The sequence below is a fragment of the Saimiri boliviensis genome, chromosome X (genome assembly GCF_048565385.1).
Source record: "Saimiri boliviensis isolate mSaiBol1 chromosome X, mSaiBol1.pri, whole genome shotgun sequence".
In the NCBI taxonomy this organism is placed as follows: domain Eukaryota; kingdom Metazoa; phylum Chordata; class Mammalia; order Primates; family Cebidae; genus Saimiri; species Saimiri boliviensis.
Genome location: NC_133470.1, coordinates 104,559,518 through 104,703,696, shown reverse-complemented (window position 1 = coordinate 104,703,696; position 144,179 = coordinate 104,559,518). Strand labels below are relative to the sequence as shown.

Below are 144,179 nucleotides of genomic sequence, written 5' to 3'. Positions count from 1 at the left end.
TCAACCATTGTGGAAGACAGTGTGGCGATTCCTCAAGGACCTAGAAATAGAAATCCCATTTGACCCAGCAACCCCATTACTGGGTATATATCCAAAGGATTATAAATCGTTCTACTGTAAGGACACATGCACACAAATACTCAGTGCAGCACTGTTTACAATAGCAAAGACCTGGAACCAACCCAAATGCCCATTGATGATACACTGGACAGGGAAAATGTGGTACGTATACACCATGGAATATTATGCAGTCATCAAAAATGATCAGTTCATGTCCTTTGTAGGAACATGGATGAACCTGGAAACCATCATTCTCAGCAAACTGACACAAGAACAGAAAATCAAACACTGCATGTTCTCACTCATAGGCAGCTGTTGAACAATGAGAACACATGGACACAGGGAGGGGAGCGTCACACACTGGGGTCTGCAGGGGGGAAATAGGGGAGGGACAGCAACGGGTGGGGAGTTGTGGAGAGATAGCATGGGGAGAAATGCCAGATATAGGTGATGGGGAGGAAGGCAGCAAATCACACTGCCACGTGTGTACCTATACAACAATCTTGCATGTTCTTCACATGTACCCCAAAACCTAAAATGCAATAAAAAAATACAAAAAAAGAAAAAACAATAAATGACAGATCTTTGAGATGATGGATATGCTTATTACTCTGATAATATCACCATACATTAAATGTTTCAAGATATCACCATGTATCCCATGAATATGTATCATTATTGTCAACTAAAAAATAAAAATAAAAATAAAATAAAAAAAGAAATAAGCAGCACATAAGAGATGCACAGAGCTAAGAAATGAAAAGAGAACTCACATGACATTTTTGAGCCCCTAGGTCCAACTCTGCCAGATCTGCCCTTGGACTTTCCAGTTGTGTGGGCCAATGCATCCCTTTGCTGCTTAAGCTATTTTGACATGGGCTTTTCTGCATCTGAAAGAGTCTTGGCTAAAGCAAAATTTAAAAACAAAACAAAAAAAAAAACAAAAAACAAAACAAAACAAAAAAAACTGGTGTCTAGAAAGTGGCAGACCTAAGTCAGGCACAGTGCCTTACACCTGTAATCCCAGGATTTTTGGAGGCCGAGGCAGGCAGATCACTTGAGGTCAGGAGTTTGAGACCAACCTGGCCAACAGGGTGAAACACTGTCTCTACTAAAAATATAAAAATTAGGCGTGGTGGTGCATGTCTGTAGTCCCATTTACTTGGGAGGCTGAGGCAGGAGAATTAGCTGAACCCGAGAGGCAGAGGTTAGAGTGAGCTGAGATTGTGCCACTGCACTCCAGCCTGGACGACAGAGCAAGACCCTGTCTCAAAAGGAAAGAAAAAAAAAAGACAGACAGAAGAAAGAGAGAGAGAGAGAGAGAGAGAGAGAGAGAGAGAGAGAGAGAGAGAGAGAACAAAGAGAAAGAAACAAAGAACAAAGATAAAGAAAGAAAAAGAAAGAAGAAAGAAAAAAGAAAGAAGGAAAGAAAGAGAAAGAAAGAAAAAGAAAGAAAGAACGAATGAAAGAAAGGAAAGAAAGAAGTGGCAAGCCTAAATACAAAATTTGCTTCACTGAAATTGGCTACAGGGCAAGAGGATCCCCTCATCTCCAAACAGGAAGGTGACACCCTTTATTATAAACTTGCATACCATCTAGTTAAACTGTTTTTATTGAAACTTGTACCTATTGGTTAGATTAATATTATGTGCCTATTGGTCTGGAGCTAGAAAATGTTCAAGATTATGATGTGATTGCTACTTTTTGTAGCCTCTAGTTAGTATCTGCATAGATACAAATTTTGGTCCAAGCTGGCCCATGTGTAAGCAGAAAGGAAAGGGCACAAACCTTTCTTAAACAAGGCTGTATCTTGCTGCACTCAAGAATTTAAGATGGCTGAGAGTTACTGTAAATGTTCACTGTCTATTTCTCCTGTTAAAGTTAGAGAAAGTAGGAAACACTGGTAAATCAGATTGGGACCAGGGGAGGTACGAATTGGGGCATATGATTCCTTATCTCCATCCCAAACACTTCTGACTGACCTATATTCCCTTCCAGACTAAATTTAATAATTATTAACTTATTAAATTCTTTATTCTCTATTACAAAGGGCCATCCATTAGAATACAAGGAGTAAATCACCCCCGTATCATTACACCAGCTCATTTGTCAGAGATGGAGACTCTTCAAAACAGACAGAAATTTTAAATGAGGGTCTAAATTTAAGGACCATGACTCAGCAGTCTCTATCCATTTGATACAAATTACACATTCTCCAGCAGCTGTCTAAATATACACATACACATGTACATGCATACATAAATGCTATGTTACTAGGTACACACATAGAATTATATCTTCTTGTTGAATTATGAAGTATTTCCTGTATCTTTCCTTAAATAATATTTTGTTTAATATTAATATAGTCACACTAGCTTTCTTTTGATTAGTGTTTGCATGGTGTATCTTTTTCTATATTTTTATTTTCAATCTATTTCTGTTTTAACATTTAAAGTGTGTTTCTTGCTCCATGTAGGTATATTGGGGTCTGTTTTTAAAACTAAGTCTATCAATACAGTTATTTTCATTGTTTCATTATTTTTGGTGTTTATTTATATTAATGTAATTACCAGTATAGTTCATCTTAAGGCTATAACTTTGCTATTTAGTTTCTATTTGTTCCATCTATTCTTCATTTTTTTAATTCTTCTTTTCTACTTTCTTTGTTTTAATAAAGCATTTATTATTCCATTTTATCTCCTCTATTAGTCTTTATGTTATGCCTTTTTGTACTGTTCTTTTAGAAGTCATCCTAAAAATTTCAAAGTACATGTGTAGCTTAATAAAGTTCACCTTAAAATAATACTTTTTCTCCATCCAGAACCATTCAAGAACCTTATAGGAGTTTAACTCTAGTTACCCTTCAGACCCTTTCAGTTATCACAAAGTATATTTTACATTTAACCCCACAAAACTTTATTATTGCTTCTGTTTTAAATAGTCAATAATTTTTGATAATGACCAAATTATTTAGCCTTTCCTGTGCTATTTATTTTTTCTTGAAGTTCCAGAGAACTTTCAGTTTTCAAGAACTTCCTTTAGTATTTTTTTCTAATATGAGTATGCTAGAAAAAATTCTGCTTTTATCTGAAAGTCTTTTTTTTTTAGTGATTTTTGAAATATTGGGTGTAGAATTCTAGGTTTTCCTGTTTTTGTTTTTCTTTCTTTCTTTTTTTAAAGACGGAGTTTCACCGTGTTTGTCAGGCTGGTCCTGAACTCCTGACCTCAGGTGATCTGCCTGCCTTGGCCTCCAAAATGCTTGGATTACAGGCATGAGCCACTATGCCCGGCCATGTTCTTGGTTTTCTTTTGCTCTTTTGGCACTTTAAAGATGTCATTTTGTGGTCGTCTGTTTCCTCAGTTTCTGTGAGTAAGTCAGCTATCTTATTGTTTTTCTCGGGGTAATGTGTTTTATTACTTTGGGCACTTTTGGGATTTTCACTTTAACTTTGATTTGAGCAGCTTGACTATGATGTACATAAATTGTTTTTCTTCATATTTATTCTGCTTGATGTTCAGTGGCCTTTTTGAATCTGTGAGTTGATGTTTTTCATCACATTTAGAAAATTTTCAGTCATTATTTCTTCTGTTTCATTCTCCTTTCTCTCTTATTCTGGGACTCCAATTACATATATGCTAGACTTTTGTCTGTATCCCACATTTCTCTTATGTGCTGTTTTGATTTTTACATTCATTTTTCTGTTGAGGTTCAGTTTAAATTTTCTGTTGACCTGTCAGTAGGCCTATCTTCCAGTTGACTGATACTATCTTCTGCTATTAAATCTATCCAGCAGGCCAGGCATGGTGGCTCATGCCTATAATCCCAGCACTTTGGGAAGCTGAGGCAGTGGATTACCTGAGGTCAGGAGTTTGAGACCAACCTGAAAAAAAACCCCATCTCTACAAAAAATACAAAAATTAGCTGGGATTGCTGGCATGCACCTGTAATCCCAGCTACTAGGGAGGCTGAGGCAGGAGAATTGCTTGAACCCAGGAGACAGAAGTTGCAGTGAGCTGAAATTGTGCCAGTGCACTCCAGCCTGGGCAACAGAGCAAGACTCCATCTCAAAAAAAAAAAAAAAAAGCAACTACCCAATGAATTTTTAATTTCTGGTATTGCATCTTGCTGTTGTAAAAATAACCACTTAATGTTTAAATAATTTGTTGAAATGCTTCATCATTTCACTCATTCATTTATATTATTGGTGCCTCAACCTTCTTTCCTCTCTCTCTACTTTTGGTCTGGAAGTATCATTTTCCTTTACCAGATCCATTGATACCTTTATTCCTTTGTTTGGGAATAAAGGCCTAGCCTTTTTTTGATGATTCTAATCTTAGTTTTCCAGGAACCTGACAATTAGTTTCAAGATCTCCTTCGTAATTTTTCTAAGGAAATCTCCTTCAATTACTGAAGCCCGCCTGTTCTAATAATTCAGAGCTCCCAAACGGATTAGTTCCTCCCCTTTTCCTCTTGATTCTGTGCAAGCGTGTGTGTGTGTGTGTGTGTGTGTGTGTGTGTGTGTGTTCATAAAGCCTAGGCATATTTTGTCAGGGTTCAAATGGGCATAATTTTCATGTAATCAAAGCAGTTACTGAACATATGAGTATCTGGTGATATGTGAAAAATGATGGCTATTAATTTGTAAATTTTGATATGCACAGGTGATAATTATAGGCATTCCTGAGCATTTATTTTCCCAATCATTTTCTGCATTTAAGCTTAGAATTACAATGTGTAACCTTAAGTACTTTAATTTCAAATCAAATACATTATATAACATTATTTCTAAGAAATTTTATCCACTTATGAGTGTTTATCTGCTTAAGTATTTAATGAAAGGTTTAATGTTTGTACTTCAATTTTTATAGCAGCATTATTCATAAAAGCCAAAAGGTAGAAGCAATCCAAATGTCTATCAGTGGACAAGCAGATAAACAAAATGTGGATATACATGCAATAGAATATTTATTTAGCCTTTAAAGGAGGAAATTCTGACACATGCCACAATTGAATGAGCCCTGAAGACCTTAAAGATAAAGAAGCCAATTACAAAAAGACAAATATTATATGATTTTATTTATATGCATTATTACGAATAGTCAAATTCATAGAAAAAGAAAATAGATTGGTGGTTACCAGGGGTTGGGGGGAGTTGGTAAATGGGGAGTTGTTTAACGGGGATGGTTTTAGTTTTGCAAGATGAAAAAGTTCTGGAGATTGGCTGCATAAAACTGTGAATATACTTAGTGAACTGTACATTTAAAATGGTCATGATGGTAAATTTTATGTTTGTGTGTGCTATTACATTTACAACTTAAAAAATGAGTTTAATGTTTTTAGAGCTTCAACATGATTTGTATAATAGAACTGTGACCATATACAAAATACCAATGTGAGGCCGGGCACCGTGGCTGATACCTGTAATCCCAGCACTTCAGGAGGCCAAGGTGTGTGAATCACTTGAGGCAAGGAGTTTAGACCAGGCTGGCCAACATGGCAAAGCTCCATCTCTACTAAAAATACAAAAAATCAGCCAGCATGGTGGCACATGCCTGTAATCCAAGCTATTCGGGAGGCTGACGCAAAAGAATTGTTGGAACCTGGGAGGCAGAAGTTGCAGTGAGCTGAGATCATGCCACCGTACTCCAGCCTGGGTGATAGAGCATGACTCTGTCTAAAAAAAAAAAAAAACAAAACTGATATGAGAGGAAATAAACTACAAAATGAAAAAGAAGCAATGATGAAAATGAAGAAAAGATAAAAGAAAGGGAAGACTTAGCTATGTATGAACAATCAATAAGCAATAATCAACTCATAAGGGCATAATGTGGACAATATGTGTTCAACCGTGAGCCATAAAATACAAGGTACTGGGGACAACATTTAAATATAATGCATACACACACATACACACTAAATGATGTCCCTATGGAAAGATGTCTAATATCTACTCCAAGAATACAGGATACATGAAAAACAAAAAGAAAAAGAAAGAATATACATAGAAGTACAGTTCAGCAACAGCATTTACATCACTGGGTACCAAGATAAAAATTAATTTGTATTTACTCAGTAAAACATGTTTTCCTCTGAAGACATCATTGTACTCAGTAAATGCTGCGTCTACCAAAAAAAAAAAAAAGACTAATAATGTGTTCACAATAAAATGATAAAATAGATCCATAAACATTTCATTATAATTATTAATAATTATTAAGGTCTACCAGATTATTGTATTCTATACAGGATAACGTTAAAATTTCAGATTCCTGTTGCAAATCATGTCCGTACATAGCTTGCAGGCTGATTCAATGAATATGTTGAGTTACTAGCAATGTGAGGATTAAAGAAGTGTCAATCATTATCTCTGGCATCAAAGTATTTACAGACTAAATGGAACCACACTCATCCAATGGAAACGCTATGAATGTGTTGGTTATGCCTCTTCATGTTTTCAGGCAAAACTCTGTTCCTAATCTTGCAATTCTGTCAGAAGATGAGAAGAGGGCACCGAAGGCCAGGACTCATCAGCTACTCTCCAATCCATGTCCCATGCATTATATTTTTTCTAAGTAATTTTGAGAAAAATTTTGGATCCTATTGTTCTCTCCCAGGCATCAGTAACAGCTGATCATCTAGGTGGTTGAAATATGCGCAAGCCCAAAGAAAAGGCAAGAAACCCTACTACTCCTCTATACATTTCCCTCTAACCTAGAGTGGCAGCCTTCCATCACTTTTGAAAGCTTCTCTCTCCCTGACTCAGAGTGGGGAGAGTCAGTGTTAGATGAGCATCCTAAGAATGGTGGCTTTAAAACAAATTGAAGAAAGCCCAGAGAAGTGGAATTACACAACTCCAAAAGAGGTTTGGATATGCGTTTGGTGTCCACACATGCCTCTGGATCTGTAGCATAAACTTCTAACTTCACTTACCTGTCTCCATCTTTAGCAAGTATTTCTTGTCAAGTGTTGGGTACTGAGGATGAGAGAAAAGGGCACAAACATAGTCCTGCTCTCATGAAGCATAGATTGTAGCAGAGGAGTAAAATATGAAAGAAGTAATCATGAATTCAGTGTTATGATAAATGCAATATGGAAGTAGATAACAAGGGTACCTAACCTAGTATAAGAAATCAAAGAAGATCTCTTAACAGAGTGAAACTTACCTTGAGACCTGAAGGCTAAAATCTAGCTAAGTCTGAGGGGGATGAGGTAGAGAAAAGTGTTATAGGAAGAAAGAACAGTGTGGGTAAATACCCAAAGGCATAGTGCTTTCTATGAATTGAAGGAAATCCAGAGTGGTTAGAATGTTGTCAGAATACAGAAAAAGGGAAAGTGTTGGAATGGATTGTATAATAACTACTTGGACTAGAGTAAGGATTAATATAAATTTAAGAGATTGGATTGGATGTGGGAAGTGAAAAAAGGGGAAACACCAAGTATGACTCCCAGTTTTCTGCCTTGAGCAAATAAGTGAATAATGGTGTCATTTATTAAGATAGAGAAGATTAGGATAGAAGCATGGCTGAGGGTGAAGATATAATACTAAGCTATGTTTTAGACATGTGGTGTTTGACATGCTTGTAAGACATTCAAGTGAATCAGAAGGTCTGAAGATCTGAAGTGTCTTGGCTAGAAATGTGTATTGTGGAAATGGATGAGATTGTCTATGAGTATAGTGTATAATTTATAATATATATATTTCTAATATATATAATATATATTTATATTTATATATATTTTATATATATATATATATATATATATATATATATATATATATATAGCCTTGGGCTAAACCTTGAATATCTTTGTATATTCTCTAAGTAGAAAAGGATGAGTGACAAAAGTAAGGAAAATGAGAAATGTTGTCACAAAAGCCATAGGAAGAAGTTTTTATCGATTTATTTGGGTTTATGTATAATACATTTTGTTCTTTGTGGTGTATTGTTCTATGTGTTTTGGCAAATGCATAGTCATATAGCCAAAACACCACAATTAAGAAGTAGAAGAGTTTTATCACCCTCCAAAATTCCCTTGTGTTGCTCCTTTTTAGTCAACCCCTGCACTTATCCATGACAACCACTGATCTGATTTCCACCACATGGTTTTCATTTTTCCAGAATGATGTATAAATGGAATGATACCATATGCAGCCTTTTGAGTCTCGCTGCTTTCATTTCACGTAACACTTTTGAAATTCATGCATGTTGTTATGTGTATCAGTAATTTGTTCCTCTTTGCTAATTAGTGTTGCATTGTATGACTGTGCCACCATTTTTCCATTCACCAGTTGAAAGACATTTGTATTGTTTCCAGTTTGTAGAGATTGTGCATAAAATTACCATAAACATTAATCTACAGATTCTCGTGTAAATGTAACTTTTCATTTCTCTGGGATAAATGCCTAAAAGTAGAAAGGCTGGGTGGTATGATAAGTGTTATGTTTAAGTTTATAAGAAACTGACGGACTGTTTTCCAAAGTAGTGATACCTTTTTATATTCATACCAGTAATGTATGAAAGTTCCGTTTGCTTCATATTCTCACCAGCATTTGGTACTGTCACTTTTTTAGGCCATTCTAGTAGGCACATGTGGTGGTATGTCACTGGGGTTTAATGTGCATTTTCATAATGGCTAATGATTTTGAACATATTTTCTTATGTTTATTTGCCATCTATGTCTTCTTTGGTGAAGTATGTTTATATATTTTGCCCATTTTAAAATCTGGTTATTGGCTGGGTGCAGTGGCTCACGCCTGTAATCCTAGTACTTTGGGAAGCCTAGGTGAGTGGATCACCTGAGGTCAGGAGTTCAAGACCAGCCTGGCCAACATGGTGAAACCCCATTTCTACTAAAAATACCAAAAAGAATTAGCTGGACATGGTGGCAGCTACTTGGGAGGCTGAGGCAGGAAAATCATTTGAACCCAGGAGGTGGAGGTTGTAGTAAGCCAAGATCAAGCTACTTCACTCCAGCCTGGGTGAAAGAAGGAAACGATCTCTCAAAAACAAACAAATAAATAAATATAATCTGGTTGTTTGTTGTCTTATTGTTGAGTTTTAAGGGTTCTTTGTACATTTTGGGTACAAATCCTTTGTCATGTATGTGATTAGCACATATTTTCTCCCAGTCTCTAGCTTGTCTTTTCACTCCCTTAAAAATGTCTTTCATAGAAATTTTTAATTTTAATGAAGTCCAACTTATCAAATTTTTCTTTCATTCATTGTGCTTTTGGTTTATATTTAAGAACTCTTTGTTTAAAGACAAGGACGAATTTTAAGTAAGAAAATGGTCAATAAAGTTATTGATGTACTTGATGAAGGAAGTTTTATGGAGAGATGGAGGCAGAATATGGACAAGTGGGTTGAGAAGTGAACGAAGAGTAACTACATGGGAATAACAAGCGCAGACAGCTGGACAAGTAAATTGGGTAATACATGAGGAGAAAAAAGTGAAAAAATTGAAGGTCATGAGGGAGTTGAGAGAATTTTTTTTAAGCTAGTAGAGACTTAAGACTTTAAATTCTATTTGGAAGAAAACATCAGAGTGGATGAAGTGTCATCCTTTGTGGCTTTGATTTTAAACCTTCTAGGTCATGTGCTCATCTTGCATGAATTTGGCACCTGGCTTTGGCTTATCCCTCACTGAACCTGGAAAGGAGGGCCTGACCTGTGATGTTGGCACTCTTGCTTAGCTCCAGCTAAAGCTGTTAAGTCTTCATTCTTTACTATGGGCTTGGGCTGTAGTCTGTAACACTTAGTGATCACTACTCCCACAGCCCATTTCTGAAGAAATCAGCCCCCAAGTTTCTTTCTGCACAGAGTCGTTAGAGCCTATGGCATATGCACTGAAAACAACTAACCCTTGAAATAAAACTAACCCCAGCCATGACAGGTTGAAACAGAGATGTGCACACAATCATGACCAATTATTTTCTAAGCCTGTTTGCCTTAAAACCCTGCCTTATAATGGTGCTCTGTGTTAGAAGGTGCTGGTGCCACGGGCAAATACCTATAGAATGGACATAAAGGAGGATATCTGTCCTTATGGTAGTGTATTAATCTGTTCTCACATTGCTGTAAAGAACTACCTGAGACTGGGCAATCTATAAAGAAAAAGGCTTTAATTGGCTCACAATTCCACAGGCTGCACAGGAAGCCTGGCTAAGGAGGCCTCAGGAAACTTACAATTATGGCAGAAGGTGAAAGGGAAGCAGGCACATCGTACATGGCTGAGAAGGAGGAATAGAGTAAGGGGAGGTGCTACACAGTTTTAAACAACCAGATCTCATGAGAACTCACAAGAATAGCAAGGGGAAAGTCCACCCCCATGACCCAATCATCTGCCACCAGGCCCCTCCTCCAACACTGGGGATTACAATTTGACACAAGATTTGGGCAGGGACACAAATCCAAACCGTATCAGGTGGCTTATTGAGAAACCCAGCTCCTATAAATGAGGAGGCAGAAAGGAAGGAGAAAGTGTCTCCGATGTTCTGAATGTTTACTCCTAAATGATGTTGGGCTATTATTACCATTTTCCTTGATAATCATTCATGTCTAGGAATTACCAAGATCTAAAACATCTATGTAGATAAGAAGACAATATGTTCTACTGAGAGACAGTAGAGGATTAATGTTGATTGCAGTCTCTGGAACCAAAATGCCTATGTTTGAATACTGCTTTCATTGCTTAATGCCTATATGACCTCATGCCAGTGATACAAACTTTCTGTGCCTTAGTTTCTCCATCTGTGAAATAAGATAATAATGGTGCCTACCAGATCAAATTGTGAGACTGATATTAGTTAATACAGATCAAGCACTTCAAACAATGTCTGGTATGTAATATGTGCTCAACAAATACAAGCTCTTAGTATTAGTTTATCCTGGCACTAAGTGAAGCAGGGAAATTTGCTGAGATATTGTTTATTCTTCCTCTATTTTTTCTTTCTTGTGTTCCAAAGAGGAATCCAGGCCCTTGCACTTTCTTTCCTAGGGAGAGGGTGGGATGCGTTGCAAGGCCCCAAGTCTGTCTTCCTAGCTCTTGCCTACCTGGAATCCTAAGCACGTTGTAGGGACTACACTCAAAGATATGGAAATGGTTGTCTTTAGAGAAGGCAGAAGAAGAGAGATTTCTCCAAGCCTTAGGAGTGACACACAGCTACCAGTTTGGAAGTAGTAAAAATCTGGGGCCACTCCCTCACAGAACCCCTGGGGGTAATGTATCTGTGGTTGACCTTGGAAGGCTAGCTAGACTTTAGATGTTGCAGCTTTCACACAGGCATAAGAAAAGTGTGGTTGTTTGCTTTCTCAGTGCCATGAAGGCTTGGACTAGAAAGCATGCTAGCCTGAGAATTAGAGATATCGTCTCTGTGTGACAATTGCCACAAAAACCTCGTGAATATTTGTGTGATTCTACAGAGGGTAGGGAGCTCTAGAAAGTGATGGGAATTTAATTTATTGCCATTTATGACAGCACAGAAAAGTGGAGTTGGAATAACTTGGATATGAAGAAAATAAAGAAATGTGACAGTTCTTGCATACTCCAGTGTATGGAGTACCATCCATATGATTACACAATAAACGATGATCACCAAAAATGATATTATAGAGTTTCTTGTAACATTAGAAAAACTATATGTAAATTGGTGCTAAAAAGTAAGTTACAAGGAAAAGATCCTTAGAGGGAATGAGAGCCTGGAGGGGTAGAGTGAGGAGCAGTGAGGATCTCCCTCTGCAGTTCCTGTGAAGTCATTAATTAAGGTGTGTTTCAGAGGTTAGGTAAGGCCTTGAGGTGCATGACATCTGTCACTTGGAGCATGCATTAGTTTCCTAGGGCTTCTATAGCAAAATATCACAAACTGAGTGCCTTCAAACAACAAAAATGTATTATCTTACAGTTCTGAAGCTTACAAATCCAAAATCAAGGTGTCTCCAAAATGAAAATCTTTAGGTTTGAGAGTGATATCTAGAAAAATTTGTATGAACGTTTTACCCCTTAGGACAGACTACCTGGATAGATTTATATCTGCATAGTATTTTTTTTAATGCTTTATACTATAGGAAGACTTTTCAGGAATATTCTTTTTTTTTTTTTTTTTTTTGGAGACAGAGTCTCACTTCGTCACTCAGGCTGGAGTGCAGTGGTGAGATCACAGCTCACTGTAGCCTCAACTTCCTGGACTTAGATGATCCTCCCACCTCAACTTCCAGAGGAGCTGGGACTAAAGGTATGCACCACCATGCCCAGCTACTATTTAAATTTTGGGGTGGGGGGTAGAGATGCCGTCTCACTGTGTTGTTCAAGCTAGTGTCGAATTCCTGGGCCCAAGCGATCCTCCCACCTCAGCCTCCCAAAGTGCCGGGATTACAGCTGTGAGCTACTGTGCCCAGCCAGGAACATTCTTTTTTTTTTTTTTTTTTTTTTTTTGAGACGGAGTTTTGCTCTTGTTACCCAGGCTGGAGTGCAATGGCGCGATCTCGGCTCACCGCAACCTCCGCCTCCTGGGTTCAGGCAATTCTCCTGCCTCAGCCTCCTGAGTAGCTGGGATTACAGGCACGAGCCACCATGCCCAGCTAATTTTTTGTATTTTTTTTAGTAGAAACGGGGTTTCACCATGTTGACCAGGATGGTCTCGATCTCTCGACCTCGTGATCCACCCGCCTCGGCCTCCCAAAGTGCTGGGATTACAGGCTTGAGCCACCGCGCCCGACCGGAACATTCTTTAAAAACACAAACAACATGGCAGTTTCTTTTCTTTCCTGTTTTATTGAGGTATGATTAAAAAATAAAATTTATATATATTTAAGATGTACAATGTCATCACAAACAACTTTTAAAGTATTCCCAAGTTATTGCCTGCGATGTAACAGCAAGGATTTGTGGATTGCTACTCCATTGGAAAGAGGGTAGGTATAATACTGGTGTGCAGCATGATAGTTGGAATATTCTAGCGAGGATACATGCAGAGGAAAAGGTATTTTACACATGGTGGACAAAGAAATGCATTGCAGAAGAATACATGAATTTCGTATTCTTCCATTCCTATATGGCCAATCTGAGGCCAGTAGGCTTTTAATGTTCTTTCTGCAGAAAGCTGCTAGGGTAGGGGATGCTATGGCAGACAGGCAGGTAATGCCAATAAGCAGGACTGGCTAATTGGAAGTTGGTGACCTGGACAACATAGACCTCATTTAAAGAGGGCAGCTGCTTGTCAGATATGGCAGATTGCCCCAGCATTGCCAAATCTGATTTCTTTAAGAGAACTCCCATATCTGCATCATTATATAAAATATCTTGAGTTTTCAATGTTGGCAAGCAATTAAAGAAAAACATTTGGACAATCTGAATCTGATCCAAGGGCTGCCATTTGGGGTCCTTTGGTAGGATAATGAATTACATGAGTTGAAAGGAAGCCAACCCTGAAACTCTCTCAAAAGTCTAGGCAACTATTGCTTCCAGGAAGTTTCTTCAGTGTAAGAAATCTGTTCTTTCATACTGCTATGGCATGTAATCCTTATCTTTCTCTTGGTATTTATCTTTACCACGGGAATAACACCACAAAACTGTAGAAGAGAGCTCTGTCTGATGTATTTATAGAACGTGACCTTTGCCCTCTGACCACAGCTACTTCGATGATAAGAAGAAAGCTGACTAAACTGAGTTAGTAAGGTTCTCTCCCTAGGAAGTTTATTTGGGACCCAGGGACTCTTGTGAGTTGTGGTGCTTTTGGTTAAACTGAGGATATGTTAATCTAAGCATTGGTGGGGTCAGCAGAAAGCGCCAAGAAACAAATACCCATTCTGAACACAGGAGAATGAATCAGATGTGCAAAGAAAAATGGCTGTAGTGTTAGGAGAAATTGCAGGGAAAATATCAGAATGTTGACATTTGCTAGTTCTTGTTGTTTTCACCAAAGTTTTACAAGAGAGAAATGAACTCAAAGTAGAATTGAGAATGTCTGAATGTAGATTTTGAAAGAAGCAGCATTGCTAAGATAAGTGATTTCTGCCTCTGATTTACAGTCCACATTGTCAGTTGTCCCATAATTTGGAGACTTATGGGATTAAAAGGACCAACTGTTTCTGTATCTCAAAACTAAAGCTGATACAATCAGTGGCAAAGAATTGGCAGCCATAGTAGAAGATGCAATTGGTGGTCTAGACCTTTCTAAAGCAGGTTCTATTAATAATTCTCTGCCAGAACAAGAGGCAAGCCCATTGACAATTATCTGATTATGAGTGGTGTCTCATTAACCAAAGTTATTTTAGGGTTAGGGACATGGGTAGAGTACAAAGATGAGTAGATACAAAAAGGACACTTCAGTCTTAAGAAGAATATGTCTCATCAAAACATTTGTCTGTGCCTACTTGCACATGGAATTGACTGGAAATATACTTCAGTTTTTGAGAGAATTCAGTTGCCAAAGCCAACAACATACTGTGGGGTTCAACCCCTAAGCAAACCCCAGGTGTCCAATAGGAAATGCTATGAAATTACAGTCTCCAGGATATTCTCCGTAGTGCCTGCCTCACATATGGTCCTGAATGAAAAAGAAGCATCCTCTAAGAGGACGGATTTTTTTAAATGAAGGAAAATGAGTAAGGGAGAGCTTCCCAGAGGGCAGAACAAAGAACTGGTAAGTTGGCTCACTAAGAAACTTACTGCAACGTAAGGGCAAAAAACCCTTGTAAATCCCGTTTAGCAGGATTTGATATAAGTTTTGGATGAATTACTGCTGTATGTCATTCAATTCATGCCCTTGTATGAATTTTCTGAATGGAGTTTTTCTTTTACATATTCTGTTCCAACTGTAACATTTCATACCAGTTATGTGAGGAGAAGACCACTTGTGTCCTGATTTGTAGGTCACAAGACCAGACATTATGGAGAGGACTGTGCAATACCTAGAGATTCTAGCTTCAAGGTGGAAGCTGTAATGAGATCAGACTTTTGGCCTATCCCCCCTTTTCCATTAAAGAGCAAATGTATTTGTATAAACATTGGCTACCCAAAGCTGTAAACAGACACTACGGATTGGCTCCCCACAACCTTATATAACCTTATTCTTTCTTGACTTTCTCTACTATTGAGGATGGAGATGGCCATATAATCCAATATTAGCCAATGAGTTATAGGCAGAACTTGTTGGTTGGAGTTTCTGGAAAAGTTTTTTTTTTTTTTTAAATGGATATATTCAGTTGGCATATCTTTGAATCTTTTTGTTTCTTCCTTCCTCTTTCTGCCTAAAATGTGGTTAAAATGCCTGGAGGTACGGCAGCCGACCTGTCATCATAAAATGCAGGACAAAAGGTCTACATGTTTAGGCACCTTTCAAAAATGTCAGCATGTTGGAGTATATGGGGACTTCTTGTGGCCTTCACTAATAACCTGCAAAAACAGGGAAAAAGCTGTGGCTGACACTGGAGCATCTGAAAGCAGAAGGGAAAGACCGTACAGATTTGCTAAGTGGCCCTTTATGACTGCTATCAGCAATCCAAGATGGATGAGAACCATTTTGAAACTTGCAGTGTCAGAAAGCCTAAATTATTTTATCCAAAATATAAAGATGATGTTTAAAAAGTTAAGAAGGAGGAAACACCACTGAACATAAGAGTAGGGCCTGGGAAAAGCCTGATCTCCCAGGCATCCCCGAAACTGCTGCTACCAAAGGAGACCCAATACCTCAGATTATCTGTGTTTCCTGACCCTAACATGATTTTTAATGACCCCAATGTAAAAGTCAAGAGAGAGTCATTTAACTGAGGGACTAGGAGGCTGGGCAGATTTCTAAGGCCTGTTGTTTCTTAGGCTAAGGTAAAGATTCGAGAACATGTGTTTACAGTATTTCTTCCTCTGACCACCATCCCATAAAATAGAATATAAATCACATTTACTTTTATGGTAGAATTCTATTTGCTTACACCAGGCGTCCCCAAACTACGGCCCGCGGGCCACATGCGGCCCCCTGAGGCCATTTATCCGCCCCCCCGCGCACTTCAGGAAGGGGCACCTCTTTCATTGGTGGTCAGTGAGAGGAGCACAGTATGCAGCGGCCCTCCAACGGTCTGAGGGACAGTGAACTGGCCCCCTGTGTAAAAAGTTTGGGGACACCTGGCTTACAGCAACATCTATTTTCTCCTTCTGTAATAACAGGTCCCCAATTTGTATCTGAGCATATTGCCATTTGACATAAAAAACTAGAATACAAGCCCTTCTTCATTTTTCCCCATCCTGCTGACCGGAATGTAGATGTGGTATCTGAAGTTCTATCAGCTATCTTATGCCATGAAGATGAAGACCATATCCTAGGGATGGTAAAGCATAGAACTAGAAGGAAGTTGTCTACTTCATATCAACTGTAAAAATTTACTTATACACTTCTTTTATGAAATAAAGAAATTTCAATCCTGAGAAGGCCACTGCTATTTTTTTTTTCTCAAAGGAAACTAAATTTAATGCTAAGTGATATACCTATTAAATTGTTAAGAAAGTTGTATTGCCAGATGAACCCCAAGTGTGGCCACAATAAAGGCATATGATTTTTCAACTCCTAAGGTAATCTCCAAGCCACTGTACTCACACATACAGGAAGTGGGTTGCTGAAGTGGTGGCATCCCCAGGGTATATTTTTGCAATGCCACTTTCAGAAGTAGTCAGTAGGAAAACAGACAAGGGAGGTGTTCTCAGAGAGCAGAATCTGGGACATCCAGTTGGCTGACCAAGAACTCACTCTGTTGCCAGGCCAGGGAGTTCTTGTATTCATATATACGGTACATAAATTGATAGACTATTGGTCAATAATCTCTGTTTCTATTTCTTCCACTTCCAAATTAGAGATTTTACTTAATTCATCCTGTTTTTCCTCTAATATTGGACATTGGATATTTTAGATGGAATCAAATATATCATGTACCTATAAATGTGAGATTATAGGGAGCTACATCAAGACCTGTCCAAGATGACTGAATCGCTAAAAGATCTTAGACTTAAAATTGTATACCCTTAGGGTGTATGTACTTTTGTTTGTATGTGATATAGTTATACTACTTTACTTGAATAGCTTTTGTAAATAGGGCAGCCTATCAAATAGTGGAATATAGGGTTCATGTGTTGTTTTTGTCTAACATACATTCTAATTGTTCTGGGAAAGCAATATGGTTTTCTTTTGAGAAACCAGCTCTTGCATTCTCCCTCTTCTTCTCCCTCTTCCTCTCTCTCTTATTTTTGATCCACAAGATTTGAGTGAGGATGTCCCACTGCCTGGTTCAAGGAGTTGACACTTAAACTCAAGCCTGGCCAATAAGAGTGTTCTATTTTCTGGCTTCAGGAATGGGCGTGTGACCCAAACTGATATTAGCATCTGGCCAGAACTGTATGAATCAGCCCTAAGACTTTTAATGGAACAACTGAGAACAATTATCTCTTTTCTGGATTATTAGTCTGGTTAGATGCAAGGGTGGACCTTTCAGTGATAAACACAGAAGTTACAGCTGATAAAAGGAGGCAGATTTCTAACTTCACAGCTTGAGTGCCAGCATACAGCTATGCCTGAAATCAAACCACTCAGGATCTGGTCAACTCTTTTACATAATACATGTTTTCATTTCTTAAACCAGCATTATTTTGAATTCTTTCACTTAACCATAAGGACCCTGACAAGTAGACCCTCATATTCTTACAATGTGCCACCCCCCACCGTTCTTCTTATGCTAGGAATCATTTACTGACAGTAGGTTGTATTTTTTTTCAGTGCTATTGGTATTTTTCCCTTCCATATCATGTGGGTAGCCAAGACTTCATTCTCCCTTGTTTGATGTGCTTTTGAATCAGATATGAGACGCCAACTCCCATCCTGTTTGTTGTTGTTGTTTGTTGGTTGGCTGGCTGGTTTTTAAAAACAGTGCATTTGAAAGCAAATTATTCTGGATTGTCCTGGGGGTGGGGGCAAGGATAGAGATGAAGGCATGGGGATAGAAACAACAGAAAAGGCAAAATGGGAAAGAGGTTTAGAAAACTTCCTGAGCGATGTAAAAGACCAGATAGAAGGAAGGGAGTTCAGTTAGGAACCTGTTTATATTCTGTGGTATATCCTGTACCTTCTCAGTGCTCTGGGAGATAAGGCAGAACCTCAGAAGGAAATGTCTAGATTGCACAACAAGTGAGACTGATCCCTAGGAACTGTATCTCCTGTCTTGGAAGTGGAATTCTTGTGTTCAATCTTAGCATAGAAGCAGCAGAGACATCTGCTTTTGTTTTTGTAATGTGGTAAAATATACATAACATAAAATTTACCATCCTGTCTTTAAGTATACAGTTAAGTGGTATTAAGTGCATTCTCATTGTGCAACTATCACTACCATTCACCTCCAGAACTCTTTTCATTTTGTAAGGCTGAAACTCTGTAATACCCTGTATTAGTCTGTTCTCACACTGCTATAAAGAACTGGCTGAGACTGGGTAATTTATGAAGAAAAGAGGTTTATTTGATGCACAGTTCCACAGGCTGTGCAGGAAGCATGACTGGGAGGTCTCAGGGAGCTTACAATCATGGCAGAAGGGGAAGAGGAGGCAAGCACGTCTTACCAAGGCAGGGCATGAGAGAGAGTGAAGGGGGAAGTGCTATGTACTTTTAAAAAAACCAGATCTCATGAGAATTCCATCACAAGACAGCACTAGAGGGATGGTGATAAACCATTAGAAACCATCCCCATGATCCAATTCCCTCCCACCAGTCCCCTCCCCCAACACGTGGCGATTACAATTCAACATGAGATTTGGGTGGGGACACAGAGCCAAACCGTATCACACCCCATTAAACACTAACTCCCTATTCCCCTTCCCTTCAGTCCCTAACAACCTCTATTCCCCTTTCTGTTTCTATGAATTCTAGGTACCTCATTTAAATGGAATTATACAGTATTTGTTTCTGGAAATGGCTTATTTCACATAATGTCCTCAAAGTTCATCCATATTATAGCAGATGTCAGAATTTCCTTCCTTTATAATGCTGAATAATATTCTATTATATGCATATATCATGTTTTTCTTATTCACATATCTGTTTCTGGACACTTGGGTTGCTTCCACATTTTAGCCCTTGTAGATTATGCTACTGTGAACATGGATATACAAATGTCTGTTTGGGATCTTGCATTAAGTTCTTTTGGGTATATTCCTAGGACTGAAATTGTTGATTCATATGGTAATTCTATGTTTAACTTTTTGAGGAACCACCAAACTGTTTTCCACAGTGGCTGTACCATCTTACACTCTTATCAGCAAAGCACAAAGAGTTCCAATCTTTTTTTTTTTTTTTTTTTTTTTTTTTTTTTTTTTTGAGACCGAGTTTCGCTCTTGTTACCCAGGCTGGAGTGCAATGGCGCGACCTCCGCCTCCTGGGTTCAGGCAATTCTCCTGCCTCAGCCTCCTGAGTAGCTGGGATTACAGGCACGTACCACCATGCCCAGCTAATTTTTTTGTGTTGTTAGTAGAGACAGGGTTTCACCATGTTGACCAGGATGGTCTCGATCTCTTGACCTCGTGATCCACCCGCCTCGGCCTCCCAAAGTGCTGGGATTACAGGCTTGAGCCACCGCGCCCGCCCTCTAAGAGTTCCAATCTTTACATCCTCACCATCTGTTACATTCTGGGTTTTCAAAAATTATAGTGATCCTAGTGGCTACAAAGTGGTATCTCATTGTGATTTGATTTGCCTTTACCTAATGCTGTTGAATGTCTTTTCATCTGCTTATTGGCCATTTGTATACCTTTGAAGAAATATCTGTTCAAGACTTTGCCCATCTTCCAGCTGGGTTTTGTTGTTGCCGTTGAGTTGTATGATACAACTTTTTAATCGCTACACTAGTTGCTGGAAATAGAGCAACAGATGAGACACAGACTTTTACCTCAAAGAAACCTCATAGGATAGTGGGAGAAGCAGGAAAAAAATATGTTAATACAGTGTGGTAAATCCAGTGACTTGTGCTCAAGGTATAATGAGAGTTTCAAAGAGGGATACATTAATGGAAGTGGGGAGCAGATGTGGAAGTTTTCTTGGGGGATGGTACTTAAACAGATCTCAAATGATGCTAGCCAGGCAAAAACGGGGAGCATGGACATTCCACGCAGAGAGAAAATCACAGGCAATGACTTGCAGGCATGAAACAGTAGAATGTGTGCTGGAAACTACAAGCATAAGCATTTACCTGCTGTTGAAGCAAGTCCAAGGCAAGTAATGGCAAGAGATAAGGCTGGAGAGGTAGACAGGGATTAGATCATGCCAGATGTTATAGGCTATTGTAAGGTGTGTTTAGGCTGTACCCCAAGACCCATGGGGTGTCATTGAAAATTTTTAGCAGAGTAGTTACGTAGTCAAAGTTGTGCTTTAGATCCAAGCTTCACAGTCTCTTTTCATATCACATCTTAGTTTATGCAGCATGATAATATTTATGTGACACTCTGGGTCAGGTAGACTTGTAGCTTCATGCTGCTGGAGAGAAGCCCAGGCTCCAGCTGCCCCAGGCCGAACACAACTGTCCTGGGAGCTAAGGTTGGGAAGCTGCTTTAGCTAGACCACTCTGACAGTCATGTGAAGAACAGATTTAGAAAAAAATAAAATCACTGGAGGTAGGGTGTCAAGTTAAACTAACCCAGGCATAGTAGCGGTAAATAAAATAATTAGGAAATAGAACTAACAGAAGTTTATAGATTGGGGTAAAGGTGGAAGAGTCAGAGCAGTTTCTGCCTTACACTACTGTCTAGAGAGGCAGCGTATTTGAGAAGGAAGATTATGATTTTAGGGCTGAACATAAAGCTTTAATTCAGTTTGAGATGACTGGCTGGAGATGCCCAATAGATGGTTATTACTTTCCTATCGGCTCTATTGGCTATGGAGAATTAAGCCACATGAACCAACAAACTAATTTAGTGTAGAAAATCTAATGGCTTTAAAAACAGCCGTGGCAGTGACTACACTAGAGACCTACTCTTTTGGGAAACTTTCCCAACCCACAGTCTGAAAGAGGCAACATGTCATATGCACCATGTGACTCCAACCACTTGGCCACAATTGAGTGCAATAGGGATAACATCTGACTCAAACTGGGCCAATCAGATTCTCTCTCATGAGACTCAGGCATTGGAGTCCAGTGACTGAGTCAGTTCTCAGTGGAGAGTCAAGTTTGAGGTTCGTATCAATCAATGGTTTTCAAAGTGCAGTCCCCAGATCATTAGAACCAACCATCTGAGAACGTTAGAAATGCAAATTCTTATACCTCATATCATAGCTGCTGAATCAGAAAATGTGGGGTGGGTTCCCAGCAATCTTTTTTTTTTTTTTTTTTTTTTTACAAGCCTTGCAGGTGCTTCTCAGGTTGGCTATCATTCGTGAAGACTTGCTACAAGGCTACCATTCTGGGAGTAGTCCTGATCAATAACTGATAAGTTATTATCAGTGCTTATAAGTAAGCAGAGAAAGCTGGTTGCTGGTTTGCACAGAGAAGCAGGAGAATAGAGCAGAGACAAACAGACACAGAGAGACCAAGGCAGGGAGAAAGAGGGGTGAGAAACAAGCTATCTGATAACTTTTCAATTTCATGAGGTCTGGTTGTTCTTCCTGCATCTAGAAACTGAAATTTTTCTGTATCATTACATAAATCCATTTAATTTGAATGCATTTTCTTTCTTCTTTACAATCAAAGTGCCCTGACTTGTTAGTTATTTCTCCCCCAAGTTTTTATTGCATTTGTATAATATGGCTACTGTTTCAAGTATCATAAAAGATACTAAAATCAATGAGACCTGGTTCTTGCTCTTGAGAAGCCAGATTTAGTGAGGGAGGCACAGAGATAATGTTAGAAGTACTGTAGAGGAGTTGGGCATTGAACTTTGAGATCACCTGGTAAGCACTAAAGAAATAGCTGCATCTCAGTGGTAGCAGATGAGGCCAGAGCAGACCTCAAGGGAGTGCTGGTTGATATACATGTATGTACTAGTCCATCCTCATGCTGCTAATAAATACATACGCAAGAATGGGTAATTTATAAAAGAAGGGGGTTTAATGGACTCACAGTTCCACATGGCTGGGGAGGTCTCACAATCATGGCAGAAGGTGAAGGAGGAGCAAAGTACATCTTACATGGCAGCAAGCAAGAGAGCATGTACAGAGGAAGTGCTCTTTATAAAACGTCGGATCTTGTGAGATTCACTGTCACAAGAACAGCACAGGAAAAACCCGCCCCCATGATTCAATTACTTCCCATCAGGTCCCTCCCATGACATGTGGGGATTATGGGAGCTACAATTCAAGCTGAGATTTGGGTGGAGATACAGCCAAACCATGTCAATATAGAATGGGTTTGCAAAGAAGGAAGAGGAAGAGGAGGAGGAGAAGGAGGCGGAGGAGAAGGAGGTGGAGGAGGAGGAGGAGGAGGAGGAGGAGGAGAAGGGAAGAGGGAAGAGGGAAGAGGGAAGAGGGGAGAGGGAAGAGGGAAGAGGGAGAGGAAGAAGGAGAAGGAGAAGAAGAGATGCTCCAAGTTGAGATGAAAATGCAGATATGGGAGACTATGGTGTGTATCTGGGAAACAGAGAGTAGTGTAAAGGCAGATACAAATTAAAAATAAGCAGCTTAATTCTCCCTGTTCAACACAAGGGAAGAGACTTCTTTCTACACTACCAACTTCCCTTTTCTTTTAAAATGTCTTTCTCTGTCCTTTGCAGGTCTTTTTTATGCAAATCTTTTTAATGGCTAAATAAGTAAACCTTTCTCCCAGTCTTAGAACTCCTAGGAGCTATCTTTTTGAAATGCAAGTATCAAGGAAGGTAGCCTCCCTATCTCCCAGTTCCCGTAGGAGGGTGAGAACCTAACTCTCATGGGCCTTTCTCCAGTTTGCAAAACTACCTCCTTCCTAATATAAATGAGAAATTTGTTTCTTCTTCAGATTAAGCCAACACAAGTGACTTCCCCAATTATCACCATAAAGTTAGGACGAAATTTTATGTGACAAAAGGTGCTCTCAAATCCTCTTGCTCAAGGGCTAGTCATTACTTACCTTGTGAACATACACGTAATGGGTTGTATCTGCTTGACTACATTAGGGGTTGAAATTCCTTTCTGTCTTTGCATTCTCTTAGCGAGTTACCTGTGATGTGCATCACATTCTGGTTTAATGTTTATTCAATAATAAGAGTGTTTTCTTTCTTTACTACCTTTCTGGAGATTTCTGGATGGGGAGAAGATCTCTTATTTTATTACATTTCCCCAACGGTGCTTTAACTTATCTGGAGTGTACAGTGATGAGGTTTTTCCTTGATCAGACTTTAGTCTGATTCTTCTGAGTCCTCTTCTCAACTTGGCCTCCGTGTTTACACTTCCATGTTTGTCTGTGCATTGCTCAATTTTAGCAAGAATCTTGTTAAATTGGTTTGGCCAGAAGTCCACCTTTGGTAACTGATCAGGTCCCTCATCTTCCACCAACTCCCAGGTGATGTCTTTTCACCCTGACCTGTCTTCAGCAAGAATTTTTTTAGGTCAGGTTAGCCAGAATCCTGCCTCCCCACCCTTATCTCTGATGCTTCCTCTTATTAATCTTCCATCCAATGTCCCCTACCCTACTCCTTGGCTATAAATTCCCTTTTCTCCTTGTTGTATTTAGAATTGAACCATGTTCAATACTGAGGTCTCTTTTCCCATATGGCAATAGTCTTGAATAAAAGCTATTTTTACTGTTTGAACCTCTGTTCACCTCTGGTTTGCTTTTACAACACATTATAGAAGGCAGAGGGAAAGGTGAAGGGGAAGCCCAAGGCCAGGGTATGAAAGAGTGCTATGTCAGAGTATAGACTATTCCATAGGCATTGAGGAACTGTGAAGATTTTAATCAGGAATTGAAATAATCCACCATTTGACTTTAGGAAAATGACTCTGGCAAGAATGTGGAGGATGGAGCAAAAAGGAGAAGAGATTTTTTTAGTCTGTTATTACTAAATAAGTTATTCTTTGACTGACTTTTCCCTTAGCAACCCTAACAATATCTAGAGCTATATTCCCCCCACCCCCCCACCCCACAGGAACAGCATTTCTCAGGATATGGAGAGTAGAGGAAAACATGCCCGGATGTGTGACACTCCTTGGATATTATTCCTGAATGGTTTGGGTGTTCCTCTGGCTCCAGAATCTTATCCCAATGACACTGAGATTCCAGGCATCTTTAGTATTTCTGACGGTATCCATCAGAAGAAAGGTGTTGCTTATTAGAGTGTTCTGGTAACACTGGCTGGTAGCCTAGTTTATGGTAAACACTTGTTTATCACTGAAGTTTTATATATTAATTGTGAAAATGGGATATGATTGTTAGGACAAATGCCACTTGGATTTCATTGGCAGCCCTTTATGTGAACCCCAAATTATGACCATTATTTGCCTGGATTCTGATGGGTGCAAGTTTTCCTAGCATAACTACCCATAAGAGGATTCCTTTCTTTCTTCTTCTTCTTTTTTTTTTTCTGTACTTTAAGTTCTGGGGTACATATGCAGAACGTGCAGGTTTGTTACATAGGTATACACGTGCCTGGTGGTTGCTGCATCCATTACTCCATCATCTATATTACATATTTCTCCTAATGCTATCCTTCCCCTATCCCCCCACCCCACTGCTATCCCTCCCCTAGTCCCCACCCCCTCAAAAGGCCCCGATGTGTGATGTTCCCCTCCCTGCATCCATGTGTTTTCATTGTTCAATACTCACTTATGAGTGAGAACATGTGGTGTTTGGTTTTCTGTTCTTGTGTCGGTTTGCTGAGAATTATGGTTTCCAGCTTCATCCATGTCCCTGCAAAGGACATGAACTTATCCTTTTTTATGACTGCATAGAATTCCATGGTATATATGTGCCACAATTTCTTTATCCAGTCTATCATTGGTGGGCATTTGGGTTGGTTCCAAGTCTTTGTTATTGTGAACAGTGCTGCAATAAACATACGTGTGCCTGTGTCTATAATAGAGTGATTTATAAGCCTTTGGACATATACTCAGTAATGGGATTGTTGGGTCAAATGATATTTCTAGTTCTAGATCCTCGAGGAATCAACACACTGTCTTCCACAATAGTTTAACTAATTTACACTCCCCCCAACAGTGTAAAAATGTTCCTATTTCTCCACATCCTCTCCAGCATCTGTTGTCTCCTGATTTTTTAATGATGACCACTCTAACTGGCATGATGTGGTATCTCAATGTGGTTTTGATTTGCATTTCTCTAATGACCAGTGATAATGAGCTTTTTTTCGAATGTTTGTTAGCTGCATAAATGTCTTCTTTTGAGAAGTGTCTGTTCATATCCCCATAAGTTGATTTCTTTAACTTGGGACTTTGTTCATAGCAATTGAGAAGGACTGAAACACTTTGAATAAACTACACACACATTTATTAAATAGTTAAATGGTTAGCAAAGGCACATCAATAACTACTTACTATATAGAAATATATATATATATATATAATTAACACAGATACAATTTTCTCTTAACAGCCATTTTTTCCAACAAAGAGTTGTTCAATTCTTTGTCATAAAGGCTAACGGCAAAGTCTTAGTCCCCATCTTATGCTTTCCCACCCTCTTCTTGAGAACTACATTGCCTACTACACCTCTATGAGTTGTTCATCATCTTCTGTAGCCATAAGGTCTCTAGAAGCTTGCTGACTGCAGGATCCTCAGATTATTTCTCCATTCCCTCAAGTCCAGTTTTTAATGAACAGGCTGTCTGCTTTAGCAGGTGCTTTTACATCTCTGCATCCAGTTACTCTGATTTTTTAAAAATCAATCTTTCTTTGTACTTGTACATGCATGTATTGCATTACATCACGCATGAAGAGATACTTCCCTCTTTCTCATCAGGAAAACTGGATTTGTGTGTGCATATCTGTTGCACTCAGCACTATATGCCCTGCCTGCCTCTTCACTGTGTTCTTTCCATGCACAACACAAAAATGCTGGGCTACACTGACCAGAACTGCCTCTGTATACTAATTTCTGTAGCCACTTTAGAATGCTGTGCTTTTGCTTTGGACATGTTTGTACAGATGGGATTCACATAGTCTGTCCCTCTCACAAAGCTCGCCCTATTTCCTGGTGGCTGCCCTTTGCATCCAAAATCCTGTTTGGAGCTTTTGGCTTTTATTCCCGAGACACCCACTGTCCTCCTGCCTAAGGGAGTAGTGTAAGTCAGGCACTGAAAGGAATAGCTGGGAGGGTTTAGTTAAATGTGCATTTCTAGTACAGGGAAGAGCCAAGTAGAAAATCAGAAAGTGTGTGTCCATCTGTTGAAGTTTAACAAATATAGGCATTAAACTAATCCAGAATTATAATTGTATATCTGGATCATGCTCTTTATAGGTGATGACCATGAAAGTGCATTCTGGTCAGTGGAATCTTAGGATGTTCACTATCTAGTCAGTATTTTAGGTTCATTATCACATCAGAACTTTCCTGATAATAACAAAATTATGAGTCTTCATTTTTTAGCCTTCCTGAGGTGGTGAATGACTGCACTGCTTATGGGAACTCCATCTCTGCACCTAAACACTGAGATTCAATGCCTGGAAGTTTGCTTAAGTAAAATATATCTCCCTTATCTATGCATGTAGCTGTCTGATATTTGCCCACGGGAAAGTCATGCCTTTTTAAATGTGAACACTTTCATGAGGGGCAGCACATTTAGTACGGCCATTCTTGAACACTATAGGGTAATCATCTCTTAGATTTCAACTATGAGCAGTTCTCTATAGTGTGAGAAGCCCAACAGCAAAGTACTGAAGGGGAAAATTACAGATCTATCAGAGAAAGCAGGCCTGATAAGTTGCTATTATGAGGATTTTTGAGGGCCAGAGGCCACCATGAGGGATGAGAAAAGGATGCTGTGAAAAGAATTTGAAAAGTACCCAAGACAAACTTGGTTTACATCTGGTTTTGCCTGTGGGTCAACTTTCTTCCAGCCAATAGAAACTCCAAGTCTCCACTTTGATGATGGTCGGGAATGCTTGCCCTGAATTCTTACCTATCATTCAGCAGCTTCAAAGAGAAAGACATTAACTGAATTCTGAAGAGGCCAAAGACCTCTTGTAAATGTCTGTATACTGAACTGGTGTTAGTGCTGGTATTATCAGACCCACAGAAACACATACAACACATTAAGTGGCTCAAAATTGGCTCATCAAGAAACGCCATTGTGGGACCCCCCTTAGAAATAGTAAAACAGGGCACAAGGGGCAAGGGAACTAAGTATAGGGCAGCTGACACTTGACAAGGACCCAACCTCCTCCCTAACCCTCTTCACTGTTAAGAGACACATCAGTAATACTTTGCTCTGCCACAGCCTCTGATCTAAATTTTCTTCACCCCAGTTTTCTATCAGCCCGACTCCAGAACAGTGGTCAATGCAGAGAAGTTCCAGATTCACGTTTTTGAAGCATTTTGAAATAAGGCAGAATAAAGTATTACCGAAGTACATTTACTTTCTTAAAGAACACAAATGATCATCCTTTTATTCCTGTGCATTTGTTGAAGATAACCAATTTTAAGTGAGAGAAAACATTTTAATAGAAAAATTCATGCATCTCATTGTTATGAAACGATTGATGCCCATCTGGAAAGTATGAAATGAACAACACCGGTTTCATATGTTCCACTGGGGATGCAGGATAGAAATGAATAACTGGCAAACAGAAATTTCTAACAATGTATGTTAGAATATGCCTTAGGATTTCTGAGGCACAATAGAAACTAGTAAGCTTTCTCTCAAAATTTTTACTTTTCTTTTACTAAAATAGAAGTGTCTTGTGTTAGTAACTGCAATCTTACAGGTGTAATAGGCCTAACATGATGGATGTATTATCTACATAATTCAAAATACTGATGTTATTATTGGAAATAAGTTTACTCTATGTATGAAATATAACATGAGCCAAATCGCAAATTTAAATTTCATTTCAGAATATTAGGATTAATGTATTAGAACATGAGTAGCCTTAAAGTGAACTCCTAGTGAATATGGATTCATAAAAAAGACATAACAAAGAAGTTTATGCACTTTATTAATAGAACAAAAAATAAACTAAGAAGTAGCATACTAAAATGAGTTGCAAAATGTGCACTTTTAAACATAAACAAGCACTACAGCACTATAACTTGAAAAAAAATCAAAGCATCTGCAGTTGAAGGAATGAGCTATTGCATTTTGGAGGAAAAATAGTATGGGAAGAGTTTGTACTCACGAAATATTCTGGTCATTATTTAAATCTATAATGTTGCACAGGGCTAATAATTTTTTATATATTTTTAATTGTCATTTTCCACCCAAATTATGAGCTTCCATTTTTCACATTATTCCAAATTGTTGTTATATGAATGCATAAAGTTAGCCCTTTAAAAAAGAATATATTTAGGAAAATCCTTTAAAAATTTTAAAATTTAGATCATTGTAATTTGGGAGCATGGGGACAAATGGCTCATTTCATATTAAAGCAGCAACAATAATATTAAAAAGAAATTCATTTTGAAAAGGGCATTCATTCTCATAATCCAGTGGTATGATGGTCATATCATTCTCTCAACTGCTAGATACAAAAGACATAGCAACAAAATAATTTGTTTCCATCACTAACATATAGCATCTCTACACAGAAATAAAGCTCTGGAACCATGCAGTTTTATGACAGATAAATCTTTAGCTTGTATGCTTTGGGAGAAAAAAAATCACTGCTTAATAGTTATGTTACTTTTAGGTCTTGTTACAGAGGTATTTTTTAAAAAACTAATATGATGTAGATGTCTAGCGAGGATTTTGCAATACTTGCAAAGAGCTGCGACTTATTTCATAGTGATTCATTTTTTCTTTACATATATAATAATTGTGGATGGATTCTATTTAAAGATAAAATTTTTCTTCAATAATCCAGATTTTGAGTATTAGTGATTCGCTTACAGGCAAGAACAGGTGGAAGGGCTGGAAATAGCACAAATCAGTCAAACTAAATACTTTCTTGAGCTTAGTAATAGAGGTTTGTTTGTTTTTTTTGGGGGGGGGGGCTCAGTTACATGCATTTATTATAATTAATTCCATAATTTTTCTTATTTATTGAAACACAGCCTCTATGATGAAACCCCAGAGTGTGACCCAGTGGCTGTCAACATGCACACCATGCCATCTACTCTACCTTTTGTGATGCTTCTATGGTTATTCCTACTAATTTATCGGTGATTTTTTCCTGACTTAAAATGCCATATCTCTATTGACCTTAGAAAAATATATTATTGAATCTGGAAGATTCACAAAGAAATGTCCTTATCAGTACACAGGTTAAATTGGGAAATTATGTTGGAGATAAGACTGAAGTTGTAGTTCCTAACTACAGAATGAAGGAATACTTACATTTTATATCAATGGAAATGCTGGTCAGATTGTCAGGCGGTTTGTTGTATGGCTAAGTGATTATGGGCTGAGGGAAAGAAAATTCTAGCCAACTGGCCCTGAGGTATTGGACAACTGTAAGGCTTGGATTGCTTTCTGGCTTTGGTTTATTTTTCTTTCTCTGTAAGTAAGAACTATCAAAACGAGTAGCAATAGCAACTCTACCAACCCCAGGATGGACTCCTTCTCTAGGTACTCAAAGTACCTGTGGTGATTAGATGCTTACCCTTTCTAACTTTGACCTATTGTAGGTCTCATTGCCTGGGGGCAAAAGAAAGTTAAATGGCTATCTATAGGTGTTGTGGGAGCTAAAATGGGCAGAGATGGTCAGATTGAAACACTCTCTTCCAGCTCCTGTGTTATGTAAGATTTTGGCTGGTTCTCTTTTGTTTAGTTAAAACAAAACAGTGGGAGGCTGAAGTGGCACAGTGAAGTACTTTGTAATCTGGTAAAGGTAGGTCAGAAAACAGCTTCCACTGAACAGGTATAATGTAAATAAAGCCAGTTATAAAGTTGTGCTGGGGCATTTTTTCTCCTTTGTTGAAGGGAATGAACTGCCCTATGCTGGCCATCCTTAACTCTTAAATATAATCCTTCAATGGTTGCCAATTTGGTTTTGGTAACTGGATCTTAAAGGAGGAACAGTGGTCAGTATTAACAATTTGATTGTCTCTTAAATATCTATGAATTGATAAACATTTTAACTGACACATATATCAGCTGATCACTGTCTTTGAAAGATGAAATCTGATTCTATCATAATGGGACTATCTATCTTGTAACATATGAGGTATTTCACTGCTTGCAACCACTGAAAAAGGAAAATTTGTTCTAGAAACCTGCCTGGGGTGTGTGTGTGTGTGTGTGTGTGTGTGTGTTTGTCTTTTATAGTGGTGATTAATTTAAAAAGCAAACAATCTTTGCTAATGATCTTGTTAAATGATAAAGCTATTCTACTCCTGTTCAGTGCTGTTAGCTGAGGTTGACCTGTTACTTGTTACTAGTCTTCTCTTTTGGTGACCTGTAGCAAACTAGAAAGCCTCCATAACAGCAAAGCAACTTTATGCTTTAGTTAAGACTTAGAGCAAAAACACCCTCCTTTTCAAAGCCTTAGAAATAACTCTCTCTTATTAACTTTTCCACTATTATCACAGACTTCTTACATTTAAAAAAAGCTCCATGGATTCCTTTCATGGACTATGTACATAAGTGCAAAAAAGGTGTGTCTCACACATCCGCACCCTAACTGAGACAGTCAATTAACTGCAGCATATGTTTCTTAAACACTGTTAAGGGGTCATTCCACAGTATCTTTATGTATAGTTTTAAAAATATGAATTAATTTCAAAAGAGGCTTTAGTCATGCTTTAATCCTCATGTGGATATATTTGTGTATGTAATTCCAGAAAACAGAATTTTTGCAGCTACTGCTATGCCACTTGAATAAAGTAATTTTGAATAAATTTATAAAAAAAAAAGTCAGGTAATGTATTACAAATGCAGTGACTGTGTTTTGAAGTCTCAATACTGTGGAATAACCCAATCCACACAACAAATTCTATAAACTACTAAGCCTGATTCTGGAATCCATGTGTTATAAACTTTTTCACAAAAAGTCACACAAGGACACAAATTCAGCTTTTATATATGGGCCTTCGGGATTAAAAAAAGGACTCAACCATGTCTGTCTTCAGAGTTTTGAGCTGTATGTTCTACATGCTCATAGTGTCACAAACTACCTATAGTTTACAAGTAAAATGTTCAGACACACAAATGTCTAAAGGTAGCCATGTTGTAGTTTTGTTGCCAAAGCAACAACTAGATATAATTAGTTAACAATGATTATTTGTATATAGAGTTACATTTGTTCTTAAATTGTGAACTGTGAAGGAAAATTTTGGACTATAATCTGTATCTTGTCATACTTCAGTGTCAGTTTAGAACCTAGCTAGGTGAGCTGAATCCATGCAGTAAAAGCTTAAACTTTCTTTAACTTTCCTTCAAAATTAAATTCATTAGTTACTTAGAGCTACAGAAAAGCAATAAAATAAAACCTTAAAAATGCATAATAAGAAAAATAAAAACATGGTACCAATTAGTGAGTTATATTTACATTTTGATTAGGCTAGCAACTAAATTTACAAAGAAGTTGTTATACTCTTGGACACGATATTTATTCTAGTGCTTTCTATAGGCACTGGTTAAACAAGGCTACTGTCTATTCATCAGAATTGGGAAATCAGATTTCCCTAATAAATTTTACCTATTTCTATTTCAATCTGTGTGAAATGTATTTGATAGAAAATGAATGAGGATTTCAGTTTCTAATTATTGTGTACCTCATAGCCTACCCTACAGACTAAAGGAACTCAGAAAAGTTGTGGCTGCATCTTACCTAAGAGCATCTTCATGTATACTCTTCAAAGGGGGACAGAGAACCAAATAACATTTCAAGTAGCATGAGGACTTTCTCTCTTATTTAATAAAATGTAATGTAAGTATCATTCATTATTCAGACATCACTATGCTTTTGGTAATACTACTTAAAACAGATTCAATTTGCAAAGATCAATTTCATTCGGTATCTGCTGATGGTAGGGAAGAGGTACTTGCTTTTTCCCACATTGGAGAGCAGGTGATTTGAGGCCCTCCTATTAGTGAACACCGCCTAGTGGTAAAGGACAACACTTAGGGCAAGATCAAAGTGCTTCAGCATGTTCAAAAATGGATGGAGAAAATTGATGGAGTAGAGAGAAGATGACTTTCCACATCATGATAAACTACAAATTAAAGCCCCTGATCTAGAAAAGTGAAATGAAATGCCACAGCTAGTTGTGGAATCATGCTCCAGTTGCAAAAGTAAATACTGTATTTAAATAGCAATTTTATGAATCCATTTATTTTAATTTAATCTTAATCCCTCTTTAAAATATACGTATGTTATGGTCACGTAGTACTTTTTTAAAAAGTTGACGCTACTAAAACCCTCTTAAAGATAACTTTTAGATTATTTTCTCTGTATACATGACCCTTTTTATCCAAGTTTCAGCACTCTTGCATATTTTTGCAAAAGGCTGAGAAAAATGGATGAAAGCAATAATTTTGGATAAATAAAAAGAAGCCCCTGTAAAATATAAAGCTTATAAAATGTTAACTAAGAATCATAAGTGATTAGAATTTTATATATACAATTCATCCAGTAAATTTTTGTTTAGAGTCACTGATTCGCTTTGTGACTTGTCTTTTTAAATGGAAATTTATAGTCTAGTGACTTATCTTTCTTCTTTTCTTTCCTTGAATAAAGATAATTTGAATAAGTCATTGCACATCTAGTTTAAAGAGTGCCATATTAAAACTGTATTTTTTTCCTCAAAATTCTTGAATTTGATCAAAACTTTAGGGCCTTGAGATTTCTTTCTTTCTTTAAACTCAGTTACAAAGTAACTTTTAAAATGCCAACGGTGTAGAAAATTGTGGCACCAAAAATACAATCACCCTAAATATCTCTCACTGAACTTTTTACTAAAAAGTAAGTCATTGTTAATGTCTTCCAGTGGTTAATGCAACATGAAAACAGCTATACTCTAGGTTATTTATGGTCTATGAAAAAGTTAAGTGAGATAGTATGTTGCATGCAGATTGCAAACTATACAAAAGTTCATTTTGCACAAAAAAAGTTCTTGTCTCTTTTAGGAAATATATTCATACTACCTCAGGTGCATCCCTCCTGGATTCATGTAATCAGATCTACTCTTCTGGAGAGGCACCGGCATAGATCATACAAAACTCAGTTCCATACATGAGGAATTTCAAAAAGGCATATGCTACTTTCTTCTATAGCAATGTTAAGATTTCAGAAACAGAAATTAACTGGTTCAAAGAGTCCATAGGTAAAAGTCAGGACAACTCTTGATCTCTAATCCCACGCAACACTGTCAACAGCTGACAATGGATCAATATAAGCAAGGCTGTTTAGAAAACACTGTTGATCAAGATTTGGATGGATAATTATGATCAACAGAATATCAATTCCCAGAAAGCTAATTTTGCTCTCTTGTATTCTGAGCCAAATGGGTCTGCCTTGGGAGAGAGCCTCAAATGTTCTGAAGCACAAAAAACCTGGAAAGAAGGAACAATTGGAGGCAGGAGATATTTCTGGGTTCCACAATGGCTAGGTAGCCTTGGGCAAGTCATATGCCCCTGACCTCAGTTCTATCAACACTGAAAATCATTTTGCTAACTCCATTGTTCTGTGATTCAAACACTTCTAGCCAGCTTAAGGCATCCTCAATCAGATTTACTTTTTACTTGTCATGGTTTTATACTTTCTGGTGGAAGAACACCTATTTACTAGAAAATGTTAAATCTATTAGTTGATGTAAAATATCGTATGTTTCCACCACTGTATAATAATAATAACATTAATAACTGAGTGGAGTGGATAAGATATGTCACACACCACAGGAATTAATTACTATTTGATTATAAAATTATTTCATAAGTATTAATAATGTGAATTCAGTTGAGCTCTGTGGAGTATAACTACTCTGTCTCATCCAAAGGGTGCTAAAACCCTCTTTATTGTCATTTTCAAACATATATAAAGGCAATCGAATCCAAACAAGCAAAAAAGAGGCATGGTTATAATGTGAGAGGCTCTAATGTTAAAGTTTGGTCAGGGGGACACTTGCCATATATCACAGATGCTTTCTCCTCCGCTGAACTGTTTAGCAAAATGAAACTCAGTTGAACTGAAGCTAAAGACAACTACAACCATCTTTCCCAGTTCTTTTGAATCAATCAAGAAATAATTGTAAATGCTTCCCTGCTCCTGTCCTAGCCATTTCTCCAAACCTGTACTCAGGCTCCCTCTGTGATCAATACAGAAGATAGTCCATTTGGGGAGGAAAATCCTCATTTGTAACCAATTCTCTTTCACCCTGACTGACTTTTGCTAGATTGCGTCTTATTTGTTATTCAAAGAGTAGTCTAAAGAGCATGAGCCATTTGCATTTGGAAAATGGCACTTGTGTAAAAGGTGACACAGCCATGGTTTTACACGCTTTCCTCCAGTACGTAAAAACTATCTCCACGCCCCCATCTCTCTGTTAGATTTATAACTTGTAATTAGCATATTTTAAGCTCCCAAGCATCAGTTTCTCAGCTGAAGATGACAAATGGCTCAGCTTTAGACACTCAACCTAGGAGACAGGATTCTCAAGCCACACACACACAAATCTAATGAGCACTTTACATAACTTTTAGTATAAATGCCGAGAAATTCATTTAAAGGTAAAATCTTATTTTCCAAGCTATTTAAGAAAAGTGAATTAGGGGTTAATGTTTTATGAAGTTCTCTGCTTTGTGCAGGTAATTATTTCTCTCTTTAAAAAATCTAGCAATTTGATTGTATTATGCAATGTAAGATCTGCAGGTACAAATTACACACATGCATGTTAATGAGCAGGTTTTGTGCACACTCAAAAGTGAGGCATTTTAAATGTCAGTCCCAAGAAACCTACAGAAATATTCTAAAGAGAGAGAGAGCATATTTGCATGAAACTATCATGTTTTTAAGCATATACTTTTGTTCCCCACTAATAACATTTCAGTTGAAATCAAACACCACACATATACAGCAAAACACTACAGCATGTAAAAACCTAACATAGCACAAAACAGTACAATACAAGAAATGGTACTGAATATATTTGTTAACATCCTGAATCAACCCAATAGACTATCTTGTAAACAAATTCAAAAACAGATGAATAATTTAGCCACCAAGAATGCATACAGTAAGCCAATAGCTCACTCTGGAAATTCACTTAGCATGGTTATTAGAAAATGACAAAGAGTAATGTAACAAGTTACCAAATTTTATGGTCATGTTCTGCTTGATAATTCAAATAAGATGGATGGTAGTTATTAGTTTTCTATTCATGTTCTGTTTTAACATCTCCATTGATTTTTAATGCTTTATTTTTTATTTGAATTTGCTGGCTGGCAGGTTTGCTTTGCTTAATATATTGACTGTACCACGCTTATTGTAGTGTTGGTAGAAGAAGAAATACAAGAATATATATAGAAAGGCCATATGGAGGTTTCCATGGAAAGATTCTGATACTCCATAACTCTGCTGTTCAGTATTTCAGCTGAAATGGAAAAAAAAAAAAAAAAAAAAAAAAAGACAGAAAAAAAGAGTGAGAAATATTGAAGGGTTACTGAACAAATAATCAATAGAGTGCAGGTCTTGTTCCAGTTGTGTCTGTTCAACAGTGCCAAAATATCCTCACTCTGAATTTCACATTGAAATGGGACTACTGAGAATAATCATGAAAGAGCCATGTATATATGATAGTCTATGGTACTTTTTGAGTGCTAATGTGGAGAACTGCCCTAAGCTAATAGAGACACACTCCAACGTTAAAGGCATTATCTATCTACTCAGTGCCAAAACTTTTCATTGGATGTCCACCCATGTGTCCACCTCTTTCAACTGGCATGTACAGAGAAAACATGTTTGCTACCAAACATTTTGAAATATGCAAATATTAAATACACTTTCAACTTTTTCTCTGAATGTTTTAGAGCCATGCAGAAATAGCCTAATTGTGAAATCTGGGCATTGTATTGTACAAAATTACATTTTTAAACTTTAGAGACATTTTCGGCACCAATTACATTTTGAAGTGATTATGTTCCACCAAATACCTCTATATTTGCTAACAAAATCAAGCAAAAAGGAATCACTCTTCCCAAACATGCTCTGTTGAGAAGTTAATTTGACAACTTTTGTTTACCTTGATGTAAAGCAACACATGAAAGTTGGGCAAATGTTGGCAAAACCTACATTCTCATGTTTAGTGCTATTCCCAAGCTGCCACTATACCAAATGACACCCCTGGAAATGATTACAATTTATAGCTCCTTCATTTATCCCATGTACTCAAAGGTATCTTTTAAAATCCTTCCTTATGATCGAGGGGACATGTTTATTTAATGTCCAGTCAGCTATCAGCTCTGTCCAGAACACTTAGTGTTCTGAGCTCGTGTGTCCTCAGCAGGAAAGAAGGGCTAGCTGGGATCTCGGGAATTAGTTCACTAGGTAACAGAACTGCTGCCTCCTTCAGCCAAATGACACACTCCAGGTGTGAGAACTTCAAACTTTCGATGACGAAGGTATGCAATTCAGAGTTGGTACACTATTTTAGTAAGTCCCTAGAATTAATTAAAATACCCAGGAGTCTTCAGTGGCTTCAGAAGTCACATGTTCTAAGTGAATGGTTGCTCGAATGAAGTGTGTGCCATAATGAGCACCAGGCAATGAGGAGATCGAGGGTAAAGGAGGAAAAAAAAAATGCCACAACAACAACCAAAATTTTTAAAAAGAGACATGATTGGAATGAAAATAATGACTCAATTACTAAATTATGTCACTCAAAATTCAAAACAATGTCACATGAGAAGCATAGTCCTTACTGTGTTTAAGATAATCATCTCAGTGAAATCCTGAAATTTGATTTTCAAAAAAAAAAAAAAAAATGAAGCTATAAAATGGTTAAAGAATTACTACTCAAAAGTAATCTGTGCCTATGGCTAAGAAATCATATTCCTTTAATAACAGGAAAACATTCAAGAATGTGTAAGCTCATTGGGAAAAGACAGTACCATCTGTCATTGCCATATGAAAAATATTGCATATTTGCTCTCACATTTCAATTTGGAAAACGTATAGTGTGTAAATCAAACTCTAAGTCACAAGAAATGTCTATTAAAGAAAATATTTACTAAAGCCTTTTAGTAAGTGCAATTGTGCAAATAAAAAAGGTAACCTATAAATGTTATTTATATTAATACTTAAAGAAACTTACTGTTCTACTGGGAACGTCTACATCTGTGAAACAAACATGCTGCTATTCAGTTCATCTACTGATAATTGGGGCATCTATAGTAGTAAAAAAGATTTTAGATTAAAATAGTTTCTTGAGATAATTCTGTTTATGTTGTTATATATGTGGAACTGTTAGTCTATAAGTATGGTTACCACTTTAATAAGGCAAAATGGCCCTAATATTATACAATACTTATTCTATGTATCTCCTTATAATTTGAATACTCCCCCCAGACTTATAATTTGCCTTGTGAACTCTGCCTAGAAATATCTAAAGCAAATAAAATCAAAGAAACAAGCGCATCTAATGTCCATATGAGAAGGAACTTCTAACGCGATCACTGAGAAATGGTAAGGATATCTGTGTCTTGGAAAGAAATGTGATATTTTGTTTTCTTTCCAGTGGATTTGAAGGGAAAGGTGATGACTGTACCAAGCCAAAGTTTAAACACAATAATAAAAAATGGCAGTAAAATAAAATAAATTCTTCTCTTGACCAATGAGGAAGCATTTAAGAAATATTAAGTATATACATTTGAGGATTGGTCTGTTACCAACAATTAGATATAGAATATGAAGAGCGACATCTGGTAACCAATTAAAAATGAGCAAAACTCCACTGATTCATCTTGGAATGAATAGCAAAGCACATACAGCACTCTAGAATATACACACAAATAAAAACTCTAAATGTGACAATGGCTTAAGAAACACACAAGAATCTCACCAATCCGAAAAGCATATACTGTGCTTTACCAAAACATTGTAGTTATCTCGATCTGAACAGCTGAAATAAATGGCCAAACCTGATTGCCTGTAGTTGTTGCAGCGAAGGGAACGCTGGTGGCAGGTGTTGTTGCTGCAGACACAGCGGTAGGTGTAGCACCGTGCATCATGGGCACTTTCAGTTGAAAACCATAGAAGCAACACACAGGAGCGTGGAGGATTTATGCAACCATGACATTTATGATGGAATGAGGTGTGGTAGGTATCACAGCAACAAGCAATGTGACATCATAATGACGAATACATCAGGGTGTTCATGCAATCACAGTCAGTGCAAAGCAACACAGCATGGAAGGGGGAAAATTAAAAAGAGAAAAGGGGAAAGCCAATTATAGTTACCAATATGGAATATGGAACCATTCTCAACATTTAGTAAGTTTTCGAGCAGAATCCCATTGTAGTTTACTCAAAAGCCTAAATTTTTAGAAGGAGCTATAATGAATGCATATGAAAACAAAAATCTGATGTTACAAGGGCTATCTATCTATCTGAAGCTAAACAGACAAGTAACTGGATTGCACATTCAAAATGGAATTAGGGAATCATAAATTGGAATTTACGCTCACTGACTTACGGACATGAATGCTGTCACTAGATTTGCAAGGGCAAATGGACAGTTATATGTATACTTACCTCATCTTCATGCAAAGACATGGTAAGTGGACTGGTTGGTATGTGGCAGGGGGGGTAGATATGAATAATACAGTAAACTATGCATGCAGGGTTTTAAGTACATCTCTAGCAAATGCCTAGGAAACTTTGGCCATTTATCAAATACATAGAGTACTTCATAGTAAATCTTGTCCTCACAGCAACTATTACAGCTACAATGGTTAGTAGCTGTGAAATCTCTTGCAGGATGTTTTCTCTTTGCCTTTTCTAGTTCCTATCTCATTTAGAAAGTGTTCGGGCTGCTTTCTGATGTCTAGCTCATTTCAGAAAGCAAACTAGGGAATTAATGTGTGAATGGCAAGCATACATATGTAATAATTTATCATGTCTACAAAGATTAAATTCAGATTTTCTGAAAATCTACAGAGAAAATGAATGGCCAGAGAGAGAGAGAGAGAGAGCACGCGCGCGAGAGAAATTGACATGTGCAATGCCACAGAGACTGAGAATGTACCCCAAATGGTGATTAACAGAAACTCCATAGTTATCCCTTCTCCTTATCTCTATATCTCTAGTTACCCATTGCCCAGAGCCATCCCTGTTGTCTCACATGCCAATTCTAAAAACACTCTTGTTTTCCCTTTGGGAGTGCAGTAATTGTACAGGAAGCAGACTCACTAAAGAATGCAGTTTGCATTCCTAAGCAGAGCTCTGAAAGTGAATGGACAAGGGAACATCTCCAAGAAAGCTCACAAAATATGAAGGCAAAGACACATTTCTCAAACTTGCAGAAGTCTAATTGTATACATTATGATGACAATGTATACATATTGTGCTCCTGTTGGTATTAATAGAAATGTTTACTATTCCTACAGAAGACAGCCAAACCCTCAGTTAACAGGGACCTCACCTCAATTGCCAGGGTTCAGACCTCACTGTGTTAGTGAGTGCTGCTACTATGTGGTTGCCATTTTGACCTTTATTCTCAAGAAGCCTCTTAGTGGTGCCTTTGAGGATCTGTATCTACTCTGGTCCACCAAGGTGACAAAAGTCAATTTGTTGCAAACTCTCAAAAGGGTGGGGATGGCCTGGATTGATATGAGATGGTAGAATGGGACAGGGTGGGATCATTTCTCCTTGCATAAAACAGCGCTATTTTCTCCTGTTCCTGGTGCCCATGAGGACTGTAGGAGCTGTGAACTCCCCATTCCTTTCTCATGCTCTTCAGTATTAGTGCTGAATAAAATGGTTTGGAGATGATTACCATATTGCGTTAGTGGCTAACAAAAGGATCTGTGTGCAACTGCTTGTTAAAAAATCACATAACACCCAGAGTCATTTAAAAATGATTCTGTTGTGCCTAGCTTCTGTGCTAATGGCGCTTCAGACTAGGACACTACAGAATTCATTACAGAACACTGCAGAATGCTCTGACTTTGCTGAACTTATCCTCTTGCAACATGGGAACACTGAATGCTTTAAATCCTATAGATAACTTTTTCAGGGAGGAATTGTTTCATTGTACTTTACGAGTTAGACATTTTAAGTATTTTACAATTTTTAAATAATACATGTTAAGCAAAGAACAAAACTGCCCAGTCTGGCTAGTTTCAAATATTGAAAAAGGAACCTTTTAAAATATTTCAGTTGCTATTGTTAGGGTAGAAAGAGAGAAATGACAGGGCCAGAATTTGGCCACAGTGGCAACCAACCAGGACTTGAGAAAGCAGGACTATTTTGATGCTACAAAGGCATAAAACAGAAAGCACCATGTTAAACCTTAACATACCCAGAAAATTTCCAGCCACATCTTTCAGTCATTCATCTTTCATAGTCACAACAGAAAAACACATTTTTCAGATTAGAAAATGTTGAGAATTTTTGTAGAAAAACCTACCAATACTTGAAGCGGGTGCCATGCACAGGATTGGCCCTGTACACCATGCAGAAAAGCATGGAAAGTAAAGAAAAAGAGATATTTGATTATTAAGAATTTACTGATAGAAATACATTTATTTTAACTAGAAAGATTATTTCTTTGCAGTATCAATTACTCAGCACATGCAAGTCCAACAATTTCCCATGTTTACAATTACAGATTAGCTTTAAGATCAGAAACCCAGGTAATCGAAATAATTCTTGGATTCTTAGGTACAAAATGAGCTATAATTTTTCTGTAAAAGAATCTGCTCACTTAAATTACATATTTATTGTGGACAAATGCATCCTAAATAATTTTTATCATAAGAAAGATAATTTAAATTTATTATACGTATCATTTTTAAAATACACTCCAGAATCTTGTATCTGGTGTCTGTATTTCTGTTTAGAGTATTAATCTGTTAACACTGTCTCCTCCACTGTCTCATAGTCAGCAGGACTTAACTATGAATATATGGCAAACAGGCTTTCCCTTAAGAGAGACCTCTTAGCTGGACAGGCTTTTATGTTGCTACTAATTAAGGGGAAGGGAATTTTTCTAACATTTTTGCTTATAAAACTAGATTTTATGTTGGCCAAATCTGGCAAAAAGTTCAAACTTGGAACCAAAGTAACTGTAGTATTAAGAAAACCTATAGTGAACATACATTTTATTATATTCAACCACCTTGACTACTGAATTCATTCCATAGCTATAATACAAATTAGAAGTAGCCAAGGTAGAGTGATCTAACGTGTAGGTAAGTTACCATAATTTTTGAAGAAAAAAAATACCAGGAATAAAGTCATATCAACTCATACTGGTTTTATTTTTGCTGAGTGGACGTTGTATGGTTTTTTTCTTAGGTTGGGAGAACATGTCTAAATTGTTAGGTATCAGCAGCTACTTATTATAAGGGATGTAAGAAAGTGCTGAAGAATTCCATATTTCCTCTCAGAAACTATTATGTAAATGTATAAAAATTGTATTATTTTAATGATGGCATGAAGGATTACTGTGGTTACTAATTAAAGACTAGTGTTTTATGGTACCTTTAAAAATTAATTAACAGATTTATTTACTAATTAGCCAATAAGTTTTCTCAAGTCCCGGTATTAACAAGTATTTCTAAATTATTATTATTATTATTATTATTATTATTATTATTTTGAGAGGGAGTTTCGCTCTTGTTACCCAGACTGGAGTGCAATGGTGCGATCTTGGCTCACCGCAACCTCCACCTCCTGGGTTCAGGCAATTCTCCTGCCTCAGCCTCCTGAGTAGCTGGGATTACAGGCACGCACCACCATGCCCAGCTAATTTTTTGTATTTTTAGTAGAGACGGGGTTTCACCATGTTGACCAGGATGGTCTCGATCTCTTGACCTCGTGATCCACCCGCCTCGGCCTCCCAAAGTGCTGGGATTACAAGCTTGAGCCACCGCGCCCGGCCAAATTATTTTTTTTAAACGTATGTTATTTTCATTTAAAAATAGTTTCCAAACTGGGGTATTTAGCATTCTGGCAAAAAAACAAAAAACAAAAAACCACAAAAACAAACCTACTGTACTCCCAACTTATTCCTAAGAGACTACTAAACCACTGGAAGTAAATTATTTCCCCCTAATATATAATATCTACTTGAACAAATTTCTGGCTTAACATTTTCTACTTGATTCGGGGCAAAACAGGCTTTTAAATATAGCTGAATGTAGGGGATAACAAAATATGCTGCAAAATGTCAGAAAATATAAATTGCTATGTATTTTATATTAACTGATTCAAGAGCTAAACTGATTCAAGAGCTAAACTGATTCAAGGCTAAAACTATCTTTTTAATGTAAACTATACTATACTGTGCATTTAAGGGTAATTTTATTTTAACTACCTTTGGCATATCAAAAATATACAGACAATGCATTTTTACAATATTGAAGCTGGGAATTTTTGTTTTCTTTTTCTTTTTCTTTCTTTCTTTTCTTTTCTTTTCTTTTCTTTTTTTTTTTTTTTTTTTTTTTTTTTGACAGCAGTTTACTGTCTGTGAAAATGATACCTAAGAGTCAAGGAATTAGTTTGAGACTAAACCAAGTGAATTAACCATAAGCAAAAACCAAGAAATGGTAAAAAGAAAAATGTTGATACCTTTTCCTAGTTTGATTTCAAACCATGAATTTTCATGAATTATAAAAAAACAAGTAGTTCTAGATAACAGCAAAGAAGCATAACTTCCTTGTTTTATTTTTATTCAAAATACATGTCGACAGTCCCCCTACAAAAGCTCTTTGAAAGCTGCTTTGCATTGTATACATTCACAACATCACCAAGCTTGCTGCAGTGCCCAGAGCTGGGTTCTCACCTGCAGGGATATACGCCGGCTGGGGGAGCGGCAGGTTAGTCAGAGCCTGTTGGCAGTGGAAAACACCGGGATTAAACACCGGGGTGGCACCGTTTGGCTTTTCCAGTGCTGATCTCTTTGGTATCAGTTGCAGTGTACCAGGCTGCAGGGCCTGTAGGGCGAGAGATGGTACTAGTACTAGAGAAAGTAACAAATGTACTCAAACGAAGCAAGCACCACTTACATAAGGTACGTCCTAGAAATCCTCCATAACGGTATCCATTGGGCAAGACATTGGATAAGCAGTGGCCCCACAGCAACGTAACCAACTGCAGAGATAAGGGGGTTCACAGCTGTGTGCAGTGGCTCATGCCTGTAATCCCAACACTTTGGGAGGCTGAGATCAGCAGATTGTTTGAGCTCAGGAGTTTGAGACCAGCCTGGGCAATATGGCAAAACCCCATCTCTACAAAAAAATAGAAAAATTAGCCAGGCATGGTGGTGCATTCCTGTGGTCCAGCTACTTGGGAGGCTGAGAGAGGACTGCTTAAGCCCAGCAGGTCAGGGCTGCAGTGAGCTGAGACCACACCACTGCACTCCAGCCTGAGTAACAGAGTGAGAGCCTGTCTTAAGGGAAAAAAGAAAAAAAGGCAGTCCACTAGATGAGCAGTAATCCAAAACTGAAAAAAATGCAAAAAGAAAAAAAAAAAAAAAGGGTTTTCAACTTCACTAATTTAGACCTCATTTGAGCAGGATGTGACAAAAATCTATTACAGCAAACAATCATTTAAAACTAATATCTCAGGGATACTCATCTATGAATCTATAGAAGTGAGATTAGCAGAAGCAACAGATATAGCAGGAAAGACATTTCTGCCAGATAAAACTCCAATACAGATCTAGGACATAAATGGCATATAGGTGATAAAACAGATGTTGGTAGATAAGAGTCTGACACTGTCATCCCATAAAATAAAATCCAATTTATATAAACACTTCCAGTTCAAATCCTAAAACTGTATATTTCCTAACATGTAAGGAAGAAGCAAATGAATATATCCTCCCCCACCGCCTACTCATCCAGGTACTATATAGATAGTAAGCAAAATATATGCAGTTCTTATTTATGGAGGCTTGCTATGCATTTCAGTATGTACCATTTGCTTTAAGTTCTTATAAGGCTTAATTCTAAAATCTTTTAGCATTTTAAAAGTATCCTTTCATGTCTACAGTTTTTTCAAGATCTCACTGTGCTTATAATAATCAGTCAAACTTGCCCCTGGATCAGATTCTTTGGAGAAGTTTAACACTACTTTACTTTTTTTTTTTTCTCTCAGCAAACTGCACGTTACTTAATAAACATGTCCCAGCAACAACAATTAGGTATGTTCCAAATTTTTAAGGAAACAGGAATACTTGTGTTCAGTAACCATCCTGCCATGTGTCCAAAGGGTAATGCCATGACCTCGTTCCTGTGAATAACAAAGGTCTCAACGTATCTCTATTTTCTTTTGGGAACTCTAGGTTAGTGCACACATTGCAACAGGTCTGCTTTTTATTTCACCTAAATGAAGAGAAACATGCCAGAAGAGTAAGATAAAATAAGTTGAGGAGCTTTAAAAACAAAATTTCCAAATTTATCCCAGCGGGCCAGATGACAAAGGTCAAGATTAAAATCAGAAACTATAAAACAAAATCTGTTATTTCAAATGCTTTTTATCACCATTGGGAGAAAATAGTTTTGCTGAACATTTTAACTGACTAAGGCAGACGACTTACTTAACGGATTGTTAAAAAGATTTCCCTTTGGTATAAATGGGGAGTATCCCTTTCTCTTGAAAGTTGGCAGCATGGTATGATCATCAGAACCAAAGTTATGTTGCCTAGTAAACTACAAATTGGGGCGAAACCTAGAAGAACATTTGACAGGTAGATGCTGGTAAGGTAGTATGGCTTGTTTATGGCTGGGGTTTATCCTGATGGGTCAGTGCCCGGTTCCGATTGGCTGGTGCTTGTACTATTAAACTCATAAACCTGTCAGAGAGGTGTGAGACTGTGGATGAACTAAGTATCAACCCTTCATGTCTTTTTTTGTTTATTTTTTAATACAAATTGCTTTTCGTGAACTCAACATGAGCTATATACATGAACAAGGTAAAAATCTCTTCTACAAAGCATGAGTCCTTAAAAAATACAAAAAGCTTGAATTTCTTCGTGAATCCCTCCTTTATTTAATCTTACCTCTATCAAATTCCTATGGGCCAACTTGATCTCACTGCTAAGATCCTGCTGTGATCAGTTACTTAAAAGGGAATTTTATGTTGCTATTCACAAATAACAATTGAAGACCTATGATGTAATATTTAGCTCTCTACATGGAAATTTGGGGCTGACTTGTAACCTTTGCATTCTATCAAACGCACTCAAATAATCAGAAATGGACAGCTGCATACAAAGCCATTTTCATAGCTGAAATTTCTCCCATTCAAAAGCATTTAAGACAAAAAGCATTTGGTAAAGTCTTTTTAAATATTCATTAACAGACTACGTTGCTCCGATCAAGGGAGAAAATAAGTTTGTTCTACTTTGGTGCTCAGATCCTTCATGATGTAATGAGTTCAGTTCTGAAAAAAAAGCAGAGCCAGTCCGAAAATGGTACTGTGTCCTTGAAACCATGACCTGCTGGCAAAAGTAGGAGAAATTTGCAGTATTTGGCTTAGAGAGGAAACATGACAGTCACTCTCACTTGGAACAGAGATTGACTTCTTTTGTGAAGTTCCAGTTGCAGCAAGATAAATTTCAACTCAGTATGAGGAAAACCTTCTTAATAGGGATGTTTGAAAATAAGCGTCTCTCTGTTGTGAATAGGCAAAGTCTCTGTCATGGGAGTCTGAACTATGAATGTTTGCGAGGAGATTGAGCTCACAGTGCATCTCCCAGGCTTCAGGGTCATTTCAGTGCTTTTTCCACACCCAGGGAACATGAGGTTTCCTGTGGGTTTTGTCCTTTATTGGGGCTGTTATGCCTTATTACACAAGGAAAGGTCCAGGTAGAAAAAGAAAGACATACTAGCAAGCAGCACATCAAAACAATGGACAGCTGTGGCAAACTTCAGTCACAAGAATTGCTCGTTTTAAGTGATCACACTGCAGTGTTACACAAGTATTTTTCCTGCTTCCTACCTTTCAGTGTTACTAAGCAGCACTAACTGTTCCCCTAAAATTGGCTTTCTACGGCAACTTAAAAGTTAGGCCTCTGGGCGGGGTGCAGTGGCTCATGCCTGTAATCCCAGCACTTTGGGAGGCTGAGGCAGGTGGATCACCTGAGGTCAGGAGTTCAAAATCAGCCTGGCCAACATGGTGAAACTCAGTCTCTACAAAAAAAAAATACAAAAATTCGCCGGAAGCAGTGGCACGTGCCTTTAGTCCTAGCTACTCAGGAGGCTAAGGCTGGAGAATTGCTTGAACCAGGGAGACGGAGGTGGCAGTGAGCCGAGATCTTGCCACTACACTCCAGCCTAGGTGACAGAGCGAGACTCCATCTCGAAACAAAAAAACCAACCAACCAACCAACCAAACAAACAAAAAAGTCAGGCCTCTGCTCCCAACCACATAAAAATATCCCTCTAGACTAAGCAGGCTCCTCTCCTTGATACTATGCCTTCAGAGAGGAAGGTGGCCTTAACCTTTAGGAAACTGGAACCTACTTAATATCCTATGTTTTAAGTGTGCTGTTTTTAAAGGCATTAAGGATGTTAGTAGCAAAGTGCCCATGAAAGTGGCTCACAGAGCAGAAGCAACTTTCTGCCCCTCTAGGATATTGAGGGTAGTGAAACTATAAAAGCACTCAAAAATAACTGACTGTTTAAATCATATAATTTATCCTTTCTCTGAAAATGGGAAAAAGAGCACAGTAGGTTAAAAGCATTAGTAAAGCTTTTAAATAATTATCTTTAGAAAATCTTAGTACATAATGTAGAATAAATAGGTTTGTTCTTTTCCAGCTTATAACCTTGACTGTTCATATTAAGGTCCACTCATGACCATCCATTATTATGGTTACAGGATATTAGACAAATTGAGGAATATACAAATCATTTACTCTGAAACAGGCCACAAGTGCAGGTCTTTTCTTACCATGGCAGCGGAATGGTTCATCTGGTGATGAGCTGCCTTGAGTTTGGCTTGCAAGTGTGCAGGAGGATGAAAGTACTTGCATTTCTCCCGGGAGCATCGACCTTTGATGTAATCCATGCAGATTGTCACAGTATTATCACCCACTTCAATCATGGAAGCATCAGTAGGGTGAGCATAGCGGCAATCATTCTCCCCACGGGTACAATTTCCACGCTGAAACTCTCGGCAAACCTTAGAGAGAACACACACACGCATATACACACATACCATATTGATGTCTGGAAGCTGATTGGCTTTTATTTATTTTGCCAGTGAATGTAAGAGTAAATTATACATACATTGGATATATTATTTAAGAACAAATCTAAAAAGATAAAGAATAATGTAAAGCCATATTCACTATGAGATGTGAACGGACAGAATTTCTATTCCCAGAAAAAAAAATTGCTATTCTCCTCAAAGGAAGGTTATCCTTACGTTGAAATAAAAATGTTTAAAAGTATTACCGAAAACCAGTTTTAATCCTCCAGTTAATACACAGCCTTAAGCATAATTAGTTTTTTTTGAAAGTCCAAGATGAGTCTTTATCACACAGCAGTGCATTGGTGGTTTTCCACAGTCAACTTGTGAACTATAACTGAGATATATGTACAATCAAATTCTATTACAATACATCACCAGGCATTTAAGGGGCTGCAAATGGAGCTGACTTTGTAAAGAAAAGACTAGTTATTTCAATGTACAAAGAATAACAAGAGAAGAATGAAGGACTTCAATAAATCAAAAAGCTGTTTGAAATTTCTTTTAGATTTTCTTTTCTTAGGCATCTGGGGTATTTATTACCTAGCACATCAGTCTTAAAATGGAGAAAGAAGTTTAGGCACTATGAGACTTATTTACCTTCTGTATTCATATAGCTTTACATTCTGCAATCATAGAGAGTTATATTGTCTACTTATTCCCACTTTGATTATTCTAGCAAGTAGAGACTCATTAACAATACAGTAATCTGTTTCTGAAAGCTGGAGCCTGGGTAACAGGAACATTCCCACAGAGGCTTCCTGTGCCATCTCACAGTCTATGGCTGGGTACACTTAAAATATTGTTTGACCTACGATACAGCTGAATCAATGCACATTATATCAAGGTATGATTGCAGTAGTAAAATTATTTAACATTTTTCTGAGGTTATACCCCATAGGCTAAAAAATTTGGGTACTCTTATTTAAAACACACAACACATGGGGCTCTGAGAATGCTGCTTTATCCATAAGGTTAATATCTATTCTACAGGTATTTATAGATATCTTCACAAATACCTCCAGTTTATCTGAACGCATCGGTTTTGGGCCAATGGCTCCTGTCAATGCGAGAGGTGGGTTTCCAGGAATCAGAACGGGTGTATTTGGTACAAGTTCCGCTGGAACCAGGCCCATCCCAGGATGTGGTATGTAAGGATTGAAAGCCATGGGAGGATTTGGAAGTGACGGAGCCATAGGAAAAGAACCCTGTATGGTTAAAAGAGAAAAAAAGATGTTAGAGGTAAACAGATTCTTCCTATCGTTACACATGGAGGCTTTCTTTCAGAAACATCAAAATTACTTACGCCACATCAAAATCTACCATTGTTTCTTCTGATTTATTTTTAGTCTTATACTAATTCCCATATAAGAGTTGCTTTTAAGCCAACAAATCTCTTTAATAACTTTATTGTAAGCTGATAAAATAAGCCACATGATTTTAACACTCATGAATTAGCCAAATTAAATCTCAATGCTAGAGTCTGTTCCAAACATGTTTCCTTCAACTCTTTCTTTTTTCCCTAAAAACCATGTCAACAATGACATTACATATATGGACCGTCTTCCTTGTTTCCTTACACAGGCATGGCCTTTGCATTCAGTCCGTTTCCTTTCTCCTTCCTCTTCCCCATCAATACTGCTTGGCTGTAAGGCAGTGTGTCCTACCACAGGCCCTATCTGTATGACCAAACACTGGCTGCGCTTCTCTCTTCTTGGTCCGCTGACAATTACGGAACACAGGAAGGAGTTGAGGAAGAAAGGGGTAAATTAGAAAAAGTGAGTCCTTTAATATCTATTTACAATGAGTTTAGTAAAGTCCATTATATTTTGTTATTTTTTTAAATTAGAGGTCCTGTTTTTGTTTAATTTTTAATTTTTATGTGTACATAGTAGGCATCTATATTTTGATACATGCATACAATGTGTGATGATCACATCAGGGTAAATGGAGTATCTATTTCCTCAAGCATTTATCATTCCGTTGTGTTACAAACACTCTAAGTATAGTTTTTTAGTTATTTTTAAGTGTACAAGAAATTATTGTTTACTGTAGTCATCCTAGAGGTCCTGTTTCACAAGCTAATCTGACTTGCATAGCCTTGTCTTTATCTAGGGGGCCAGATGATACTCATAGTTCAAAAGAAGACACCAGAAATGCTACAGGAATCCCTGTTAGGCAGGAAGAGATAAGATAAGAGGATTATATGGTATACAAACCAGAATGTAACTCACAAAAAAAACAAAGCCTCCGAAATACAAAAAGCTATTACTGCTTTTTCTATTTTCAAAGATCCTGGACCAAAAAGTTTAATATGTGTATTTCCTTTATTATTTGTGGCCATATTATTTATCACTTTGCTGTTTTCCAGTTTGTTCCACATGTGGGTATCTTTTCTTATCAATGTGGTTTTATTTCTTTGATAGTTCTCATCTGCCCTATAGCACCCAACACTTAGTGAATGACTGGTTGACAGATATACTCACTGACACATTTTAAAAGTTTAATGAATACTAAATCATGACTAAATGTATATTTCTAATCATGACTCTATAGTTATTGTGAAACTGGTGGTGTCTCACTGTGTATTACTAATCACATGTGTTCTTTCTTGCTTTTTACAATTTTTTTCACTGAAAAAAAGCCCTGAATTTGTAGCATTTGCCAAACTGTGCCCATACCTGCTAAGTTACATTAATAGAAACAACTCTAAATACAGATTGTGGAATATAAAGTGAGGAGCAATGTATATTATTGCCCCATCCCCACACAGACTTGAAATTGTCACCCACATAGCATTCCAAGAAGAGCCTGTTGTAAACCATATTCAGTTTAGAAGGAAGCACTCCCCTATCAGTGTTCTACCTTAGGTGAGTTTATCAAATTAGCTGATTGCGACATCAGGAAGGGCAGGAAGGATCTGGCACCAAAAAACTGGCAAGACTCACGGGGGTAAGTAGAAAAGGCATAGCTGCCAAGAGGTTTAAGTAGAAAGGGAATGCCAGGTGCCAGGAAAGATGATGGAGTACTCAGGAGAGGGACTCTATAAAGTTTGGGGGCAAATAGCCAAGGGCTGACCCAGTCTAACTAGGTCTTATGATGTAACAGACTACAGGAATATGGGTTAGTTGTCATGGAATGAGATGTTAAGCTCAGGAACTAGCTAATGTGACATTATTTTATATGATGAGAAGGAAATTTTCTGAAAACAGCCACCCAGGCAGGCTTCAGCAATAAAGCAGACTTTATCAATGTAATGATTCATATTCATAGTCATCTCAAGATCAGCAAGAATCTCTGGTGAGAAAAACTGCATTTTTGAAGCACACAATAGTGCACTTCACTTGAGTTTTTGTTGTCTCCGACTTTTCCTGGTAAATTTCTCACTGAAGTCACCATCCCATTCTCCTGCAAACGTTTTGCTTTTGCCTTTTACAAAACTGAGTGGGACCATTATTGCATCTACTAATTTTTGAACTGAAAAACCTGGAGATGGGAGAATTTTCCAGATTAAAAAGTTATTAATCACTAATAAATGCTGATCAATTAACAATACTGAAGTCTAATATATGTGTAAGCAATGCTTTCTGTTTATGGTATCTTTTTACTTCTGTAATTTTTTTCTTTTCTTTTTTGGGGTGACTCACCAGGGAAATTCTCCTAGCTAAATTCTGCTTTTTTAGGGAAATACTTTTAAACTTTCTTAGATTTGTTATCTGTTCCACATGTATGGAAAAAAGCTATAAATTAATGATTCGTCTATATATAAAATGTAAAGGGATTGCTGAAAGCATTTAGGTTTTTCAAAGGTTTTACCACAAACTATACTATGCTATCTTTAGATCTTAAAATGAGTATCCTAGCTCTTATAATCATTTCCTCTTTGAGTATGAAATACATTCTATAACACTGTTTATTGAGAAGAAGCAAGCTGTTCCATTCTCAATCCTGGGGCAGAGGCAGGAACTCCTGAGTGGCTTATTTATTTTCGGTTGGACATTTCTGTTTTCTCACCACCACCTCTGCCCCAGGGTAACTACTCCATTTCATGAATTTGAACATTCAAGGGCTTAGCATTGACTAACAGCCACAGGTTAAATCAAGCAGCTTGCAAGCTCACAAGCTCAGCTTTAATAAGCAACTTTAATCCTGTCTCTACATATATCTCAGCCCTTGATGTCAGTTGAGCTAACATGAACCTATCTGTGGGTTAATTTTTATTATACAGGAAAAGGTTTTAAATACGTTGCCTCTGATTTATCTTTATAGCCTGAAATGGTCTGAACACTTAAATGTTTCAGATATTTACATTCTAACCTAAATCATTTACTAAATACTTGAAAATAAGAGAAGGCTCTCCCTCCCATAACCAGGTATAAATTTTCATCTTTCTGAGTCTTGTCAACCAGCAAGAATGATGACAACAGGCTTTATGAACAAGACTACCTAACAACTATTCCTCCCCATGTCTCTAGTAGTATCAGTTCCTACAGTAGAAATTCCCATGAGTTCCCAGTGACTTGCAGAGTACTTAGGAACTATCAGGCACTCAGGAAATGTGTCCTAAGAATTAATGAAATGTCTAGAGAACAGTGGCTCCTAATCTTTTTTGAGTCTAGGACTTCTTCAAGAGTCAGATGAAGGCTGCGGACTCTGTCCACAGAAAAATTCACGTATGCAAAAAATGTTGCTTGTGATCCCAACAAGATCAAGGACCCCATGACACTCACTCCTGGTGTCGGGTTATGAACTACTTAGTGGTTAAGAATCTCTGTTCTAGAGTAAGGCTCTACACAGCAGGGCCAGTAAGCCAAATTCAGCCAGCAGCCTAAGAATGTTTTTTACAGTTTTAAATGATTGAAAAAAATTAGGAGAATAATATTTGATGAAACATGAAAATTATAGGAAATTCTTAATCCAGTGTCCATCTACAAATTTCTTTGTGCTCATTAGTAGACCTGAATTACAAAAAACTGTAAATATTTATTTCCTCTCTTGTTATATAAGTATCTATATAATACCCTCAACTTTGCCTCTTGAACCTCACAGCCTAAAATATTTATATCTAGCCATTTATAAGAAAGTTCACCGACCTTGGTTCTAAAGGATTTCAAAAACTAAAATTATCCATCACTTTCTGGAGTAAAGCACCAATTATATATATATATATATATATATATATATATATATATATATATATATATCTCAAGATGTAAATTTAATATTTGTAGCAAGATTCCACAAATTGAAAATATTTGACTTTGTAAACCAATAATGTATTCACTAAAATGTTCTTTTAAATATTTATATTAGGATTCTTAACGATTTGTTTATAGAACAATTATTACTCAGTGACTAAGAATAGGGAAATAGTTGGAATCCTATAAAGGTAAATTTTTAAGAGCCACCACAGATTGCTCTTAAAGGATTCTGAGGCAATGCAATTTAATGCAAAACTATGCCTCAAATAAATTTCTAGTTTGCACACACTTTAGGAATAGTGACTTAACAGGTTATTCCTCAAGCTAGTATAAAGAAATACAAATTAAATGTTATGCCAAATCAATCTTTGTATCTCCTCAGTAGCCTAGATCTATTTGTAGTTACCTCAAAAATATCCAAGATTGGTTACAATTATTGTTAAGTGAATGTAAAATCTTTCAAAATCCTGGCCTAAGGTCAACAGAATAATCGGGGCCTTCCATCTCTGAGTTCCTGTCTAGAATTGAATGATTAGACATTTTCTTTTACAAAAGGGTAAACATTTGATAACAATTTGTTGACTCAATTTTCATACAAGAAAAATAGCATTCCTAAATTTTACTAGCATCACAATATCTTCATTTTACTGCTCATTTGCAAACATTTATATAATACAAAAGGAAACCCCTTTTATGGCCATCATGCATATTTCTATCTTTAGATAATTCCAAAATGCACTGAAATACCTATTTTTAATTTCTATCCAACTTCACTTACACACAGCACAATTGAATAATCTCTCACAGTATTTGCTTGATCGTTTCCACACTCCTTGAGTAATATTCCAAGGGGACTGAAGTGGCCAAAATGCAGGCTGCAGGAGACCCACATAACCTCCAGATTAGTTGCAAGCTGATAGTGGTGTTTATGTGCCAATTGTACTTGTTATTGAGTAAGTCACCATGGCTCTAGAGAGAGCTAAGAAAAAAAAGTTCAGGGGTCAAAAGGGAACCATTGTCCCCACATTGATCTGGCTTTTCTGACCTTATAAATCAGAGAAGTCTCCAAGTAAGAGAAAGCATTGAAGGCAGGCAAGTTAGGTGAAATAGCAATATGTGATTGTGAGTATAAGAGGTATAAAGGATAACACAAACGAGAACACTAGTCGTGGTTCAGAACTACCCATATTTGCTGGAAGTAGAAATACATTAGCAGGCCAGGAACCATAACGGAGTACCTAAACACAAACCAGCATATCACCTAGGAAGAGGGCAAATGATTGACACTTCATAAGCAAGGTAACTTTGACATTGTTCCCAAGGAGGTGAACAGGAAGTGACTTAAAACTTTCTTGGTGATCACCGTATAACAATGGCAATTCAATCGACTTTAGTATTCTAGTAGGAAACAAAGACTATTTTTAAAAAATCAAGTTTGTGGCATGGATTGTAGTGATGGTATCACGAGTACCTGTTTGTCTCCAAAGTCATCAATTTGTATACATTGAACATGTGCAGCTTTTGTGTGTCAATCTTACCTCAATTAAGAGGTTCAAAAAATTAAGTGGTTATCTAGTTTTAACAAGGGGTGTAAACAAAATGTGGGTTTTTGGAAGATAAACAGGAAGAGCTGAACAAAGCAAGGAACCCACAGGAAACCTGGAGACTATGAACATGTCAGTGCAAGTTGTGTTAAAAGTTAAAATTGTCAGGGGTATGACAAACCACCAACATACCATCAAAACAGCACAAACCAAAACAGAACCTTGCATGGCTAATAGAAAAATAGTTCTATGTGGAAAAAAGAAAGGCTGAAAGCTAAAAAATATGAAGAATCAGGTACAAATCAGAAATTAAGGGGACCCGAAAATATTTATCCAACGTCTTAGTTTTGTTACATAATGAATTCCTAGAGGGTAGAGTTTGTTTCTTGATCATCTTTTTATCCACCCTTCACTCATTTAAATACCTGTCACAGGGTATATGCTCAATAAATACTTACTGGATTGAATAAAAATGGATTCCTAAACCATTGATTAACATTTGATTACTAAATATTTGATTTACTAAATAGACCAACCCAATTTAAAAATCAGAGTGCAAAAACAAGTAAAAGTAGTTTCAAAAATGGTGGCAGAGAGATGGAATAAATCCTTCAGTCTTGCTCTCCACTGAGGAAGACTTTAGGCAGATGGCTAGTCCTAAACTCTTTGTTGATAAAGATGTGAAATGCTAGATCAAACAGTATGAAAAGCCCAGGGCATTTTATACATACATACATACATATGTACATACAGGGATCTCAGATATGTGTGTATGTATTTTAAAATTAGGGTGGCTAAATCCATACTAGAAGCTACCTAATTAAGAGTTCTAAAAAAAAAGTGATTTAGTGATACTATAAAAATATGTACTTTTATTACAAAGTGTGTAAATCACAACGTGTATAATCCAGGTGATTAATGAATTGCTAATGTGACTGGTAGCCAGAGTGGTTCAAGAGAGAAGACTATGGAAAGAAGGGGGTACATTAATATTTAAGAGATATTTACAGGATATTAAGGCAAATTAGAAATGTTTGGGGGTACCACTTTAATTATCAGGTGGTGAGGCAACCACAGGTTTGTATATGAGGTCTCCTCTCATTGACAAATTACTGAGCCATATTGAGATTTTCACAGACCCCACCAAACTCCCAGCCATCACCTCATTTGTGATCTACAGCAAGCAATCTCAGGGTAGCTTGCTGTAGATTACACTGTGACCACAAACAGTGAAGCTCACAAGCCACCATGGTCTCATTAGAACCAGGCTCCAACTAACTAGCTAACCAGCCCCAGAGGAGAAGGACCCCAAATAGACGAGATTACGTTTAATTTATCTCACGGGAATATATAAAAGATGATAAAGGGATAATGTTGAGACTTGTGACTATCAAAGAAACTGGGCACTGTAGAAGGTATCATGTACAATTGTCCTCTGTTTGGCTGCAAAAGTGTAGAATTTTTATTCAACTTTTGAAAAAACAGATTTCACAGTGTCTATATTAACAGAAGTGAGGCAAAGCAGCAAAGGGACTGCTAGGGGATTTATTTTGTTTTAACATAAAAGAAGCTTTAAGCTATGTGACATACACAGTCTTAGCAAAAGGCCCGAATAACTAGTATACTTTGGACCAATAATTGCAATGAGTAGCAAATCTAGGATCTGTGGGTTTGAAGTTTAGACTACTGGGTGGGGAAGTAGAGCTTTAAGAACGAAACACACAAATATCTTTTGCAAATTTTACAAACCCATTTTAAATACATTGCTAGGACCCGTCTCAGGGTCTTGGAAGGAAACCATCCAAATGAGCATCCCTAAACCCCTCATGTTAGTCTCAGGGTAAAGTCCACCTTGCAAACAATGTTAGTTGAACAAACAGCTAACATTAGACTTCAGCTGATACACCTAAAAGTAAAATTTTGTCGAATCTTTCAGAATAAATAGTAAAATCTAGATGATTGTGGCATGATAGCATTCTAGGTACTTCTGTAATGTGATTTGGTCAACCTCAATGTGGAAGTTCGCATGATCATGACTTGTAATTATATTAGGAGCATATTAACCTTATAATTACATAATGCCTGTCTTTTCCTGACTTGAATATTTTGCAAAAATAGCTTTACAAAACAGGTAATGTCACCACATCGAGAGTAAAGAATGAAACGCCATCATTCATCATTGCACGAGTAGGTGAACTAAAAAACCTGCTGTAGAACCTTCATTTAAATATATTATAATTTCTGTACTGACCATGAGATTGGTAATTTAGAATACGGATACAGTTTTCTTTTCTATTAAGCCTACAAAATGTCTGGGCCACCTTTTAAAATAATAATTCTTAATAAAAGAGCCGTGACAAAACTACTCCTTTTTATAGAGTAAATATTTCAGTCAATAAACTAAGTTTGTTTGAACTAATAAATTATAACTCTAGTATGAATATTTGTCCTCTTGTTTTCAAGTACTGTATCATTTAACAACTGACTTACAAAAATTAAAAAGTAGGCCAGGCATCCCAGCACTTTGGGAGATCAAGGCAGGAGGATTGCTTGAGGTTGAGAAATCAACACCAGACTAGGCAACATAGTGAAATCACATTTCTATTTCTATTCAAAATCTTTCCTTTTTTTTTGAGACAGAATCTCACTCTGTTGCCAGGCTGGAGTGCATGGTGGTATCTCGGCTCACTGCAACCTCCATCTCCCGGGTTCAAGCGATTCTCCTGCCTCAGCCTCCCACTGGGATTACAGGTGCACACCACCATGCCCAGCTAATTTTTGTATTTTTAGTAGAGATGGGTTTCACTATGTTGGCCAGGCTGGTCTCTATCTCTTGACCTCCTGATCTTCCCACCTCAGTTTCCCAAAGTGTTGGGATTACAGGCATAAGCCACTCTGCCTGGCCAAATTTTTTTTAAAAAAACATTATCTGGGCATGGTGATGTGCACCTGTAGTCTCAGCTACTCAGGAGGCTGGGGCAGGATGATGGCTTGACCCCAGAAGTTTGCTGCTACACTGAGCAATGATCATGCCACTGCACTCCAGCCTGGGCCACAGAGTGACATTGTGTCTCAAAATAAGTAAATAAATATTTTCCAATTTTATCTCTAGTCACTAAGTTTATAAGTAATATAAACCTAGGTACTATAATACGTTGTAGCCCTTTAGTAAAAGAGAAGAAGAAACATTAAAAACAATATTATTCATTATTCATTAATTGGTATATCTCCATTCCTACCATCTATTTGAACTTTCTGTTTTTTTCTCTTGGTTCTGAAGTGTTATATCACCTTCGTTCCTTATTATATTAATGTTAGCTAAACATACAAGCCTGTTTATGAGAAATATATTTGGTAAATAGAATTATAAAAATGATGTAGAAAGGCGGAGAGGGATCCAGGCAGACATCAGATGATTCAATTTGAGATAAAGAAAAACCTGGAGAGGAACCCTTGTTTATGGCCTTCATGGTTTGGAACTCGGTAACTTGGCCACAGGAATACCAGCCATAAATAGCATACAACGGAACCTGATTACTTGGCACACCCCAGTGCAACCCCAAATGTACTGAGTCAACAATCCCTATATAAATAATCAAATGAATACACTCTACTGGGTCAAGTTCACCTGTATGTCAGGATCTGTTTCCATGTGAATCACCACATTCAAAGAGAGAAACTAAAGAAATTTCCCAGGTATTCCTTTAATATGGATATGGACAGGTATAGATATGCAAAAACATCCAAATAAAAACATTTCAACAGCCTATAGTATCATATTCACTTTATAAATACATACACCACATCCAGTAGTGAGAATCTTTCCTCATAACTAAAATTCCAAATTGTAAAAGCGAAATTTTAAAACATTAGCTTTGCTTCAGGGTAATCCACTGTATCTACTCTTTCTAACATTCTTCCACAGTGGTTGTATTTGCCTTCTGATTATGCCAAGGGGATACTTCAACATACTTTTTTGTTGGGAACATCAGAAACAATCTCTCTTAAACTGCATTGAGAAACACTAGGGGGTCACACCTTCTGTTTTACCTGCTGAACTTCCTTAATAAAGCCAACAAAAAGCTTTCAGAGGTGGACTTTCATACCGGCAAATGTCAATTCAGACCTGTTTAGTAGAGTGAACCAACTTGCCTGCTCCGGTGAGCATTCCACCCAAACTGACTAGGTGTGGCTTTTATTCATTGTTCAGTCACACTCAACAGAATCTGTTCTGTAGCTACCATCGCATTTAGGTTGACATTCCCTTTATCTAGGGGCTTATAATAAGCAAACCATATTCAATTTTGCCAAGGCAGATGTGCTCTTCTGGTACCCTAGAAACAGATCAAAGTATTCTTTGTGGAAAGACATGAAGTTCAAGCCAGTGATACAAATGGGTCTTAATATACAACCCTACAAATATCAGCACTGGAAATTTCTTAAACAAAAGCTTGACTATTTTAAAGAAAAGAATCAGATTATTGACTGGGGGTGATTAAAAGGGATAGAGAGTTGTTTTTGGGAGAGTAGGTACCAGAGAAATTAAGTAAAATGATACATTACTTCTGTAATAGTATCAGAATCCACAATAAAGAAAATTTTTTCCAAATCAGACTGGTAAATGATACTTAAAATTGCTCACAGTAGCTCAATTATACCATGCTTACAAAGTGGCTTCCTTAGACCATAGAAGAGGAACATAACAACCATCTTGGGGTTAGATTTTTGTACACATAATAGCTGCAGGAATTAATCATTTATCAGCTCATTGCATCATAACAGCTATCATTAAATAACCTACAAGGTAGAGAAGCAATTTCCAATTGTTGCCTTGGGTCTTCTAAGCAATGCCTTGTATCTTGTAATATGCTATAAAGTGAATTGTACTCCTGTGAATCATATCAGTCATCTTCTCTCATCTGAAGTCTGAAATTACCCGCATCGAAGAAAAGATCAGGAAACGTATTATAACATAGAAAGCATGAAGAATCAAATTAGAAAGCACAAGTGAAGAAAGGCTGGAAAGCAAAATGGATTTCTTATTGGATTCTCAAAAAAGTTACTCCCTATTCTCCAGTGTGAGCCAGCATGATTGATCAATAACACGTGAAGAGTGAGACTTGGAATGGAGAGACTCTAGCAGAGGCTGAATAGAACGGCTTCCCTCAGTACCCCTACTTTACTCCTCTTCTTGCTCACTGATTCCCTGAAACAAGGCATTTCACTAGTACCCTGAAGCTGTCCCTTGACCTTTGAAAAGATAAGTGTTCCAGCTCTGTAGGAAACATTGGGTTCAGGTTTTTGATAATGAAATCTGCATCCTATTCTTTGCTTAGTTTGAAATTGAGACATCCCATGAGAAGCTGAGAGTAGCAACTGTGAGTTAAAATCTCCCTTGCCATACCTTTGACCAACATCTTCCCCCATCCCCTTTCACCCACATCCCCTGGCAACCACCTTTTGACTCTCTGTTTCTATGCATTCAGTTTCTTCAAGATTCCACATACGAGTGAGATCATACAATATTTGTTTTTTCTGTGTCTGGCTTATTTCACTTGGCTTAATGCCTGCCAGGATCATCCATGCCATCTCATTTCACAATGTATACATCTAACAAATCAACATGCTGTACACTTTAAAATATATACAATTTTATTGGCTAATTGTACCTCAGTAAAGCTGGGGGGAAAAATAAAAGCTGCCTTGCTTTATTCCTTGCTCATTCACATTTTCTGTACTTACCAAGCACATTTACTTCTCTATGGTTTTGTTCATAACAATTTTCAGTATCCAAAAGACTTTATCTTCCCTCTGCCCTTAGAAGTAGGGAGAGACTGCGATACATCAGTATGTGAAAGCCCAGAGAAAGAGTTTGTGCAAGGACTTCAACAATGTAAAGAATTACTGAAGGTCAAAGAGGAGCTTTGAGGAGCTTACCTTCTAGGAACTAATTTACCAACATAATTAATCACCATTGAGTTCCAAGGCAAATCTTTTTGGTAAACTAATAGTACAGAACATGAAATCTATTTATTTTACTTAAATCTGTCTAGACATTCTGGAAAAAGAGTATCATCATGGTACAAAACTTTAGTGATTCATCATTGCCTCTCCCACCTGTTTTTGCATTTATCCATAAAGATATATTCACGAAAGTGTGCCATATCCTTGAATTCTGAGAATCAACTTTATAATGAGATGGGCTTTCCTGATAGCAGACTATCCTACTCCCACATTTTCATTGCATCTAAATACTACATACATATTTCAGCTTTCAATATGTTCATTGTAGTCACTGATTAAGTGTGTAACAAATACAGGTAACATAGGCTTTTCACATTTATCCTGTTAATACTTTAAAGGAAGTAGACCAGCTGGAATTAGAATGAGGCACCACTGAGTTAAATGTGAGGCTTCAAGAACTATAGCAGAAAAGGGACAGTTTTCAATTCCCCCTAAGAGATGTAAAAGCAAAATGAAAGTTTATATTTTAAGGCATAGGGACAAGAGTGAATTTTCAATAAAACAATATGAACAGATATAGCTTAATTAATTTCTAAAGGATCCATTTAAACTCACAAGTCCACAAAAATAATAGATACTTGTCTAGAATGACACCTAATCTTATTAATTTTTGCATAGGGAAATCCTGCAGCTAGGATAAGGGAAAGTCACCATCAAGATCATGAGAAATTGGGAAAAACTGAGAAATGGTGATAGGGCAGAGAAGAGAGGGGAGCTAAAATTCAAATGAATGCACTGTGGTACCCTAAATCAGACATTGGAATAGAAGGATAACATTAATAGAAAACCTGGGGAAATCTGACTAAAGTCTGGAGTTTAGTTAATAGTAATGACGTGCAATTCCTGTTTCTTGCTTTTGACAAATCTACCACAGTAATATAAGATTTTAACAGTGAGGAAAACTGGGTGAAGGGTAATACAGGAATTCTTTGTACTATTAATGCGTTTGCAACTTTTCTGTAAATATAAAATTATTTCAGAATAGAAAGTATTTAAAAGCAACAACAGGCTGGGTGCAATGGCTCACACCTGTAATTCCAGCACTTTGGGAGGCTGAGACGGGTGGGTCACCTGAGGTCAGCAGTTCAGGATCAGCCTGGCCAACATGGTGAAACCCCATCTCTACTAAAAATACACCAAAAAAAATTAGCTGGACATGATGGCAGGCACCTGTAATACCAGATACTTAGGAGGCTGAGGAGGGAGAATTGTTTGAACCCGGGAGGCAGAGGTTGCAGTGAGCCCAGATCGCACCACTGCACTCTAGCCTGGACAACAAGAGTGAAACTCTGGCTCAAAAAGAAAAAACAAAAACAAAAACAAAAACAAAAAACAAAATCCCCATCAAACAAGAAAATCTGTTTGAATTAATGTCCTAGAATTCAAAGGTTTCCATGTAATAAAAATAAAAACTCTTCTTATCTTAAAATGTCCCTGCTCCTTCGTCCATATTCTCTTACAAACTGAACTCATGCATAAATGCAGCCAGGCTTTCAATGCAGCACACCTGACTGCTCTCTTCATGTGCACAGCTCTGTAGTGTCAATGAACATACTAGTTTGTGTCCTAAATCCTGTTGCAACTAATTTCCTCAAGTCCCTGCCAGTTTATTCCACTGTAGATATTTATTGGCAATTTTCAAAAGATAGCTATGACTTACAAGTGATGACATTTGAGCGTTCTGGAGCATAAGCTGCATCTGCTGGGCGAACATGGCTGCGGCAGTCTTCTGTTGAATCAGATTGTTTCGCCCATTAATTTCCAGCTGCGTTTTTAAGTGTGGAGGAGGGTGAAGGTACTTGCAGTTCTCACGAGTACACCGACCCTAACAATGAAGAATAGGGAAAACATTTCATTAAAACTATACACAAATAGATACATTTTGAACTCCATTATCTGGGGACGATCTAAGCTCCAAAACTCTTCTTCTTGAATCCATATAAGGCGAGAAACACCCTGAAATTCACTGACAGTCTGTTAATGAAATAATAAATCCCTATGCTTGGCAGCCATTTTGTTCTTTAGGATCCAGAGATAATGGCCCTAGATGATCTACACTTGCATGATGGAAAACAAAGTGTATTTTGGATTCTCAGCAAATCCAATGTTTTTTTTATTGATGTTAAGCACTTTCAAGACAGGATAGTATGTCAGTTCTGTGGAACCAAACATGCTTTTGGTGTCACCTAAATGCTGGCATGGCTGCTAATTATGTTTACTACGTAGCAGCAAAGGATGTCGCTGGACTAGTTGTTGATCACATTGTCACAATGTGACCCATTACTGTGTTTTACTCATGAGCACTATACAAAGAAGCTAATGAGTCTCTCTTATTTGGATTACCAGGTCCACCATAAACCTTTCAAGGAAGCACAACTGCAAACAATTCTGTTTCCCACAGATGCTAAGATTCTTTACAGTACATGAGGTTATTGGGGGAGGGGGAGGTGGGGAGCAAAAGGGCAACATTTTTTTGGATGGAAGAGTGCAAGCTGCTAGGCCACCTGAATTCCCAAGAGAAAAATGAGTTTGTTCACCAAGTGTTTTCATTCAACACATGCTATGCGTCTTCCTTATTTATGATGCCTACATAATTTATGCAATCACTTCTTCATCGTTTAGTCATCTTGTTATTAAAACATTCCTATAATTTCATTGAGAATCAAGACATGTCCTTCAAAACTTTTCTAGAGCTACATATAATGCAAACCCAGATGGACTGCAACTGCTCGTTTTAAATATTAGATCACTAGGACAAGGTGGCTCTATTGTTTTAACTCCTCTGGCAAGAAGCTGGGTATAACTTAAAAGGCAGTGTGAGAAATTAAAAGACACCATTGTTTTCTGTGGAGTTAGTCCTTTTGTTTTTCCCAATGCTCAATTTACATTAAATTAAATTAAAATGATTTATAAAATCAAATATCTTAGTTTTATGTACTTTTATATTTCTATGCAAATCTCGGAGAAATAATAATTTATTGGTAGGATAAGTTAAGAATCGTATTAACCTAATCCTCCTAAATTCTCAAAAGTAGCCTAGGAATAGCTGTGCAATTTCAACATATATAATGAATGTAAAGAGAACCCTGTGTGTGCTAAATCACAGTAATAGGGCTCTTTTCCCCATAAACCTACCCCCGAGAGAAACCATTAGCTTCTTTTTACACCCACCAACGTGAAGCAAGACAGAAATTGACAGAGATCTTTAGTTCCTAGATTCTCCACTCCCCATCTACAAAACTGAGGTGATCAGGCTCAGAATTAACAGCTGATGGAGGCAGTGGCACTTGGTGACTTTTGCAGCCAAACATGCTAGTTTACTCTTCTACTTCAGGGTTTCTCTTCCTCTTCCCACATCCTAACATTAAAGATTTCCCTAAGGCCCAGTTCTAAATCCTCTTGCTCTCCTCTCTAACGTCTTTTCCCTGGAGAAACTAAGTTTTTTCAAAGTTTCAAATATTTCTACAATTGTTTGGATCTTAAATCTCTATCTCTACCCCTGACCGCCTTTCTGAATTTCAGTCCTTTTTATTATCAATTGCAGCTGCATTTGGAGACCCTGCCGCCTAACCGGATCTAAATAACTTACTCCTGACCCTCCTTCTCCTTTGACTATTTTTCATCTTGCTGCATACTCCAGTTAGGGCCACCACTCAAATTCCTATGCGTTGGGGTAGTTTGACAGCAGTAGTGAGAAAAGAAATTAGGCAGCTGCTGAGCAGCATTGCTTAAGGATTGCAGAGCCACCCAGATAGCTTGTTTAGACAATTAGCATACACAAGCATAGAACACAATTTGTAACTCCACTGCAAAAAAAAAAAAAAAAAAAAAAAAAACTACATAATGAAGAGTGTCTTTCATATTCAGGAATTCCAAACATTAGATAAGTTAAAGAAAATAAAGAAAAAAGAATAATTGGAATTTCACCATTGGTTACAATTTAGTTTTAATATCATCTACACTGAATGTAATCAGAGGGAGAAGAAGGGAGGGCGAGAACACACTGTATTTGGCATATTTCCTGCCAATATACCGATAAAGAAGTGAACATGCCTTTGTGCTTTTATATTCTTTACATAAAGTAACTTATCTTAAGCTTTTTCTTAGAAAACAATGAGAGTTTAGCAGAGCAAAAACAGTACACAGAAATAGAAAAAAGAATCACTTTTAAAAATTGTATCAAGTTGGGCTATAAAACTAAAATACAGAATACAAGGCAGCATGAGATTTAAATAAAAGTATTCATCTTAGTTATGAGATTTTACTTGATTTATAAAGCTTCTATTTTGAATGACAGAATCCATAATTTAATTCTATAACAATGCAAATGCATAGCAACATCACCTTACCAGAAACTGCTGTTTATGTTCAAGAAAGCTTATAAAATAAAAAATCTGCATTCTCTATCCAAGCAATAGATGAGGAGACCAAGTAATTTAATATCTATGTTATCTGTGGAATACAACATTTCAAAAGAAAACTATACCCCTGTTTTTTCCAAGACAACTTTAGAACTCAGGGTAATATATTTATACGCACAACACTTGGTGATAATAAATCTCCTCTACATAGTGTTCATTCTTCAAGAGGCCCAAACTTAATTATAGGCCAAAATACTTTAATTGGTGTTTGGGAGAGAACAAACTTGGTTTTTGACATCTGTTAACACTTGTTTTTTAATCCGTTGTATGGAATTAAGGCTTTGGTAAAGTATGTAAGTTTGAGATGGAGTGAGGATTAGGGAGGGACTCTCCCAGTCAAGCAGGTAATCATCTATTGTTTCTGTCCTTTGGAAAATCAATAACTCTGTACTAGGAAGGTTCCAATGTTTTCCGTAGGCCACCTAAGCACTCTGAGTGGGCCACAAGGTACCCTATCACACTGGGTCTATAACAGTTTGGTGTGATAGCCCAGCAGCCATGTTGGCTCTGAAAAATCACCCTTCAGGTTTTCCTAGCGAAGTCAGTGGTGTCCCAAGCCCTCCTTCTTCCAATCTAGACCCATAGGTTCAGAATTAGCACACACTAGTGCAAAGTATCAGGCCCTGTCTTAAACGGCTCTGTAACTGTACCTATGACAGTCGCCACCTTCTGGCAGAGCAGGCTATGTACTAAAACCAGCAGCTAAGGGGAGTCAGGACAGGAAAATCAACTCTCTCCCCCTCCCATATACAGTCGAGATTAAAGAAACGTTGACGAGACTAGAGTGCAAGCTCATTTATGCTTGCCTCATTTTCCCTCCTTTTCCATTTCCTTTGGGGCTTAAAAAACATGTCATTCTCATCTGGTCTTTCACTGTGTTACTGAGTAAAGAAAATGGCAAAGTGATTCAATAGGAAAGTGATTATCTGCTGAAATAAGTGCTAGTACACCTATGAATCATATGAATCTTCCAGCTCCCCTTTCCCATTGACTGTCTTTGAAAAATGCACTCAAAAAGCAGCAAGAAGAGGGTGAAAATAGCCGATGACATTTCTGAAGTACATCTGCATCAAGAAGTTGATGACAGACAAAGGGATACGTTGTAGAACATGTATAAAGCCTCCCAAATTCAATCTATTGCCTTTTTCCTACCTTCAGGCTTCTCCCAAATGAATACAAAGCCTTTGACTAAGAGAAAAAGGTATAATTGTAGAGATTCAAATCCCACCTATGTCTAGGGAGTTATGAGAGTCACAGTTTGTCAGACACAAGACTTCCCATGCACTGGGTGGTAGAAAAACCCTGGGAAATGTACTTTATGTTCATGAGAGAAAGCCCTACCATACATCAGAATAAGAAAAGGAACCTGGTAGGCTGCAAATTACCCTTTGTCAGCCACAGTATCTTAAGAGAAACAGCTGTTTGCAGAATGACTTGCTTCGTCAAATACATATGGAGTTATATAGAAAAAAAAACTCCTAAATATTCTCTCTCAAATACAATTATAACTGGATTACTTTTCAAATACATAATCTCACTGATCTGCTAGACTGCCAAGAGTTAAAAGTTAAATGTTCACTCAAGGAACCCAACAGATGATTTGTTCTGTGAAGAAAAATGCTGTTATTCCATTTTAATCATCATGTATTAAATGAAAAAGTCTGATGATAGTGCCCCACTGTAACATACTTACATGCATAGACATGGCTTCTCAGAGGAAGTAACAGTGATTTCAGAATTACAAATCATATGTACCAGTTTGGCTAGATCCTGAAAGCATCACAGATTTATTTATTTATTTATTTATTTATTTATTTTTAATTTTACTTTAGGTGTATACTATATCCAGCATTTCTCCCCATGTCATCCCTCCCCACCCTCCCCACCCCCGCTGTACCTCCCCTACCCCGCCCAACTGCCCCCAGTGTGCATCACACATTTATTAAAGCTAGGAAAAGCCTGAGTCAAGATCAACATGCAATGAGTTATTAGCCAGATATTAGCATACTACTGGCAAATTTCCCACCTTCTACCTTTTAGAATTCTGTCTTTACAAAAATGGATAATCTGCATCATTTTCTCCTCTGAGTATTGTATCATCTATAAATGTTGGCATAAATGCACAACACGCAGACTTAAAATTCTGCATACTTTAAATGTGAGATGCAGGCAAGAAATTTAGGGAAAAAACTCTTTAATAAACCATTTCCTAAATATAATGAAGGCAAAATTAATGAGGCTGAACGTCGATCCCCATGGGGAGTGCTAGCTAAGTACCCGCCACCATTGCAGCCAGCACTGTACCCACCTTCTTCATATTGTCCCAACTCTGTTTTCTTGACACAGCCCATACACACATACACAGGGCAATGACTTTGGTGCAAACCAAATAGTAAGTCTGAATAGGCGAGAAGCTGGGAGGAGAGCAGAATGATTTTCTTGCCTATCTGCCTCCAGAGAACTTTTACATTTTGATCTCCCAATGACAAAGGGAGTACTGGGCTCTACAATCACACTTTTGTTCTGAAATAGCCTACTAAGATAATTTGATTCCCAGGATGGAAACAGTTTAGGGCTGAATCTGATTGTAGGGAACATCTTGTGCACTTTTATCTTACAGAGAATGTGAAGGCCAAAGGGATGAGGTGACTTGTCGTAATTCATAAGCAGCTCGGTAAGCACACAAGCCAAGTTTCCAGACTTTCACTACCCAATATGGATTCTCAGTTCAAATGGCTTTTCCTCTGTAAAGATTTTCCTGGAACCATCTCCCCACTCCTGCCCCCATTTATCTCTCCCTCCTTTGTGCTTCCAACTGCACCTTGTACTCAGTTTTATCGTAGCTCTTATCGCAGTGCACATCAATAAATTGTTTACATGCTTGTCTCCTCTATTAGACTTTGAGCCAGTATAAAGGCAGAACTACATCTTCCTCTTCTTAAGTCTCCAGGGATGTGTGTGTGCGCCTGATGAATAGTCACCCCTCCATACACGTTTGTTGAACTTCATGATAATTTTATAGGGCATAACACTAAGTCTGCCTTAGCAGCCTAAATGCTTCTCTTGCTATTTTCTTTCATAAGTTCTTTCTTCTCCCTCCAAGAGAACAATAGTCAACACATGACTGAGGCTGCTCCTGGCTGTCTGTTCCAAAGGAACCGTTATTCTATTCAGGTCCAGAAAATAGCTAATTCCTAATTTATTTTTCCTGTGAATATAGACCCTGAGGAATATGTGGCCATCATAGCTGAAGCATCCTGGTAATTTAGTATAACTTAACCAAAAGTGACATGACTCCATAAGACCCACAAACACAAACTCTGGTCTGATTCCAAGGGGTCTCTGGCCACAAAGGCCCTCAGGATATAGGGCCCCACCGGATGAATAAAGGAGCCAGCAGCAGATCCATATCTAATCAGCACCTGGGCCTGCCCAGGAAGGCCCTGCATTTCCAGGGTCAGTTTAGAAAAAAACTGCGTTCTCCAACTGCCCCACCCCCATCCTGAATTTCTCTGAACAAGCCGCAAGTCAAATTCCCTGAAGCTACTAAGACAAAGGTGGCTTTAGGAAAATCACAGCAGGTGGGGCCTTCTTGTGGCTCTCTAATGCATATGCCGTCTTACAAGAAAAATGTTTTCGGCTTCCCTTCATGACCCACGCTTAGCTTCATGTACGTTAAACATTTATTTTCAAATGATCATGAGCTTGATCTTTTGCTTTGAAATTTTTTGAACAGCAAATAACAATAAAAATCCCAGAAGCTGTTAACAGTGAAAGCAAGCCTGCCTCACTAATACCTTAAATCTACTTCCTGCCCTCTCCCACCCCACTTACACACTTCTTACCACGGCTCTCATCGAATACCGTCCATCCCTGTAGAAAAATATTAACTGAATGACTAGTCAATAATAAGCTCATCAAAAACGCATCATCTATTTACAAACCCAGCCAACCAGAATAAAATTAAAATCCAAACATAACGAAGCACATTGGTACCAAATTATCAAAAGTCGGAAGGCATTCCTGATGCTCAGTATTCCTAGACGCTGTCTTTAGATTAGCTGATAGCTGCCAACACAAAATGTCATCAAAAACGGAACAAATGGGAGAGAAAAAGTAATGGTACTCAGTTTGTTACTCCAAGAAATGAAACACGCGCAAAATCACATAACTTCAAAAAGCTCCTTCTACATGAACTTCATTAAGAAACAACATAAGGAGGTATTTCTGACCCATTGGTCAAATCTCCGGCTCCTAGGGTTCTTTACCTCCTTTTTCTGGACACCCCATCCATTCACTTGCCACAACGATTTAGAAGCCAGGACAAAGAGGGTACCAGTTGCTTGCCCCCTTCGTTCCCCGGCTTGGGCTTCTGCTTAGGATCCTCTCTAGAGATGCCAGGTTTATCAAATAAAAATGCAAGACTCCCAGGTAAATTTGAATTTCAGATAAACAGTGAATTTTTCTTTTTTAGTATAAGTATGCCCCATACAATATTTTATCGGCAGCCCTCTCCCACTCTGTTTCTACCTTGATGAGTTGAGCTCAATAAAGGCAAATCCTTGAAAACCCATTTTACCTCTTTACCTTAAGATTCTTAGCAGCCCTCTTTATGAAATCAGCCCAGGCTCTCTCAGGCCTTCATCTGCCCGGAGTAAAGTAGAAGGCACTCTCAGCCCCAGCTTACCTGATCAGCTGCAAGGAAATTTAAGGAAGTTGACTGTAAGAGACAGCAATTTTTGATCCATAGCTCCTCCCACCAAAAGCTTCACACGGCTCGCTACCCTGGCAGCCACTCCACCTTCCCACCCACTGGTGGCGCAACAGTATATTTAAATACCCTCGATGTCCACTGGAGCTCCCCCTTTAGGCTAGAATGAAGAGGGGGATGGTGTGTGACCAACACCTGCCTAACATGTAACTCCAAATTTACACATAGATTTTTGAGTATATGAAGTGTTACATAAAGATAAGGCTTTTAAGATTTTTAAGGCTTTTAGCTGTGTGTGCAGATGTGAGGGGTGGTTAACCTTTTTTTTTTCCTTCAGCCCTGCCTTCATAGAGCTTATGTGTGCATATAGAAACAGAATGCTAAGCAGTCAAAAAGTGCCGGAAAATGACCGCTTAGCATTATATTTCTATATGCACACATAAGCTCTATGAAGGTCCAGATTCAGAGCATGCAGATGAATAGCCATTATTTGCATAGATATCTTTTTCAGTCAATCCTTGATTACTCACATTAAAAGAATGCAAAGTAGAGAGGTATGGCTAATTCTAAAGAACCAAATAATATATTTGAGAAAAATGGCAATCCATAATAGCCTCACATTACAATCGTGAACATTTAAGCAATTGCTAGACACAGTCCTGAATTTATTTTTTCATTAAGAATGCAGACGCTTTCATTGGAATGATCAAAGATTAAGAATTAGTAAGGTCAGAAATAATAAAATTGTACTGCTCTGGGGAAGTTTATATGTTTATGGACATATCATAGAAACATCAAATGGTAAAGCTAGAAAGGCTCTTAGAGATCATTTAGTCCAGCATTTGCCAGAGTGTGTACCACAGACAACTAATCCCAAGACAGGAACCTCAAACGCTGGATTCACTGGTCAGTCGAGTATAAGATATGTCACTTTATATTCCTCTCTTGCATGCTGACTATACACAAGAGTATGATGAAGGCTCTCACATGTCCTAAAGTAAAGAAACCTAGTTACCTTTGTTAACCCAGCATTTCCCAATATTGTTTAACTCAGAAACCATGCCCCCGTTTTTCATGATATTCCCGTTAACATCTCTCTTTAGTGTACCCTTAGGAAAATGCTGATCTAATCGAACTTCCTCATTCTATAGGTAAATAAACTAAAGCTTAAACCAAATTGTATGGTGTTTTGCAGGTTAAGTTAGTTTTCCTTCATACTTTCATTTTGATTTCTCTCTTAAATAGAAAAATAGAGTGAACTCCCAAAAAATGGCTTTTCTGTTGAAATGACATTTTGCCCATCCATGATCTCCCAAAAGCTAACAAGATGGATATTTTCCTATGATTGCAAAGTAACATCCCACAATCATCTTCCCAACACCCCTTTTCAAAGCTGTAAGTTTCATCAGATCTTTCCAAATGGTTGCCGTGGCTTTCTTCTTTCATTTGAAGGCTTTAGTCAAGCAACTTCTGAAGTAAGAACATCAAGCCTTCTCTGTCTAACTGGCTTTCCTACATTGTGACTTCTGCCCCCTGAAACCATGCTAATTATTTTAGGCTTTCCATGACTTAAGGCTCTCAAGTGAGTTTTTGCTGTACTGAAACCTGGGAAGTCAGAATGTATTGGGTAATCTCCTCAACTCCAAAGGGTTTTAGTTTTGCACTAACCTTAAACCTTGGGGTTTCTACTTGACAAAATTAAATTTCCTGTCTCTAAGTAAAATGAAAAGTTTCAAAGCAAAATTTAATTTGCAAAAATATCTTACAAATGTATGTGAAGAGTATATAGTGAGAAAGGCACTGATTATTTCTCAGAGTTAAACAATTTATCTTTGCTGGACTCAGTGTGCTGCTCAGAATGAATTAAATAATTATGTCTTTATAACCAGCCACATAGCTCTCCACTCAAACTTTATACAAAGGATAGATATAGCTATTGGTTTACCTCTGCATTTTTAAATTAGGGGTATAAAGATGAAAATCAGTTCCTCTTTTGTTAAACATGAATCTTCTTTCAGATAAAGAAATGTAAAACATGGTACCAAAATGGTTGTTTACAGGGTGAAATGGTTGTTAATCAGTGTGAAATTATGTTTCAACCCCCCAATTAAGCCAAATGTCTCCACTTTATAATAAGCAAAAGTGGAATTTCCATGTAGAAAGTTTTTACTTGGTGATATGGACTGCCATTAAAATACTTTTGAGGCATGGACTAAGTTTATGTTTTGTTAGGGAAAATACATATTTCATCACCAAAAGTTCTACTGAAACCTTTGTGCTAACTTGTTATTAAAATTGCAGGCAGTAGGCAACTGTTGGTGCAAATGTAAATTAGCACAGCCACCATAAAAAACAGTATGGAGGTTAAACCAAAAACAGAACTATGATATGCTCCAGAAATCCCATTGCTGGGTATCTATCCTAAAGAAAGGAAAACAGTATTTCAAAGAGATGTACCCCTGTATTTACTACAGCATTATTCACAATGGCCCAGATATGGAATCAATTTAAGTTTCCATCAACGGATGAATGGATAAAGAACATGTGGTACATTACACAATTGAATATTATTCAACCACAAAAAAGAACAAAATTCTGTCATTTGCAACACCATGATGGGAACTGGGGAACATTATGTTAAGTGAAATATGACAGGCACAGAAAGATCAATACTGCACGTTCTCACTCATATGAGAGTTAAAAAAACAAACAAACAAAAAACTGAACTCATGAAGATAGAGAGTGGACTGATCATTGCCAGAGGCTATAAAGGGTAGTGAGAAGGAGTTTATAAAGAGGGGATGGTTAATGGGCACAAAATACAGTTAGATAGAAGGAATAAGTTCAAGTATTCAGTAGCACAATAAGGTGACTATAGTTAATAACAATTTATCGTATATTTTAAAATAACTAAAAGAGTAGGATTGGAATGTTCCTAATACAAAGAAATGATAAAGGTTTCACGTGATGGATACCCCAATTACCCTGATTTGATCATTACACACTGTATGACTATATCAAAATATCACATGTATCCCATAAATATGCACAATTATTATGTTCCCATAATAATTATTAATTAAAAATAAAACAAAATTGTATGTAGTTTAGAGTATCAGGCAAATTCCCATAGAAAATTTCAAACTCTAAATGTATCGTGTATTTAAGTGGCATTTTTAGCCAAGTGATTCTTTCAAAAAGCATCTGAAAATTAGGCCAACTTACTGTTTGCTTTTGTTCTACAGACATGAAAACAAGGTATTGATACAAATGTTTTCTCTTATAAAATAAAGATCCATTGTGCCTGTCCTGACTATCTACCAAGTATGTTAAGTTTCCTCCAAAATGTAACTTTCATTTTGGATGAAATGTTTCAGAGATATGAACACAATTGACAAAGCTCTAATGAAACTGCTGAGATTTCTTTCTTTCTTTTTTTCTTTCTTTTCTTTCTTTTTCTTTCTTTCTTTCTTTCTTTCCTTCCTCTTTCTCTCTTTCTTTCTTCCTTTCTTCCTTTCTTCACTCTCTTTTTCAGATATGTGTCTGTGTCTTAAAATGTTCCTCTTCCAGTCGAATTTAGTAAATACAGCAACCTTAATGAAGCTCACTTCTGCTTCCAGTGAGCAGTTAATATTTAATGATGATGAAACTGTTCCCAGTATTTAAAGAACTAAACAAGGCCCTCCACAAACAATGTAACTAAAAATGGGGTTAAAGAAAATAGTGATAAAGGGAGGCTTTTTGCTTTAAAATAAATCAATGTTTCAACCATAAATGTCTCATGGCCTTACGGAGAAGAAGTTGAAATATGACCACTGCCAAAGGATGCACAGCTCCACACCCAAAGCAAGGAAAAAATAAAGCAAAGAACAGAGAGTTAATTAGTTACCTTCAAAATCTATGAACTGTACTCCTTTAGTCAATTTAAACAGCTGGAACAAGACTTATTAGAAGAGTAGCACATGTCTAAAGATGTAGTGTTCATTAAAAATGTACATCCTCTATATTAAGCACGAAAGGATTTCTGGGGTCATTCAGGCCATGGTGATATTCTAGTCAGTGCCTTTTAATTAGTGGAATCCTTATTTTGGTGAGAAAAAATAAATCTACTCTAGCTCAGTTGTACTTTCCCTCAAAATCAAGATAAAATCAGAAAACATGTCTTTTTGAAAAAATAAGTCAGTTTATATCTGTTAAATAAGGTAAATCAAATTCCACTCTCAAAGATTTTGACAAAATGGATAGAGTGAAAGAAACGAGATAGTATAAAACATCAGGGTGCTAATCTTTTTCTACTAAAGATAACTGGAGTATTCATTTGGTTTTACATTGTTTCATGTTTTGCATTGACTTGTTATACTAGACTCTTGCATATAAAGTCAAATGACCTTTTTGATGTTAACTAATTCAAATCACTTATGCATAAGCTGCAGATATTATATATACAGCTTTAGCTCATGTTACTTGGCATGAGACAGTTGTTGATACACAGACACCAGGTTGAGGCTCCCATAAAATTATATTTTCTATTAATATCATGAAAGTAGTCATAAAAACAAAACTGATCTCAGAAATTTTTTAGAATACTGTAAACTGGTTTCCAGTTTTTCACACCATGTCCACCTGAATATTAATGGCTAACTTTATTGTAGATTTACCATGTGCCAGGCATTGTTCAAAGTGCTTTATATGCATTATCTCATTTAATCTTCACAATTGAGGAAACAGGGCACTAAGAAGTGAAGAAGCACGCCCAACCTGACATAACTAATAAGTAGCAGAGCTAGGACTTGAACCCATGTGTTCTATGGTCCAGAGCTCACACTCCATCAGGATACTTTGCTTCATAATACTGTGACAGTTCTAAATAGAGGAATGAACTGGTTCAAATATTTATACTGTCTGGCCCACCACTTTCCTGCTAAGATTATAACAAAGACTACATATCAACTGACTGTTAGGTATGTCCAGACATCAGTCAGTAGCCCAAATTTATGGCAACTTTATTTTGTTCAGAACCTAGGGATCTCGGATGACTTGAGAATGAATAAGACAAGGTAACTGAATGTTGTTGTTGTTGTTGTTTTTAAGATAGGGTCTCACTCTGTTGCCCGGGCTGGAGTGGTGGCACTATCACATCTCACTGTAACCTCAACCTTCCCAGGCTGAGGTAATTCTCCCACCTCAGCATCCTGAGTAGTACAGATGCACACCACCATGCCCAGCTAATTTTTGTATTTTTTGTAAAGACGGGTTTCCCTATGTTGCACAGGCTGATCTGGAACTCTTGGGCTCAAGTGATCCACTTGCCTCTCAAAGTGACAGGGATTATAGGCGTGGGCCACTGCACCTGGCCTTAGGAAACCAAATGTTAGAAACAGCCTTCCATAATTCCTGAAGCAGAACAATTAGCAAAACATGTTATCTCTTAACACAGTTTTTAGTAACTGTTTGCACAGTAGCATTTTGCTGGTTGGTTTGGGAGAAGCAATGTCCAATTATCAGGAGTTGGGTCATGTGGACTTAAGCATAAACGGCCATGACCTGACAAAAGTAACAGTCCAGCAATATACCATGGAGACTGAGAACCAATGGAAGTAGGACTCAGTCAAAGAGGTGGTCTGTGCACTTCATGACTATCATCACTACTCTAAGAGAATAATCTTTTAAAAACACCATAGTGCCATTCAGAATCAAGTTTACTCAGATGACAAGTGAGTGCTGTCGGTTCGACACTATCACAAAGCAGAGAAAGTCTCCAGATGATGAGAAAAGATCAACCTTAACACAAAATGGTACAAAGTGTTCTTCTGAGCATTTCATTCCCCTAAGGACAGAGGCAAACAAGAATGTACATGAACTGAACACATCACTACCCCACCGAAAGCTCAGTTTCAGTGGAGGTTTTAGTTAAATGACCGTAAAGTAGATATATTTTGAGATACTGCAAAATAGAGGTGATGATCTGTGGGCTTGGGCACTAGGGTTTGACTTTTTCAGTGCTTTAAATGTACAAGTTATGTTTCTTTCCCTTCTTTTCTTTATTGTCAATTTATTTTTGGTTAAGTAAACATTATTCACAAAATAAAACCAAAGGGCTTCAAATACAAATTTTAATATGTGGCTGCATCATGTAAACATACCAATAAAATAAACACATCAATTCTAGTCTACAATTTATCATTCAGGTTTCTCTACAGCGTTTTAAAATGAAGTGTTACAGACATTTTGATGATAATACTAGATAATCTGCCTGTTATATAAAACGTGAGCCAGGCATGGTGGCTCATGCCTGTAATCCCAACACTTTGGGAGGCTGAGGTAGAGAATTGCTTGAGCACAGGAGTTCGAAACCAGCCTAGGCAACATGGGGAAACCCTGTGTTTACTAAAAACAAATAAAGAAAATTAGCTGGGCATGGTGGCACATGCGTGCTGTCCTAGCTCCTCAGGAGGCTGAGGTGAGAGGATCACCTGAGCCCGGGAGGTTGAGGCAGGATACAGTGAGCCATGATCCAACCCAGGCAATGGAGTGAGACCCTGTCTCAGGAAAAAAAAAAAAAAAAAAAAAAAAAAAAAGTGACCAGACAACTGAACATGGAGAATCCAAAAGTGTACTTATACTTCTAAACACAATATAATAAGGAAAATAATAACAACAACAAACAAATCCACTGTTATAAGAATCAACTGTTTTGGAAGCAGGTCACAGGTTGTTCATACTCTGACCTCTAATGTATCTGTTCCCAAAGAAGAAATGAATTTAAGTTTTAATAGGAATACAGTGTTTTATTAGAAAGAGTGCTAAGCTGAGATTCTAGTGCCCTGAATTCTAATTACTTTTAGATCATCGGTAAATTATTTTCCAATTGTGTTAACTTTTCTAGAAATAATTCCTGCCCCTACATGCTTCCTACATGCTTTGAAGGGAAAAAGGAACAAAGCAAAATTTAGTAAGTTTGAAAGAAAAATCAGTACAAAATGTCAAAAATATATTTTTCTTTATTAGTTCTTTACAATAGAACTAAAATATTTTCTGAGAATTAAGTATAAAAACTCTGACAGATTATAACTACTTTATTTTACCTCCCTAAAAGAGGTAATATATTATCATAGAGTAATTACCAATTATATGAGTAATATAAATTACTATGTGCCTAGGGAGGGAATTTATATATGGATAATGTTAGAAAACTGAGGACACTTCTCTTATTAGAACTGGATATTATTGTTAAATAATTGCTGCTCCCACAACTTAGTGGTATTCTAGGTGAAAAGGCAGAGGATAAAGAAGCAGACCCAAGCTTTAATTTCATCCTTATAAATAACTAAAAGGAGAAAAGAATTATTGCTCCTTTTTCTTTTTAAGTGGTAATAAGCCAGTGCCTACTTAGGAGACTAGTTTATCTAGTCAAGAGACACTCTTTTACCATCACAAGTTTAAGATTTAGCATAATGTACATCCACTTTAAAATCATAATGAATAAAACATTCAAAGACATTTGTATTATATAAAAAAGCACAGAGCATCACACTCTAGTTGGTACTATTTTTATTCTAACTTTGCCATGGGTACTGCTATATTTTACTTATAATATATATTAAAACAATAAAAAGAAACCAGGCAAGACATTTTTTTTTCCTGGTAAGTTAGAAAGACAAAGCCAAATAAGAGATTGTAAAAGATGTTAAGGGTGCTTAAAATATTAAAAAATAATTGTGGCTAAGTGATTGTAAATATCATTTAAATAAATTGGCAAAATAATAAAATTGAATCTCGTTAGAAAACCGTTTATAAATGTTGGAGCTAATTTTTCATTTTTCTTATTTTTCATCTTAATAGGCTAACCTTATGGAAGTGAAGATTGACTCATATAAGTGTGAAATGTCTAAATATGCTCGTGTGTGTGTGTGTTTATATATATACATAGACACATCGTTTTGCTTTCACACTTGCTACTATGAAATTTTGAATGTCCATGTGTGGCAGCTATTAACACCTACAATAAAGCCTTTGCAGTACAAAAAAGTTACTAATCCTTTCAAAGGGTTATAATAAATAAATAATTAAAACAACTTCATTTCTTTTGGGTTCCACACATTTAGACACCAGCATGATTCTTGGCCAGTCACCTCTTATGTAATATTCTATGACAAGTTTCTCTATGCTCCACAAAGATAGGGTTCTGTGATCAAAGGATTTAGAGAAATTCTTGGGTTAAACAGAACTAAACTGCTGTCTTTCATGCAATACCTCTCAGAGCCTTTTCTCAGCTAAAAAGCAATGTGATGCTCCTTGGAGGGAAAATATAATAGGTATCCCAAAGAAACATAAATCTTCCAGAACAGACATCATTTTCCTTCCAAGAGATCTGAATATATATCAAGAAAGGGCCGTTTGGACAAGTGATGAGGAAGGAGAAGACACTGGAGAAACAACACAGAGTCCTGAGAATTCTGAAGCTTTAAAACATCATCCTTTGATCCTGGAAACCATCATTCTCAGCAAACTGACACAAGAGCAGAAAATCAAACACCGAATGTTCTCACTCATAGGCGGGTGTTGAACAATGAGAACACATGGACACAGGGAGGGGAGCACTACACACCGGGGTCCGTTTGGGGAAAATGGGGGAGGGACGGGGGGGTGGGGAGGTGGGAAGAGATAGCATGGGGAGAAAGGACAGATACATGCGAGGGGACAGAAGGCAGCAAACCACACTGCCATGTGTGTACCTATGCAACAATCTTGCATGTTCTTCACATGTACCCCAAAACCTAAAATGCAATAAAAAATTTAAAAAAACCCCACATCATCTTTAATCGACATCCTGCTAAACCAATTATGGTTTTCTCTAAATTAATGGTTCCCAAACTTCACTGTTTGCTCAAATCACCAGGAGAGTTTCTTCAAAGGCAAAGTGCCAGGCCTACCCCCAGAGTTTCTGATTCAGTAGGTGTGGGTGAGGTGAGAATTTACATTTCAAATATGCCCAGGTGAAGCTGATGCTGCTAGTCCATTCATCACACTTGTGAGAACCCCTTCTCTAAGGGAATACTGTCCTATCCAACAATGGATTAAGTTATTTGCTAAGCATTTCCTTATGGTACTGATAATTCCATTTCCAAAAGGTCATATTGAAGAAATTTGGACATCTTAATTCCACATCTCTGACATCAGTAATGGTATTAGCAGTCACGTAAAAGAAGGCCAGTTCAGGTCATGAAAAAGGATTGGCCTTCTCAAAATCTATTCTACTACTCCTAGGAAACACATTCATTTTCTGTTTACAAAGTAGGGCTATTAGTTATGATGGTGAGTATGTATGTGAGAGCTCTGTATTGTATGTTGCTTACATTTGTTGTATAAACATTTCCAGAGTGTTTTTGAAATGTTTGCTATGTACCCAAATTTAAACAAATATAGGATTCTTTATAAACTGCTCCTCAGCTCTCCAATAAACTCATACCTTTACTGACTGCAGAAATCCCAGTCATTCGAGAACATTACCCCTTCTCCTCATCCCTAAAAAAAAAAAGATACCTAGAAAAAAAACAAGCTAAAGGGAGGAAAATACTTTCCACATCGATTAGCCAAACAACCCAACGCTGAACACAGCGTTTCAGCACAGATGATCGAAAGCTGAAGTATCAATAGATTACTAAACCTCAAAACAAGCACTGAATACAAGTTCAATTGCACCCTGCGGCGAAGCAGTAAGGAAAAAATACATCTCATACAACTCTTTCTCTTTTTTTCCTAATGAAAAAAAAAAATAAATGTCTAAGGAGTTTCAAGTATTTGTTATTTATTCCTTTCTGTTTTACAAGTAGCCCCAGCTGCATTTGGTTTACTTGTGAGTATCACTGGAAGCCCATTTTAAACTGAGGCCCCCAGTTAACCATACTGGAATGGCTGGAATACACGTCCACATGAAAATCACTCAGATAGCCTTCTAAGCTGCAGATAAGAAATTTAGAAATAGAATTAGCCCCTTCTGTTGTTGACTTGCTCTCTTACTTCTTAGACAATTACATTTTTCTCACCAGCCTTCGAAATGACCTTCAAGAAAGATATTTTTGCAGTAACATTATTACAGTAAGTGTAAAGACTGATATAATGGAGAGGGTAGAACAATGGAGATAATTGTATCAAAAACTTTAAAATTCTAGACTAAGGTTAATTGCTGCAGCTGGGCCCAAAACATAGCTGTGAGCTTTCTGGCAACCACAGTAAATAGGAAAATGCACTGAATTGCATTTGTTCCTGTTGCCTGATAAAATAAAGCATCTAATAAATACCTCTACTTTATAAAAGTAAAAACTGTGCTAGATACTGTAGAAGAAAGGACGAAAACTATGACACGGAAACTGCCCACCAGGGGTTTACAAACCTCCTCTCTCTCGTAACTATAGAAGCATGAGGAGTTGTGCTGGGGGGACAGAGAGCTTGACACCTGCTTGGAGGTTGTGAGCAATAGGGAGATCAAAGGTGGCTAGTGCTGTATGTTTAGTGGTGCTTTCGAAAAGGAGGAAGAGCAAGTTCCATAGGGAGAATGAGCTTTCTCTCAGCCATAATTAATCACAGCTCTTCATTTCTGCTTACGAAAGCAGAGGAGTTTATAATAAAAAATATGTGATAAAAATGTCACAAATAATTCTCTCTTGGGGATGAAGGAATCCTACTCTGTATATTACCATCTTTTCATGAGTATGTCACTCTATTCATTACCCTTTCCTTATGTTTTTGTTACAAATACATTACTATTTGAGCTGAAGTATTTCAGAATTAAAAGCCTTTCTCAATGGGTGTCTCCTTCACTCCCTCCCTCTCTCCCTCTTTTCTTCCTTCTTTCCTTCATCTTTTTTTTTTTTTTTTTTTAATCTCTGAATCGGAACCAATGTCACTTTTTTAAGGTATTTCTTTAGTGGGACAATAGGAAAATTTGGGGAGAAATAAGTGAAACATGTTTAAATGTTTTATCATTTCAAAAATGAAGTAAATGTCACACGCCACTAAAGTGAGGCCTCAAGAATTTGGAAAAAGGGGGAGATAGTCTTGGTTCTGTTTTATCTGTCAGTTGCCTATTAAAATATGCAAGCCACAATTATAGAAATCATTGCCAAAAGTCGACATCAGCTGAATGATGCTAAATATTTAAAAATCATTTTAAATTTTATTTTTTGTTGAAACTCTTTTCGCAAATGTCCCAGACACCTTCCCTGTTTTTGAAAGCAGAGTCAGTTGTCCAAACCTGAACATATCTTGGTTACTGAGGATTGCACCAAGACCTCAGGATCACCTATTCTGAAAACCAGCAATCACTATCCAGGAATGGAGATGAACATGGAGAAGGTCTAAGAGATTGGGCTGACTGTACAAACTCTAAGAAGATACAATACATAAGCCTAGAGATCCTTTCTTAAACTTCCATGTTGAAATTACTTTCTTATTATTTTCCCATTTCTTTTAAAAGCATATTGCTTGGACCAAATTACAGTTATTGTAGGTTTTCTTAAGTGTCAATTCATGGGCTCTCTCTATTATAATTTTTCTTTGTCTTTCTATGTTCAAACTTTTTGGACTTTCAAAATGTCACTGTGTATTTAGAACAAGAGTTCTTTATTAAACTTTAAATATGTATTTTTTGAACTAGGCGGTCACCTTTTTCAAAAAAATCCCTTTTTGAAGATTATGAGCTCGTACTTGATTCAGAATCACCTTATTAGCACTCATTATGCTTTCAAGAATACTTTGATTTGCAAGCTACCCATCTGCTGTAAAATTCAACTTCAAACATTTTAAGACAAAAAAAAATGCTAGACTATTACTACATAATTACACTAATTATTTTAAAAATAACACTTAACAATGGCCACTAAGTAAATTTAAAAAAAAATACATATATAAGATAAAAAGCACTCAAAATGTAACCGTTGGAGAGTATCCAGCAGCATTTGGTCAAATAATATTTCTATAATGTTAGGGGATGGAATTAAATTTGCAAATATCAGCAAACTGTAGGCCATCAAATCTAGGTTAAAATGTGGTTGAGTGAGGAAAGTTGGCACATGGGTGTATACAATTTTCATCCATATTTGAGTAAAAACTGAACTGGGAGTTAAAGTACAGCTGCAGATTAAGAGATCTCTGTGTACCTCTCAGTTGAGCCCATATATATCTACCTCTCTCAAAGTGTTTCAACAACCTCATGTTTCATTCAACAAATATTTTTCAAGGTCCCAACATGCACTAGGCACAAAAGATACGATCGTGGACAAGATAGCATCTAAAGCAAAACAAACAAAAGTATGGCAGACTTTCACTGCAACTTCAAAGAAACCTGATGTTAAGATGAGCTTCAGGTCAGTAAGCTGGAGTGAAATATCCACTTCTTTCTACTTAATCATGTTGGCTTCATCTGCGTCTCAATTCCATCTCTAGTTTCCCCTTCCTACTGCCACCATCTAATTCAAAACTTTAATATTTCATATCGTAAATACTGCAACAGCTTTCTAAGAGGTACTTCCTTTTGCCAGTTTCTTTTTTTCTATTATTATTTTTTTTTTGTACAAGATGATGGTGTCATTTCTCATGCTTCAACCATTCTGACTTAACATTCAACCCCCCAAACATCTCAGTGTTCCCCTCTCTATCTTTGCTCAGGTTATCCCCTCTGCCTGGAATATCTTCCTACTCCTTCTTCAAAGAATACCTTAAACAGTGTCTCTCCCATGACTGCATCTTTAATCACCACTGCTGGATATAATCCCAGCCTCTACCTGTCCCCTTGGACTGTTTTAGCTGTTAGTTTGTATCTGGCTTATGGCATATAACGCAAGCAACCTCTTACTAAAAGGTCAGGCAAGAACCACGTCTTTCCTAACTTTGTTTTCTGCACAGTACTGAGCCCGGTGCCTGACAAGTAATAGGTTTCAATAAATGTTTGTTGAATGAATCATTTCTTTGGGGAATTGAATGTACACAGAATTCTTAATGGATTTAACAGAACTTTCAGCATTAAATAACCCCTGACATTTATAAAAGTCCTTCTAGGAAACCACAACCAATAGTCTTACAAACTCAGGGCTGCTGTTTGCTCTCATATGAAGAGAAACAGAGGTAGTAGGATTCCCATGACTTGCTCAAGGCCACACAAGGAGCCCTTGTTAGAACGGTTACGTGTGACAGGGCAGTATTTTCTCTGTTTATGCCAGTTGCTGATAGAATGTTTCATTTCAGATATTTCAATTGTTGCATCTAGTGTTCACCCAAGAAAAAGGCATTTTCTAAAACTAATTCTCAGGCTCCTTTAGAAAAAAAAAGATACAATATTCCAAAGTGAAATTCTTCCTACAGTGGGATACTGGCAGATTAAAGAGGCTATGCTTTTGAAATTTTTTAGTAACATGGAAGTTAAGACTGAATTTGTTTCTACAAAGAACACTTTCTTGTTTAGTAAAAAAAGTAAAATAACCAAGAAATTGCAGAAACTCTAGAGATTACATTTTTATAAAAGCTGGAAAAAATTAACTTTGTTAAATGGAACAACTCCTAGGATAGGTATTTGTGAAATATTTAAAACAAGAACACAGAGTACAGGAGATATTAAAAATCCTCAAATTGTTACTTCAGTTTTACTATCTTTCACAAATAGGAGAATGAACAAAGGTATTAAGACAATGTGACAATGTGTAGAACATTACTACCATTCAGTTAGCTAAGCTAACAAATCATGGATGACACATAGACTATGTCTTGGTTTTTGTTATATTTAATGGAATTAAAGGGAATTTGTCCTGTGTAATATAGTTATATTACTGTGGACTTTACATTTTCAAGTTTTTGTATAGTTTTCAATGTGGAAACTGCCTTCACTGTCCAAATACGTATTCATAAGAATATTGGTAGAAGCAAAGCCTAATTTTTTTCTACCAATTTCCAGTGGATAAATAAAAATTTGAGCTTGAACAGAAAAATAGCTTATTTATGATAGACAAAAATCCAATTTAACGCATACATTTAAATGCCTATGACCAAGTTAAAACCATTTCCAACAGATGGATTCTGTAGCCCTATCTACTTAACTAAATAACAGACTAGACATGACATTAAGCTATTTTACATAAACTCATCATCAACAAGATACCAAAAATGATTTACTCTATCTCTAGAAACAACATGGTTCAACCCAAATCCTGGAGATCATTTAGAAAATAAAAGGGTGAAAAACAAATGGAGTTGTTTACTGACTTAAGAAAACAGTATCAAGAAAGATGGCAAAATATGTGAGATAAACTTGTAATGACATCTAGCAGTAAAAATTGACTCTAGGGTGATAATTGAAGGCACAGAAATAAAAACATTGAAAATACAAGCAGGACTGCAAATCTGGATTAGACATCAACAATTTTTTTTAAAACCCCACAAATTTAAGACACTGAAGACTGATTATGTAGCAGAATAAACATTCAAGCAAAAAAAGAGAATATTTAAAGAAAATAGCAGAGAGCTAAGGTTACTCTGGAATATATAACGTCATAAGTCAGGGACCAAGTGACACACTGGGATAGAGGAAAACAAGGATCACCTCAAGGCTGGTACATGCAGAAGGTCATCTGCAAGGGCAAAAAGGGCAGTAAGTAAACAACGTTCTCTGAACAATGTCATGTTCCTAGAAGAACTAATTGCTATTTCCAGATGTACCTCGTATCCACATTTCAAAAAACCTGATATAGAGAAAAAGACTTCATTCAGCTATGCTACATGAAGAGATTATTTACGAGCCAAGTAGGATTAGATATATATTATCCTAACATCTAAGAGTTTCTTCCAGACAAAAGAGTTGACATATAATAGCTGTTAAATTTCAGATTTTCAAATCTCTCCTACTTAATGAAGTTACTGTAGCAAAGGGTCAGTATAAATGGTATCATCAAATAGTGATTGGGGGATACATGCCTGGCCCTAGCCCAAGTCTTTTCTTACCAGATGCCCAATTACAACTTGGCTGCAAAGAAATGATTTTGAGCTATGATCCCATAAAACAACACTTTAAATAAGTTGGATTAGATTCCAAATTATTGTCTAAAACATTTGGCCCATAATAAGACTGAATTGCTACTGCAGTATTTCAGCTGATCTGTGACAGGTTTCTTCCTAGCGGGCCAGGGCATCGTACTAATGAGTGTATAACAGAATCAGACATCAGTGAGTTTTATGCAGTGAAGATGTGATACACAGCCACAGTTATAAGTCCCAGTTCTTGCCAGCAAACTCAATAATGTAGTGTTTGGGGAGAAGGATGGACAAGCGAGCAGAGACAGTTCAGTGTTCTGACACTCAGTAACTGAGCAAAGTTTAGTATCACAGAGTTAGGTAACTTTATCTAAAAATCAAAAACACCCTGCTTCTCTTCTGCCTTCTTTTCCAAACAAGTTATCCAAATAATTGTCTATTAACTAAATATGAAGGTTAATTTAAATTCTTAATCTAAATTATCATGAATCAGGAACAACAAAAGAGGGAGGGATTAGCAAAGGAAAAGTTGGTTTCTCCACGCCTCACTTTTAAGTGCAAAAATAAAGGAGAACCACAAAACTTCACAGACAGTACATCCCAATGTCATGTAGAGTAGCATGACTGTGATAAGAGCTGGATGCTTTTGGTTGACTAAAACAAGAGCCTAATTGATGTTTTCTCCATTTTCTTCTCCTCCATAGGAAAGAAGACTGAATAATGATTGAAAGAACACCAGAGTCATCAGGCCCTTTAGATAACTGTGTATGTGAACTAGGGCAAGTTGCTCTCCCTCAGTGGATCTCTAGTTTACTCATCTGTAGATGGCAACAATTTTGAACTGAATGTTCTTCCTCCTACAGCGAACATTTTTCATTTGCTAAGTTTGTGAAGTGCTGTTATACATATGAGCACTTTCTTAACTCTTTAGTTATCTGAGTCATCAAGCTTTTGGGGGACCACTTTCATGATCAGCCATGACATGGACTTCAGAGTTTTCTCATCATCAGACTCAAAGTGTTTTTCTAAAGAAGAAAAATGAAAAGAAACAATATCCCACAATATTTCTGAGCCTCAAAGGGCAGACTAAAAAAAGCTAACTTTAAAAATGCTTCATTTTGAAATAATTTTGAACTCACACAAAAATCCCAAAAATCAACCTGGCATCCCTGTATACCCTTCACCTAGATTCCTCTACTGTTAAAAACTTAGATAACCGTATCACAATTACCAAAACCAGGAAATTCACATTGGTACAAGACTCTTAACCAGAGACCTTATTTGAATGTCACCAATTTTCTTCCTAATGTTGTTCTAGGATCCAATCCAGCTTCCCACACGGCATTTATTCTTCATACCTCCTTAGTCTCCTCCAATCTGTGACACTTTCTCAGTCTTTCCATGTCTTTCATGACCATGACACTTTGGATGAGTACTGGTCATTTATTCTGTAAGATGCCTGTCACTTTGTGTTTGTTGAATGCTTTCTCATGATTAGACCAAGACCATGTCTTTTTGGCAGGAACATCACAAAAATTATGTGTATCCTATCTGAGGGTATGCAATGTTGATATATATTATCACTCATCATGTTAACATTAAACATCTGGTTAAGGTGGCATCTGCTGGGTTTCTCCACTGTACAGTGACTATTTTCCCTTTATTTCTTTATTTTAGAAACACAGTCTTGCTGTGTTGACCAGGCTGGAGTGCAGTAGCACAATCACTGCTCACTGCAGCCTCAATCTCCCAGGCTCAAGCGATCCTCTGCCCCAGCCTGCTGGGTTTCTGGTACTACAGGCATGCACCATTATGCCCAGTTAATTTTTAAAAAAATTTTTGTATATACAGGGTCTTGCTATATTCCCAGGCTGATCTCAAACTCCTGGCCTCAAGAGATCCTCCCACTTCAGCCTCCCAAAGTGCTGGGATTAAAGGCATGAGCCAGCCACCATGCCTGGTCTATTTTTCACTTTTAATTGATAAATATCCTGGGAGAGATACTTTGGGACAATGCGAATATCTTGTTTCTCCTCTAACTTTTACCCACTGATTTCAGCACATATCAGTGGATCTTGCCTGCAACCATTATTACCAGGTGTTTGCCTACTAGTGATTTTTCCTTCATTTGTTCTCCATTTAGTAACTGGAATTCTTCTGTAAGGAGGAGTTGTCCCTTCTCCCCAACTTATCCATTTATCCAATTCTTTTGTGTGTAACCATGGACTCATGGGCATCTCTTTTATTCCATGGGCTATAACTCAATACTGTCATCATTTAGTTTCTTGCTCAAGTTATTCCAACTTCAGCCATTGGGAGCTCCTTCAGATTGGCTGCTATGCTCACTTGTCATGCCCTCACCCTCTTTCTAGCACTTTCTTACATTCTTACAGCAAAAGACATTACAGCGTCATCTTGCATTTTTCCCTGCTTCTGTCCAAAATCAGCCATCATTCCAAAGATCCCTGGTTCCTTTATTGGAGAATGATATTAGACACAAAGATGTGGGTACTAGGTATGCTCATTGCTATTGGGGTGTTAATTGCTTCTAGGTCCTCCCACGACAGAGCTAGGAAGTGAAAGCATACATAATAACCCATGCATATACAAAGATCAATATCTATTCCTGTATACATACACATGTATCCTTTCTAATCTACACCACAGTATGCATCCTAACCTTCCCCTTTGCTTTATTTTTAACTTTTTTTCTCTGACAGTGAGAAAATAGGCTCTCATTACCTACTCTCTATATATTTATTTGTTCAACCACAGTATCCACATACTTACATATGCCTGTGAGGAACAGATTCACTAACTAGAGTGCTGTATTCATGTGCAATTCTTTTAATCTTTATTATAAATATAGCACCTCCAGGCTTCTTTTTATTAATGTCAGCATGACATAGCTTTTCCCATCTTTTTACTGTTAATATTTTAAACTTAAAAAAAGCAAGGAGGAGAACAGTATGCTACTATTTGTGTAACAAATGGAAAATAAGCATAGAAATAATTGCATATATATATATATATATAAACTATCTATGGGAGAGGGAAAACTAAAATATTAGTTTGGAGGTCAACTGATTAGGGAAAAAGAGATGAGGACAACAGTTCACTGTATACTCTATTATAGTTGAATTTAAACTTTTTTATTGAGTATAGCTCACAAATTATAAAACTCACCCTTTTAAAGTCTACACATCAGAGGTTTTTAAATATATTAATATACAAATTTGTGTAACTATCACCACTATCTAATTCCAGGACATTTTCATCACCCTTAAGAAAACTCTTGTGCCCATTAGCAGTTACTTCCCATATCCCTCACCCGTAATCCACCCACCTACTGCCCTTCACAAGATTCTGGCAACCACTAATCTGCTTTCTGTCTCTATGGATTCGCCAACTCTTGATGTTTCATATAAATGGAATCACACAATATGTGACCTTTTGTGTCTGGCTTCTTTCACTTAACATCATGTTTTTAAGGTTCATCCATGCTGTAGCATGGATCAGTACTTTGTTCCTTTTTGTGGCTAAGTAATATTCCATTGTGTATATATACCACATTTTGTTGATGCAGTCATCAGCTGATAACTGTTCTGCTAAATTTTCGATGTATGAAAATATCCATTCAAAAATTAAACACAAAACAGAAACAAAATGAACAAGCCATTCTCATAAAAAAATGAAAAAAATGGAAAAAATATCAAGCAAATAATGCATGAAAAATAATAATGCATCGAAAAGCTTCTTTGACATTTGCCAGGACTCACAGAGTCAATAGCAACTTATGTTCTCAACTAAAATTTATTACAGTATAAAATACAGAGGAAAAATAGCAGGAAAAATATATGTATCAAGAGGGTCAAGAGAAGCCCAACACAAGCTTCCAATGTCCTTCCTAGTTTGAAGCCACACTGAACACACAAAAACTCTCTAGTAGCAAACTACAGAGGCATGTATGGAATGTCTCACCCTGGGAAGCCCAGTTCTAGTCTCAAGGTCTGAGGCGCAGATGGGTCCTGGTCACATATGCAAAGCCTGCTACCAGCTGGCCATGGCAACTGTAATCCAGGACCCTTACAATGAATCAGTCATCAATCTTGATCTTGAGCAAAGCAACCCTGACAAGCTGTTATGGCATGGTCCATTGTTCCAGGTGTATATAACACAATAACCAATCAGTGACAAAATGAATGGTGGCCACATTCCCAGGGGATAGTTAAGGTTTCCCTTGGAGACAAACAAAGAGTAAGCCACCAAACCTGCTATGTTAACTCTTTCCTCACATGAGATTTCTTTACTGCTAATCCCTCACCATTGGCGTATGAACTGGAGTTGAGGTACAAGTCACAGAAAGAAGGGAGTGAAGAAAAGGGATTGGGCACCATTTGACTTTTACTTCACCTATAGACAGGAGTTATTTGTCTTCATGGCAATTATTCTCTTTTCCACTTAAAAATTATAAAGAAAAGACACCTCTGCTTTGTATGGGCTTGCTTTCCCCCGATTATGTCAACCTTTCCAGCTCTTGGAACAGAATCCAAAGTCCTCAGTATGATACACAGAGCCCCAAATGATCTCCCCACCCCTGGGACTTCCCTGCCCTCATTGCTCACTGCCCTCTCCCTTCATGGCTCTGCTCCAGCCACGCTGGTGACCTTGAGGTTCCTCACACACACCGGGCCCCTGCCCGCTTCAGGGCCTTGGCTATCGCCGTTCTCGTTGCCTGGAGTGTTCTTAGAAATACGCTTCACTGTTCCCTCATCTCCTGCATGCCTCTCCTCAAAGGTCACCCCACTGGAGGCCTCCTGGCCACTGTATCTAAAACAGCAGCCCCTGCCATTCTCTCTGCCCTTTCCTCTCACCTGACAATATATTGTTAACCTGAATATTTACTTATTTTTTACCTGCTCCTCCTCTAACTCCCAACGAGAATGTCTGCACCATGGAGGTAGGGACTGTTTCTGATTCACAGCTAAGTCCCAAGGCTGTGAACCAGAAGGGGACAGCTGTCACACTCTGGAGGAGTATATGATATGCATCCATATATCACACAACTTCTAGGACTTCTCACTCTCCAGTCTTCTGTCTTTCCGGTGGCTTGTTGCTGCTATTTTCTCTGTCATGCTCATTTCCCCTTGCTCCCTTTCTTGATTAAACGTAATTATAGAAGTGCATTACCCATCAATTCTAAGATGAACACTTGTTCACTTTTTAACATCTAGAACACTGGGATGCCCATTACAATCAATGGCATATTGTAGGGGATGATGAATAAATGGGGGAGATAGCTATCAGTTTTTACAAAAGAAAAACTGGTTATGTTATTGTAGAGAAACCCAGTAGACACCACCTTAACCAAGTGATTAAAGTTAACATAATGAATGATAAGAGCTATAAACATCATATACCCTCAGATGTCATGCACACCATTTCTGTGTGTGGATTTCTTTTTCTTTTTTTCTTTCTTTTTTCTTTTTTTTTTTTTTTTTTTTTTTTTTTTTTTTTTTTTTTTTTTTGGCCAAAACCACATGATCTCAGTCTAATCAGGAGAAAACATTCAACAAGCACAAAGAGAGATCTATTTTACAGAATAATTAACCAGTACTCATCCAAAGTGTCATATTCATGAAAGACAAGGAAAGACTGAGAAAGTGTCACAGGTTGGAGGAGACTAAGAAGGTATGAGGAATAAATGCCGTGTGGGACCCTAGATTTGATCCTAGAACAGAAAAATAACATTAGGAAGAAAACTGGTGACATTCAAATAAGGTCTCTAATTTACTTAAGTATCTTGTACCAGTGATAATTTCCTGGTTTTGATAACTGTGCTATGCATGCCATGTAAGTTGTTGACCTTAGGGGAATCTGCATACAGATAGGGATAACAAATATACAGAAGTTTCCTGCACTATTTTTGTAACTTTTTTATAAGCCTAAAATTATTAATATTTCAAAATAAAACATTTAAAATGCAAGGCTGAACTATCAATATATATTTGTTTGGGTACCATTAGGTTGGTGCAGAAGTAATTGTGGGTTTTGCCATTACCTTCATGGCAAAAAAAAAAAAAAAAAAAAAAAAAAAACACAATTACTTCTGCACCAACCTATAATTGTAATTCTATTTTCCTTTCAAAAGAGGTTTTTGAAATGTCCAAAATAGCACTGATTTTTACCAGTTAAAGATACTTCCTTTTAAAGATCAGCATCACAGAAAATAGAGATCCTTAAATAAAATGTTATTTTCCTTGACTCTCAGGGTGACAGGTGCTGCTTATGTATCTTTATAGTGCAGACAGACCTCTCTGATGGAGCTGATAAATAGTGCTAAGTCTTGCATAATCCAGTGACCCCTGGGATTGTGTTGCTAGGCGTCTAGTTTCTGTTAAACTTTCCCTTAGCAAATAGGGATGAGTAAGTATTCAGTCAAAAATAGTCAATTTTTAAACTAATGAAAACTGCTGTGACTAGTGGTGCTATTACAGAATATACTGGTAACTTGGGCCAGTGTGACCTGCAAGAGTAGATTCATATCCATATGCTAATACAACAGGCTTCACGTGTCACAATATTATTTTTTCTTGTGATCATATGTGATGTCTGAAGACATGGCATGTGACTGCTTTATGTGCATTTCTCACCCAGTTCCCATTTTTTTAGGAATGTATATAGGTTAGCTTGACTAACCTCTAACTATGCCTGCCATTATGGCCTTTACCAGGAAATTATTGGCACAAAACTACCCAAAGTAGTAAGAGGCATGAGCAGATGTGATGGGTGTTGATCTGTCATAATGAAATAATGACAACATTTATACCCTTCATGCATAAAAAGTTACTGATAAAACATTGCTTCAAGTATAGAGGAAAAGGTTCAAGACATCATGATATTGCTGAAGCAGAATAGCTTGGCTATAAAAATAATCACAAAGATTGATATAGTTTTTAAAATGATGATCCTTCATTAAATCCAAGGAGCATTCACTAAAAATACCAACCTAGATCAATGGCAAACTGTAATATCAAGAAATTGGCATAGCATGGATTAAGTGATACTTTGAAGAGAAATTTGGAAACAGATTATGCCAAGCCCACAAGGCAACTGAGTCAAAAGCAGCTGCATACCCACATGATATGAGACCATTCTATGTATCTAGAAATTAATCCATGGACTACACTAGATTTCCATTTGAAGATGGTGCTGCCTTCATCACTGAGCACTCAACATTCATGGATTGATAGGCACAACACTTCAGCGCAATTCACAATCAGCCATCCAATTTGCCCTTCTTATTTTCATAACATTCCCTCATTGTGAGGTGAACATAGAACATTGTATCTGTTGTACCTGTTATTAAGGCAGTAACCATCATCTGGTAGAGTAGCTAGTACTAATAGAATTCTTACACAACAAGAAAACCAAAACAAAACAAAAACAAAAGCAGCAGCCCAAAACGCACCAAAAGATTGTTTCAGTTATTTAATCACTCCTGAGAGAAGAAATAGTACAGACGAATTTCAACAGTGTTTCAATTATACGAACTCAAGAGAAGTAGGAAATGCTACAGTAACCACTGAGGTATGTTATTTGCGTATTACAGATATGACACTAGTACAATGCACATAGGTCAATTACCTTCAATTTAACTTTCATGCATGTCATGGATAAGAACTACAAAGCTCTTGTGCATACATGGAACTCTGATTAATGTGCTATCTGGTGAATTAAATAATTGTTTGAAAGGCTTTCTATATTTGAAATATTAAGGTTTTCACTAAAATATGAGAATGTAAGGATTATGTAAATCATCTTTACCCTGTGTGACTGGTCATCAGGATAGTAATATGATGCAAACATACTTTAAAAACACGGGCTACAGTGAGTAGACAACTTATTTAAATAATTATTAATATTCATTGGCTATTATATATTTTGTCTCTAAATTAAACACTTTCCAAACTTTAAAGTTGTAGGGCAATACTCATTTTGTAAACAGTTACCTTCCCTAGCACTTTTCTTCAAAATGTTTAGTTTATGGCACTCTTTTGCCTTTAAATGGAATTACTGACCTGAGTGTATTAGTGATTAGGAAGATTACACATTTCCTTCCACATTCTATGATGTTTGGAAAGACAGAATTTACAAAGCCTACAAGGAACTCTATATCAGTGTAACCATAAAAACAGTTATACTTAGCTTGAACAACTAATATCCCACAGCAACTAGATTTGGTCATGTATATTTGGAACATGAGTTTGTAATTTTCAATAATAAACCCTAACTAAATAGAGATGTATTAAGGAATGCCAACAACAAACACTTAGTTGATAGGAAGAAAACCTTTTATTTAATTCACTTCTATAGCAATATATGGTTTTCCATTTACACTAGCTCACTGCAATCTCCACAATAATCAAAGTATTAGATAGAGAAGATACTACCCATCTGTTAGAGATGAAATCACTCAAGGTTTGTGAGGTTAAGTTGCCTGAGGTCAGATACAGTAATGAGGCTGGGGCAGTACCCCAGATCTCCTGAAACAACACATGCAAAGTTCCTACTGCGGTTCCTAACTCTCTATATGGACTGAATGAAAGACGCCTCCTTTTTTCTCCCAACTAACTCAGCATTCTTTCAACTTCAAGGCACTGCCCAGTCCTGCAGCAGCAGATTTAAATAATACACAAAATAATTGTAGAAGAAACTTAAGTGGAACCGAAATGAAGAAAACAAAATAAGCTCTTTCGTCATAATGTCTACCACAAATAAAAGCAATTCCGAGATTTTCAATGGGAGAAATTACCTTTATCTTTACAATAACAAGTTTCCATTTTTAAATGGAATGGTCTGCAAGTTAAAAAAAAAATACCTAGTAATCACAAAATAAGTAAAAATAATTCCTTAAGTAGTACAGGTTGAGCATCTCTAATCTGAAAACCTGAAGTATAAAATGCTCCAAAAGCCTCAACTTTTTAAGTGCCAACATGATGTCACAGGGGTGGCTGAGATAGTGACTCTTTTGTTTTCTGAGAGTTGAATGTACACAACTTTGTTTCATGCACAAAATCACTTAACATATTGTATAAAATTATCTTCAGGCTATGTGTAAAAAGTATATACAAAATGTAAAAGAATTTCATGTTTAGGCTGGAGTCCCATCCTCAAGATATCTCTTTATGGATATGCAAATATTCCAAAATCCAAAACACTTTGTCTCAAGCATTTCAGATAAGAGATACTTAATCTGTATATCACTTAAGAAAATGTTTCCTGAGGAAACCATCACACGAAGGGATACATCTCTGTTAGCCAATGCAGCCATAAATAAAAATGTTAATGAGGTAAAACTGGTCATGATGAGCGTAAAATAATATCAAAAAACTGAAAATGTTCCTGTTAAGCTTAATTCATTTTGACAGATTTTGAAAAAAAATCTCAAATGCATTGTAGTAAATCTTATTAATTAAACTAGAAATCCATTATAATTTATTGCTTCTATGTTTTAATTTGTAGTTTTTATCCTTAATTTAAGGATAACTATGAATAAAACATGAAAATCAGTGCATTTTCTTTTTCTGCAATCATATATGTCCTATTCTACATAGTATCTCATCTGCCCTTATATTTTCTTTGTAATCTAGTAGATTATACTCAGCCTTGATGACCTTGGTAATAGGACTTTCCTTACAAAATCTACTCACAAATCTGAAATTGGTTAATCAGCTGTCCAGGAGAAAAATTAACTGAACCTAGTTTTGTAGCATATGTTTAAGTTAAAGGTTCAAAATATACTTTGAGACACTTCAAAATGCCATAATTTTCCTTCTGGAAACCTTATACTCTCTCACTCTGACTTATTTAATCTCTGAAAGCTGACTGGTCCCTGCCAAGTGCATTTTGGTACTATGGATAACAAGCTATGATTCAGTGAAGGGCTTCTCTAGGTTACGGAAGGATTACGATCACTATATTTAACATCTAAATCATATACAAAAAAATAAACAATAGCAAGACTACAATCCCTCACTCCTACAAAAATTCTTGAATTTTTATTCTTTAAGTGTATCTGTCTTGATAAGTGGTCTTCAGTGAAATGAGCTTTAGACTTAGCTTAGCTCTACAAGCACAAAGACTTAAGACATTTTGTCATTAAGACATTCCGACTTTAAGACCTTCTATCTTGACATTCTGTCTTTTAAAAAAATTATCATTTTCATGCTATTATTTTTACTCATTTCAAAGCACATCATATTTCAAAAACATAGAAATCAACAAATTTAAATTATGTGCATTCAGATGGGACTCACCTTTAGAGAATCAAAACAGGCCACCACACGACCATTTTCCACATGGCAAACTCTTGGTGGATGGGCAAACTTGCAATCTGCATCAGCTCGAAAGCAAGTTCCTCTCTGAAATTCTCTACAAACTTCTAAAGTCAGCCACTTGGTATCACGAATCAGGGCAACATTGACAGCCGTCATATTGAAAGCAAAATTAAAATCCAATGTACCCTCTTAAGTACAATATTATTGTCGACTGTTTAAGGATTAAAAATGAATTCAAACTTAGTGTGAAGAGCTAACAGGTGGTGTTGGTGAAACGTCTATTTGTTGGCACTTAGGTTTTCATTAAAGTTAAGTCTGGTCTAGTCAAACAAAAAGCCAATCATAAAAACTCTATCAGAATAACTAAAAATCAAATTAGAGACCAACTCCTAAGAAGCCAACTGTTTGTTCCTTTGCCGAATTTATGTGAAATAACCGGCAAACTTTCAAAAGAATTCTGTGCTCTGCAGTTGATGTTTTCAATTATTCTTGCAAAAAACATATGCTGCTGGCTGCCCTTCGATTTGTGGAATGGTCTCAGATCAGGAGGAGAAAAGTTTTTCTCCTTATTTATTAGCTATAAATAATAAGATTGGGAAGGATGTTAGAAACCCAAAAAAGTTTTGTTGCAAAATCAAGTGGAGGGGAAATAACTAAGAAAATTGAGAATCACAGAAAAAAGAAATGGACCAGCTGCTGACAGTAAACTACAAGCACACCAGGTTCGGCGGGGAGGTGGAGAGGGCAGGGAACGTTATGTTAGGGAGAGGGGTTTATACAGAGACAGCTCTAGAGTAGAATCCAAGCAGCAGAGTTTTCAGAAAAGGCACTTTTCAGAACCTGCAAGAAAAAAATAAATAAAATTAGCTAAAATAACACAATGCTTCCGTTTCAAACTCTAGATTTGGAAAAGAAGTAACTATATCCTATTTAAAATAGGAAGCATCTAGATACTGACAGTGCAACATAGTACAGTCAGCCGTTGTCAATAAAAAGGACATTTCCCAGTATAAAACTGTATAGTAAAAGCAAGCAGCTGCTTAGATTCACTGTTGTCGTACAAGATTGGGCAACAATCTCACATAAGGTGGAGTGGAGGATGGAAATGTAAAATGTGCTTCAGAAAGATCTGCACATGTACCCCAGAACGTAAAGTACAATTATATGTGTGTGTGTGTGTGTGTGTGTGTGTTTAAAAAAAAGAAGATACCCTAAGGGTGTATCATAATTATGTTGTATACATGGCATATCTATGGAATACCATGCAGCTGTTAAAATGAAAGAAACAGATATATGGGTTCTGATGTGTAGAGATCACCAAGATTTATCAAGTTCAAATAAATGCATATTGCATGTAATATATATGTGTTATGACTTATGGAAAAATCCATAAAACAATAATATATTTCCCTATGTGCATAGAGAGATGAATATCTGGAATAATTCATAGCAAGCTGACAATAATGGTTCACACAGTAGGATTAAGGGTGAGTCAAAGGGCTCTTTATTTGTATAAGTTATATTTTTTGCATAAAAATGTATTCAAGTCTCTATTTGATAAGAACCAATAACAAGTGGAAGTTATAAATAAGTAAAACTCAGTGAATAAAAAAAATTATTTGAAAAGATACTGGATGTTTTTTCTGTGTAGCCTCCTTAGTCTCTATGAAGGGAAACTGGAACAACTCAGAAAAAGATTTCAGCATGTACAAACAAGTGAGACAGAATGTGCTGTTTAAAGAAATAGATTAAATATTATGCAGCTTTATGGTTTGCAGTTTAACTCAGTGTGAACCAGCTACAACTTCTAATGACAGCTGAGAAGATACAGGAAAGGTTAATTTATTGGCACATGCCATAAACACATATTGAAATAGCACTAATTTGTAAAAGTGAGCTCTGAGTATTAGAAAAATCAACTGTCAGCTTTTTTGAAAAATGAGATTAAAGCTCTTAAAAATATTTCATTTAATTTTTTGGACAATATTTTCAACAACTTTACAAAATCTAAATTTTCTTTGTCTTTTCCATATTTTAGATGAAATTCAATATCACCTGACTTTTCAAATATCATTCAGAAATTAAGTACCTAGAAAATTCAAATAAGCTTCTCTACTCAAGAGCAAAACATGTTTTTCTCTGAGTCATTCTTCATGGAAATTGTTCTAAAATGTATTCATTTTATGTAACTTTGTCTTCTTAAAAAATATTGAACATAATTTGGATTCTAATTAAAGACTTGGAATCGTTAATGTATTAGAAGTATAACAGTTCTCCTCTTTCAGTGGCAGACTGTTAATTGTCACATCCACTGTCACTTCTCTGATTGTCACAATATCTACCACAGTGAATTTTCCATCTCGCTTCTGAAAAACCTAATAGCCAGTCATGAATGTTGAATAACAATTAGTTACCCACTGAATGAGGGGCCTATGGAACAAGATGCAGAGCTTTCTCACAGAAGTTCTAAGACTGCTCTTACTTCTTTGGGGGCCCTTCTGTATCAAGTTACATGCAGGGTCATGTTCTAGAGGGTTAAAGTTGCCAGCAAATGACTTCTAGAAAAATGCATTTTTAAAAGAACCTGATAGAGGAAATGCAGAACAAAATCACAATGTGATGACTACTTCACTCTCATTAATCTAACTATAACTTTAAAAGACAGAAAAAATGGAGAAATTGGAACCCTCATACATTGTGGCTGGGAATATGAAATAGTGCAATTTCTGTGGCAAACTGTCGGACAGTCCCTCACTTTCATGATTCAGTATATACCCAAAGTATCTGAAAACAAGGGATAAAGAAATCCTCCTACAAATCCTTCTACATGAATGTTCATAGCAACACTATTCACAATAGCCAAAAAGTAGAAATAACTTAAGCGTCATTAACAGATGATTGGATAAACAAAACGCAATATATCCACACAATGGAATGTTATTTGGCCATAAATAAGAATGAAGTACTGATGCATGCTAACAGAAGGATGAACCTTGAAAACATTATATTAAGTGAAAGAAACCTGTCACAAAAGGCCACATATTGTATGATTCCATTTATATGAAAAGTTCAGAGTAGCCAAATCTACAGAGACAGAAGGTAGATTAGTGGTTGCCAGGGGTTGGGAAAAGGGGATAAGGGTGAATGACTGCTTGATGGGTACAGGGTCTCCTTTGGGGGGGTGATGAAAATGTTCTGGAATTAGATACTGGTGATGATTGCATTATTTTTCAACTATCATAACTCATTCACTGAATTGTTCACTTTAAATAGATGAATTGGATGTATATGAATTACATCCAAATAAAGCTGTTATATATATATTTTAAAGTCTAAAGAGACATGACAACCAAATACAGCCTGACTAGTGATGGGATTAACTATCCCAAGCTTTCTGAATTTCTCCTTAGCCACAGATTTTTTCTCATTAGTGTTACTAAGTCGAATTTCAAGAGCAAATTCATTTCCACACTGTAACTGACTTAATGTATTATGAAAACCACTCTGAAAGAGTATGATATTCCAACTTAATCCCACAACTAAGTTACATAGTTTGCCTGAACACATTTGGAAGAAAAATGACTAAAAAGATCTATCTATATAAGATCTGCTCAAAACATAAACAGTGAGGGTCTGGAGAAAGATTTTTTCTACAGAGGTCCATCAAGTACAGAAAGATAATAAATAATACATGTGAATTCTGAAGTTTTACAAATGAAAAATGCAAACAAGAATCGGCTTCTGGCCATGTATTTTATGTAATATCAGAGATAGGGGAAGAAGGAATTTTCTTTTTTCTTTTTCTTTTTTAAAATTTTGGCCTGTAACCTTTGATGAAGCTCTGGCCAATTCTTCAAAGCAGTTCTATCCACCACATGTCTTCCTTCAGACTGGAACTATTTTAGGGGCTGACTCAGAAGAAACTAAGTGCAACACTTAACAGAGCTGGCACAAAGATGGGGAGAAGTTCTCTCATGCAGCTCTATTTGTCTGACTATGTATAAAAGACAGGGAGAAGGGCTGGTTTTCTCTGTATTCTTAAGATCAATTTTGTTTTGGGGATAATACAGCTTTATCTTCACGACCTTAGACTTAAGTAACAGGAATACAGTTCTGCTTCTTATGATTTATAGTCCTCTAAAATGGAACATGAAAAGTTACCATTTCTTAGTGCATTTATACTTTATTGTACTTGCAGTTTACAAATGCTTGTATTTCATTGATCTTTTGATTTCTCAAAAATATTCTAAAGCGTGAGTAATAACCCAAAACACTGATGACTGAAATCAAGCTCATAGAGGTTAAATTACTTATTTGAAGTTACAAAGCCTAGTGGTAGAGCCATGTCTCCAGGCAAGATCTTCTGACTCCAAATCTCATGCATAGATTCTAGCCCAGAAATTTCATAGATAGCATTGCTTATCTCTCTTGGGAATCTTAAACAAGGGAAACCTGTCATTTCTGTAGAGTACTTATGGTTCGTTCTCAGAATTACACTCATGCCTGATGTATCAACATTTTCATAATCTCCGTAAGTTGTACTCAATCAACATTTATCCAGCATCTACTGTGTGCCAAGCATTGTTCTAGGTACTGAACAAGATTGATAAGGTCCTTGCTCTCGTGGAACATGCTATGCTCCTTTAAATAAAGAAGTAACTTGATGTACAAGGAAGTAAAATGAATATTAGAATTTATAAAGAGCTGGAAGTAAACACTAGGAATTCTGTCTTCAGCACAAACCTCTAACTCACCATGAATGATACACCAGGCACCATGACTTAAGAATACGCTTAAACACACACTCAAATACTGCTACATAGAAGTCATCAAGAGGAATATCTTAAAATTATACTATGACTTATTGCTCTCCAGATTCCTCTTAGAGAGGGCAACTACTGTTCTCATCTTACAGATGGGGAAATGAGGGTGGAGAAAGTTGAGTAATTTAACTTGCACAACTTCATGAAGCTGGCAGGTGACCAAGCCATGGTTCAAACTCAGGCAGCCTGACTCCAGAGTTCCTTCCCCCACTTAACCATGCCACAATACTGTGTTACTCTTACAGCATCTATTATATTCTTTCTCATGCTTGCTGGCTGGGACCCTTGACCTTCCTCTCTTATTAGATTTAAATGTCTTAAGAATAGAGATCATGTCTTCCTCTGCTTTGCTGGCTCTATATTGTCATTGGGGGTTAGGGTAGCATTCCCCAGGATTTTTACTTTGAAAACTATAAGATTAAACGGTAATTTAACATTAACCCTTCTGTTGTATGACACCAGAAAAGAGTTTTGTCAGTTGGGCATCCTCGAGGCTAGAGCTTTGGCCACCTGTTAGTTTTGAATCAATCAAACCTGTGAAGTTGAATATTTTCTCACAATTCTAGCCTTCAAATTGGGATGACAATATCTAGGATTCTTCATATATAGTGAATTCAATCTCCACAAAGAATGACCTATTCTGGTCCATTTGATAGCAACAAGATCTTATAAAAATATTAAATTCCCAGATGATTTCTGTTTGTGTTCTTGGATAGAAGGTTCATCTTTGACATTTTTTTGCTTAATAATAGGTATGGTGAAACTGAACTGGTAGTGGGAGTAAGGGTGGGGGAGATTTCACTCTGATCCATAGGAAGAAACCATTCCTAAGTATTCTTCCATGAAAATAAAATAGTTAATTTTGACATTTTTTAAATGATATAGTTTAAAGGTTTAATGGAAAAAGAAATAGGTGAATAAATAAGTGAAAGGATGACTCAGTTTCAGTTTAAAGGATTCTTTCTTCCCATCAAAGCCACTCATTTTCATTTCCTCAGAGGGCTTTTTATTTTCCCTTTGTTTTAAATTTTACTTTAAGTTCTGGGGTACATGTGCAGAGCATGCAGGTTTGTTACATAGGTATACACGTGCATTGGCGGTTTACTGCATCCATCACCCTGTCATCTACATTAGGCATTTCTCCTAATGTTATCCCTCCCCAATCCCCCCACCCCCTGCTATCCTTCCCCACCCCCAGTCCCCAACAATGTGTGATGTTACCCTCCCTGTGTCCGTGTGCACTCATTGTTCAACACCCACTTATGAGTGAGGTCGTGTGGTATTTGTTTGTCTGTTCTTGTGTCAGTTTGCTGAGGATGATGGTTTCCATGTTCATCCATGTCCCTGCAAAGGATATGACCTCATCCTTTTTCATGGCTGCATAGTATTCCATGGTGCATATGTACCATAGTTTCCTTATCCATTCTATCCTTGATGAGCATTTTGGTTGGTTCCAAGTCTCTTCTATTGTAAACAGTGCTGCAATAAACACATATGTGCATGTGTCTTTATAATAGAATATTTTCTAGTCCTTTGGGTATATACCAGTAACAGGCTTATTGGGTCAAATGGTATTTCTATTTCTAGATCTTTGAGGAACCACCACACTGTCTTCCACAATGGTTGAACTAATTTACATTCCCACCAACAGTGTAAAAGCATTCTTATTTCTCCACATCCTCTCCAGCATCTGTTGTTTTGTGAATTTTTAATGATCGCCATTCTAACTGGTGTGAGATGGTACCTCAATGTGATTTTGATTTGCATTTCTCTAATGACCAATGATGAGGAGCTTTTTTTCATATGTTGGATGGCTACATAAATGTCTTCTTTTGAAAAGTGTCTGTTCATATCCTTTGCCTGCTTTTTGATGGGGTTGTTTTTCCTGTAAATTTATTTAAGTTACTTGTAGATTCTGGATATTAACCCTTTGTCACATGGTAGATTGCAAAAATTTTTGCCCATTCTCTTGGCTGCTGGTTCACTCTAATGATAGTTTCTTTTGCTGTACAGAAGCTCTTAAGTTTAATTAGATATCATTTGCCTATTTTGGCTTTTGTTGCCATTGCTTTTGGTGTTATAGTCATGAAGTCATTGCCTATGCCTATGTCCTGAATGGTATGGCCTAGATATTATTCTAAGTTTCTGTGGTGTTAGGTCTTATGTTTAAATCTTTAATCCATCTGGAGTTAATTTTTGTATAACATGTAAGAAAGGGATCCAGTTTCAGCCTGCTGCATATGGCTAGCCAGTTCTCCCACCACCATTTATTAAATAGGGAATCCTTTCCCCATTGCTTGTTTTTGTCAGGTTTGTCAAAGATCAGATGGTTGTAGATATGTGGCGTTACTTCTGAGGCCTCTGTTCTGTTCCATTGGTCTATATCTGTTTTGGTACCAGTACCATGCTGCTTTGATTACTGTAGCTTTGCAGTATAGTTTGAAGTCAGGTAGCATGCTGCCTTCAGCTTTATGGGTTTTTTTTGTTTGTTTGTTTGTTTTTCCTTAGGATTGTCTTGGCTATGTGGGCTCTCTTTTGGGTCCATATGAAGTTTAAGGTGGTTTTTCCAAGTCTGTGAAGAAAGTCAGTGGTAGCTTGATGTGGATAGCACTGAATCTATAAATTACTTACGGCAGTATGGCCATTTTCATGATATTGATTCTTCCTAAAAAGCTGAATAAATATTTAATAATAGCTTTTGGGGTGTGTGTGTGTGTGTGTGTGTGTGTGTGTGTGTGTGTATGTTCAATCAAATCTTATCAATGAATATTTCGGCCACCAAAATTTAATTTGATTCAATTCAATATGTACTTTGAGAGAACCATATACACTTCCTTTTTTCTTTTTCTTATTGACACAGAGTTTCCCTCTGTTGGCCATGCTGGAATGTAACGGCACAATCTCGGTTCATTGCAACCTCCTCCTCCCAGGCTCAAGCAGTTCTCATGCCTCAGTCTCCTGAGTACCTGGGATTACAGACATGTGTCTCCATGCCCAGATAATTTTTGTATTTTTAGTAAAGATGGGGTTTTGCCATGTTGGCTAGACTGGCCTGGAACTCCTGGCCTCAAGTGACCTGCCCACCTCAGTCTCCCAAAGTGCTGGGATGACAGGCGTGAGCCACCGTGCCCATCTGCATGAACACTTTCAAACCACTGGGGTGCTGGTTAAAGAGCTATAGCAGGAATTTACAGGATGCCACTATAGCCAAAACATTATTCAAATTTAGTTCCTGGTATGAGCTTATTCTTAGCAGAATGTAACTGGAAAAAACCATCCCAGTTGAAAGTTTTGACTTTTAACTGATGCTCCTCTATGAGAATCCTATACAAGACTCAACATAAGGAAAATGTAAAAACTTTTATTTTAAAATTATATACAGAACAGATTCTCTATGAAGTACAACCTTTGGGGAAACAGTACTGTAGTTTCCATTATTTTTGAGGATTTACATTTTTTTCTCATGGAAGTTATCTTGGAAGTAAAACAAGAGAAGAAAGACATGTTTTCTTCTAATTTAATAGAAATAGTAACTTATAATAGAGCTGTTTGCAAGGCCACTACCCGCAGGTACTTTTGCCTCAGTTTTCCTATACTTTCCTTGTTTCCTACTTTCTTTTACCTTCCCTCCACAAAACAGCACATAACAGAAACACTGCCAGTGCCTGGTCCAGAATATCACAAAGATATTTGGCACCTAAACCAATCACTGAAGAGGTCTTCCTATAAATGCATTTATCAACCCCTGAATAAACAATGAAAACAATGTTTTCCTTCTTTCTTTCCATTTTAAGCTTTCCTTACATCTGTATTACTTCTGAATTTCTTGTGGCCATTTATTTTGGCTCTACAAATATATAACACACCTGCCATACACTGCTTGAATTGGATGGCTGACAAGATTTAAAAGCCTTCAAGTTTTCAAATTTGCTTCAAGTTCTGTTTCCCTCACGTGTTTTGGTTAGTGGTCCAGTGCCACACATTCTTTAAGGAATATAAGAGGTGCTCAGCACTGCAAATGGAAACCACGATTTCACAGGCATCTTAAAGAAAACCAAGTCTTCTCTCCAGAAAAAAAAAAAAAAAAGGTCATAAAAATAAGGATATTTTGCCTATGTACAGAACTTTTTCATTAACTTTTTTTAAAGCTTTGCTGTATTTTTGGGAAAAGCACAGTATCTCGGCCAGAATGCACCATTCCTCATGGTACAGTCCTTCATGGCTTCCCTTGGCTAGGAGAGGGAGTTTTCTAGCCCCTTGCACTTCCTTGGTGAGGCAATACCCCACCCTGCTTTGGCTCACCCTCTATGGACTGTACCCACTGTTTAACCAGTCCCAGTGAAATGAGCCAGTTACCTCAGTTGGATATGCAGAAATCACCTGCCTTCTGCATTGATCTTGGTGAGAGCTGCAGACTGGAGCTGTTCCTATTCAGTCATCTTGGTCCACACCCAGAATCTGCCATTTAAATATGTTAAACTAGCCCAATTTAATATAAAACAACTGAAAACTTGGATGGTAAACATAGTTGTTATTAAATTACACTAGTTAAGTGCTTGCTTATGTGCATGTGACAGAAATCCCAATGCCATTAAAAGGTCTTCTTTCACCAAAAACTGGATTTCAACTTGAAGGCAACAGGAATTTGATACATTTGGCAATTCCAGTCCTATAATGCTCAAGCATTTGAGATAAATAAAACACAAAATGGGTCCCAAGACTGATTCCATTTAATATATGCAGAGTGATTTTGCTGATGATTAACTCAGCAGATGTTTATCAAGCACCCACTATGATCCAGGCCCTGATCTAGGTACTGGGGAAACAAAAGTGAACAAGACAAAGGCCCTGTCCTTTGACTTTTACATTTAAGTGGGTGGTAGCAGGGGAGGATTGGCCAGAGAGGCAGAAAATACAAAAAGAAACATATCCATCATTCATTTTATCCAATCAACAAATATTTAATATCAAGGTAAGTAAAACCTTTAAAAACGTTCATATAGGAAAATACCAATCAACAAACATGTTTTGTACACCAACTATCTGCACAGAACTGTATCATGTGCTTCTTGGGAATTAGAAGAACCTTAAGGTGCTGCCTCTGCACTCAAGAAGCCCCTAATTTAGTTGTGGAGGTGAGAACAACATATATGATATGTCTGCAAACAATGCAGACAATTAAGAACAAAATTTGGTAACATTAACAACAAATGTGATGACAGTTCTAAGAACAGAGCATCACTGAAGTCTAGAGTAGTCAAAGGAGTTTTCAAGAACAAAGGGATCTGGGCCTTACAGAATGAGAAGGATCTAGGTGAAGGCAAGAGGGGCAGATAGTATTTCTGAAAAGGGGAACAGCATGAATAAAGGCTGGAAGATCAAATCGGGCACCTGGTGATGAGCATACACGGGCTGGTTAGGATGGTACGTTTATACTAGGGAAGAAAAAGTATAGGTGGTTTCTGAAGAACCTGGAAAGCAACCCAAAAAGTATATATTTGTTATAGAAGGAGGAGCCTCTCTCCCAAACTTGAAGCAGAGTAGAATCTTAGAGACCATAAATGTAGACTGTTGAAAATGATCTGCTCCTGGAAAATTGTTTTACTTAAGGAACCCACAGCACAGAGTTAGAGTAAAGTTCATGCATTTAACATACTGTGGAAGAACAAAAGGTGAAGCGAAAGTAGATAAAGGTCAGAGTGTTTTTCTCCATTTTACAGGCTCCATGAGGCCAAGACAGAGTAATTCAGGACCGGCCGACATAAAAAGGTTGGGAAACAGAAAATTACAGCTTCTTGTTTGCATTTTGCTACCTACCCATCATTTATCAATGACCCCAGTCATTAAGGACACATAGCTGCATTCCTATTTGCTGAACTGACTCAAACACTTTTCAATCTTTATCTCTATAATAGAAATTCCTCTTAAAAATGTAGTTGTACTTTCAACTGGGATGGTTTTTTCCAGTTACATTTTGCTAAAGAATAAGCTCATACCAGGAACCTAAATTTAAATATAATGTTTTGGCTATAGTGGCATCCTGTAAATTCCTGCTATAGCTCTTTAACCAGCACCCCAGTGGTTTGAAAGTGTTCATGCAGATGGGCACGGTGGCTCACGCCTGTCATCCCAGCACTTGGTAGTCTGAGGTGGGCAGGTCACTTGAGGCCAGGAGTTCCAGACCAGCATAACCAACATGGCAAAACTCCATCTTTACTAAAAATACAAAAATTATCTGGGCATGGAGACACATGTCTGTAATCCCACGTACTCGGGAGGCTGAGGCATGAGAACTGCTTGAGCCTGGGAGGAGGAGGTTGCAATGAACCGAGATTGCGCCGTTACATTCCAGCATGGCCAACAGAGGGAAACTCTGTGTCAATAAGAAAAAGAAAAAAGGAAGTGTATATGGTTCTCTCAAAGTACATATTGAATTGAATCAAATTAAATTTTGGTGGCCAAAATATTCATTGATAAGATTTGGTTGACCATTCACATTCACACACACACACACACACACACACACACACACACACTAAAAGCTATCACTAAATGTTTATTCATCCTTTAAATACTTATTACACAGCCCAAGTAATTTTGTAGTCAAACATGAGGGACACATAGGGATGATTATTTGGCAGAGAAGTAAACTAAGGTAGCATCTATGTGATTTAATGTTGTAAAGAGATTCACTACCATACCTAATAGGCATCCAGTGAGGTCTTCCTTACCTGAATTCATCACTGGTATTATAGCCAATAAATTCAGATTCTCAATATCCAGACTAAGTACTCTATCCTTATGAGGAGCACTTATAAAACTAGTAAAAAGGCAGAGAAAAGGCTTTGTGGCTGAAAATGTTGGCAGAGTCCCAAATGTACCCTAATTTCAAAGACCAATGCCAAACCCTCCAGTAGCCTTGAAGTGAGTTTCCTGGGAAAGTGAATTTTCTAGGAAAGTGTACACAAGAGCTCTAACCCTTTGTGTCTGAACTTACTGTTTCTAGAGGCATTATTTCACATTCATATCACAAACATGACTGAAATACATACCTACAAAAAAATTGCCTAGAGTTCATTGGAAAGTTGGCTGCTTTAGTAAAAAGTTATAAGTAGGCCGGGCACGGTGGCTCAAGCCTGTAATCCCAGCACTTTGGGAGGCCGAGGCGGGTGGATCACGAGGTCAAGAGATCGAGACCATCCTGGTCAACATGGTGAAACCCCGTCTCTACTAAAAATACAAAAAAGTAGCTGGGCATGGTGGTGCGTGCCTGTAGTCCCAGCTACTCAGGAGGCTGAGGCAGGAGAATTGCCTGAACCCAGGAGGCGGAGGTTGCGGTGAGCTGAGATCGCGCCATTGCACTCCAGCCTGGGTAACAACAGCGAAACTCCGTCTCAAAAAAAAAAAAAAAAAAGTTATGAGTAAAATGCTGGAAGCACAGACAGGATAGAATCTTAAGGTCTACATTTCCCAATCTTTACACAGGCCTAAGGGTATCCTTTAAAAGTTACTAAAATAAAAAAAATTCATTTTTCTCTTGATATTCCAAAGTGATTTATGCTTGACTAAAAATGATGAGCCTTTCTTTATGGAAAAATTTAGAGAAACTGTAAAATAGGCTTGCTATTAAACATGTTTTAATTGAATGTTGAACAAGTAGTGAATGCCCTTGTTAATACTAAAGACAAGTGTGTAAATATATTACAGTCATTATAAAGTCATCTTCCTGGCCCAGATAAAATAGTTCTCTTCAGTCTCCCAAGGTCCATCTCAATAAATCTGCAAAGAAAGATTATAGAACTGCCAAAGTAGAGGGGGGCTGGAAAGGAGATTGGTTTAATTATACCATAAGATTGGAAAGCAACACTTTACCCCCATAATCTAATACTCATCTTCCATAAAAACAATGCTATGATACCTATCAGTTTCAACTCTGATTTGCCTCAATAAATGGGGAAACAATTTCTGTGCTGACTTTTGCAAGGCATGTGTTTTAGATCCAAGTTTTGGGTATAAACAATCAAGTATATATCAAATATGAAAATATTCCAAATAAAATGAGCTCATAATAGAGCTATCAAAGCCAGTGAGGGCAAAGTAACCTGCTGATTACTTCAACCTTAAACAGAGGCCCAGAAGGGTTCATTTACTTGGTTAAGATGCCTAAAATTCTTAGTGTGCACACAAAGAGCTCATGCTGTAATTTCATCTTATCTGATATCTTGCCAATCTGTGATCAGAATGGGTAGGCAGAGTCCCAGAAGTTTAACCCAATTGTCATTAGTTTATTTTGACAGCTCATATTCATGTTGGAACTTAACTCCTGGCTATGGAGGCATTTTCACAATACTGAAAACCGGAAGGGCACTTTCTGTAGCTTTAAATCCCTGGAGAAAGGTAATCCCTTGCTTCTGAGGTTATAAAGATTCATTGACCTCTGTGGGCCCATGTCTTCCATTAATTTCAACACAACTGCTGTGACACCCTTGTTCAGTTTCAGAAAACAACATCTTTGTACTTGTGGTTTTGTTTCCATTGCCTCTCTATTATCAGTTGTCCAAACTTTGGTTTCAGCTTTTCTATCATACTCTACCTGATCCTCTCTACTTTCTAAAACCTGTTAGAATCAGATTTAGTTTATCTGTTTGTAACCATCCGACCCTCCTGGCCACAGTCTATTGCAAGCCTAAACTTGTAAGATCTGGCACATTTCTTCTGTTAAACAAATATTTGGTTTTCTCTCTTTTTCCTGTTTCTACCTCTGTGAGCCCATTTCTCCTGTTATCATCTCGTCTGGATAAACTGTGTCCATACAAAATATTGTCTATATTAATTTCTAATCAACTGCGATACTGGGAATTGTATTAAGAATTCTAAGAGTGTGTTTAGGGTTCACAAAATAACCACTAGAAAACAATGAGGAAGATACATTTGCTTTGCTGAGCATACTATATGATGTATTCTAAAGCCAATATCTGTGTTATTAACTAATAGATGTTTCTATCTTCCAAGGTCAATCTATTGATTATTAAGTCATAGATATTAATAACAGTTAACATGTATGGAGCTCTTATTCTGTGCCAGACACTGTACTAGGCATTTTACATTCACTTTCTCATTTAATCATCCCCAATATCCTATGAGGTACAAACTTTTTAAAATGTTAAAATTTCTTTTAAAAACAAAATCAGTCTTTCACAAATTTCAATTCTAGACTTCCCACCAAGTCATTGTATTGAGTTTTTCAATATTTAAAGTTCTTAGAAATCATAACAGTCATAAACACCAATAAAAAATCTCCAAGTTCTCATTCCCCCTCCCCCAGATTCCTGAAATTACAATAAGAAAGCTTACTACTTCCTACCCAGGGAACCCAGAGCATCCTGAATTGCTTATAATTTGGAAGGTGTATGTTTTCATACATATCTGGCAAGTAAGTTAGAAACTGCTTGACACATTGGGTTTAAAATCATCATTCAAAAGAACATGTGGTTCAGAAGTCTGGCATCCAGCTGGCAGAATGGAAGCATAAAAGCCCTTGAGCACAGTAGATCCTTCCCCCAATAATAAATATTTTTCTGCCTTAACATGGCTATCCAAATCAAAGTGAAATCTCTAAACCAAGATTTGGAAATTATGAAAAAAACTACAAAACTATAATATTACAACAAGAATGTCAGTACCTTCACAAATTCAACTCTGTTGCTAACTTATAAACTTACTGTATCAAAATCTGGATCATGCAAGTCATAAAAAGAAGGCAAAATATTTTTTTCTTTTTTTTAAATTATTACATTTTAGGTTTTGGGGTACATGTGAAGAACATGCAAGATTGTTGCATAGGTACACACATGGCAGTGTGATTTGCTGCCTTCCTCCCCATCACCTATATCTGGCATTTCTCCCCATGCTATCTCTCCCCAACTCCCCAGCCCCCACTGTCCCTCCCTTATTTCCCCCTGACAGACCCCAATATCATGCTGAATGGGCAAAAACTGGAAGTATTCCCTTTCAAATCTGGCACTAGACAAGGATGCCCTCTCTCACCACTCCTATTCAATATAGTATTGGAAGTTCTAGCCAGAGCAATCAGGCAAGAAAAAGAAATAAAGGGTATTCAATTAGGAAAGGAGGAAGTCAAATTGTCTCTATTTGCAGACGACATGATTGTATATTTAGAAGACCCCATCATCTCAGCCCAAAATCTCCTGAAACTGATAAGCAACTTCAGCAAAGTCTCAGGATATAAAATCAATGTGCAAAAATCACAAGCATTCCTATACACCACCAACAGACTTAAAGAGAGCCCAATCAAGAACAAAGTGCCATTCACAATAGCTACCAAGAGAATAAAATACCTAGGAATACAGCTAACAAAGAAGATAAAGGACCTCTTCAAGGAGAACTACAAACCACTGCTCAACGAAATAAGAGAGGACACAAACAGATGGAGAAACATTCCACGCTCATGGTTAGGAAGTATCAATATCGTGAAAATGGCCATACTGCCCGAAGTAATATACAGATTCAATGCTATCCCCATCAAGCTACCAATGACCTTCTTCACATAACTGGAAAAAACCACCTTAAACTTCATAGGGAACCAAAAGAGAGACCGCATAGCCAAGTCAATTCTAAGCAAAAAGAACAAAGCTGGAGGCATCACACTACCAGACTTCAAGCTATACTACAAGACTACAGTAATCAAAACAGCACAGTACTGGTACAAAAACAGAGATATGGACCGATGGAACAGAACAGAGGCCTCAGAGGCAATGCCACACATCTACAACCATCTGATCTTTGACAAACCTGACAAAAACAAGCAATGGGGAAAGGATTCCCTGTTTAATAAATGGTGTTGGGAAAACTGGTGAGCCATGTGCAGAAAGCTGAAACTGGACCCCTTCCTGACACCTTACACTAAAATTAACTCCAGATGGATTAAAGACTTAAACATAAGACCTAACACCATAAAAACCTCAGAAGAAAACCTAGGCAAAACCATTCAGGACATAGGCATAGGCAAGGACTTCATGACCAAAACACCAAAAGCATTGGCAACAAAAGCCAAAATAGACAAATGGGATCTAATTAAACTCCAGAGCTCCTGTACAGCAAAAGAAACATTCATTAGAGTGAATCGGCAACCAACAGATTGGGAAAAAATTTTTGCAATCTACCCATCTGACAAAGGGCTAATATCCAGAATCTACAAAGAACTAAAACAGATTTACAAGAAAAAAAAAAAAAACAAATAAGCCCATTCAAAAATGAGCGATGGAGATGAACAGACACTTTACAAAAGAAGACATACATGAGGCAAAATATTTTTAAAAAGATTTTACCACACAATGTTTTCAGGACAAGATCTGAGTAAGAGCCTGCAAAGAAAACAAGGATTTGAAAATAAAATCAAGGGAAATACTGAAATCAAACCATCAAGGAAGTCTGTACATGGTACCAACAAATATGGAAAGTAAGAAGGTACCTATAGGTTAAAAATCATCTCAAAAAATCAACTCAGCTTAAATGGCTAAGCAAAAAAGAAGAAGGAGGTGAAAAAGGAGGAGACAGAGGAGAAGGAGTGGTGGCTTAAATAGTAATTTAAAGAGGGCATTCACATTTATACTGAGGTGAAGGGAAAGTCCATCAAAGCTGATTTTGGTGCCACCATGTTGCATTCATCAATTTAAAATCATGTACATATACATTACTGAGGTGATGAGAAAATTAAGGTTTACATAATATCATCTATATCACTAAGTACCGAATGGTTTAAGCTACTAAATTTGACATCCATATAATTCCATATACAGAAAGGGAAGCAAAATGCCTTCATTCTATTTAAAATAACAGTATAATCCTACAAAAGATCATAAAGGTTCTCAGCAAATACAAACTTCTTCAACTCACACTGACATAAAACTAGGCTGAAATTCCCAGGGTCTAATATGGATGGTATTATCAGTTATGTGTACTACTAAACACTTGCTCCATTGAAGATACTCAAGCCTCAAACAGCAAAGCAGCTTTCACACTTAGTGATTACTGAAACAACACAACTCATGTTTTCAGCTTTGTCAAAAGTCAGATAAGATTCATTTAGTAAAGGATAAGAATTTTGAGAATTCTAGAGTTGGAAATAACTCTGAAAGATCAAGTCAAGCTCATTACCTTCAGGCAGGTAATTGTAGGCCTCTAAACCTTTCAGGGTAGGTGGCTTATATCCATTTATTCAATTTATATCAATAGCAGTTACCTATAATTAACTTTTTATAAATTTATTAACTAAACCAACACTTAGGGAGAACTAACTCAGGGCCACATAACTAGATGCTGAAGGTATAAACATGGATAAGCCACAGTCCCTCATGTTTACATTTTATTTTCAAAATTTCAAACAAATTTCAAAAAATGTCTTCGTGGATAAACGATATGATTTTAGGAATCCTGATGTTATATACCCTTCATTTAAACAACAAAAAACTTACGTGTAAGCCCACAGGGTTATTGAAGAATAGGCCAAACCATAACATCACTAGTAACTGGTCCATTTTCTGTTACCCTAAAGGAATATCTGAGACTGGGCAATTTATAAAGAAAAGTTGTCTATTTTGGCTCATGGTTCAGAAGGTAGACAAGTCCAATATTAGGCATTCCTTCTGGTGTGGACTTTGTGCTATTTCAACTCATAATGGAAAGTAGAAGAAGAAGAAGGTAAATGCAAAAGAGAGGGAGACAAAGTGGTTGGCCCACTTTATAACAACACACTTTCATGAGAATAAACCCAGTCTTAAGAGAACTGCATTAATCTACTTGTGAGGGTGGAATTCCCATGATGTAAACACTTCTTAAAGGCCTCACTTCGTCTCAATACTGTTATATTGGCAACTAAATTCGAAGATGAGTCTTGGCAGGGACAAACCACATCCCAACCAAGGCAGAACCCATCTGTCCCTTGACCATGTTCCTCGGGTCTCTTTCCACTATCATTTGAGCCGTAGTTTTGTCTCCTTGACAAATATCCATGTGACTTTCCTGAACATCAACTCTGCCTCCTTCTAAAGGAAGGCTTCCAAAGCCTTCATGGTTGAAATTTCTTCTACATGATGCCTCCTCTTCCTCACCCTTAATCACTCCAGCATGTACTACAATATGGTTTCCATCTATCATTCTATTAAAACTCCCCTAGATTCAATGACTGCATTCAAATACAACATTAATTTGAATTTAATATTACCTCCCCTAGTGTAGTACTTGGAATACTAGATTCTCAATAAATACTAGCTGAGTTGAAATTTGTAGAAATAATAAAGGTGGTGTGCATTATATAGGAGTTACTCATTAAATGCAACTTCACATTGTCAGTTGTGTAAGGGTCTGCATATTTACAACTATGTTTTCTTTCATTTGTTTTCCAAATATGTGTTAAGTACTAGCACAAGGCAGTGAGCATAGTTCCTGTTCTCATGAAATTTAATATTAGTCTAACAAACGGTAATTTCCATGCCACATACTTAATAAACTTGTGTATAGAAAGAAGAGTACATAAATTTGATTTTTAAAAATATATTTAAAGGTATTATAGAATTATGGAATGCGCTTCCTTAGAAAGGGAGAAATCCTACTCATTCCTCTAGAGCCAGCTTTTGAATTACACCAAGTAAAAGGGAGCAATGGGTACTCAAAACACTGTTCAAACAGACCTCGCCACCATGAACCCATTAGATTAAAGTTGCGTATTTCTGTGAACGCTTTCAGAGCAGAACCTAGCCTGGTGCCTAACACTTAATAGGCTCTCAGCCTACTTTTTTTACTTTTTTTTTTCCCTTTTGCAGGTGAGGAAACTAAGACCCAGAGAAGTGAAAAAAGTGTGTTGTTGTATACACTACAGAATAAGGTTTAGAATCACAAAGACCTGGATTTGAATCTCTGTTAAAATATTTAAACTCAGTATCTCAGTCTCCTAGCAGGAATAAATCATATGACAGATGTGTAAATGCTTGGTGTGAAGTCAGTATTCAATAAAGCCAAGATCCCAGTTAATGACAGACATGGTAAATGGGTTGTTAGGAAGCTAAAGAAAATGAAAAAAAATTAGTAAATTATAGTATTTATTTGGTTATTTTACGCTTGACTTCAGTCAACGTGAATCTTTTAATTAAGTGTGGGAGAGTGCAAGGGACCTAGATGGAAAAAAGTTAACGGTTGCCCAAGGGATAGAAAACAGAGCTGATGTAACAGCATCCTTAGAGACGATAGTAAAACTTACCCAGATATTAGCAATGTCAATTACTTAAATAGGCAAAAATTTTATATAATCAAAATAAATTAAGGTAGAGTGCTTCAAAGTGACACAAACAGAACAAATGAACGCAGTACCTTTTCCAGATCTTTTAAGATTAATTTTAAAATAAGTAAATAAAATTCTCATGAAAAACTGGAAACATTAAATAAGTAGGTACTTACTTATGAGAACAACAGAGAAACAAAATTAAATGTCCTAGATTTTTTTGCGACCCATAACAGTTATCCCAGCATAGCATAGTGGTTAAGAATAAGATTCTGGAGTCAGAAGACCTTGTTTATCATTCTACTTCTTACTAACTAATTGAAAATCCTGGGCAAGTTACCTAAATAATCTGTACTTCAGTTTCCTCATCTATAAAACAGTGTCAGTAATAGAATCTGTCTCCTAGGGTCGTTTTGTAGATTGAAGTTAGTTAATATTTATAAAGGACTTAGCATAATGTCTGGCACAGAGTAAATACTAATTAAGTGCTTCTGAAATAAATCACCTGAACTTATCTCATTCAGTGTGGAAATATAAATCTGACAAACTTCATCCCATTACTTTACAGTAACTCAATTTTTAAAATTATTATTACTTTTTATTTCAACAGCATTTGAGGTACAAGTGGTTTTTGGTTACAGGGATGAATTCTATAGTGGTGAATTCTGAGATTTTGGTGCACCCATTACCTGAGCAGTGTACCATGCACCCAATAGGTAGTCTTTTATCCTTTACTCGGGCCTTTCAATTTCCCACCATGGATCCCCAAAGTCCATTACATCACTCTGTATGTCTTTGAGTCCTCATAGTTTAGCTCCCTCTTGTAAGTGAGAACATACGGTATTTGGTTATGCATTCTTGGGTTACTTCACTTAGAATCATGGCCTCCAGCTCCATCCAAGTTGCTGCATAGGACATTATTTTGTTCCTTTTTTACGGCTGCAATGACTCAATTTTTAAAAAATAATTTGTTATGTATCTGCTCTGAAGCCATCAAGGTCCTTATATAAATATTACAAAATGATATATTCTGGAGATGAACACAGATGAACAAGAAAAAATAAAGACAAATGGTTCACTTGCTTTATGTTTTTCCAGGAAGATCTACAGGTAAAAGGTACAGAGATATACACTTTAGCTTAACACAGTGAAGAGCCTTCTCACAGCGTGAGCTCTCCAACAGTATGTTGAAAGGCTTTTCTGGGTGGTGCAATCCTCTTCACTGGGTTGCTGTCCCAGTGGATGGGAAGTTGGGCTAGAAACCCCCAAATGACTACACAAGGCTAAGACACCAGAAGTTAATAACTTATTATTATAGTAGAGATTTCTATCCTGTGTGCTAGGGGCATAGCACTGCATTTGGTTTTTGGTTGACACAAAATGCATACAAGATAGTTTCTTCCCTCAATGAGTTTATAATCTAGTTGGGGAGATAATCTCACACCCCAAAACTATTAGAGGCAGCACCAGATTAAGTTCTGAATTTCACTTGCTTCTTATTTAAAAAATATATAAAATAACAAGCGTTGCCCTTTTAGAATGCATTCTCTTATTCAAAGGCAGTATTTCTTGTAGATCACAATTTTACCTATGTGAACAAAAAAATAATAATAATCATTGCAGGGTTCTTATTTTCCTTTAACATGAATGGGAATATGGTATATCTAACAAGATATCCCAAATGCAAAGCACTGCATTAACAGCAGAAGATTCAGAAAATGCAAGAAATAAAAATAAAAATAATGAACATATACATTTCTATTATACATAAGAATCTCTTCTTTTTATGGGAAGTTGAGTAGTTAAGTCATGAATGTAAACAGACCTGAAGCTAAGATGCATTCCCTCACATTTTTGCTTTAATATGAAAGCCTGAGTTACAGACTAACAGTGTGGACAGTGATGATCTACAGGCCAACTCCCTCATTTTTCAGAGAAAACAACAGGACTACAGAGGATAAATGACACAGTCATAGTTACAAAGAGTGACAGACCCAGCACAAGAACTCAGTTCTGACAACTGGAATTGAATATTTTGTTCTACATTTTGGAGAAAGTTTAAATCTCAATCTCTTTCTCAATCTCAATCTTTTTCTCCCTCTCCCTCCCTCTCTCCTCTTTCTCTTTACAGTTAAACTGTCAATTGTCGTGGCATGATAGCACATGTGGTCAAATAACTAAAGCAACCATTCTATTTATTTGAATGGAAAGTTGAAATAAATGCCTTCCAAAATGCAGTAGAAATAAACTATTGGCCTCCTTTTGCAAAGCAGACTATAAAACTGCTGGGAATCTACTAGCGACGTTAACAGGCAATTTCATGATTTGATGCAAATTAGTTTTTATACCAATCCAAGCATCAAAATCCAAAAGAAAGTACAAGTTAGAGTGAGTGACAAGCTGGAAGCTAGCTGGTGGAAGAGAGATCATTGCAGGATTTTTTTCAGAGACCAAGGAAAGACACAGCCACATGTCTACGTATGTATACTATACTGTTATAAACCTGCGTGTAGCGGGGTGAGTATACCTGCACTCTGTGTGTGTGTGTGTGTGTGTGTGTGTGTGTGTGTTGTTATTTTTGGACATGGGTGTGGAATCTTATGTCCAATGGCCAAAAAGGAGCTAAACCTACTGATACACTGTATTTAATACGTGACACAGTTCTTTCCTATATAAAATTGCTAGGGCTTAACACTTCAACTGAAACCCAACTAACCCAGACTTTAGTTATTTAGGGCACTTAGAACTAGTAGCAAAACAATTAACTAGGACAATAGAAGAGAAAGCTATAAGCAAAGAGCCTACAGGAAGCTGTCCATACGCATATGGTCCAGAGCTTTTTAACAAACAAAAATTTCTGAATAACAGAAACAGTCAAATTCTCCTTTAAAGAAAACTAAAGAAAGCACATGAGGTGATTTAAAACCTTTAGAGTTTGGCGAAAGAAAAGTACTCATAATTATGCACTTTCATTTATTTAAATTTTATTTAAAAATGCATACCAATCTGACTATACTTGGAAGCTGATTGAATATTTATATTGAAGCCGGGTGCAGTGGCTCATGCCTGTAACCTGTAATCCCAGCACTTTGGGAGGCTGAGGCAGGAGGATCACCTGAGGTCAGGAATTTGAGACCAGCCTGAACAGCAGGGCAAAACCCCATCTCTACCAAAAATACAAAAATTAGCCAGGCATGGTGGCTCACGCCTGTAGTCCCAGCTACTTGGGAGGCTGAGGCAGGAGAATCATTTGAATGACTGAGGTAGAGCTTGCAGTGAGCTGAGATGGCGCCACTGCACTCCAGCCTGGATGACAGAGCAAGACTCTGTCTCAAAAAACAGAAAGAATATTTATATTGACTATTTTAACAGTTAATTTTCATTTAAAATACCGAATTCAGTTGTATACTATAAACCTATTCTCACTGTTATTCACACATGGCAAGCCCAGATGGTTACAACTTACAACCACGCACCACCTCACCTAGTGGTAGATAACGGAATTGCAAGCATAGTGGCTAGTTCAAAATGAGTTTTGCACACAATTTAAAAAGAAATATGTATCCGGCCGGGCGCGGTGGCTCACGCCTGTAATCCCAGCACTTCGGGAGGCCGAGGTGGGTGGATCACGAGGTCAAGAGATCGAGACCATCCTGGTCAACATGGTGAAACCCCGTCTCTACTAAAAATACAAAACATTAGCTGGGCATGGTGGCGCGTGCCTGTAATCCCAGCTACTAAAGAGGCTGAGGCAGGAGAATTGCCTGAACCCAGGAGGTGGAGGTTGCGGTGAGCCGAGATCACACCATTGCACTCCAGCCTGGGTAACAAGGGCGAAACTCCGTCTCAAAAAAAAAAAAAAATATGTATCTGATAAAATGTTAAGAAATTACTATAGCCATGCATTTCAATTACTACTTTTTCTCATTTTATGGTATTTAAGTTATATATAGATTATTAGAACTGAATCAATTGCATAGCAATTCCTATCACTGTGTAAAATTTAGAAATAAATAATTTCTCATTTATAATCTATGAAACAAACGTGATCTGTATATGTCCCAAAGTTAACAAAGGTTAAGCCATCACTGTCCCTAAAAAAATTGTCTGCAATTTCTAAGGGGTTAGGGGAGAATAATGTGGCATGAGATTATGAATAAGAAAAATGGATGTATGAGAAAAATAGCTTTTCTTTCTCTGTTTTACAAGAAGATAAAGCGCAATATTGTCCAAAATCAGTAGACATATGAAATAGATTGAATTAATGAAAATACTGAATGAATTTTTAAATTGTGGTTGCTAAAAACCATTTTTGATAGAAACCATTTCAAAATACCATTCCTTCTTTTTGTCTTAGTAAACAGTATATCATAAACTGAATTAAAACTTTCTCTCATTACTAAAGAATGCGGTTATATTTTTCTTAACACTGAATCCTTGGTAAACTCCTATTTTTCCTAATGATCAAATCCAAATAAAGCTTTTGTCAACTGTGGGTTTCAGGCAGTTGGGTTCACTTAATTAATATTTCATTGTACCTGAGAAAATGTATCAGTAGCCCTCACTGAAAAGAAATAATATGATCATACAATGTAAATAAATATCTTATGATGCTAAGTTAAAATCAAGAATATCTGCTCCTCACAATTGCAAAGGTTGATAAAACAACAGTAAAGAATGAGGAACTTTTGGTTTTCACATCTAAGTGGGAACTCAAAAGTGAGACTTAAAACCCCAGAAAAACATTGATTCCATATGCCATTTCTTTATGAGGTTATTCAGGCCAACAGAAAATCAGGAAGACCATTAGTGTTAAGTAGAGTGGTACTGTGTCAACTAAAGATGTAACCACACAAATATCTTATTGTATTGGCTATCCAAATACATTTGTTATGCTAAGGAGAAGTAAGAAGAGCTTGTTTTAAAAACCATCTGGCTGGGTACAGTGACTCACATCTGCAATCCTAGCACTTTGGGAGGCCAAGACAGGCAGACCACTAGAGGTCAGGTGTTCAAGACTAGCTTGGCCAACATGGTGAAACCCCATCTTTACTAAAAATACTAATAAAAAATTAGCTGGGCATGGTAGCGTGCATCTGTAATCCCAGCTACTCGGGAGGCTAAGGCAGGAGAATCATTTGAACAGGAGGCAGGCGTTGCAGTGAGCCGATATTGTGCCACTGCACTACAGCTTGGGCAACAGGGCAAGACTCTGTCTCAAAATAAATAAATTAATAATAAAAAATTAAAAATAGGGAACTAAAACAGACTTTTTTGCTAAGCACATAGTAGGTTTTCAAAAATATATTAGCATATATAGGATTCTAATATAGAGACTATCAAAAAGCTTACCTCTGGTAAATCACTGTGTGTGTGCATATTTGATCATAGAAAACTCTAGCGCACATCTTGTAAGGTGTAAGCTACCATGTATTTATCTTGTTATGGCAGTAGTAATACTTTTAAATAAATTAGAATATTTGTTGCTCATTATACTACGAATGGTACAAAACTATGATTCCGGAAACAATGCATGTGGTTACTGGCACACACAAACAGCATTTTCATCTGTATAATATTACCTTATCTGTATTAAAGCACAAGGTATTGTGAGCATTCACACTCACATAGCACTTGAAAATTTTCATATGATAAGCAAAATATTATTGATAGTTTTTAAAAGTTTCACTGATAAATTGAACCTTAAACAGTTAGTATTCTTCATCTTTGTTCTTTTAGTTCACATTTCTATTTTTAAATAATGCACAAAAATTTTGAAGCACATATGATATTGATGAGAGAAAAATAATTTTCCCTCCAAATACAAATGCATATTTATAAAAAAGTAGAAGATATACACGTAAAAATTCAACAGTGATACCAGTCCATTTTAGACATTTCCTCAACAGGCTCTTTTATACTATTATCAGTGAGATCTCTAATAATTCTTCAATCATATTTCTTTGAAAAAAAGAGACTAAGTAGATGAATATATGTTCTTTTATCTCACAAACAAACTCTATGAGGTTGATAGTGTTTTCACTGAGAGCAGATACTTCTTTATAACGCTGGCTCTGGTCCCAAAATAATTTTCTCACTGCCGTGATTTCTATAACAAATAATTTTGATTAATATTGGAAGCCCATCAGATACTACAAAAGTCCATAAGTTCACATAAAGTTCTTATTACAACACCTCACTTATTGGAAAAATATCAGGCAAGGAGATCAATAAGAATAAAATTTCAAAAAATAAAGCCCTTATAAATTCATATTTTTCTCTTTTAATCAGTCTTTGGATAGAAATATTTCTGAAATGCTTGGTAAAACTTTGTTCTCCCTTAGACATGAGACAGTGAGAAAAGTAATTCTTTTTCTGATAATTCTAGGTTATCATTAGAAAGAAACTTTAGGAATGCCTTGAAGGATATATTGGGCACTTTGTTAAATGGCTCCAAATGCCTATGTGTCTGGTGTCTTCATTTCCACTTTTTACAGTTTGCCTGTCTTCTTCCTCACTGGCAGCTATTTATTGGCCATGACTTCACTATGCCTCTGCCTCTATTAAGTTCCCCACAAACACACTGGTTAAATTTTCTGTGGTTTGCAAAGTCGCATTCAATCAAATAAACTGCAGCAAACAATTGCTCTGTATTAAATCAAGAGTCTTTAAGATTTGGGTCTTAAAATATAAATGACATGGGCTCTTGAGTGTTCTTAGAGAAGGCCTTGGGGGTTTTCTTATTAGTATGTTAAAAGCTTTAGGACCCGGCCTTCATGAGATCTACAATGTCTGTTAGAAGTTGAGGTCTGGAAGTAGTATCCCATTTCTTTATGAGATACAACTCTTCTCTCAGAAGTCTAGCTGATGTTTAAGAAGCAATCAGCGAAAAAACTGTTCAGAAAAAGGCTGTGAATGTCACAGAGCGCCAATGGCCTGGGCAGTGAGTCAGGTGACTGACCTCACAGTAAACCATAAACCAGGAATGATACTCAAAATATTAAACAATTCTTCTATCATGGTCACAGGCCAATCAAGACTGACGGTGTTCTGCCAGGTGTTGCCATTTTGGTTGCTGAATCATGGGGGTTGTCAGGGAGTGAGCATTGGAAAGGGTATTGTAGGCAGTGTCTATTTACCAACCAGTAAGGAAGTATTGCAATAAATATTTAATACTATATGGCCATACACATGCATACTACCAGACTATTATACTGTTACTTTGTGCTGGGTGCTTGCTAATGCACAACACAAATTCAGATCCCTTGACATTATATGCACAACATGAAGGGATATACAAGAGCCTAGTTGGACTTGAGTCCATGAGCAAGAGGGAGGATTAGATTTTCCAGGAAGCCAACTAGGAGAAAGCATAGTTTGGATGCCTAGAGAGAGACACAGCCCTCCTTAGGTTTAAAATATGACTTAAAGGCATGCCAGTAATTAGGAAATACAAGGAAACTTGTTATTGCTGTTCCTGTTTATTTATCTGAGTAAAAGCTCTGGAGAATTAGTCACTGAACACAATAAAATTTCTAGAGATAATTACAGCAGGTATAAAGACTATTTGTTGGTAAATATGTAAACCCAACTTAACTACTTGTGCACTTTATTTTAGGGAAGTTCTGATTAAAAATTAGTAATGATCATACACATAAGGACTATAATTCATTTTCTTGTTGGGGCTGAGGAAACTTTTTGTGGACACAACAGTAATATGTTTACATTTAATGACAAAGAAAAAATTGTGATCTAAATACAATGATGAGACATTGTTAACAACTTGGTTCCAGAAGGTTAAAAGTGCAAAGTGAATCTCCTGTAAACCCTACACCGAGTCGTACATAGTATAGCATCTTGTCTCAAAAGGCTTCTATTTTTCTGTGCCAAACTAGCTCCATCATTTTTTATACCATTTTCAAGGTTTATACTTGTACTTAATCGTGAAAATGGCTATATATCATCACTGTACTAGAAATAATAAATATGAAGCAATATTGAAAGATGAAAGGTTATTAGTAATCTGCATCTGTACTAAGGCAAAAACAATCATTTCAATGTTAATTTATTATTCTAAATTATTAGATTATTACTATTAGTAATAGTAGTATTAATAATAATAGTAATAATAGTATTCCATTATTACTTTGTATGTGTCAATTTTTGGCCAAGCAGAACTCCCAAACACTGCCCTAGACAGCATATTTGCCAATGAAGCTACTGGCTGACAAAAAAAAAAAAAAAAAAAAAGTCCTTTTAAATCACAAGACTGGCAAATGGAATGGCATCAATGCAGTCAAGAAGTGTGAATTCAACCCTGTTTATGCTTTATTTCCTATGGATTTGTAACTATGCATCAAACATTTTGAAAGCACTGATCCTTTGGCATGAAATAATGTGTGAGCTATAGAGATTTTATCAAGCCAACTGTCAGGCATGTAACATTATAAAACTTTGTGACCATGTAAAAGGAGCAGAAAAGATCAACCTTGACCTCTTATTTTCAAGTACAGATACTAGAAAATCTAGTTGGCTTTTGGTGTGAGAACACTCAAGAACTATAAGTCCCTGTAAAAGGAACATTCAATTTCCAATTACTTGAATGTCATTTAAGGTTGAGTATATAAGATTTATGAAGAACAGACTAATAAAACATGGCATTTCAGTTGAATTGAAAATGTAATAACAGAAAATATGCACGTGTTTTCCATGTGCAAGGCACTGTTTTTAGCACACTCATATATATTAATTCATTTACTGCTCATAACTATTCTGAAAGGCAGGTTCCATTATTGATCCATTTCACAGATGAGGAATCTGAGACAGAGAGAGGCTAAGTAACTTGGTTCAAAGTTATGCAGCAGATGAGTGGAAGAGCTAGGATCAAAATCAGGTATACTCCAAAATGTTTGTCAGTCACCTCTCTGTACCGCCTCCAATGGGCACAAAAATATACAAACGTAATCTAAAATTTATACATGTCTGTTACCAGAGATTTTGGCACATTAAAAATCCAAGTACTTTTTGAAAAAATATAATACAGTGATTTTTAGTTTTATTTACTAATATTTGCAACCATCACCACAGTAAATTTTATAATATTCTCACTCTCCCACCAAAGAAACCCCATTCCTCTTAGGTTGTACTCCCACCCCTTATTCCCTAAGCAGCCACGACTAATCTGCTTTCTTGTCCCTGGATTTGCCTATTCTGGACATTTCATATAAATGGAATTATATAGTATGTGGCCTTTTGTGTCTGCCTTTTTTCATTTAATACAATGTTTTTCAGGTTCATTTATGTTGTAGCATGTATTACTACTCCATTCCTTTCTATTACTGAGTATTATTCCATTGTGTGGGTATGCCACATTTGGCTTACCTATTCATTAGTTGACGGACATTTGGGCTGTGTCCACTTTTTGGCTATTGTGACTAAATCAGTACACATGTTTGAAAACAACATGATTAGGATAAAGAAGGACATCCAAGACAATAAAGGCAATGATGCTTTGTGATGCTCAATTTATAGGCAAATGTCTAAGTCCCTTACATTAACACTAAAATTCATTTACTTACATGCTCAGAGTTATATCCTCAGCACATAGAAACATGGCTGACTCAGAGTATGTGCTCAATAAAGTATGTTCAATGAACAACAAACGCAAAAAAACCCACAAAAAAACAAAAAATTGAAATCGGGGTGAAAAGGAGAGTGAATTAAAGTCTCCTAAAGGAAACATTCCTAGAAAAATATCAGGAACTACCTCTATTAAATAATAGCAAATCTCACTGTAATACAACTTTTAAAAGTCTGAAACATTTAGGATTGCTATTACTGCCAATATTATGCCAAATAGTCTTGTTCTGCACAAGTGTATTATTAATCACATGATGCTTTCCCCCTTCAACTTTTAAAAGTTTATAATTCTATAATTCGGAAGTGAATTGTAATGTCTGTCGCATCTGGTGCTTCCAGACGTTTACTTCATTCATGCAGCACTATCTTTATCCAGTGCACAATCCTAGGTGGCTAATACACTGTGAAAGAGACAAGCAGTAAACTCAAGTTCCCAATCAAATCTTTTTTTATATTTCCATAATATAACCCTGGGGATTATAGGTATAGACTAACGTTAGAGCATTAAGTTCAAGTTTTGATGCTACTGTTTACTCGCAGCATGTCTTTGGGCATACTACTTCCTCTCTCTGAGCCCCAGATTCCCCATCTGTAAAAAGGAGATAAATAAGAACACCAAATTCATAGGGTTGCTGTGAAGATTAGATGAGATAATGTGTGTAAAGTGCTTACCAAAGAGACTCACATATAGTAAGTAGCTGTTACTATTAGAAAAAAGTACAAAATTACATCACCTCTTCCCATCACTTCTTAATATGATATCATATTCCTTTTATTTTCCTTTTTTTTTTCTCTAGTGGATTGTTCTACAGTTAGACCCACTCTGAAACTAAAAATTGCCTATCAATTAATACACCATCTAAATAAAAAGATACCATTAAGTGACTTATTTTAGGTCTGTTATTACAAGAGAAAACACAACTGAAAAACTTTCACAACTGCTGCACATCTATAACTGGGCCAGGTTCAGTAGCTCCCACCTGTAATCCCAACACTTTGGGAGGCTGAGGCAGAAGGATCACTTGAGACCAGGAGTTCAAGACCAGCCTGCACGACACAGTGGACCCTGTCTATAAAAAAAAATTCTTTTTAATTAACTAAGCATGGTGGCACATGCCTCTGGTGCCAGCTATTCAGGAGGCTGAGGTGGGAGGATGGCTTGAGCCCAGGAGTTTGGGCTACAGTGAGCTATGATTGTGCCACTAGCATTGCAGCCTGGGCCACAGAATGAGACCCCCATTTTGTAAACTAAAAATATAATGTAACAGCAAGCCACTATATAACTGTGGTTTATATATAAATTAAAGCTGCTCTTATGTTTATTTGTGTATGTGCATGCTGCAGGAGGAAAGGAAAGATATTTAGCACTTAGGATGCCCTGTTATAAAGTCATCATATGTAGTCTGTAAATATGCTTTGCAAACAAAAAGAAGACATGCTATCTAATATATTTTGTTGCTGAAGCAATTTTCCAAGATTATAAGTATAGTGATTTCCTGGCTAAGACTGCTCTGAGAGGATGCCAGCATTGATATGCTATAGAAGGTCAACTGCAGATGTCACACACAACTGCTATACCTAACTTTTCTCCATGTATTTTGTAGATTTGTTTTTTTCATGTGAAATTGTGTAGGCTTATTGACTAGAGTCAGATAAGTTAGCTCCCTTCCCCTTTGTGCCAACTGCTCTACACATGTAAGGGTACAATTTTCAATTTGAGTATTGGATGAATCAAATTCCTGGCAAGAAAAGAGGAGACAGAACTTTGGATGTCAACATGGATATTTAGGAACATTGATGCTGTACCAGGAACTGGGGCTAAAGGACTAAATATAAGCTTGCACTTTCAGACAAAAGGGAGGTCTGATGATGTACATACACAAGAGAAATTGATTGGAATTTGAATCGGAGGAAGTGAATACCTCTCAAAGATCACAAGTCCTTCAAACTAGGCTTCTCTGTCTTTGAATAAGGCAAGGTACTTATAAAGTAAATGTTTCTCTCTCTCAACTAAAATGCAGCTGGGCAGGGATGGAGGCAAAAACTTTTTCCTGAAAAGCCATTTTAAGACATTTTAAGAGGGATATGTTTGGAAATACTCTCTCACCACTCACTCGTGTCTTCCTTGCTGGAATTTTTCCACTTTAAGCTCAACAAACAAGTCGTCATTTCTTTGGTATTTATTGCAACATTAATCATACAGACACATGCCCCCAAAAGATAATGCAGTAAAGACTTTTGGGGAAAATACATTTTTCTATAGGTTTCCAATTTTAGTTCTTTTAATTTCAATGTGTAAAACTTGTTCAAAAATGTAATTTGACAGAGGAAAAGGATTCTAAGAATGTTGATTATTGATAATACCAAAATCCCAAAAGGATATGTTTGTAAATTGAACTTCTTTACTGAATCCAGTAAATAATCATCATAAATTTTTTTTTTTTTTTTTTTTTTTTTTTTTTTTTTTTTTTTTTTTTTTGAGACAGAGTTTCGCTCTTGTTACCCAGGCTGGAGTGCAATGGCGTGATCTTGGCTCACCGCAACCTCTGCCTCATGGGTTCAGGCAATTCTCCTGCTTCAGCCTCCTGAGTAGGTGGGATTACAGGCATGAGCCACCATGCCCAGCTAATTTTTGTATTTTTAGTAGAGACGGGGTTTCACCATGTTAACCAGGATGGTCTCAATCTCTTGACCTTGTGATCCACCCGCCTCAGCATCCCAAAGTGCTGGGATTATATAATCATCATAATATTAAACCACAGAGCAGACCCTGAAAGTGGGGCTAAGATTCCTATGAGGCATAGCTAATTGGTAACACAGAAAGTGGACTTGGAGGGGATATCACACTAAATTAATTAGTTAAGAGATGCACAGAGTTCACAGCTTGATTACCAAGCTGTCTGATTGCCTTAACAATAGCCTTAATTTAAACCAACCATATAAACTTGCTTTCCTTTGCAGTGCTTCCAATTATCAAGGAAACAGTTGCAAATCATTGATCACAGACTTATTCAAGCTCATTCATGCTATTATTTCAGAACTTAAACCTGCTGAATATTTTTATTTCAACAAAGTAAAATGATATCCTCCATAATCTAAGTGTAAAGCCATTTGATTTTCTTCTCTATACAGGATACCATAAAATCTATTTTTCCCAGTATAAAATAATAAAGAAATTTATACTAGAAACCACAAACAAAAAACTAAAAGCAAAATTCCTGTATTCACTTCAGAAATGCATTTAACAAACATTTTTTCTCTAGCATTGGGGGAAATATTTTTATCTGAGGTCCTGTTGATTTTGTGCAATGTGTTCTTTTGGCATGAAGATGTCATTAATCTACTTTGATCCCTACTGATAGAGTATTCTTAAATTCTTATCAACAAGTAATGTTTGCAACAGTAATTTGAAATGCAGCATAAAAAGCCAAAAGCTGAAATTTAAAGGAATACACACACATGCACGCACACGCACACACACACACACGTACCTAAAAAAAACCCCATATGCATACATATGTTTACATATATTTTTAGGAATGTGGCTTTAATGCAATTTAATTCTGAGAATGTGGTATTTGTTTCAACCTCAATTCTAAGGCATTCCACTTAATAAATCTTTTTTATCCTAGAACATGTGGCAAAATGAACACAGTTTTGAAAATGCTGGTTTAGATCATTAGTATCTCTACAATATAATTTCAAAGATTTAAGTTTTTCAATGCATTTGCACTGAAAAATTTTCATCATTTTCCGCTTCAGAGGAAAAAGAAATTTGCAGAACCTCAGAGCAGCATCACCTTTTGTTTGACTAGAATCAACCTAGACATTAAATTAAAAGCTTAAGGTAGAGAAGGTAGAGATATTTTCTACCAATAATCATAAGCTTCTGAAAAAGGGGAAATAAATATATTCTTCTAGATGGGAAGATGGGGAGGGTGATTAAAATGAGGGGAATTGAACCAGACCCGAGGTTTATTTTTATTTTTATTACAAGTTGAAATATAAAACCCATGAAAAACTGAACTTGTCAGATACAACATATGGGAAGTAATGCCTATGGTAAATTTCCAAACTTATGAAAGACACTGAACCCTAGTGTAAAGGCAAATAATAGAGTAAAAGTATATCCTTAATAGTTATATTTGAATTATCATTTTTTATAGCTTTTCCCAACCCTCTCTTTCATTTTCATTGAGCCTGTGCTGTAAAAAGATGTCAGTCACATTTTCACTATTTCAGTAGCACTGTCTTGCCTCTGAAGCCATTTAAAAATAATCCTGTTATTTTGGCAAAATTCCACTGTCTTTCACCCTCCTCCTCCCACCCCCCCCCCTTTTTTTTTTTTTTTTTTTTGGTTGTAGCTATCCCAGTTCTTTTATGAACAACCCTAATCCTCCTTTTTGCCTTTAAGGCAAAAAGAATAAAGAAGACCCAAAGTTCAGGCTCACCAGAGTTCTGCATAAATGACTTGATCAGACTGCACAATTAGTACTGTGCATATTAACAGAGATCTTGGGCAAGTAGGGTAGCCACTCAGAACATATTTCATGCCTGACAGACACTTCCGATATTCACTTCTGCTTCCTTCTCATCAGCCAGTAAGTACATCTAAGTCATCTCATCTCTATCCTAGTAACAAAATCTTTCCTTCCCTTGATGTAATTTCCTTTTGAAGTCCCAACATATCTCATCCTTCATCATCAAATAGCTCAAAAATTCATCATTACCACTTTCACTTTCCAACTTTTCATTTACTCTTCAACTCACTGGAAACCAGCTTCTTGGCTCTCCAAAGTCACCAACAACCTTTTCAATGCCCAAACCAGTGGCCTCAACTTACATACTTCCTGCAGTATCTGTTGATTGTTCTCTTCTTCTAGAAACTTTCTTTGCCCTCTGCTTCTATAACAAAAAATTTCCTCCCATGTGGCTCAACTTGGGCTGCCCTGGACACTCCTAGGGTTGAGGGATTAATTTTCAACATCTCACCCTGTTATTTTCTCTGCATTCTGGACAAGTTTAATCCAATTTTGTTCTAGATTCTTCTACAGGGCTTTCATTAGCACTTAACTACACATCATTTCACACTCCTAACTCCTCACTCTACATCCACCTCTCAAGCCTCTCCTTCTGTTTCTCCTATCCTACTGTAGCACCATCCATCAAATAGTGAAAGCAGTCTTTTGTTACATCAAGATGGGTAAGAGATTAGTGTTGGCTTGATTTATAATGAAATAAATATCTTCACGGATGGAAGAGGCAGGCCATGGGCCATTAGATGGTCCCCAAATGATGAAGCAAGACAGGAAAGCAATGCTTGTGGGTTGGAGGTGTTGTATATAAAAAGTTAGCAGGGACTTGAAGATAGAATTTTTAGCCTGCTATCTATCTATTAGATGCCAAAGAAAGTATTTGCCTGGCTAAAACCAATTGTATTTCATAACCAAAAAAAACTGTCATAACAAAATGCAAGTACCTAGCAGAGCATCTGGCACACAGTAATTGTTCAATAAATGTCAGTTGACTCTGAATAAACACCTATTACAGGACATTTTTATTGGGTGTGAAAATGGGGGTTCAAATTTTATTCCTATATATAAACTCCTGCCTACAGATACTAAGATTGATTTAAAAGTATAATACATTCCTGAAAGTGAAGGTGGCTGTAAACACTATTTCTCCTGCCACCCAAGTGCTACAAGAGCCAACGTCAAACTGCCTGGGCCTGCCAACATAAGGAAATGTCAAGGGAAGTCTCAGGCCTCTAACATCTTACATGGTTCAATTCTGTACCATTATTTGCACTAACCCAATCAGAAAGGGACCCTTAACAGTGCAGAAGCCATAGTTTTTTACCGTATTTTCTGACTTCCTATTTCTTAAGTCTTTCTTGCTCTAGGAAGCAAAAAGTATAAAGTCTCAAAAGTCTGGATGTGTGCTTCACAGGAGTCTCTTTACAGGGATCCAAGGAAACCCTACTTATTTTAACTTTGAAAATCTGCCATTTCAAGAGGGTTTTGTTTTCTTCTGTTTTAATGATTATCTAACATGAGGAATAATATGAGCCAAAGCTCCTCTCCTGGATCTGAGATGGTCAGGCTTTATTTCAACATGATTACATTTATTTATTTATTTATTTATTTATTTATTTTTATTTTTATTTTTTAAACCATTGTGAGTACATAGAAGGTATATATATTTTGTTTTCCTTATGTCCAAATAATTGCAGGCTTCCTGAGAGTGCTAATGGTTGCAATTCTTGGGACCAAGGGGTTTCCCTCATTTATGAGTTTAGGGAAAATTCTGCTAACAGCAATACAGCATTTCAAACTTCTTTTGGATTTCATGAAAATGAGGAATGTGGTATAAGGGGTTCTGCAAGCAAAATACCAGCAAACCATGCAGCTCCTTCTCTCTTTCCTTCCTCCTCCTCCATTCTACAAGAAAGTTTGCCTCCACAGTCTCATTGCCTACCAATGAAAATTTCCGCTCACAAGAAACAAAACAAACTCACCTGTCAAAAGTCTTGAATTCCGTGTACACCTTAAAGTTTCAAATGTAATATGGAAGGTGTGTTACATAACAGGTCATAATATTTCCCAGACAGCCTGATGAAAACTAGAATGCTGCATTAAATTAATGATAGGTTGGGGTTTAGTTGGCTTGAGCACTCCCTTTCACATAGCTTTTGCTTATCACTATTAATTTTTCAAGCACCCCGTAACAAAAAATCCCAGAAGGCTAACGTGCAAAAGGTAGCTGACACCCAAAACAATGACTAATTTTGTTTGCCTAAAACACACAATCAACTACATGCTTCCTACAGCTGAAAACCCTGAATAACTCACACTCAAACCTCCTACACCTTATTTAACCGACTCTATACTACTCTGTAAATGTTTACAGTGAAATAGATGCTTAAACGCAAAGGTATTCTATAACCCCCCAAAATATGTATTACTGCTTTCTAAAGATCTCAGCATCAGACTAAGAAAGTTAAAACCATTAACTCCCAAGATGAGGGCATGTATTCAGTTTCACCCATCAACATTTTTTAGTTTTTATCATCATGAACAGAATAATGTATATAATGGGTTTTGTTAGTGATGATGTAAGTCTTTTTTTTTTTTTTTTTTTTTTTTTTTTAATGGAGTCTCACTCTGTTGCCCAGGCTGGAATGCAATGGTGCTATCTCCACTCACTGCAACCTCCACCTCCCAGGTTCAAGCGATTCTCCTGCCTCAGCCTCCCAAGTAGCTGGGATTACAGGCACCCACTACAGCACCTGGCTGGTTTTTGTATTTTTAGTAGAGACAGGGTTTCACCATGTTGGTCAGGCTGGTCTCAAACTCCTGATGTAACTCTTTATTATGGCACTTAATTCGTTTTGCATCTGATTCCATAAATTGATTGCTAATTACACAATCAGTAGATGTGTAAGTCTTTTTCTATTCTTAACAATATTTAAATGTACTATATCTGATGAGGGAGATACAAACTCACAATCACAGAGTTTAGTCACTAACTCATAAAAGCTGACATTTTATTTTCAGAGCAGTCACTTTAGTTTAACATTCAAATATCTACAAAGCCTTACTGCATGTCAAGTCCTCAAAGTTGAGGAAGTAACAGTGCTTTAAGGCTCTGAAGGATATCCACAGGAAGAGACCTTCGGGAATGAATTCAGTATGTCCCAGGCACAAAGAGATTTAATGACACTGGAAGGGAAATGGAGGAGGGGTGAGGATGAAGACAAACTCCTCATGATCCTACCGGAAATGCAATAGTACCCCGGAAGGCAATATATTCCTCCCCCTGACAATCATTTAATTCTAAGAAATATGTACAAATTGGCCAGATTTCTAAGGACGATTCCAATATCCTAATGGGTCACATTCAGTAGTTAATCTCCTATCTGTTCATGTGAGTAAATCTTATTTGCTCCTACTACTAGGCTCAATACTCATTAGCACCAAGAAAAGAAAGACTGGAAAGACTATGTGGCTATACTTTTCATTTCTGTAATCATTCCCATTAATATTCTAGGTATATTTAACAGACTTTCAGCTTATGCCTCATCTACAATTTTAAAATTCATTTTTAAGTGTGCCTTTGTTCATTGCAGAAAAAACAAACACCCACAGGCTTTTTCCAGCATAAACATTTATATTTATTTATCAATCAGCTTGTTTCCTTCTTGTGAACACATTCTCTCTCGGTATGACCATTTTTGATTTATGAAAATCAAAAACAATTTTTGAGCCCTTTATATTTCACTCAGTAAAATGAGCTCGCTTTTCTTCCAACATTTAATATTTTTGGATAATTCTTTTGCAGTTCGAAGCATCTCAATTGTCCCAATATTTTTAGCTGGCATTTTTTTTGTTTGTTTTTGTTGTTGTTAAACATCATTTTTCGGCTTTTTTTTTCCCCCAGACAGTTTTATTTTCAGCGTCCTAATGTTCTAGCAATACCACTTAGTAAATACATAATATATAAAGTTTCTGCCTTCAGGACTGCAAAATACCTTGGACATTAAATCTTATAGCACATCTATAGCAATATCTTACTGTTCAGTTTGAAAAGAAGATGTGTAACTATCAGATACTGAACCAACAGCCCTAGGTATGTCATCACCAAAGCCCTCAGAATTCCTTGAGCATCTTCTCTTCAAAAAAAGAGGAAAAATATTTCTGAGGCAGAAATAACATCCACTAAAACACTGACTTTTCAACCTTTCTGACAGCAACAAATAGGAAGAAACACAATTTACATCATAACTCAGTATATATGTGCATGGATTTGAAATAATAGGTTCACGCAAAATACCTAATCTTACTATATGACACATGTTGATATTTTCTTACTATTTAATGCAATTCTGTTTAATGGAAATGCTAATCACAACCTACTAAATGGATTTCATTATGCACTAATGAGTTGTTGCCTACCACTGAAAACTACAATGACAGAATAAATAGACTTTCCTAATACCACAAGGTAATGCTGTTGGATCCAAACACAGTAGAGTAAACATACATTAATTTTGACAACACTAGTTCAAATTGTGATAACTGAACCTGAACCAGCTTGAAATACATATTTTAGATTACCTATAAAGAAAGGTTTTGCTAAACAAAATGATAATGTCCAGGCCAGGCGCAGTGGCTCATACCTGTAATCCCAGTAGTTTGGGAAGCCGAGGCAGGCAGATCACCTGAGGCAGGAGTTCAAGATCAGCCTGAGCATCATGGTGAAACCCCATCTCTACTAAAAATACAAAAATTTGCCAGGCATGGTGGTGGGTGCCTGTAATCCCAGCTACTCAGGAGCCTGAGGAGGGAGAATCACTTGAACCTGGGAGGCAGAGGTTGCAATGAGCTGAGATTGTACCACTGCATACTAGCCTGGGCGAAAGAGTGAGACTCCATCTCCAAAAATAAAAATAAAAATAAATATAAATGCATAAATAAATACAGTTATGTTGCTAATTATAAATGTGTGTAAATATTCAGGCCAATCTACTTACAAAAAACCTTGTTTGCTCTTAGCACAAATCAGTTTGTAAATCGAATACTGTCTTTAATCTGAGCTAGCAAAATTTTAGTGTATCTTTTTTTTTTTTTTTTTTTTTTTTTTGAGACAGAGTTTCGCTCTTGTTACCCAGGCTGGAGTGCAATGGCGCGATCTCGGCTCACTGCAACCTCCGCCTCCTGGGGTCAGGCAATTCTCCTGCCTCAGCCTCCTGAGTAGCTGGGATTACAGGCACGTGCCACCATGCCCAGCTAATTTTTTGCACTTTTAGTAGAGACGGGGTTTCACCATGTTGACCAGGATGGTCTCGATCTCTCGACCTCGTGATCCACCCGCCTCGGCCTCCCAAAGTGCTGGGATTACAGGCTTGAGCCACCGCGCCCGGCAATTTTAGTGTATCTTAACATTCAAACTAAAAAATGCTAAAAAATTAAAATAATGTTTTGAAATATATATATTTTAGTTAATCAGCCACTTTTTTGTTTTTAAATCTGCTCTGGGCATCATCTAATAATAACAACAGTAATGAGTACACAGTTTATTTGTGGAACGTTTTGAACTTCAGAAAACCCTTTCACTTTTGTGAACTGCTAATGACCAGCAATCCCTGGATTACTGAATATTTAAAAAGCATGTAATGACATTTTCCAGACTCAAAAATGAAACTTAATATTTGGTTTGTTCTGCATGTGACAGATTACTCAGTTCCATGAAGAAATGCAGGTGTCTGGCCGTCAATGATTGCCTCTATTTCAGAGATTCAGCCCACCCCTGCCATCCCCCCACCAAATTTGGAAGATATGAAAGACACTTAAATTTCAAGGTAAAGGACCAAGCCAAGTTGTGGAGTCAGGGATATTGGCGGGGAGAAGTTTTCACATAGCCTCCTTTATATGGAGGTACCTACCAAAAAACTCAGAACAGATGTTTGTCTTTTATAAACATTTAACTTTTTAGCAAATTGAAGGTTTAGTTAGGAAGCTAAGGGAGTGAAGGGCAGGCCAGGAAGTCAGGGATTCCTGGATGTGAACCCAGCCTCGATCTTATTCTGTTTTTGCTCTAAATCAATGCCAAACTCTTCACACCTCAGCTGCTTTATAGCAGGCAAGAATTATACTGAGGACAAAACTGTTTCCTGGAAATGTCATGGGTTAAATGATTACTATTACAGCTCTCAGTGGTACTTGCACAAAAGGCAAAGCACTCTTCATGTGTATTATTTACTTTCATTATATTAGTAGATCAAAGTAAAACATCTATATGCTGCTAAACTGTCCGTGAAAACAAACCATTCTTTCCATTCCTTTTCAAGTTTTTGTCCACTTTACTAATGACAATTTATTCAACCAATTAGGAAACTCAATCATGTGATCTTAAAGGTTTTTCAAGTAGCTGTAACACTGAGTTAAGAATTATCTGGTAGGCAGTTAATGGCAAGTTCAGGGCCCTCAACTTTATTTGGCTAGTCTCTATTGGACCATCGACCTATAGGAAATGCCCTCCCATCGAAGGCCCAATTTGGCAACCTATGGGAAAGAGGTAGTTTGGCCCTGTTAGTCTATTTGTGGAACCAGATCCAGTCACTTATTAGGAAAAGCAGCTCAATTCTCCATACGGATGAGGAGGCACCAATCCATACGCAGCTCGGCCCACGGTGCTCTGGGCTCTTCAAAGGGCAGAATGTGGTTTCACTTTCTCCCCACCACTTCATGAGAAAAGCAGCCTGGTCGCTTCCTGGCATTTAATGAATGGTCCTCTCTCTGTGGATTTGGACTGTTGGTCATTCCAACCAGTCATTAGCTGGCAGGAAATGCCCTCCTCAGCAATCATTATTGTGTAAATAAAGCCATAAACTTTCGAAGGGCCATGCAATCCCAGACCACAAAGCTGCACGTGTGGGGGAGGGTGTGGGGGGGAGGGACCTTGATTGTAAAAGCACTGCCTTTCAAATTAAACTCAAACCACATGATACAGTTCATAAAATATATGAAACATGCAGCCCAGTGACAGATTTATTGTGGCCTTACAGAATAAAGAAAAAAAAAAAAACTCTATATGGAAAACACAGCTACTTTTGACTCAAATAGCCCCCAAACAGGAAGTTAAAAGCAAATCAGCCAGCTGTGGCCTCACTAAGTTATGAAGGAGACCAGTGCAACCAGCATTTCCTGTCATTGGTTGTCACTGTTTCTGAGTGCCTCTGTCTGAACTGTTTTCTTAGATGGCTAAAAATATTACAGAGATTTCTTTGGGGATAGACACAAGGCAACAAGGAGGCCTATTATATGATGTAGGTTTGAAAGTGAAAAATGTAACTTTTATCCAAAAAACATTCACTTAACACAGGTTACAGATCCAGTCACTTGAACCCCTGCGTTTTAATGAATACTGGAATAAAAGCCCATATTTGTAAAAGCATTTAGAATCAGATCTTACATTGCTTAGCTGTTTCCTGTTAATTTAGGATCAATGTTCAGAAACACAATTTTCATGTGTCTTGATTTGTGACAGAGCGGGAGACTACAATATCCCAGCAAACTAGCTTCTTAGAGTTCCTCTCTCATCACGATCATCATTATCGTCATCCCACAAAATGACCTGTGCAAGTTCAAAGTATGTGCATGTAAGAGAGTTCTCTAAATCAAATCACATTTCAGATCCTTTTAAAAGGATGTGATGATGATGATGACATTCTTCACAAAATACGGAGCCAGTCTTGTCTTTTTTTCAACACTGTGAAATGCCAAGCCCTAGGACACATCTTTCTAGCCTGTCAACTTCTCAATCACAAAACAGCTTTGGAGGGGGAGTTTCAGTAAGAAAGCAAAAGCTTTCTGCCCTGGTATTGTTGCCGCACTGAATCTCGGTGTATCCAAATGAATTCCCCAGCAAAACCAGGTTTATCTCTCAGAGAAAGACAGGATTAAACATCGGGTAGAGGGGCAACTTGCGAGTCAGTCAAAAGTCCCACCAAAACATGGACGAGCCTGGAGGACATTATGTTATATGAAATAAACCAGGCATAGAAATATACATACTGCATGTTCTCACTCATATGTGGAAGCTGAAAGAGTTGATATCACAGAAGCAGTGAGTAAAACAGTGGTAACTAGAGCCTGGGAAGGGTAGGGGTTGGGAAATAGCCAAAGACTGATTAATGAACACAAAACTATAGTTACATAGGGGGAATAAACTGTAGTGTTCTACAACACAGTAGGGTGACAATAACTACACTTCAGTTTATATTTTCATGTAGCTAGAAGAGAGGATTTTGAAAGTTCCCAACACAAAGAAATGACAAATGTTTGAGGTGATGGATATGCTAAATACCCTGATTTGATCATTATACGTTGTATGACATATTGAAATATCATACTCTACCCCAGAAATATTACAATTATTAAGTGTCAACTAAAAATACACATGTAAATTTGTAAAAAGAACTCCCAGACCCTCCCTCTGGTCAATCAACAGGCATTACCCCTTTCTCCTCATTTGGATTGGTGACACTGATTTTCAAGTCATCTTCTATGGCGAGTGGGACCTACACTGAACTGAAGTTTAGAGGCGGACATGGAGCCCTTCACTTCTCATACTGGTCTCCTCCCTGGTTCTGACGTCATGATATCTAAACGGCATGATGACCATTTACCTAAGGCCTCAAATTCATAAATTATCTCAGATGCAGATGTTTAACACTAACTCCAGATAGGTTTATGTATTTTGACTGTATATTTTCATTTGCAATACAAAGTAAATTTAATAAATGTAAACAATAACGTACACCACAAAAAGTCCTGCCGATATCCAAGGTCCTTCCCCAAAAAAGGCCCTCCCTTGGGGAGCCTGTCAATCTGAGTCTGGCCTTGGCCCTGGCTTCAGAAAGCCAACAGAGTGCATAATGACACAGCCTCTGTCTGCAGCTGAGGCCACTGCTATAGGCATTTACGAAACATATCAGATTACACAGGCATGGTACCCCAACCTCTCCCCAATGATTTTATGTATTTGGAAGTCCTTAAATATAAAATATAACTCTATAACATGTATTATGCTTCACTTCATATATCTGGGTGAGCTAATAAGGTTTCTCTTTATGTTGTCCAATTACTTGGGGGAAAATCCTGACATAAAGGACTTAGGAGTTTAAATTTTTCTCAAAATCACTTCTGAAAGAAAAGTCCCCATCCTTTCTTTGGGATCCCCAAGGATCACAGACAGTAAACAATTTTTAAAATATCAATGTGCCCTTTTGCAAAACAGCATCCCCAATTGGTCCATTATCAAACGCCTACTTTTCAGAGGTTAAATGTGATCCCCACCTCTGTGCCATGGGTCTTGAATTTGTTACTACATATTTTAAATTGAACTCAGAAAAAGTGTTCTGAGTATATAGTATATAAGTCCAACCTCAAAACAGCCACCTTAATATTATATATTTTGATAATCTCATTTTCCCCATTCGTAAATTAAGTAACTGAGGAATTATTTCATGAGATATATGCCCAGTTAATATTCTCCAGGGTATTTTCTTTTGCTTTGTTTTGTTTTCCTGTGTAGAAGTTGAGTACTACAAAACAAAAGGTAAAATGCAAGCTGTCTGGTTCTTTCACTCTCTCATTTCGCTAATAGATCACCCCTCCCATCCCACTCTCCAACACAACCTCTTGTTTAGTTACTTTGTACTGCCACATAAGGAGAAATTGCAAGCACTGTACCTAAAGACGGATTATCCTCTGGGCACAAAAGATGATTGTGGTGGATCTGAAATGACAGCTCTTGTCTCTTCTACTGTGTGGACTTTGCTTTCTGGACACAAGAAAAAGAGGCGCTATTCATACCTGTATCTTGGTAAATAAAAACCTATGCAAATCCAGCCTCTAAATGGGCAATTAGCATCTGACTGAAAATGAGACAGCTCCCAGTGTCCTTTCTGGATTCTGTCTGTAACTTCATCACTTCCTCAACTATACATGATGGGAGGCATCAGAGTCACAGTATTTCTGATTTTTTTCTTTATTTTTAACCTGGCGAAACAGTTAAACTGTTTCTACGTAAACATTTCTTTACAATGAAGACTGATATCGCTTGGATGTGGGGGAGGTATTCGAAATGCAACTACAAGTGAAAGAAAAGTAGCAGAAGCCAGTCCTCAAAGTCTCAGCCCCAAAGCTGGCATTGTTGCATCTCCCTGGACTTGAGTGGCTCCTGTGGCCTCTAACAGTCATTCAGTCTAGTATTCAGTCTGCTTATTGGTATTGATTTTTCTTTTGTCAATAAAAACAGAAATAATGCTACAAGGAAGAATGTTTGTAACATGCAAAAACAAGTTAGAAAGATTAATATAGTCTTTCATTTATTTAACAACCTTTTACTGAGAACCTACTATTTACTAGGCACTGGGGATACGAGGTAAAGAGACTCAATAACCTCTTCTTAATGAAGAGTTACTGGTACATTCAAGGAAATCTTAGTAAGCCTGAAGAAACCTTTCTCAATTTTTCACACCAGTTGAAGGCAATGTGAAGACCTGCTCAGGATTCTAAGAATCCAATATGAACAATTTTAAGCTAATTTGAATGATCCTAAGTGGAAAAACAAAATCCAGTAAACTATCAGACTCCAGGATGCTTCCATGGCTTAAAGAGATCAAATGACCTCCAGTCTCTACTGCCAACCCCCTGCATTTGTGTCCAGGTTGCCTTTTCTCAATGGGAGGCCATTTCTTTCTAAGCTCTTCAAGTTCACTCACTGTCTGGGCTCAAAACAAACTCCTGCCTCAAATCAGAAAACAAATCATTCCTTTTCCTTCGGAGCCAAATTAATGCTGATACAAGTAAAACTTGAGAGTCAATATAATATTTTAGGAAGCATGTCTAGTTGAGTCCTATGCTTGGGCTTCTTGAAAACCACCATATACATACAAAGGGAGAACACACACACAGACACACACACACACACACACACACACACACACACACATTTAAATCAAGCCTCCTTTTTTTCTTGCTTCCTCTTGATTTCTGAGCAAAGCATCTTTTTTTCTGAAAGTTAACTGCCTGGAGTTGAACAATCAGAGCCCTGGCTCTTTTCCTGAGCCTCAGAGAGACATCACTATATCAAATATTTATTATAGTTTACGGTGAATGATTTTTCCTTTATTCTTAGAATTGGACGGATGCTGTAAAAACAGGTATTTTTCTATAATCTTCCAGTGAGAAAGCGATGTATATCTGCATAAATTGTTCCAAATTGACCACTAATTTGCACACTCATGTATGTGTGTGTTTGTATGCCTGGACAATTTGGAAGTCCCATTATTTCTTAAATAAAAATGATAAGGTCCTACTTCCCAGATTATATTATTTTCCCCATCAATCTTTAAAAAACACTATCATTCAATCTAATACCAAGCACATCCAAACGATGGGTTAAGATTGAAGTTTTACTAGAATGATCTGAAAAAAATATTTTCTTATCCCTTTCAGGTCATGTGGATGTTATTAACATCCAATAAGACAATTAATACCTTATTTACCCTAATTCTCAAAGTTGCCTTTCCAACAGTGTCATTTGGCTATCTTGAGGCAACAGATAACCATTAAGGAAGAACAGAACGTCATGGAACCATCTGGTATCCGTAAGACATAAAAGCCCACGTTATTATAGATCTAATTGCTTTCTTTCAGTCATAATTTATGTTTGTTTGCTGGTTGGTTAATTGACAATTAAACAACTTGCTCCCAGACACAGTTTCTTCTCTTTCAGGAAAAGTATCCATCTCATTTTGGCTGAGGCTCAGGTTTCTTTCTGTATTTGAAGTGAGAGCTACATCACACCTAGAGAAAGGCAGAAAAATCCCACAAACACAACTTTTAATTTCTATTTTCTTGACATCACATACATCTGCAATGGGGAAAAATCCATCTGTTCTGCCTAGTAGACATTGCCATAAGAAAACTCAACAGCATGGAAAAACCTTGATGAAGTAAAGGTGAGTGTCGCCTTCATGTTCTTACAGACACTTGATAGTGTTAACATGGCAGTGACCATTATCTAAGTTTAATTACAGGATCAAATTACTTGTCAAAAACGTACTATAACTTATGTACTGTCGGCTATGCCCCAATCCCTATTTGTAAGCCTATCAGACAACATTATTTATTTCAAAACAGAAAAATTCTGCCACCTTCCTCAATTTATTGTACTATAAGCAGAATAAAAGTAAAATGTTATCAACAGAAATCTTCATCATTTTAGAGCTTTTCACTCCATTCACTCTCCTCCTCCCTCACACATAAAGGCAGCTGGGTGAAGAACAAAACTCTACTAAACTATATTGTCAACATCTGCACAACAGTCAAGAGGCTGTCACTGTTCCAGCATGTGCTATATGTACTATACAGTCACTCAAAAGACAAAACCTTTTTTATTCCCAAGCCACTGTGATTACTGGGAAGTATCACAGTGAAGCTGGATACATAATACACCTACTAGTCAAAAAGATGAAGTACACACGTGCCTGGAAGTACAGTGAGAGCCAAGAGAACTCACTGAGTTGCCTGCACATACGATGTAGGCAACTAGGCAAATGTACATACTAATTTTTGAATGTTTAGGTTCTTGTGAGTGCACAAAAATGCCTTCTGCTTAAATTAAAAGCTGTACCCAAAATCTATTCCGCTGTGAGTTTATAAGCGATTCATTTTTCTTTTTAATGCAGCATTTATTAAGCACCTACTTTGTGCAAAGCATTATTTAGGTAGAGGGTAGGTGCAAGAGAATATTAAAGGTACTTTGCTACCAGCTGATAATCATAAAAAGCAGCTGTTGTGAAATGCCCGAAGTGGACAGTTGAAGAAAAAAGGTACTTTATAATAGTCCTGGGAGTCATTACGATTGCTTAAAGTAGCAAAGGAAATTAGAGAAATGAAGTAGCCCTTAGAAGTAGAGCAAAACACGCAGTCATCACTTGTAGCCCAGCACTACATCAATTATCTCTCAAAACTTTTTTTTTTTTTTTTAACAAACTCCTTCACTTATGTTTTCATATAAGGTCTCCAATCTCATCACTGTATGAGGCAGCAGAATGGTAACTGGCAAAATCTCCCCCAGTTTGTCTATTCTGGCCTCAAGGCCTAGTATTTTCACTTTTTTTTTAAGGATGCATTTGGTCCAGTCTTTTAGCAGCAAGGCAGCACATCCAGAAGCAAGCTGCCCTGAACTGGGATCTAAGTCTGCAATCACTAAAAATGGGATCCATTGTTTTTTCTCATCCTCTCTTTACCAAAATACAAGTGTTTATTGCTGTACCTGCAGGAACTCTCACTTTAGACATGAAGAAATGAATTGCCCCACATACTTCTCTCAAGGATAATATGAAAAACTGCTGAAAATTTGTTGTATAGTAAATTCCATAGTAAACAGTTTGATTGTTTGTTTCTAGGTAGACTACAGCACCTGGGCAGAAAAGGACATCATGCTTTAATAAATGCAAAACAATATCTTTCTCCCTTTCCCTACACTTACTAAATTTAGCAGCAGGAGTGTCTGCCAACCAAGTAGTTTCTACTGCTTTGGGAGAAGAAGCGAACAGCGATAGAATATTATCAGCTGAGCTGTGGGCAAAAGCCCATTTTAGGCTATGTTTGAAGAAGTTTTGGTAAATATGAAAGCATCCACCAAAGATATTACACATAAGAAACAAGTTAAAAATTACTTTAAAAAGTAGTTAAACATTCAGGACTAGATTTTCATGGGCCAAGTAGAAAATAGGAATATAATGAGGTAAAATCCGAGGTGCCTGACAAGCCTAGTTGTCAATAAACCTTTCATCAGAGGGGAAAGAAAAAACAATTTAGATAAGTTGTATGAAGCATGGATGTTAAGTTATTCCCACATACCAACAGTCTGTTTTCCAAACATTGTATCAGTAATGACTCAAACGTTTATTGACTAAAGCAGAGTCCGCTTAATAAAAAAGTACCAATCATTTCAAAATTAAATCTTGCAAGTTTTGTTTTAATTGATGCTTTCCCATGAAGTGTACACGCGAATATGGAGAGGCTGTGGGGATCCCAGCTCAATTTACAGTGATGTAAGAACATCTAGGAGAAAACCATTCCTGTAAAACACATTAATTAGAGCCACAAAAAGTTTATCTGTTCTATTTACGTATCAATCAATCAAGAGTGGTCAGAAAAACACACAGTAGGTCTACTACCCTAATTACGAAATTACAACAATGAATCACTTAAACGTCAACTTTCACTACTCGTCTGGGTTTAATTTCGTTTTCTTACCATAAAAGCTTATTGTGTGACTGTTAAAAACGAAAGTTCTCTATTTAATAGTCTCCTAAAATCTACCCTCATGCTCTTCAAACTCCAGTAGCAAAAGCGAGCTATCCAAATGTGTTGACTCCGGGCGGGCAGAGACAAGGTTCTGCAAGGGAGCTGTGGCACTGCTCACGATATCGCGTGAAAACGGGGAAATTAGTTGTTAAAAAGCATTTGCTGCTGATATGCCATGCAAGAATTTCCTTTAAATTAAAAAGAGATAGAGAAGAAAGTAGAAAAAAGGAAGAAGGAAGGGGAGGAGGAGGAGGAGGAAGAGGAAGAAGAAAAAGGAGGAGGAGGAGGAAAGGAGGAAAAAAATGATCAAAGCTCTAAAATCGCAACAAAGTTGCAGGATGACTTTTCCTTCTATTTGCTATTTTGTAAAATGAAGTTTAAGAGGCATTATTTCCTCGGGGTCCTAGGAAGGCCGCCACTGTTACAAATCCCAAATCATCTCCAGCCTTACCTTACGCTGTTAGCACAAACCCAGGGGCTAAGGGGCCCTGATCTCAGCGGCAGCAGCAGGGGCAGCGGCAGCGGCACATGCCATCTGTTAGCGGCAGAAGCAAAAGCAGCGCTGCGCGAGGTGGCCCCGGTGCCGGGAGAGCCTTTAGCAGGGGTGCATACTGAATGCCGCCATTTTAAAGCGAGATTCCTGAAATCATTAGATATAAGCAAATTAAAGCCCGCCCCACCTCCAGAACTTCAGGGCTGGGACTTGCAACCCGGCTCCAAGTCGGCGGCTCTGGGATATAAAATGTCAAGTCTACAGACAAGCGCACGCGGACTCTAGGACGGAGGCGACGGTCCCCCCTCTCTCTTCTGCCCCCTGGGCCCCTTCGTGCTTTTGCAAGACTCCTTTCGGTTCCAGGGCCCAGAATATTTTCTTTTCTGGGCTCCTCGGGGCCCCTTCCCGGGCCTGGCTGGCGGGCTGTGGGGGGAAGGGACGGGGCCCCCGGCCGGCCCTCCCCGCTCCTCCCAAGCTCTTGGTTCAGTCCACTCGGAGCACACCTCGGAGCGCCCCAGCTCCCTCGCGGCGGCCGGGCGTGGGGCTCCCGCCCGGGCTCGCAACTGCCATGGCAACCCCGGTCCCAACCCCGCCCAGCAATCGCCAAAGGCGTGCCCTCCGCCCGGGCCAGTACCCTCCGCCGGACGCCAGACGTTCCCTTGCGGAGCCCTGTCGACCCCGGGCAGCCCGGGCCCCCGAGGCTCCGTGCGTCCCGCGCCGGACACACGCGGCACACGGAGGGAAACGCCGCCGGCTAGGGGCCTTTGGGCGCCAAAACGGAACTCCCGCGAAACTCCGCCGGCCAGCGGAGCTGCGCGCGGGCATCCGGAGCGCCGGACTCGGAAGCGGCGCACGCGACCTGCCGCCCGACCCCGCCCCGCCCCGACCGGCCAGGTAGCGTGGCGCGCCCCGCGTCGCCTGTGCCGCCGCGAACCTCACCTGGCTCGGCGCGCCGCTGCGGGACGGGCGGGAATACGGCCGCGGGCCGCCTTGGCTCCCGCGCCCACCCGGTACTCTCTGGCCTCCTCCTCCCTCTCGCTGCTCCTAAAGAGCGCCAAAAAGTCGCGCTTCGGCTCACGCTCCGAGTGCGGGCACTTTCTTCCTGTAGGGCGCTGTTTCGTCGCGAAATATATTCTTTGTGTGGTTCGCTCACTCGTGCCTGGTTCTCCGAGAGCGCAGCGCGGGCTTTATTCTCAGGGGGTGTGGCGCCTCGCCCCCAAACCCAGCAGCCCAGCCCCCCTGCACAGACCCTTTGTCATTTCATTG

At 37.3% G+C, this 144,179-nt stretch overlaps 1 protein-coding gene across 3 annotated transcripts; it reads right to left on the bottom strand.

Moving 5' to 3' along the window:
• Window positions 1-35,594: 35,594 nt before the first annotated feature.
• MBNL3 (muscleblind like splicing regulator 3) lies at window positions 35,595-143,908 on the bottom strand. 3 transcript variants are annotated; one of them, XM_074392159.1, is made up of 10 exons: window positions 142,370-142,864; window positions 94,752-95,612; window positions 61,943-62,107; window positions 48,533-48,721; window positions 47,214-47,444; window positions 43,099-43,249; window positions 40,720-40,755; window positions 38,231-38,325; window positions 37,405-37,478; window positions 35,595-35,685 (listed from the first exon to the last, which is right to left on the bottom strand). In XM_074392159.1, the coding sequence occupies exons 2-9, from the start codon at window positions 94,926-94,928 to the stop codon at window positions 37,422-37,424; spliced, it is 1,101 nt and encodes a 366-aa protein (XP_074248260.1). In that variant the 5' UTR covers window positions 94,929-95,612; window positions 142,370-142,864; the 3' UTR covers window positions 35,595-35,685; window positions 37,405-37,421. The 3 variants fall into 3 exon arrangements, with proteins under 3 accessions (XP_074248260.1, XP_074248262.1, XP_074248261.1); XM_074392161.1 differs by lacking the exons at window positions 94,752-95,612; window positions 142,370-142,864 and adding an exon at window positions 143,853-143,908; XM_074392160.1 differs by lacking the exons at window positions 94,752-95,612; window positions 142,370-142,864 and adding an exon at window positions 142,872-143,069.
• Window positions 143,909-144,179: the final 271 nt, after the last annotated feature.

Bases quoted from the DNA above. Each gene is read 5' to 3' on its own strand.
- MBNL3 (XM_074392159.1), bottom strand. From the start codon at position 94,928: ATGACGGCTGTCAATGTTGCCCTGATTCGTGATACCAAGTGGCTGACT. The intron at 48,722-61,942 runs GTAAGTCATAGC...TTAACCATACAG, and splicing joins ACGCTCAAATGTCATCACTT to GGTTCTTTTCCTATGGCTCC. The intron at 38,326-40,719 runs GTAGGTTTTTCT...TTCAACTGAAAG, and splicing joins GGCACCCGCTTCAAGTATTG to TGCCCATGATGCACGGTGCT.